The sequence below is a fragment of the Lepisma saccharinum genome, chromosome 24 (assembly GCF_977018435.1).
Source record: "Lepisma saccharinum chromosome 24, izLepSacc3.1, whole genome shotgun sequence".
NCBI classification, from domain to species: Eukaryota; Metazoa; Arthropoda; class Insecta; order Zygentoma; family Lepismatidae; genus Lepisma; species Lepisma saccharinum.
This window is the reverse complement of record NC_139252.1, coordinates 296,670-440,848: the sequence shown is the minus strand read 5'-3', so window position 1 is coordinate 440,848 and position 144,179 is coordinate 296,670.

Below are 144,179 nucleotides of genomic sequence, written 5' to 3'. Positions count from 1 at the left end.
GTCTTGACATCCAATGTATCCCTGCAAAGTTTGGTGAAGATCTGAGTATGTAGTTTTTGACCTTATCTGGAACCTCCCATCTGAAAATTTGAAAATTCTTAAAAAATTCGACCAAAATCTTGATGTCTCCAATCTTTTGTTTTGTACGTTTTTTCCACGTGTCTTGACACATAATGTATCCATGCAAAGTTTGGTGAAGATCTGAGTATGTAGTTTTTGACCTTATATGGAACCTCCTATCTGAAAATTTGAAAATTCTTAAAAAAATCGTCCAAAATCTTGATGTCTCCAATCTCTTGTTTTGTACGTTTTTTCCACGTGTCTTGACATCCAATGTATCCCTGCAAAGTTTGGTGAAGATCTGAGTATGTAGTTTTTGATCTTATCTGGAACCTCCCATCTGAAAATTTGAAAATTCCTAAAAAATCCGTGCAAAATCTTGATGACCCCAATCTCTTGTTTTGTACGTTTTTTCCACGTGTCTTGACATCCAATGTATTCCTGCAATGTTTGGTGAAGATCTGAGTATGTAGTTTTTGACCTTATATGGAACCTCCTATCTGAAAATTTGAAAATTCTTAAAAAATTCGACCAAAATCTTGATGTTCCGAATCCTATGTTTTGTATGTTTTTTCCACGTGTCTTGACATCCAATGTATCCATGCAAAGTTTGGTGAAGATCTGAGTATGTAGTTTTTGACCTTATATTGAACCTCCCATCTGAAAATTTGAAAATTCTTAAAAAATTCGTCCAAAATCTTGATGTCTCCAATCTCTTGTTTTGTACGTTTTTTCCACGTGTCTCGACCTCCAATGGATCCCTGCAAAGTTTGGTGAAGATCTGAGTATGTCGTTTTTGACCTTATCTGGAACCTCCCATCTGAAAATTTGAAAATTCTTAAAAAATTCGTCCAAAATCTTGATGTTCCGAATCCTATGTTTTGTATGTTTTTTCCACGTGTCTTGACATCCAATGTATCCATGCAAAGTTTGGTGAAGATCTGAGTATGTAGTTTTTGACCTTATATTGAACCTCCCATCTGAAAATTTGAAAATTCTTAAAAAATTCGTCGAAAATCTTGATGTCTCCGATCTCTTGTTTTGTACGTTTTTTCCACGTGTCTTGACATGCAAAGTATTCCTGCAAAGTTTGGTGAAGATCTGAGTATGTAGTTTTTGACCTCATCTGGAACCTCCTATCTGAAAATTTGAAAATTCTTAAAAAATTCGTCCAAAATCTTGATGTCTCCAATCTCTTGTTTTGTACGTTTTTTCCACGTGTCTTGACATCCAATGTATCCCTGCAATGTTTGGTGAAGATCTGAGTATGTAGTTTTTGACCTTATCTGGAACCTCCCATCTGAAAATTTGAAAATTCCTAAAAAATCCGTCCAAAATCTTGATGACCCCAATCTCTTGTTTTTGTACTTTTTTTCCACGTGTCTCGACCTCCAATGTATCCCTGCAAAGTTTGGTGAAGATCTGAGTATGTAGTTTTTGACCTTATCTGGAACCTCCTATCTGAAAATTTGAAAATTCTTAAAAAATTCGTCCAAAATCTTGATGTCTCCAATCTCTTGTTTTGTACGTTTTTTCCACGTGTCTTGATATCCAATGTATCCCTGCAAAGTTTGGTGAAGATCTGAGTATGTCGTTTTTGACCTTATCTGGAACATCCTTTCTGAAAATTTGAAAATTGTTAAAAAATTCGTCCAAAATCTTGATGTCTCCAATCTCTTTTTTGTACGTTTTTTCCACGTGTCTTGACATTCAATGTATCCCTGCAAAGTTTGGTGAAGATCTGAGTATGTAGTTTTTGACCTTATCTGGAACCTCCCATCTGAAAATTTGAAAATTCTTAAAAAATTCGACCAAAATCTTGATGTCTCCAATCTTTTGTTTTGTACGTTTTTTCCACGTGTCTTGACACATAATGTATCCATGCAAAGTTTGGTGAAGATCTGAGTATGTAGTTTTTGACCTTATATGGAACCTAATATCTGAAAATTTGAAAATTCTTAAAAAATTCGTCCAAAATCTTGATGTCTCCAATCTCTTGTTTTGTACGTTTTTTCCACGTGTCTTGACATCCAATGTATCCCTGCAAAGTTTGGTGAAGATCTGAGTATGTAGTTTTTGACCTTATCTGGAACCTCCCATCTGAAAATTTGAAAATTCCTAAAAAATCCGTGCAAAATCTTGATGACCCCAATCTCTTGTTTTGTACGTTTTTTCCACGAGTCTTGACATCCAATGTATTCCAGCAATGTTTGGTGAAGATCTGAGTATGTAGTTTTTGACCTTATATGGAACCTCCTATCTGAAAATTTGAAAATTCTTAAAAAATTCGACCAAAATCTTGATGTTCCGAATCCTATGTTTTGTATGTTTTTTCCACGTGTCTTGACATCCAATGTATCCATGCAAAGTTTGGTGAAGATCTGAGTATGTAGTTTTTGACCTTATATTGAACCTCCCATCTGAAAATTTGAAAATTCTTAAAAAATTCGTCCAAAATCTTGATGACCCCAATCTCTTGTTTTGTACGTTTTTTCCACGTGTCTTGACATCCAAAGTATCCCTGCAAAGTTTGGTGAAGATCTGAGTATGTAGTTTTTGACCTTATATGGAACCTCCTTTCTGAAAATTTGAGAATTCTTAAAAAATTCGTCCAAAATCTTGATGTCTCCAATCTCTTGTTTTGTACGTTTTTTCCACGTGTCTTGACATCCAATGTATCCATGCAAAGTTTGGTGAAGATCTGAGTATGTCGTTTTTGACCTTATCTGGAACCTCCCATCTGAAAATTTGAAAATTCTTAAAAAATTCGTCGAAAATCTTGATGTCTCCAATCTTTTGTTTTGTACGTTTTTTCCACGTGTCTTGACATGCAAAGTATCCCTGCAACGTTTGGTGAAGATCTGAGTATGTAGTTTTTGACCTTATCTGGAACCTCCTATCTGAAAATTTGAAAATTCTTCAAAAATTCTTCGAAAATCTTGATGTCTCCAATCTCTTGTTTTGTACGTTTTTTCCACGTGTCTTGACATCCAATGTATTCCTGCAATATTTGGTGGAGATCTGAGTATGTAGTTTTAGACCTTATCTGGAACCTCCTATCTGAAAATTTGAAAATTCTTCAAAAATTCGTCCAAAATCTTGATGTCTCCAATCTCTTGTTTTGTACGTTTTTTCCACGTGTCTCGACCTCCAATGGATCCCTGCAAAGTTTGGTGAAGATCTGAGTATGTCGTTTTTGACCTTATCTGGAACATCCTTTCTGAAAATTTGAAAATTCTTAAAAAATTCGTCGAAAATCTTGATGTCTCCAATCTCTTGTTTTGTACGTTTTTTCCACGTGTCTTGACATCCAATGTATCCCTGCAAAGTTTGGTGAAGATCTGAGTATGTAGTTTTTGACCTTATCTGGAACCTCCCATCTGAAAATTTGAAAATTCTTAAAAAATTCGACCAAAATTTTGATGTCTCCAATCTTTTGTTTTGTACGTTTTTTCCACGTGTCTTGACACATAATGTATCCATGCAAAGTTTGGTGAAGATCTGAGTATGTAGTTTTTGACCTTATATGGAACCTCCTATCTGAAAATTTGAAAATTCTTAAAAAATTCATCCAAAATCTTGATGTCTCCAATCTCTTGTTTTGTACGTTTTTTCCACGTGTCTTGACATCCAATGTATCCCTGCAAAGTTTGGTGAAGATCTGAGTATGTAGTTTTTGACCTTATCTGGAACCTCCCATCTGAAAATTTGAAAATTCCTAAAAAATCCGTGCAAAATCTTGATGACCCCAATCTCTTGTTTTGTACGTTTTTTCCACGTGTCTTGACATCCAATGTATTCCTACAATGTTTGGTGAAGATCTGAGTATGTAGTTTTTGACCTTATATGGAACCTCCTATCTGAAAATTTGAAAATTCTTAAAAAATTCGACCAAAATCTTGATGTTCCGAATCCTATGTTTTGTATGTTTTTTCCACGTGTCTTGACATCCAATGTATCCATGCAAAGTTTGGTGAAGATCTGAGTATGTAGTTTTTGACCTTATATTGAACCTCCCATCTGAAAATTTGAAAATTCTTAAAAAATTCGTCCAAAATCTTGATGTCTCCAATCTCTTGTTTTGTACGTTTTTTCCACGTGTCTCGACCTCCAATGGATCCCTGCAAAGTTTGGTGAAGATCTGAGTATGTCGTTTTTGACCTTATCTGGAACCTCCCATCTGAAAATTTGAAAATTCTTAAAAAATTCGTCCAAAATCTTGATGTTCCGAATCCTATGTTTTGTATGTTTTTTCCACGTGTCTTGACATCCAATGTATCCATGCAAAGTTTGGTGAAGATCTGAGTATGTAGTTTTTGACCTTATATTGAACCTCCCATCTGAAAATTTGAAAATTCTTAAAAAATTCGTCGAAAATCTTGATGTCTCCGATCTCTTGTTTTGTACGTTTTTTCCACGTGTCTTGACATGCAAAGTATTCCTGCAAAGTTTGGTGAAGATCTGAGTATGTAGTTTTTGACCTCATCTGGAACCTCCTATCTGAAAATTTGAAAATTCTTAAAAAATTCGTCCAAAATCTTGATGTCTCCAATCTCTTGTTTTGTACGTTTTTTCCACGTGTCTTGACATCCAATGTATCCCTGCAATGTTTGGTGAAGATCTGAGTATGTAGTTTTTGACCTTATCTGGAACCTCCCATCTGAAAATTTGAAAATTCCTAAAAAATCCGTCCAAAATCTTGATGACCCCAATCTCTTGTTTTTGTACTTTTTTTCCACGTGTCTTGACATCCAATGTATCCCTGCAAAGTTTGGTGAAGATCTGAGTATGTAGTTTTTGACCTTATCTGGAACCTCCTATCTGAAAATTTGAAAATTCTTAAAAAATTCGTCCAAAATCTTGATGTCTCCAATCTCTTGTTTTGTACGTTTTTTCCACGTGTCTTGATATCCAATGTATCCCTGCAAAGTTTGGTGAAGATCTGAGTATGTCGTTTTTGACCTTATCTGGAACATCCTTTCTGAAAATTTGAAAATTGTTAAAAAATTCGTCCAAAATCTTGATGTCTCCAATCTCTTTTTTGTACGTTTTTTCCACGTGTCTTGACATCCAATGTATCCCTGCAAAGTTTGGTGAAGATCTGAGTATGTAGTTTTTGACCTTATCTGGAACCTCCCATCTGAAAATTTGAAAATTCTTAAAAAATTCGACCAAAATCTTGATGTCTCCAATCTTTTGTTTTGTACGTTTTTTCCACGTGTCTTGACACATAATGTATCCATGCAAAGTTTGGTGAAGATCTGAGTATGTAGTTTTTGACCTTATATGGAACCTCCTATCTGAAAATTTAAAAATTCTTAAAAAATTCGACCAATATCTTGATGTCTCCAATCTCTTGTTTTGTACGTTTTTTCCACGTGTCTTGACACATAATGTATCCATGCAAAGTTTGGTGAAGATCTGAGTATGTAGTTTTTGACCTTATATGGAACCTCCTATCTGAAAATTTAAAAATTCTTAAAAAATTCGTCCAAAATCTTGATGTCTCCAATCTCTTGTTTTGTACGTTTTTTCCACGTGTCTTGACATCCAATGTATCCCTGCAAAGTTTGGTGAAGATTTGAGTATGTAGTTTTTGACCTTATCTGGAACCTCCCATCTGAAAATTTGAAAATTCTTAAAAAATTCGACCAAAATCTTGATGTCTCCAATCTTTTGTTTTGTACGTTTTTTCCACGTGTCTTGACACATAATGTATCCATGCCAAGTTTGGTGAAGATCTGAGTATGTAGTTTTTGACCTTATATGGAACCTCCTATCTGAAAATTTGAAAATTCTTAAAAAATTCGTCCAAAATCTTGATGTCTCCAATCTCTTGTTTTGTACGTTTTTTCCACGTGTCTTGACATCCAATGTATCCCTGCAAAGTTTGGTGAAGATCTGAGTATGTAGTTTTTGACCTTATCTGGAACCTCCCATCTGAAAATTTGAAAATTCCTAAAAAATCCGTGCAAAATCTTGATGACCCCAATCTCTTGTTTTGTACGTTTTTTCCACGTGTCTTGACATCCAATTTATTCCTGCAATGTTTGGTGAAGATCTGAGTATGTAGTTTTTGACCTTATATGGAACCTCCTATCTGAAAATTTGAAAATTCTTAAAAAATTCGACCAAAATCTTGATGTTCCGAATCCTATGTTTTGTATGTTTTTTCCACGTGTCTTGACATCCAATGTATCCATGCAAAGTTTGGTGAAGATCTGAGTATGTAGTTTTTGACCTTATATTGAACCTCCCATCTGAAAATTTGAAAATTCTTAAAAAATTCGTCCAAAATCTTGATGACCCCAATCTCTTGTTTTGTACGTTTTTTCCACGTGTCTTGACATCCAAAGTATCCCTGCAAAGTTTGGTGAAGATCTGAGTATGTAGTTTTTGACCTTATATGGAACCTCCTTTCTGAAAATTTGAGAATTCTTAAAAAATTCGTCCAAAATCTTGATGTCTCCAATCTCTTGTTTTGTACGTTTTTTCCACGTGTCTTGACATCCAATGTATCCATGCAAAGTTTGGTGAAGATCTGAGTATGTCGTTTTTGACCTTATCTGGAACCTCCCATCTGAAAATTTGAAAATTCTTAAAAAATTCGTCGAAAATCTTGATGTCTCCAATCTTTTGTTTTGTACGTTTTTTCCACGTGTCTTGACATGCAAAGTATCCCTGCAACGTTTGGTGAAGATCTGAGTATGTAGTTTTTGACCTTATCTGGAACCTCCTATCTGAAAATTTGAAAATTCTTCAAAAATTCGTCCAAAATATTGATGTCTCCAATCTCTTGTTTTGTACGTTTTTTCCACGTGTCTTGACATCCAATGTATTCCTGCAATGTTTGGTGGAGATCTGAGTATGTAGTTTTAGACCTTATCTGGAACCTCCTACCTGAAAATTTGAAAATTCTTCAAAAATTCGTCCAAAATCTTGATGTCTCCAATCTCTTGTTTTGTACGTTTTTTCCACGTGTCTCGACCTCCAATGGATCCCTGCAAAGTTTGGTGAAGATCTGAGTATGTCGTTTTTGACCTTATCTGGAACATCCTTTCTGAAAATTTGAAAATTCTTAAAAAATTCGTCGAAAATCTTGATGTCTCCAATCTCTTGTTTTGTACGTTTTTTCCACGTGTCTTGACATCCAATGTATCCCTGCAAAGTTTGGTGAAGATCTGAGTATGTAGTTTTTGACCTTATATGGAACCTCCTATCTGAAAATTTGAAAATTCTTAAAAAATTCGTCCAAAATCTTGATGTCTCCAATCTCTTGTTTTGTACGTTTTTTCCACGTGTCTCGACCTCCAATGGATCCCTGCAAAGTTTGGTGAAGATCTGAGTATGTCGTTTTTGACCTTATCTGGAACCTCCCATCTGAAAATTTGAAAATTCTTAAAAAATTCGTCGAAAATCTTGATGTCTCCGATCTCTTGTTTTGTACGTTTTTTCCACGTGTCTTGACATGCAAAGTATTCCTGCAAAGTTTGGTGAAGATCTGAGTATGTAGTTTTTGACCTCATCTGGAACCTCCTATCTGAAAATTTGAAAATTCTTAAAAAATTCGTCCAAAATCTTGATGTCTCCAATCTCTTGTTTTGTACGTTTTTTCCACGTGTCTTGACATCCAATGTATCCCTGCAATGTTTGGTGAAGATCTGAGTATGTAGTTTTTGACCTTATCTGGAACCTCCCATCTGAAAATTTGAAAATTCCTAAAAAATCCGTCCAAAATCTTGATGACCCCAATCTCTTGTTTTGTACTTTTTTTCCACGTGTCTTGACATCCAATGTATCCCTGCAAAGTTTGGTGAAGATCTGAGTATGTAGTTTTTGATCTTATCTGGAACCTCCTATCTGAAAATTTGAAAATTCTTAAAAAATTCGTCCAAAATCTTGATGTCTCCAATCTCTTGTTTTGTACGTTTTTTCCACGTGTCTTGATATCCAATGTATCCCTGCAAAGTTTGGTGAAGATCTGAGTATGTAGTTTTTGATCTTATCTGGAACCTCCTATCTGAAAATTTGAAAATTCTTAAAAAATTCGTCCAAAATCTTGATGTCTCCAATCTCTTGTTTTGTACGTTTTTTCCACGTGTCTTGACATCCAATGTATTCCTGCAATGTTTGGTGGAGATCTGAGTATGTAGTTTTAGACCTTATCTGGAACCTCCTATCTGAAAATTTGAAAATTCTTCAAAAATTCGTCCAAAATCTTGATGTCTCCAATCTCTTGTTTTGTACGTTTTTTCCACGTGTCTCGACCTCCAATGGATCCCTGCAAAGTTTGGTGAAGATCTGAGTATGTCGTTTTTGACCTTATCTGGAACATCCTTTCTGAAAATTTGAAAATTCTTAAAAAATTCGTCGAAAATCTTGATGTCTCCAATCTCTTGTTTTGTACGTTTTTTCCACGTGTCTTGACATCCAATGTATCCCTGCAAAGTTTGGTGAAGATCTGAGTATGTAGTTTTTGACCTTATATGGAACCTCCTATCTGAAAATTTGAAAATTCTTAAAAAATTCGTCCAAAATCTTGATGTCTCCAATCTCTTGTTTTGTACGTTTTTTCCACGTGTCTCGACCTCCAATGGATCCCTGCAAAGTTTGGTGAAGATCTGAGTATGTCGTTTTTGACCTTATCTGGAACCTCCCATCTGAAAATTTGAAAATTCTTAAAAAATTCGTCGAAAATCTTGATGTCTCCGATCTCTTGTTTTGTACGTTTTTTCCACGTGTCTTGACATGCAAAGTATTCCTGCAAAGTTTGGTGAAGATCTGAGTATGTAGTTTTTGACCTTATATGGAACCTCCTATCTGAAAATTTGAAAATTCTTAAAAAATTCGTCCAAAATCTTGATGTCTCCAATCTCTTGTTTTGTACGTTTTTTTCACGTGTCTCGACCTCCAATGGATCCCTGCAAAGTTTGGTGAAGATCTGAGTATGTCGTTTTTGACCTTATCTGGAACCTCCCACCTGAAAATTTGAAAATTCTTAAAAAATTCGTCGAAAATCTTGATGTCTCCGATCTCTTGTTTTGTACGTTTTTTCCACGTGTCTTGACATGCAAAGTATTCCTGCAAAGTTTGGTGAAGATCTGAGTATGTAGTTTTTGACCTCATCTGGAACCTCCTATCTGAAAATTTGAAAATTCTTAAAAAATTCGTCCAAAATCTTGATGTCTCCAATCTCTTGTTTTGTACGTTTTTTCCACGTGTCTTGACATCCAATGTATCCCTGCAATGTTTGGTGAAGATCTGAGTATGTAGTTTTTGACCTTATCTGGAACCTCCCATCTGAAAATTTGAAAATTCCTAAAAAATCCGTCCAAAATCTTGATGACCCCAATCTCTTGTTTTGTACGTTTTTTCCACGTGTCTTGACATCCAATGTATCCCTGCAAAGTTTGGTGAAGATCTGAGTATGTAGTTTTTGATCTTATCTGGAACCTCCTATCTGAAAATTTGAAAATTCTTAAAAAATTCGTCCAAAATCTTGATGTCTCCAATCTCTTGTTTTGTACGTTTTTTCCACGTGTCTTGATATCCAATGTATCCCTGCAAAGTTTGGTGAAGATCTGAGTATGTCGTTTTTGACCTTATCTGGAACATCCTTTCTGAAAATTTGAAAATTGTTAAAAAATTCGTCCAAAATCTTGATGTCTCCTATCTCTTGTTTTGTACGTTTTTTCCACGTGTCTTGACATCCAATGTATCCCTGCAAAGTTTGGTGAAGATCTGAGTATGTAGTTTTTGATCTTATCTGGAACCTCCCATCTGAAAATTTGAAAATTCTTAAAAAATTCGACCAATATCTTGATGTCTCCAATCTCTTGTTTTGTACGTTTTTTCCACGTGTCTTGACACATAATGTATCCATGCAAAGTTTGGTGAAGATCTGAGTATGTAGTTTTTGACCTTATATGGAACCTCCTATCTGAAAATTTAAAAATTCTTAAAAAATTCGTCCAAAATCTTGATGTCTCCAATCTCTTGTTTTGTACGTTTTTTCCACGTGTCTTGACATCCAATGTATCCCTGCAAAGTTTGGTGAAGATCTGAGTATGTAGTTTTTGACCTTATCTGGAACCTCCCATCTGAAAATTTGAAAATTCCTAAAAAATCCGTCCAAAATCTTGATGACCCCAATCTCTTGTTTTGTACGTTTTTTCCACGTGTCTTGACATTCAATGTATCCCTGCAAAGTTTGGTGAAGATCTGAGTATGTAGTTTTTGACCTTATATGGAACCTCCTTTCTGAAAATTTGAAAATTCTTAAAAAATTCGTCCAAAATCTTGATGACCCCAATCTCTTGTTTTGTACGTTTTTTCCACGTGTCTTGACATCCAATGTATCCCTGCAAAGTTTGGTGAAGATCTGAGTTTGTAGTTTTTGACCTTATATGGAACCTCCTTTCTGAAAATTTGAGAATTCTTAAAAAATTCGTCCAAAATCTTGATGTCTCCAATCTCTTGTTTTGTACGTTTTTTCCACGTGTCTTGACATCCAATGTATCCATGCAAAGTTTGGTGAAGATCTGAGTATGTCGTTTTTGACCTTATCTGGAACCTCCCATCTGAAAATTTGAAAATTCTTAAAAAATTCGTCGAAAATCTTGATGTCTCCAATCTCTTGTTTTGTACGTTTTTTCCACGTGTCTTGACATGCAAAGTATCCCTGCAACGTTTGGTGAAGATCTGAGTATGTAGTTTTTGACCTTATCTGGAACCTCCTATCTGAAAATTTGAAAATTCTTCAAAAATTCGTCGAAAATCTTGATGTCTCCAATCTCTTGTTTTGTACGTTTTTTCCACGTGTCTAGACATCCAATGTATCCCTGCAATGTTTGGTTGAGATCTGAGTATGTAGTTTTTGACCTTATCTGGAACCTCCTATCTGAAAATTTGAAAATTCTTCAAAAATTCGTCCAAAATCTTGATGTCTCCAATCTCTTGTTTTGTACGTTTTTTCCACGTGTCTCGACCTCCAATGTATCCCTGCAAAGTTTGGTGAAGATCTGAGTATGTCGTTTTTGACCTTATCTGGAACATCCTTTCTGAAAATTTGAAAATTCTTAAAAAATTCGTCGAAAATCTTGATGTCTCCAATCTCTTGTTTTGTACGTTTTTTCCACGTGTCTTGACATCCAATGTATCCCTGCAAAGTTTGGTGAAGATCTGAGTATGTAGTTTTTGACCTTATATGGAACCTCCTATCTGAAAATTTGAAAATTCTTAAAAAATTCGTCCAAAATCTTGATGTCACCAATCCTATGTTTTGTATGTTTTTTCCACGTGTCTTGACATCCAATGTATCCATGCAAAGTTTGGTGAAGATCTGAGTATGTCGTTTTTGACCTTATCTGGAACCTCCCATCTGAAAATTTGAAAATTCTTAAAAAATTCGTCGAAAATCTTGATGTCTCCGATCTCTTGTTTTGTACGTTTTTTCCACGTGTCTTGACATGCAAAGTATTCCTGCAAAGTTTGGTGAAGATCTGACTATGTAGTTTTTGACCTCATCTGGAACCTCCTATCTGAAAATTTGAAAATTCTTTAAAAATTCGTCCAAAATATTGATGTCTCCAATCTCTTGTTTTGTACGTTCTTTCCACGTGTCTTGACATCCAATGTATCCCTGCAATGTTTGGTGAAGATCTGAGTATGTAGTTTTTGACCTTATCTGGAACCTCCCATCTGAAAATTTGAAAATTCCTAAAAAATCCGTCCAAAATCTTGATGACCCCAATCTCTTGTTTTGTACGTTTTTTCCACGTGTCTTGACATCCAATGTATCCCTGCAAAGTTTGGTGAAGATCTGAGTATGTAGTTTTTGACCTTATCTGGAACCTCCTATCTGAAAATTTGAAAATTCTTAAAAAATTCGTCCAAAATCTTGATGTCTCCAATCTCTTGTTTTGTACGTTTTTTCCACGTGTCTTGATATCCAATGTATCCCTGCAAAGTTTGGTGAAGATCTGAGTATGTCGTTTTTGACCTTATCTGGAACATCCTTTCTGAAAATTTGAAAATTGTTAAAAAATTCGTCCAAAATCTTGATGTCTCCAATCTCTTTTTTGTACGTTTTTTCCACGTGTCTTGACATCCAATGTATCCCTGCAAAGTTTGGTGAAGATCTGAGTATGTAGTTTTTGACCTTATCTGGAACCTCCCATCTGAAAATTTGAAAATTCTTAAAAAATTCGACCAAAATCTTGATGTCTCCAATCTTTTGTTTTGTACGTTTTTTCCACGTGTCTTGACACATAATGTATCCATGCAAAGTTTGGTGAAGATCTGAGTATGTCGTTTTTGACCTTATCTGGAACCTCCTATCTGAAAATTTGAAAATTCTTAAAAAATTCGTCCAAAATCTTGATGTCTCCAATCTCTTGTTTTGTACGTTTTTTCCACGTGTCTTGATATCCAATGTATCCCTGCAAAGTTTGGTGAAGATCTGAGTATGTTGTTTTTGACCTTATCTGGAACATCCTTTCTGAAAATTTGAAAATTGTTAAAAAATTCGTCCAAAATCTTGATGTCTCCTATCTCTTGTTTTGTACGTTTTTTCCACGTGTCTTGACATCCAATGTATCCCTGCAAAGTTTGGTGAAGATCTGAGTATGTAGTTTTTGACCTTATATGGAACCTCCCATCTGAAAATTTGAAAATTCTTAAAAAATTCGACCAATATCTTGATGTCTCCAATCTCTTGTTTTGTACGTTTTTTCCACGTGTCTTGACACATAATGTATCCATGCAAAGTTTGGTGAAGATCTGAGTATGTAGTTTTTGACCTTATATGGAACCTCCTATCTGAAAATTTAAAAATTCTTAAAAAATTCGTCCAAAATCTTGATGTCTCCAATCTCTTGTTTTGTACGTTTTTTCCACGTGTCTTGACATCCAATGTATCCCTGCAAAGTTTGGTGAAGATCTGAGTATGTAGTTTTTGACCTTATCTGGAACCTCCCATCTGAAAATTTGAAAATTCTTAAAAAATTCGACCAAAATCTTGATGTCTCCAATCTTTTGTTTTGTACGTTTTTTCCACGTGTCTTGACACATAATGTATCCATGCAAAGTTTGGTGAAGATCTGAGTATGTAGTTTTTGACCTTATATGGAACCTCCTATCTGAAAATTTGAAAATTCTTAAAAAATTCGTCCAAAATCTTGATGTCTCCAATCTCTTGTTTTGTACGTTTTTTCCACGTGTCTTGACATCCAATGTATCCCTGCAAAGTTTGGTGAAGATCTGAGTATGTAGTTTTTGACCTTATCTGGAACCTCCCATCTGAAAATTTGAAAATTCCAAAAAAATCCGTGCAAAATCTTGATGACCCCAATCTCTTGTTTTGTACGTTTTTTCCACGTGTCTTGACATCCAATGTATTCCTGCAATGTTTGGTGAAGATCTGAGTATGTAGTTTTTGAACTTATATGGAACCTCCTATCTGAAAATTTGAAAATTCTTAAAAAATTCGACCAAAATCTTGATGTTCCGAATCCTATGTTTTGTATGTTTTTTCCACGTGTCTTGACATCCAATGTATCCATGCAAAGTTTGGTGAAGATCTGAGTATGTAGTTTTTGACCTTATATTGAACCTCCCATCTGAAAATTTGAAAATTCTTAAAAAATTCGTCCAAAATCTTGATGACCCCAATCTCTTGTTTTGTACGTTTTTTCCACGTGTCTTGACATCCAAAGTATCCCTGCAAAGTTTGGTGAAGATCTGAGTATGTAGTTTTTGACCTTATATGGAACCTCCTTTCTGAAAATTTGAGAATTCTTAAAAAATTCGTCCAAAATCTTGATGTCTCCAATCTCTTGTTTTGTACGTTTTTTCCACGTGTCTTGACATCCAATGTATCCATGCAAAGTTTGGTGAAGATCTGAGTATGTCGTTTTTGACCTTATCTGGAACCTCCCATCTGAAAATTTGAAAATTCTTAAAAAATTCGTCGAAAATCTTGATGTCTCCAATCTTTTGTTTTGTACGTTTTTTCCACGTGTCTTGACATGCAAAGTATCCCTGCAACGTTTGGTGAAGATCTGAGTATGTAGTTTTTGACCTTATCTGGAACCTCCTATCTGAAAATTTGAAAATTCTTCAAAAATTCGTCGAAAATCTTGATGTCTCCAATCTCTTGTTTTGTACGTTTTTTCCACGTGTCTTGACATCCAATGTATTCCTGCAATGTTTGGTGGAGATCTGAGTATGTAGTTTTAGACCTTATCTGGAACCTCCTATCTGAAAATTTGAAAATTCTTAAAAAATTCGTCCAAAATCTTGATGTCTCCAATCTCTTGTTTTGTACGTTTTTTCCACGTGTCTCGACCTCCAATGGATCCCTGCAAAGTTTGGTGAAGATCTGAGTATGTCGTTTTTGACCTTATCTGGAACATCCTTTCTGAAAATTTGAAAATTCTTAAAAAATTCGTCGAAAATCTTGATGTCTCCAATCTCTTGTTTTGTACGTTTTTTCCACGTGTCTTGACATCCAATGTATCCCTGCAAAGTTTGGTGAAGATCTGAGTATGTAGTTTTTGACCTTATATGGAACCTCCTATCTGAAAATTTGAAAATTCTTAAAAAATTCGTCCAAAATCTTGATGTCTCCAATCTCTTGTTTTGTACGTTTTTTCCACGTGTCTCGACCTCCAATGGATCCCTGCAAAGTTTGGTGAAGATCTGAGTATGTCGTTTTTGACCTTATCTGGAACCTCCCATCTGAAAATTTGAAAATTCTTAAAAAATTCGTCGAAAATCTTGATGTCTCCGATCTCTTGTTTTGTACGTTTTTTCCACGTGTCTTGACATGCAAAGTATTCCTGCAAAGTTTGGTGAAGATCTGAGTATGTAGTTTTTGACCTCATCTGGAACCTCCTATCTGAAAATTTGAAAATTCTTAAAAAATTCGTCCAAAATCTTGATGTCTCCAATCTCTTGTTTTGTACGTTTTTTCCACGTGTCTTGACATCCAATGTATCCCTGCAATGTTTGGTGAAGATCTGAGTATGTAGTTTTTGACCTTATCTGGAACCTCCCATCTGAAAATTTGAAAATTCCTAAAAAATCCGTCCAAAATCTTGATGACCCCAATCTCTTGTTTTGTACTTTTTTTCCACGTGTCTCGACCTCCAATGTATCCCTGCAAAGTTTGGTGAAGATCTGAGTATGTAGTTTTTGACCTTATATGGAACCTCCTATCTGAAAATTTGAAAATTCTTAAAAAATTCGTCCAAAATCTTGATGTCACCAATCCTATGTTTTGTATGTTTTTTCCACGTGTCTTGACATCCAATGTATCCATGCAAAGTTTGGTGAAGATCTGAGTATGTAGTTTTTGACCTTATATGGAACCTCCTATCTGAAAATTTGAAAATTCTTAAAAAATTCGTCGAAAATCTTGATGTCTCCGATCTCTTGTTTTGTACGTTTTTTCCACGTGTCTTGACATGCAAAGTATTCCTGCAAAGTTTGGTGAAGATCTGAGTATGTAGTTTTTGACCTCATCTGGAACCTCCTATCTGAAAATTTGAAAATTCTTAAAAAATTTGTCCAAAATTTTGATGTCTCCAATCTCTTGTTTTGTACGTTTTTTCCACGTGTCTTGACATCCAATGTATCCCTGCAATGTTTGGTGAAGATCTGAGTATGTAGTTTTTGACCTTATCTGGAACCTCCCATCTGAAAATTTGAAAATTCCTAAAAAATCCGTCCAAAATCTTGATGACCCCAATCTCTTGTTTTGTACGTTTTTTCCACGTGTCTTGACATCCAATGTATCCCTGCAAAGTTTGGTGAAGATCTGAGTATGTAGTTTTTGACCTTATCTGGAACCTCCTATCTGAAAATTTGAAAATTCTTAAAAAATTCGTCCAAAATCTTGATGTCTCCAATCTCTTGTTTTGTACGTTTTTTCCACGTGTCTTGATATCCAATGTATCCCTGCAAAGTTTGGTGAAGATCTGAGTATGTCGTTTTTGACCTTATCTGGAACATCCTTTCTGAAAATTTGAAAATTGTTAAAAAATTCGTCCAAAATCTTGATGTCTCCAATCTCTTTTTTGTACGTTTTTTCCACGTGTCTTGACATCCAATGTATCCCTGCAAAGTTTGGTGAAGATCTGAGTATGTAGTTTTTGACCTTATCTGGAACCTCCCATCTGAAAATTTGAAAATTCTTAAAAAATTCGACCAAAATCTTGATGTCTCCAATCTTTTGTTTTGTACGTTTTTTCCACGTGTCTTGACACATAATGTATCCATGCAAAGTTTGGTGAAGATCTGAGTATGTAGTTTTTGACCTTATATGGAACCTCCTATCTGAAAATTTGAAAATTCTTAAAAAATTCGTCCAAAATCTTGATGTCTCCAATCTCTTGTTTTGTACGTTTTTTCCACGTGTCTTGACATCCAATGTATCCATGCAAAGTTTGGTGAAGATCTGAGTATGTAGTTTGTGACCTTATCTGGAACCTCCCATCTGAAAATTTGAAAATTCCTAAAAAATCCGTGCAAAATCTTGATGACCCCAATCTCTTGTTTTGTACGTTTTTTCCACGTGTCTTGACATCCAATGTATCCATGCAAAGTTTGGTGAAGATCTGAGTATGTCGTTTTTGACCTTATCTGGAACCTCCCTTCTGAAAATTTGAAAATTCTTAAAAAATTCGTCGAAAATCTTGATGTCTCCAATCTCTTGTTTTGTACGTTTTTTCCACGTGTCTTGACATGCAAAGTATCCCTGCAACGTTTGGTGAAGATCTGAGTATGTAGTTTTTGACCTTATCTGGAACCTCCTATCTGAAAATTTGAAAATTCTTCAAAAATTCGTCGAAAATCTTGATGTCTCCAATCTCTTGTTTTGTACGTTTTTTCCACGTGTCTTGACATCCAATGTATCCCTGCAATGTTTGGTGGAGATCTGAGTATGTAGTTTTTGACCTTATCTGGTACCTCCTATCAGAAAATTTGATAATTCTTCAAAAATTCGTCCAAAATCTTGATGTCTCCAATCTCTTGTTTTGTACGTTTTTTCCACGTGTCTCGACCTCCAATGTATCCCTGCAAAGTTTGGTGAAGATCTGAGTATGTCGTTTTTGACCTTATCTGGAACATCCTTTCTGAAAATTTGAAAATTCTTAAAAAATTCGTCGAAAATCTTGATGTCTCCAATCTCTTGTTTTGTACGTTTTTTCCACGTGTCTTGACATCCAATGTATCCCTGCAAAGTTTGGTGAAGATCTGAGTATGTAGTTTTTGACCTTATATGGAACCTCCTTTCTGAAAATTTGAAAATTCTCAAAAAATTCGTCCATAATCTTGATGTCACCAATCCTATGTTTTGTATGTTTTTTCCACGTGTCTTGACATCCAATGTATCCATCCAAAGTTTGGTGAAGATCTGAGTATGTCGTTTTTGACCTTATCTGGAACCTCCCATCTGAAAATTTGAAAATTCTTAAAAAATTCGTCGAAAATCTTGATGTCTCCGATCTCTTGTTTTGTACGTTTTTTCCACGTGTCTTGACATGCAAAGTATTCCTGCAAAGTTTGGTGAAGATCTGAGTATGTAGTTTTTGACCTCATCTGGAACCTCCTATCTGAAAATTTGAAAATTCTTAAAAAATTCGTCCAAAATTTTGATGTCTCCAATCTCTTGTTTTGTACGTTTTTTCCACGTGTCTTGACATCCAATGTATCCCTGCAATGTTTGGTGAAGATCTGAGTATGTAGTTTTTGACCTTATCTGGAACCTCCCATCTGAAAATTTGAAAATTCCTAAAAAATCCGTCCAAAATCTTGATGACCCCAATCTCTTGTTTTGTACGTTTTTTCCACGTGTCTTGACATCCAATGTATCCCAGCAAAGTTTGGTGAAGATCTGAGTATGTCGTTTTTGACCTTATCTGGAACCTCCTATCTGAAAATTTGAAAATTCTTAAAAAATTCGTCCAAAATCTTGATGTCTCCAATCTCTTGTTTTGTACGTTTTTTCCACGTGTCTTGATATCCAATGTATCCCTGCAAAGTTTGGTGAAGATCTGAGTATGTCGTTTTTGACCTTATCTGGAACATCCTTTCTGAAAATTTGAAAATTGTTAAAAAATTCGTCCAAAATCTTGATGTCTCCAATCTCTTTTTTGTACGTTTTTTCCACGAGTCTTGACATCCAATGTATCCCTGCAAAGTTTGGTGAAGATCTGAGTATGTAGTTTTTGACCTTATCTGGAACCTCCCATCTGAAAATTTGAAAATTCTTAAAAAATTCGACCAAAATCTTGATGTCTCCAATCTTTTGTTTTGTACGTTTTTTCCACGTGTCTTGACACATAATGTATCCATGCAAAGTTTGGTGAAGATCTGAGTATGTAGTTTTTGACCTTATATGGAACCTCCTATCTGAAAATTTGAAAATTCTTAAAAAATTCGTCCAAAATCTTGATGTCTCCAATCTCTTGTTTTGTACGTTTTTTCCACGTGTCTTGACATCCAATGTATCCCTGCAAAGTTTGGTGAAGATCTGAGTATGTAGTTTTTGACCTTATCTGGAACCTCCCATCTGAAAATTTGAAAATTCCTAAAAAATCCGTGCAAAATCTTGATGACCCCAATCTCTTGTTTTGTACGTTTTTTCCACGTGTCTTGACATCCAATGTATCCATGCAAAGTTTGGTGAAGATCTGAGTATGTCGTTTTTGACCTTATCTGGAACCTCCCATCTGAAAATTTGAAAATTCTTAAAAAATTCGTCGAAAATCTTGATGTCTCCAATCTCTTGTTTTGTACGTTTTTTCCACGTGTCTTGACATGCAAAGTATCCCTGCAACGTTTGGTGAAGATCTGAGTATGTAGTTTTTGACCTTATCTGGAACCTCCTATCTGAAAATTTGAAAATTCTTCAAAAATTCGTCGAAAATCTTGATGTCTCCAATCTCTTGTTTTGTACGTTTTTTCCACGTGTCTTGACATCCAATGTATCCCTGCAATGTTTGGTGGAGATCTGAGTATGTAGTTTTTGACCTTATCTGGGACCTCCTATCAGAAAATTTGAAAATTCTTAAAAAATTCGTCCAAAATCTTGATGTCTCCAATCTCTTGTTTTGTACGTTTTTTCCACGTGTCTCGACCTCCAATGTATCCCTGCAAAGTTTGGTGAAGATCTGAGTATGTCGTTTTTGACCTTATCTGGAACATCCTTTCTGAAAATTTGAAAATTCTTAAAAAATTCGTCGAAAATCTTGATGTCTCCAATCTCTTGTTTTGTACGTTTTTTCCACGTGTCTTGACATCCAATGTATCCCTGCAAAGTTTGGTGAAGATCTGAGTATGTAGTTTTTGACTTTATATGGAACCTCCTTTCTGAAAATTTGAAAATTCTCAAAAAATTCGTCCATAATCTTGATGTCTCCAATCTCTTGTTTTGTACGTTTTTTCCACGTGTCTTGACATCCAATGTATCCCTGCAAAGTTTGGTGAAGATCTGAGTATGTAGTTTTTGACCTTATATGGAACCTCCTATCTGAAAATTTGAAAATTCTTAAAAAATTCGTCCAAAATCTTGATGTCACCAATCCTATGTTTTGTATGTTTTTTCCACGTGTCTTGACATCCAATGTATCCATGCAAAGTTTGGTGAAGATCTGAGTATGTCGTTTTTGACCTTATCTGGAACCTCCCATCTGAAAATTTGAAAATTCTTAAAAAATTCGTCGAAAATCTTGATGTCTCCGATCTCTTGTTTTGTACGTTTTTTCCACGTGTCTTGACATGCAAAGTATTCCTGCAAAGTTTGGTGAAGATCTGAGTATGTAGTTTTTGACCTCATCTGGAACCTCCTATCTGAAAATTTGAAAATTCTTAAAAAATTCGTCCAAAATTTTGATGTCTCCAATCTCTTGTTTTGTACGTTTTTTCCACGTGTCTTGACATCCAATGTATCCCTGCAATGTTTGGTGAAGATCTGAGTATGTAGTTTTTGACCTTATCTGGAACCTCCCATCTGAAAATTTGAAAATTCCTAAAAAATCCGTCCAAAATCTTGATGACCCCAATCTCTTGTTTTGTACGTTTTTTCCACGTGTCTTGACATCCAATGTATCCCTGCAAAGTTTGGTGAAGATCTGAGTATGTAGTTTTTGACCTTATCTGGAACCTCCTATCTGAAAATTTGAAAATTCTTAAAAAATTCGTCCAAAATCTTGATGTCTCCAATCTCTTGTTTTGTACGTTTTTTCCACGTGTCTTGATATCCAATGTATCCCTGCAAAGTTTGGTGAAGATCTGAGTATGTCGTTTTTGACCTTATCTGGAACATCCTTTCTGAAAATTTGAAAATTGTTAAAAAATTCGTCCAAAATCTTGATGTCTCCAATCTCTTTTTTGTACGTTTTTTCCACGTGTCTTGACATCCAATGTATCCCTGCAAAGTTTGGTGAAGATCTGAGTATGTAGTTTTTGACCTTATCTGGAACCTCCCATCTGAAAATTTGAAAATTCTTAAAAAATTCGACCAAAATCTTGATGTCTCCAATCTTTTGTTTTGTACGTTTTTTCCACGTGTCTTGACACATAATGTATCCATGCAAAGTTTGGTGAAGATCTGAGTATGTAGTTTTTGACCTTATATGGAACCTCCTATCTGAAAATTTGAAAATTCTTAAAAAATTCGTCCAAAATCTTGATGTCTCCAATCTCTTGTTTTGTACGTTTTTTCCACGTGTCTTGACATCCAATGTATCCCTGCGAAGTTTGGTGAAGATCTGAGTATGTAGTTTTTGACCTTATCTGGAACCTCCCATCTGAAAATTTGAAAATTCCTAAAAAATCCGTGCAAAATCTTGATGACCCCAATCTCTTGTTTTGTACGTTTTTTCCACGTGTCTTGACATCCAATGTATTCCTGCAATGTTTGGTGAAGATCTGAGTATGTAGTTTTTGACCTTATATGGAACCTTCTATCTGAAAATTTGAAAATTCTTAAAAAATTCGACCAAAATCTTGATGTTCCGAATCCTATGTTTTGTATGTTTTTTCCACGTGTCTTGACATCCAATGTATCCATGCAAAGTTTGGTGAAGATCTGAGTATGTAGTTTTTGACCTTATATTGAACCTCCCATCTGAAAATTTGAAAATTCTTAAAAAATTCGTCCAAAATCTTGATGACCCCAATCTCTTGTTTTGTACGTTTTTTCCACGTGTCTTGACATCCAAAGTATCCCTGCAAAGTTTGGTGAAGATCTGAGTATGTAGTTTTTGACCTTATATGGAACCTCCTTTCTGAAAATTTGAGAATTCTTAAAAAATTCGTCCAAAATCTTGATGTCTCCAATCTCTTGTTTTGTACGTTTTTTCCACGTGTCTTGACATCCAATGTATCCATGCAAAGTTTGGTGAAGATCTGAGTATGTCGTTTTTGACCTTATCTGGAACCTCCCATCTGAAAATTTGAAAATTCTTAAAAAATTCGTCGAAAATCTTGATGTCTCCAATCTCTTGTTTTGTACGTTTTTTCCACGTGTCTTGACATGCAAAGTATCCCTGCAACGTTTGGTGAAGATCTGAGTATGTAGTTTTTGACCTTATCTGGAACCTCCTATCTGAAAATTTGAAAATTCTTCAAAAATTCGTCGAAAATCTTGATGTCTCCAATCTCTTGTTTTGTACGTTTTTTCCACGTGTCTTGACATCCAATGTATTCCTGCAATGTTTGGTGGAGATCTGAGTATGTAGTTTTAGACCTTATCTGGAACCTCCTATCTGAAAATTTGAAAATTCTTCAAAAATTCGTCCAAAATCTTGATGTCTCCAATCTCTTGTTTTGTACGTTTTTTCCACGTGTCTCGACCTCCAATGGATCCCTGCAAAGTTTGGTGAAGATCTGAGTATGTCGTTTTTGACCTTATCTGGAACATCCTTTCTGAAAATTTGAAAATTCTTAAAAAATTCGTCGAAAATCTTGATGTCTCCAATCTCTTGTTTTGTACGTTTTTTCCACGTGTCTTGACATCCAATGTATCCCTGCAAAGTTTGGTGAAGATCTGAGTATGTAGTTTTTGACCTTATCTGGAAACTCCCATCTGAAAATTTGAAAATTCTTAAAATATTCGACCAATATCTTGATGTCTCCAATCTCTTGTTTTGTACGTTTTTTCCACGTGTCTTGACACATAATGTATCCATGCAAAGTTTGGTGAAGATCTGAGTATGTAGTTTTTGACCTTATATGGAACCTCCTATCTGAAAATTTAAAAATTCTTAAAAAATTCGTCCAAAATCTTGATGTCTCCAATCTCTTGTTTTGTACGTTTTTTCCACGTGTCTTGACATCCAATGTATCCCTGCAAAGTTTGGTGAAGATCTGAGTATGTAGTTTTTGACCTTATCTGGAACCTCCCATCTGAAAATTTGAAAATTCTTAAAAAATTCGACCAAAATCTTGATGTCTCCAATCTTTTGTTTTGTACGTTTTTTCCACGTGTCTTGACACATAATGTATCCATGCAAAGTTTGGTGAAGATCTGAGTATGTAGTTTTTGACCTTATATGGAACCTCCTATCTGAAAATTTGAAAATTCTTAAAAAATTCGTCCAAAATCTTGATGTCTCCAATCTCTTGTTTTGTACGTTTTTTCCACGTGTCTTGACATCCAATGTATCCCTGCAAAGTTTGGTGAAGATCTGAGTATGTAGTTTTTGACCTTATCTGGAACCTCCCATCTGAAAATTTGAAAATTCCTAAAAAATCCGTGCAAAATCTTGATGACCCCAATCTCTTGTTTTGTACGTTTTTTCCACGTGTCTTGACATCCAATGTATTCCTGCAATGTTTGGTGAAGATCTGAGTATGTAGTTTTTGACCTTATATGGAACCTCCTATCTGAAAATTTGAAAATTCTTAAAAAATTCGACCAAAATCTTGATGTTCCGAATCCTATGTTTTGTATGTTTTTTCCACGTGTCTTGACATCCAATGTATCCATGCAAAGTTTGGTGAAGATCTGAGTATGTAGTTTTTGACCTTATATTGAACCTCCCATCTGAAAATTGAAAAATTCTTAAAAAATTCGTCCAAAATCTTGATGACCCCAATCTCTTGTTTTGTACGTTTTTTCCACGTGTCTTGACATCCAAAGTATCCCTGCAAAGTTTGGTGAAGATCTGAGTATGTAGTTTTTGACCTTATATGGAACCTCCTTTCTGAAAATTTGAGAATTCTTAAAAAATTCGTCCAAAATCTTGATGTCTCCAATCTCTTGTTTTGTACGTTTTTTCCACGTGTCTTGACATCCAATGTATCCATGCAAAGTTTGGTGAAGATCTGAGTATGTCGTTTTTGACCTTATCTGGAACCTCCCATCTGAAAATTTGAAAATTCTTAAAAAATTCGTCGAAAATCTTGATGTCTCCAATCTTTTGTTTTGTACGTTTTTTCCACGTGTCTTGACATGCAAAGTATCCCTGCAACGTTTGGTGAAGATCTGAGTATGTAGTTTTTGACCTTATCTGGAACCTCCTATCTGAAAATTTGAAAATTCTTCAAAAATTCGTCGAAAATCTTGATGTCTCCAATCTCTTGTTTTGTACGTTTTTTCCACGTGTCTTGACATCCAATGTATTCCTGCAATGTTTGGTGGAGATCTGAGTATGTAGTTTTAGACCTTATCTGGAACCTCCTATCTGAAAATTTGAAAATTCTTCAAAAATTCGTCCAAAATCTTGATGTCTACAATCTCTTGTTTTGTACGTTTTTTCCACGTGTCTCGACCTCCAATGGATCCCTGCAAAGTTTGGTGAAGATCTGAGTATGTCGTTTTTGACCTTATCTGGAACATCCTTTCTGAAAATTTGAAAATTCTTAAAAAATTCGTCGAAAATCTTGATGTCTCCAATCTCTTGTTTTGTACGTTTTTTCCACGTGTCTTGACATCCAATGTATCCCTGCAAAGTTTGGTGAAGATCTGAGTATGTAGTTTTTGACCTTATCTGGAACCTCCCATCTGAAAATTTGAAAATTCTTAAAATATTCGACCAATATCTTGATGTCTCCAATCTCTTGTTTTGTACGTTTTTTCCACGTGTCTTGACACATAATGTATCCATGCAAAGTTTGGTGAAGATCTGAGTATGTAGTTTTTGACCTTATATGGAACCTCCTATCTGAAAATTTAAAAATTCTTAAAAAATTCGTCCAAAATCTTGATGTCTCCAATCTCTTGTTTTGTACGTTTTTTCCACGTGTCTTGACATCCAATGTATCCCTGCAAAGTTTGGTGAAGATCTGAGTATGTAGTTTTTGACCTTATCTGGAACCTCCCATCTGAAAATTTGAAAATTCTTAAAAAATTCGACCAAAATCTTGATGTCTCCAATCTTTTGTTTTGTACGTTTTTTCCACGTGTCTTGACACATAATGTATCCATGCAAAGTTTGGTGAAGATCTGAGTATGTAGTTTTTGACCTTATATGGAACCTCCTATCTGAAAATTTGAAAATTCTTAAAAAAATCGTCCAAAATCTTGATGTCTCCAATCTCTTGTTTTGTACGTTTTTTCCACGTGTCTTGACATCCAATGTATCCCTGCAAAGTTTGGTGAAGATCTGAGTATGTAGTTTTTGACCTTATCTGGAACCTCCCATCTGAAAATTTGAAAATTCCTAAAAAATCCGTGCAAAATCTTGATGACCCCAATCTCTTGTTTTGTACGTTTTTTCCACGTGTCTTGACATCCAATGTATTCCTGCAATGTTTGGTGAAGATCTGAGTATGTAGTTTTTGACCTTATATGGAACCTCCTATCTGAAAATTTGAAAATTCTTAAAAAATTCGACCAAAATCTTGATGTTCCGAATCCTATGTTTTGTATGTTTTTTCCACGTGTCTTGACATCCAATGTATCCATGCAAAGTTTGGTGAAGATCTGAGTATGTAGTTTTTGACCTTATATTGAACCTCCCATCTGAAAATTCTTAAAAAATTCGTCCAAAATCTTGATGTCTCCAATCTCTTGTTTTGTACGTTTTTTCCACGTGTCTCGACCTCCAATGGATCCCTGCAAAGTTTGGTGAAGATCTGAGTATGTCGTTTTTGACCTTATCTGGAACCTCCCATCTGAAAATTTGAAAATTCTTAAAAAATTCGTCCAAAATCTTGATGTTCCGAATCCTATGTTTTGTATGTTTTTTCCACGTGTCTTGACATCCAATGTATCCATGCAAAGTTTGGTGAAGATCTGAGTATGTAGTTTTTGACCTTATATTGAACCTCCCATCTGAAAATTTGAAAATTCTTAAAAAATTCGTCGAAAATCTTGATGTCTCCGATCTCTTGTTTTGTACGTTTTTTCCACGTGTCTTGACATGCAAAGTATTCCTGCAAAGTTTGGTGAAGATCTGAGTATGTAGTTTTTGACCTCATCTGGAACCTCCTATCTGAAAATTTGAAAATTCTTAAAAAATTCGTCCAAAATCTTGATGTCTCCAATCTCTTGTTTTGTACGTTTTTTCCACGTGTCTTGATATCCAATGTATCCCTGCAAAGTTTGGTGAAGATCTGAGTATGTCGTTTTTGACCTTATCTGGAACATCCTTTCTGAAAATTTGAAAATTGTTAAAAAATTCGTCCAAAATCTTGATGTCTCCAATCTCTTTTTTGTACGTTTTTTCCACGTGTCTTGACATTCAATGTATCCCTGCAAAGTTTGGTGAAGATCTGAGTATGTAGTTTTTGACCTTATCTGGAACCTCCCATCTGAAAATTTGAAAATTCTTAAAAAATTCGACCAAAATCTTGATGTCTCCAATCTTTTGTTTTGTACGTTTTTTCCACGTGTCTTGACACATAATGTATCCATGCAAAGTTTGGTGAAGATCTGAGTATGTAGTTTTTGACCTTATATGGAACCTAATATCTGAAAATTTGAAAATTCTTAAAAAATTCGTCCAAAATCTTGATGTCTCCAATCTCTTGTTTTGTACGTTTTTTCCACGTGTCTTGACATCCAATGTATCCCTGCAAAGTTTGGTGAAGATCTGAGTATGTAGTTTTTGACCTTATCTGGAACCTCCCATCTGAAAATTTGAAAATTCCTAAAAAATCCGTGCAAAATCTTGATGACCCCAATCTCTTGTTTTGTACGTTTTTTCCACGTGTCTTGACATCCAATGTATTCCTGCAATGTTTGGTGAAGATCTGAGTATGTAGTTTTTGACCTTATATGGAACCTCCTATCTGAAAATTTGAAAATTCTTAAAAAATTCGACCAAAATCTTGATGTTCCGAATCCTATGTTTTGTATGTTTTTTCCACGTGTCTTGACATCCAATGTATCCATGCAAAGTTTGGTGAAGATCTGAGTATGTAGTTTTTGACCTTATATTGAACCTCCCATCTGAAAATTTGAAAATTCTTAAAAAATTCGTCCAAAATCTTGATGACCCCAATCTCTTGTTTTGTACGTTTTTTCCACGTGTCTTGACATCCAAAGTATCCCTGCAAAGTTTGGTGAAGATCTGAGTATGTAGTTTTTGACCTTATATGGAACCTCCTTTCTGAAAATTTGAGAATTCTTAAAAAATTCGTCCAAAATCTTGATGTCTCCAATCTCTTGTTTTGTACGTTTTTTCCACGTGTCTTGACATCCAATGTATCCATGCAAAGTTTGGTGAAGATCTGAGTATGTCGTTTTTGACCTTATCTGGAACCTCCCATCTGAAAATTTGAAAATTCTTAAAAAATTCGTCGAAAATCTTGATGTCTCCAATCTTTTGTTTTGTACGTTTTTTCCACGTGTCTTGACATGCAAAGTATCCCTGCAACGTTTGGTGAAGATCTGAGTATGTAGTTTTTGACCTTATCTGGAACCTCCTATCTGAAAATTTGAAAATTCTTCAAAAATTCTTCGAAAATCTTGATGTCTCCAATCTCTTGTTTTGTACGTTTTTTCCACGTGTCTTGACATCCAATGTATTCCTGCAATATTTGGTGGAGATCTGAGTATGTAGTTTTAGACCTTATCTGGAACCTCCTATCTGAAAATTTGAAAATTCTTCAAAAATTCGTCCAAAATCTTGATGTCTCCAATCTCTTGTTTTGTACGTTTTTTCCACGTGTCTCGACCTCCAATGGATCCCTGCAAAGTTTGGTGAAGATCTGAGTATGTCGTTTTTGACCTTATCTGGAACATCCTTTCTGAAAATTTGAAAATTCTTAAAAAATTCGTCGAAAATCTTGATGTCTCCAATCTCTTGTTTTGTACGTTTTTTCCACGTGTCTTGACATCCAATGTATCCCTGCAAAGTTTGGTGAAGATCTGAGTATGTAGTTTTTGACCTTATCTGGAACCTCCCATCTGAAAATTTGAAAATTCTTAAAAAATTCGACCAAAATTTTGATGTCTCCAATCTTTTGTTTTGTACGTTTTTTCCACGTGTCTTGACACATAATGTATCCATGCAAAGTTTGGTGAAGATCTGAGTATGTAGTTTTTGACCTTATATGGAACCTCCTATCTGAAAATTTGAAAATTCTTAAAAAATTCGTCCAAAATCTTGATGTCTCCAATCTCTTGTTTTGTACGTTTTTTCCACGTGTCTTGACATCCAATGTATCCCTGCAAAGTTTGGTGAAGATCTGAGTATGTAGTTTTTGACCTTATCTGGAACCTCCCATCTGAAAATTTGAAAATTCCTAAAAAATCCGTGCAAAATCTTGATGACCCCAATCTCTTGTTTTGTACGTTTTTTCCACGTGTCTTGACATCCAATGTATTCCTGCAATGTTTGGTGAAGATCTGAGTATGTAGTTTTTGACCTTATATGGAACCTCCTATCTGAAAATTTGAAAATTCTTAAAAAATTCGACCAAAATCTTGATGTTCCGAATCCTATGTTTTGTATGTTTTTTCCACGTGTCTTGACATCCAATGTATCCATGCAAAGTTTGGTGAAGATCTGAGTATGTAGTTTTTGACCTTATATTGAACCTCCCATCTGAAAATTTGAAAATTCTTAAAAAATTCGTCCAAAATCTTGATGTCTCCAATCTCTTGTTTTGTACGTTTTTTCCACGTGTCTCGACCTCCAATGGATCCCTGCAAAGTTTGGTGAAGATCTGAGTATGTCGTTTTTGACCTTATCTGGAACCTCCCATCTGAAAATTTGAAAATTCTTAAAAAATTCGTCCAAAATCTTGATGTTCCGAATCCTATGTTTTGTATGTTTTTTCCACGTGTCTTGACATCCAATGTATCCATGCAAAGTTTGGTGAAGATCTGAGTATGTAGTTTTTGACCTTATATTGAACCTCCCATCTGAAAATTTGAAAATTCTTAAAAAATTCGTCGAAAATCTTGATGTCTCCGATCTCTTGTTTTGTACGTTTTTTCCACGTGTCTTGACATGCAAAGTATTCCTGCAAAGTTTGGTGAAGATCTGAGTATGTAGTTTTTGACCTCATCTGGAACCTCCTATCTGAAAATTTGAAAATTCTTAAAAAATTCGTCCAAAATCTTGATGTCTCCAATCTCTTGTTTTGTACGTTTTTTCCACGTGTCTTGACATCCAATGTATCCCTGCAATGTTTGGTGAAGATCTGAGTATGTAGTTTTTGACCTTATCTGGAACCTCCCATCTGAAAATTTGAAAATTCCTAAAAAATCCGTCCAAAATCTTGATGACCCCAATCTCTTGTTTTTGTACTTTTTTTCCACGTGTCTCGACCTCCAATGTATCCCTGCAAAGTTTGGTGAAGATCTGAGTATGTAGTTTTTGACCTTATCTGGAACCTCCTATCTGAAAATTTGAAAATTCTTAAAAAATTCGTCCAAAATCTTGATGTCTCCAATCTCTTGTTTTGTACGTTTTTTCCACGTGTCTTGATATCCAATGTATCCCTGCAAAGTTTGGTGAAGATCTGAGTATGTCGTTTTTGACCTTATCTGGAACATCCTTTCTGAAAATTTGAAAATTGTTAAAAAATTCGTCCAAAATCTTGATGTCTCCAATCTCTTTTTTGTACGTTTTTTCCACGTGTCTTGACATCCAATGTATCCCTGCAAAGTTTGGTGAAGATCTGAGTATGTAGTTTTTGACCTTATCTGGAACCTCCCATCTGAAAATTTGAAAATTCTTAAAAAATTCGACCAAAATCTTGATGTCTCCAATCTTTTGTTTTGTACGTTTTTTCCACGTGTCTTGACACATAATGTATCCATGCAAAGTTTGGTGAAGATCTGAGTATGTAGTTTTTGACCTTATATGGAACCTAATATCTGAAAATTTGAAAATTCTTAAAAAATTCGTCCAAAATCTTGATGTCTCCAATCTTTGTTTTGTACGTTTTTTCCACGTGTCTTGACATCCAATGTATCCCTGCAAAGTTTGGTGAAGATCTGAGTATGTAGTTTTTGACCTTATCTGGAACCTCCCATCTGAAAATTTGAAAATTCCTAAAAAATCCGTGCAAAATCTTGATGACCCCAATCTCTTGTTTTGTACGTTTTTTCCACGTGTCTTGACATCCAATGTATTCCTGCAATGTTTGGTGAAGATCTGAGTATGTAGTTTTTGACCTTATATGGAACCTCCTATCTGAAAATTTGAAAATTCTTAAAAAATTCGACCAAAATCTTGATGTTCCGAATCCTATGTTTTGTATGTTTTTTCCACGTGTCTTGACATCCAATGTATCCATGCAAAGTTTGGTGAAGATCTGAGTATGTAGTTTTTGACCTTATATTGAACCTCCCATCTGAAAATTTGAAAATTCTTAAAAAATTCGTCCAAAATCTTGATGACCCCAATCTCTTGTTTTGTACGTTTTTTCCACGTGTCTTGACATCCAAAGTATCCCTGCAAAGTTTGGTGAAGATCTGAGTATGTAGTTTTTGACCTTATATGGAACCTCCTTTCTGAAAATTTGAGAATTCTTAAAAAATTCGTCCAAAATCTTGATGTCTCCAATCTCTTGTTTTGTACGTTTTTTCCACGTGTCTTGACATCCAATGTATCCATGCAAAGTTTGGTGAAGATCTGAGTATGTCGTTTTTGACCTTATCTGGAACCTCCCATCTGAAAATTTGAAAATTCTTAAAAAATTCGTCGAAAATCTTGATGTCTCCAATCTTTTGTTTTGTACGTTTTTTCCACGTGTCTTGACATGCAAAGTATCCCTGCAACGTTTGGTGAAGATCTGAGTATGTAGTTTTTGACCTTATCTGGAACCTCCTATCTGAAAATTTGAAAATTCTTCAAAAATTCTTCGAAAATCTTGATGTCTCCAATCTCTTGTTTTGTACGTTTTTTCCACGTGTCTTGACATCCAATGTATTCCTGCAATATTTGGTGGAGATCTGAGTATGTAGTTTTAGACCTTATCTGGAACCTCCTATCTGAAAATTTGAAAATTCTTCAAAAATTCGTCCAAAATCTTGATGTCTCCAATCTCTTGTTTTGTACGTTTTTTCCACGTGTCTCGACCTCCAATGGATCCCTGCAAAGTTTGGTGAAGATCTGAGTATGTCGTTTTTGACCTTATCTGGAACATCCTTTCTGAAAATTTGAAAATTCTTAAAAAATTTGTCGAAAATCTTGATGTCTCCAATCTCTTGTTTTGTACGTTTTTTCCACGTGTCTTAACATCCAATGTATCCCTGCAAAGTTTGGTGAAGATCTGAGTATGTAGTTTTTGACCTTATCTGGAACCTCCCATCTGAAAATTTGAAAATTCTTAAAAAATTCGACCAAAATCTTGATGTCTCCAATCTTTTGTTTTGTACGTTTTTTCCACGTGTCTTGACACATAATGTATCCATGCAAAGTTTGGTGAAGATCTGAGTATGTAGTTTTTGACCTTATATGGAACCTCCTATCTGAAAATTTGAAAATTCTTAAAAAATTCGTCCAAAATCTTGATGTCTCCAATCTCTTGTTTTGTACGTTTTTTCCACGTGTCTTGACATCCAATATATCCCTGCAAAGTTTGGTGAAGATCTGAGTATGTAGTTTTTGACCTTATCTGGAACCTCCCATCTGAAAATTTGAAAATTCCTAAAAAATCCGTGCAAAATCTTGATGACCCCAATCTCTTGTTTTGTACGTTTTTTCCACGTGTCTTGACATCCAATGTATTCCTGCAATGTTTGGTGAAGATCTGAGTATGTAGTTTTTGACCTTATATGGAACCTCCTATCTGAAAATTTGAAAATTCTTAAAAAATTCGACCAAAATCTTGATGTTCCGAATCCTATGTTTTGTATGTTTTTTCCACGTGTCTTGACATCCAATGTATCCATGCAAAGTTTGGTGAAGATCTGAGTATGTAGTTTTTGACCTTATATTGAACCTCCCATCTGAAAATTTGAAAATTCTTAAAAAATTCGTCCAAAATCTTGATGTCTCCAATCTCTTGTTTTGTACGTTTTTTCCACGTGTCTCGACCTCCAATGGATCCCTGCAAAGTTTGGTGAAGATCTGAGTATGTCGTTTTTGACCTTATCTGGAACCTCCCATCTGAAAATTTGAAAATTCTTAAAAAATTCGTCCAAAATCTTGATGTTCCGAATCCTATGTTTTGTATGTTTTTTCCACGTGTCTTGACATCCAATGTATCCATGCAAAGTTTGGTGAAGATCTGAGTATGTAGTTTTTGACCTTATATTGAACCTCCCATCTGAAAATTTGAAAATTCTTAAAAAATTCGTCGAAAATCTTGATGTCTCCGATCTCTTGTTTTGTACGTTTTTTCCACGTGTCTTGACATGCAAAGTATTCCTGCAAAGTTTGGTGAAGATCTGAGTATGTAGTTTTTGACCTCATCTGGAACCTCCTATCTGAAAATTTGAAAATTCTTAAAAAATTCGTCCAAAATCTTGATGTCTCCAATCTCTTGTTTTGTACGTTTTTTCCACGTGTCTTGACATCCAATGTATCCCTGCAATGTTTGGTGAAGATCTGAGTATGTAGTTTTTGACCTTATCTGGAACCTCCCATCTGAAAATTTGAAAATTCCTAAAAAATCCGTCCAAAATCTTGATGACCCCAATCTCTTGTTTTTGTACTTTTTTTCCACGTGTCTCGACCTCCAATGTATCCCTGCAAAGTTTGGTGAAGATCTGAGTATGTAGTTTTTGACCTTATCTGGAACCTCCTATCTGAAAATTTGAAAATTCTTAAAAAATTCGTCCAAAATCTTGATGTCTCCAATCTCTTGTTTTGTACGTTTTTTCCACGTGTCTTGATATCCAATGTATCCCTGCAAAGTTTGGTGAAGATCTGAGTATGTCGTTTTTGACCTTATCTGGAACATCCTTTCTGAAAATTTGAAAATTGTTAAAAAATTCGTCCAAAATCTTGATGTCTCCAATCTCTTTTTTGTACGTTTTTTCCACGTGTCTTGACATCCAATGTATCCCTGCAAAGTTTGGTGAAGATCTGAGTATGTAGTTTTTGACCTTATCTGGAACCTCCCATCTGAAAATTTGAAAATTCTTAAAAAATTCGACCAAAATCTTGATGTCTCCAATCTTTTGTTTTGTACGTTTTTTCCACGTGTCTTGACACATAATGTATCCATGCAAAGTTTGGTGAAGATCTGAGTATGTAGTTTTTGACCTTATATGGAACCTAATATCTGAAAATTTGAAAATTCTTAAAAAATTCGTCCAAAATCTTGATGTCTCCAATCTCTTGTTTTGTACGTTTTTTCCACGTGTCTTGACATCCAATGTATCCCTGCAAAGTTTGGTGAAGATCTGAGTATGTAGTTTTTGACCTTATCTGGAACCTCCCATCTGAAAATTTGAAAATTCCTAAAAAATCCGTGCAAAATCTTGATGACCCCAATCTCTTGTTTTGTACGTTTTTTCCACGTGTCTTGACATCCAATGTATTCCTGCAATGTTTGGTGAAGATCTGAGTATGTAGTTTTTGACCTTATATGGAACCTCCTATCTGAAAATTTGAAAATTCTTAAAAAATTCGACCAAAATCTTGATGTTCCGAATCCTATGTTTTGTATGTTTTTTCCACGTGTCTTGACATCCAATGTATCCATGCAAAGTTTGGTGAAGATCTGAGTATGTAGTTTTTGACCTTATATTGAACCTCCCATCTGAAAATTTGAAAATTCTTAAAAAATTCGTCCAAAATCTTGATGACCCCAATCTCTTGTTTTGTACGTTTTTTCCACGTGTCTTGACATCCAAAGTATCCCTGCAAAGTTTGGTGAAGATCTGAGTATGTAGTTTTTGACCTTATATGGAACCTCCTTTCTGAAAATTTGAGAATTCTTAAAAAATTCGTCCAAAATCTTGATGTCTCCAATCTCTTGTTTTGTACGTTTTTTCCACGTGTCTTGACATCCAATGTATCCATGCAAAGTTTGGTGAAGATCTGAGTATGTCGTTTTTGACCTTATCTGGAACCTCCCATCTGAAAATTTGAAAATTCTTAAAAAATTCGTCGAAAATCTTGATGTCTCCAATCTTTTGTTCTGTACGTTTTTTCCACGTGTCTTGACATGCAAAGTATCCCTGCAACGTTTGGTGAAGATCTGAGTATGTAGTTTTTGACCTTATCTGGAACCTCCTATCTGAAAATTTGAAAATTCTTCAAAAATTCGTCGAAAATCTTGATGTCTCCAATCTCTTGTTTTGTACGTTTTTTCCACGTGTCTTGACATCCAATGTATTCCTGCAATGTTTGGTGGAGATCTGAGTATGTAGTTTTAGACCTTATCTGGAACCTCCTATCTGAAAATTTGAAAATTCTTCAAAAATTCGTCCAAAATCTTGATGTCTCCAATCTCTTGTTTTGTACGTTTTTTCCACGTGTCTCGACCTCCAATGGATCCCTGCAAAGTTTGGTGAAGATCTGAGTATGTCGTTTTTGACCTTATCTGGAACATCCTTTCTGAAAATTTGAAAATTCTTAAAAAATTCGTCGAAAATCTTGATGTCTCCAATCTCTTGTTTTGTACGTTTTTTCCACGTGTCTTGACATCCAATGTATCCCTGCAAAGTTTGGTGAAGATCTGAGTATGTAGTTTTTGACCTTATCTGGAACCTCCCATCTGAAAATTTGAAAATTCTTAAAAAATTCGACCAATATCTTGATGTCTCCAATCTCTTGTTTTGTACGTTTTTTCCACGTGTCTTGACACATAATGTATCCATGCAAAGTTTGGTGAAGATCTGAGTATGTAGTTTTTGACCTTATATGGAACCTCCTATCTGAAAATTTAAAAATTCTTAAAAAATTCGTCGAAAATCTTGATGTCTCCAATCTCTTGTTTTGTACGTTTTTTCCACGTGTCTTGACATCCAATGTATTCCTGCAATGTTTGGTGGAGATCTGAGTATGTAGTTTTAGACCTTATCTGGAACCTCCTATCTGAAAATTTGAAAATTCTTCAAAAATTCGTCCAAAATCTTGATGTCTCCAATCTCTTGTTTTGTACGTTTTTTCCACGTGTCTCGACCTCCAATGGATCCCTGCAAAGTTTGGTGAAGATCTGAGTATGTCGTTTTTGACCTTAACTGGAACATCCTTTCTGAAAATTTGAAAATTCTTAAAAAATTCGTCGAAAATCTTGATGTCTCCAATCTCTTGTTTTGTACGTTTTTTCCACGTGTCTTGACATCCAATGTATCCCTGCAAAGTTTGGTGAAGATCTGAGTATGTAGTTTTTGACCTTATATGGAACCTCCTATCTGAAAATTTGAAAATTCTTAAAAAATTCGTCCAAAATCTTGATGTCTCCAATCTCTTGTTTTGTACGTTTTTTCCACGTGTCTCGACCTCCAATGGATCCCTGCAAAGTTTGGTGAAGATCTGAGTATGTCGTTTTTGACCTTATCTGGAACCTCCCATCTGAAAATTTGAAAATTCTTAAAAAATTCGTCGAAAATCTTGATGTCTCCGATCTCTTGTTTTGTACGTTTTTTCCACGTGTCTTGACATGCAAAGTATTCCTGCAAAGTTTGGTGAAGATCTGAGTATGTAGTTTTTGACCTCATCTGGAACCTCCTATCTGAAAATTTGAAAATTCTTAAAAAATTCGTCCAAAATCTTGATGTCTCCAATCTCTTGTTTTGTACGTTTTTTCCACGTGTCTTGACATCCAATGTATCCCTGCAATGTTTGGTGAAGATCTGAGTATGTAGTTTTTGACCTTATCTGGAACCTCCCATCTGAAAATTTGAAAATTCCTAAAAAATCCGTCCAAAATCTTGATGACCCCAATCTCTTGTTTTGTACGTTTTTTCCACGTGTCTTGACATCCAATGTATCCCTGCAAAGTTTGGTGAAGATCTGAGTATGTAGTTTTTGATCTTATCTGGAACCTCCTATCTGAAAATTTGAAAATTCTTAAAAAATTCGTCCAAAATATTGATGTCTCCAATCTCTTGTTTTGTACGTTTTTTCCACGTGTCTTGATATCCAATGTATCCCTGCAAAGTTTGGTGAAGATCTGAGTATGTCGTTTTTGACCTTATCTGGAACATCCTTTCTGAAAATTTGAAAATTGTTAAAAAATTCGTCCAAAATCTTGATGTCTCCTATCTCTTGTTTTGTACGTTTTTTCCACGTGTCTTGACATCCAATGTATCCCTGCAAAGTTTGGTGAAGATCTGAGTATGTAGTTTTTGACCTTATCTGGAACCTCCCATCTGAAAATTTGAAAATTCTTAAAAAATTCGACCAATATCTTGATGTCTCCAATCTCTTGTTTTGTACGTTTTTTCCACGTGTCTTGACACATAATGTATCCATGCAAAGTTTGGTGAAGATCTGAGTATGTAGTTTTTGACCTTATATGGAACCTCCTATCTGAAAATTTAAAAATTCTTAAAAAATTCGTCCAAAATCTTGATGTCTCCAATCTCTTGTTTTGTACGTTTTTTCCACGTGTCTTGACATCCAATGTATCCCTGCAAAGTTTGGTGAAGATCTGAGTATGTAGTTTTTGACCTTATCTGGAACCTCCCATCTGAAAATTTGAAAATTCTTAAAAAATTCGTCGAAAATCTTGATGTCTCCGATTTCTTGTTTTGTACGTTTTTTCCACGTGTCTTGACATGCAAAGTATTCCTGCAAAGTTTGGTGAAGATCTGAGTATGTAGTTTTTGACCTCATCTGGAACCTCCTATCTGAAAATTTGAAAATTCTTAAAAAATTCGTCCAAAATCTTGATGTCTCCAATCTCTTGTTTTGTACGTTTTTTCCACGTGTCTTGACATCCAATGTATCCCTGCAAAGTTTGGTGAAGATCTGAGTATTTAGTTTTTGACCTTATCTGGAACCTCCCATCTGAAAATTTGAAAATTCCTAAAAAATCCGTGCAAAATCTTGATGACCCCAATCTCTTGTTTTGTACGTTTTTTCCACGTGTCTTGACATCCAATGTATTCCTGCAATGTTTGGTGAAGATCTGAGTATGTAGTTTTTGACCTTATATGGAACCTCCTATCTGAAAATTTAAAAATTCTTAAAAAATTCGACCAAAATCTTGATGTTCCGAATCCTATGTTTTGTATGTTTTTTCCACGTGTCTTGACATCCAATGTATCCATGCAAAGTTTGGTGAAGATCTGAGTATGTAGTTTTTGACCTTATATTGAACCTCCCATCTGAAAATTTGAAAATTCTTAAAAAATTCGTCCAAAATCTTGATGACCCCAATCTCTTGTTTTGTACGTTTTTTCCACGTGTCTTTACATCCAATGTATCCATGCAAAGTTTGGTGAAGATCTGAGTATGTCGTTTTTGACCTTATCTGGAACCTCCCATCTGAAAATTTGAAAATTCTTAAAAAATTCGTCGAAAATCTTGATGTCTCCAATCTTTTGTTTTGTACGTTTTTTCCACGTGTCTTGACATGCAAAGTATCCCTGCAACGTTTGGTGAAGATCTGAGTATGTAGTTTTTGACCTTATCTGGAACCTCCTATCTGAAAATTTGAAAATTCTTCAAAAATTCGTCGAAAATCTTGATGTCTCCAATCTCTTGTTTTGTACGTTTTTTCCACGTGTCTTGACATCCAATGTATTCCTGCAATGTTTGGTGGAGATCTGAGTATGTAGTTTTAGACCTTATCTGGAACCTCCTATCTGAAAATTTGAAAATTCTTCAAAAATTCGTCCAAAATCTTGATGTCTCCAATCTCTTGTTTTGTACGTTTTTTCCACGTGTCTCGACCTCCAATGGATCCCTGCAAAGTTTGGTGAAGATCTGAGTATGTCGTTTTTGACCTTATCTGGAACATCCTTTCTGAAAATTTGAAAATTCTTAAAAAATTCGTCGAAAATCTTGATGTCTCCAATCTCTTGTTTTGTACGTTTTTTCCACGTGTCTTGACATCCAATGTATCCCTGCAAAGTTTTGTGAAGATCTGAGTATGTAGTTTTTGACCTTATCAGGAACCTCCCATCTGAAAATTTGAAAATTCTTAAAAAATTCGACCAATATCTTGATGTCCCCAATCTCTTGTTTTGTACGTTTTTTCCACGTGTCTTGACACATAATGTATCCATGCAAAGTTTGGTGAAGATCTGAGTATGTAGTTTTTGACCTTATATGGAACCTCCTATCTGAAAATTTAAAAATTCTTAAAAAATTCGTCGAAAATCTTGATGTCTCCAATCTCTTGTTTTGTACGTTTTTTCCACGTGTCTTGACATCCAATGTATTCCTGCAATGTTTGGTGGAGATCTGAGTATGTAGTTTTAGACCTTATCTGGAACCTCCTATCTGAAAATTTGAAAATTCTTCAAAAATTCGTCCAAAATCTTGATGTCTCCAATCTCTTGTTTTGTACGTTTTTTCCACGTGTCTCGACCTCCAATGGATCCCTGCAAAGTTTGGTGAAGATCTGAGTATGTCGTTTTTGACCTTAACTGGAACATCCTTTCTGAAAATTTGAAAATTCTTAAAAAATTCGTCGAAAATCTTGATGTCTCCAATCTCTTGTTTTGTACGTTTTTTCCACGTGTCTTGACATCCAATGTATCCCTGCAAAGTTTGGTGAAGATCTGAGTATGTAGTTTTTGACCTTATATGGAACCTCCTATCTGAAAATTTGAAAATTCTTAAAAAATTCGTCCAAAATCTTGATGTCTCCAATCTCTTGTTTTGTACGTTTTTTCCACGTGTCTCGACCTCCAATGGATCCCTGCAAAGTTTGGTGAAGATCTGAGTATGTCGTTTTTGACCTTATCTGGAACCTCCCATCTGAAAATTTGAAAATTCTTAAAAAATTCGTCGAAAATCTTGATGTCTCCGATCTCTTGTTTTGTACGTTTTTTCCACGTGTCTTGACATGCAAAGTATTCCTGCAAAGTTTGGTGAAGATCTGAGTATGTAGTTTTTGACCTCATCTGGAACCTCCTATCTGAAAATTTGAAAATTCTTAAAAAATTCGTCCAAAATCTTGATGTCTCCAATCTCTTGTTTTGTACGTTTTTTCCACGTGTCTTGACATCCAATGTATCCCTGCAATGTTTGGTGAAGATCTGAGTATGTAGTTTTTGACCTTATTTGGAACCTCCCATCTGAAAATTTGAAAATTCCTAAAAAATCCGTCCAAAATCTTGATGACCCCAATCTCTTGTTTTGTACGTTTTTTCCACGTGTCTTGACATCCAATGTATCCCTGCAAAGTTTGGTGAAAATCTGAGTATGTAGTTTTTGATCTTATCTGGAACCTCCTATCTGAAAATTTGAAAATTCTTAAAAAATTCGTCCAAAATATTGATGTCTCCAATCTCTTGTTTTGTACGTTTTTTCCACGTGTCTTGATATCCAATGTATCCCTGCAAAGTTTGGTGAAGATCTGAGTATGTCGTTTTTGACCTTATCTGGAACATCCTTTCTGAAAATTTGAAAATTGTTAAAAAATTCGTCCAAAATCTTGATGTCTCCTATCTCTTGTTTTGTACGTTTTTTCCACGTGTCTTGACATCCAATGTATCCCTGCAAAGTTTGGTGAAGATCTGAGTATGTAGTTTTTGACCTTATCTGGAACCTCCCATCTGAAAATTTGAAAATTCTTAAAAAATTCGACCAATATCTTGATGTCTCCAATCTCTTGTTTTGTACGTTTTTTCCACGTGTCTTGACACATAATGTATCCATGCAAAGTTTGGTGAAGATCTGAGTATGTAGTTTTTGACCTTATATGGAACCTCCTATCTGAAAATTTAAAAATTCTTAAAAAATTCGTCCAAAATCTTGATGTCTCCAATCTCTTGTTTTGTACGTTTTTTCCACGTGTCTTGACATCCAATGTATCCCTGCAAAGTTTGGTGAAGATCTGAGTATGTAGTTTTTGACCTTATCTGGAACCTCCCATCTGAAAATTTGAAAATTCCTGAAAAATCCGTCCAAAATCTTGATGACCCCAATCTCTTGTTTTGTACGTTTTTTCCACGTGTCTTGACATTCAATGTATCCCTGCAAAGTTTGGTGAAGATCTGAGTATGTAGTTTTTGACCTTATACGGAACCTCCTTTCTGAAAATTTGAAAATTCTTAAAAAATTCGTCCAAAATCTTGATGACCCCAATCTCTTGTTTTGTACGTTTTTTCCACGTGTCTTGACATCCAATGTATCCCTGCAAAGTTTGGTGAAGATCTGAGTTTGTAGTTTTTGACCTTATATGGAATCTCCTTTCTGAAAATTTGAGAATTCTTAAAAAATTCGTCCAAAATCTTGATGTCTCCAATCTCTTGTTTTGTACGTTTTTCCACGTGTCTTGACATCCAATGTATCCATGCAAAGTTTGGTGAAGATCTGAGTATGTCGTTTTTGACCTTATCTGGAACCTCCCATCTGAAAATTTGAAAATTCTTAAAAAATTCGTCGAAAATCTTGATGTCTCCAATCTCTTGTTTTGTACGTTTTTTCCACGTGTCTTGACATGCAAAGTATCCCTGCAACGTTTGGTGAAGATCTGAGTATGTAGTTTTTGACCTTATCTGGAACCTCCTATCTGAAAATTTGAAAATTCTTCAAAAATTCGTCGAAAATCTTGATGTCTCCAATCTCTTGTTTTGTACGTTTTTTCCACGTGTCTTGACATCCAATGTATCCCTGCAATGTTTGGTTGAGATCTGAGTATGTAGTTTTTGACCTTATCTGGAACCTCCTATCTGAAAATTTGAAAATTCTTCAAAAATTCGTCCAAAATCTTGATGTCTCCAATCTCTTGTTTTGTACGTTTTTTCCACGTGTCTCGACCTCCAATGGATCCCTGCAAAGTTTGGTGAAGATCTGAGTATGTCGTTTTTGACCTTATCTGGAACATCCTTTCTGAAAATTTGAAAATTCTTAAAAAATTCGTCGAAAATCTTGATGTCTCCAATCTCTTGTTTTGTACGTTTTTTCCACGTGTCTTGACATCCAATGTATCCCTGCAAAGTTTTGTGAAGATCTGAGTATGTAGTTTTTGACCTTATCAGGAACCTCCCATCTGAAAATTTGAAAATTCTTAAAAAATTCGACCAATATCTTGATGTCCCCAATCTCTTGTTTTGTACGTTTTTTCCACGTGTCTTGACACATAATGTATCCATGCAAAGTTTGGTGAAGATCTGAGTATGTAGTTTTTGACCTTATATGGAACCTCCTATCTGAAAATTTAAAAATTCTTAAAAAATTCGTCGAAAATCTTGATGTCTCCAATCTCTTGTTTTGTACGTTTTTTCCACGTGTCTTGACATCCAATGTATTCCTGCAATGTTTGGTGGAGATCTGAGTATGTAGTTTTAGACCTTATCTGGAACCTCCTATCTGAAAATTTGAAAATTCTTCAAAAATTCGTCCAAAATCTTGATGTCTCCAATCTCTTGTTTTGTACGTTTTTTCCACGTGTCTCGACCTCCAATGGATCCCTGCAAAGTTTGGTGAAGATCTGAGTATGTCGTTTTTGACCTTAACTGGAACATCCTTTCTGAAAATTTGAAAATTCTTAAAAAATTCGTCGAAAATCTTGATGTCTCCAATCTCTTGTTTTGTACGTTTTTTCCACGTGTCTTGACATCCAATGTATCCCTGCAAAGTTTGGTGAAGATCTGAGTATGTAGTTTTTGACCTTATATGGAACCTCCTATCTGAAAATTTGAAAATTCTTAAAAAATTCGTCCAAAATCTTGATGTCTCCAATCTCTTGTTTTGTACGTTTTTTCCACGTGTCTCGACCTCCAATGGATCCCTGCAAAGTTTGGTGAAGATCTGAGTATGTCGTTTTTGACCTTATCTGGAACCTCCCATCTGAAAATTTGAAAATTCTTAAAAAATTCGTCGAAAATCTTGATGTCTCCGATCTCTTGTTTTGTACGTTTTTTCCACGTGTCTTGACATGCAAAGTATTCCTGCAAAGTTTGGTGAAGATCTGAGTATGTAGTTTTTGACCTCATCTGGAACCTCCTATCTGAAAATTTGAAAATTCTTAAAAAATTCGTCCAAAATCTTGATGTCTCCAATCTCTTGTTTTGTACGTTTTTTCCACGTGTCTTGACATCCAATGTATCCCTGCAATGTTTGGTGAAGATCTGAGTATGTAGTTTTTGACCTTATTTGGAACCTCCCATCTGAAAATTTGAAAATTCCTAAAAAATCCGTCCAAAATCTTGATGACCCCAATCTCTTGTTTTGTACGTTTTTTCCACGTGTCTTGACATCCAATGTATCCCTGCAAAGTTTGGTGAAAATCTGAGTATGTAGTTTTTGATCTTATCTGGAACCTCCTATCTGAAAATTTGAAAATTCTTAAAAAATTCGTCCAAAATATTGATGTCTCCAATCTCTTGTTTTGTACGTTTTTTCCACGTGTCTTGATATCCAATGTATCCCTGCAAAGTTTGGTGAAGATCTGAGTATGTCGTTTTTGACCTTATCTGGAACATCCTTTCTGAAAATTTGAAAATTGTTAAAAAATTCGTCCAAAATCTTGATGTCTCCTATCTCTTGTTTTGTACGTTTTTTCCACGTGTCTTGACATCCAATGTATCCCTGCAAAGTTTGGTGAAGATCTGAGTATGTAGTTTTTGACCTTATCTGGAACCTCCCATCTGAAAATTTGAAAATTCTTAAAAAATTCGACCAATATCTTGATGTCTCCAATCTCTTGTTTTGTACGTTTTTTCCACGTGTCTTGACACATAATGTATCCATGCAAAGTTTGGTGAAGATCTGAGTATGTAGTTTTTGACCTTATATGGAACCTCCTATCTGAAAATTTAAAAATTCTTAAAAAATTCGTCCAAAATCTTGATGTCTCCAATCTCTTGTTTTGTACGTTTTTTCCACGTGTCTTGACATCCAATGTATCCCTGCAAAGTTTGGTGAAGATCTGAGTATGTAGTTTTTGACCTTATCTGGAACCTCCCATCTGAAAATTTGAAAATTCCTGAAAAATCCGTCCAAAATCTTGATGACCCCAATCTCTTGTTTTGTACGTTTTTTCCACGTGTCTTGACATTCAATGTATCCCTGCAAAGTTTGGTGAAGATCTGAGTATGTAGTTTTTGACCTTATACGGAACCTCCTTTCTGAAAATTTGAAAATTCTTAAAAAATTCGTCCAAAATCTTGATGACCCCAATCTCTTGTTTTGTACGTTTTTTCCACGTGTCTTGACATCCAATGTATCCCTGCAAAGTTTGGTGAAGATCTGAGTTTGTAGTTTTTGACCTTATATGGAATCTCCTTTCTGAAAATTTGAGAATTCTTAAAAAATTCGTCCAAAATCTTGATGTCTCCAATCTCTTGTTTTGTACGTTTTTCCACGTGTCTTGACATCCAATGTATCCATGCAAAGTTTGGTGAAGATCTGAGTATGTCGTTTTTGACCTTATCTGGAACCTCCCATCTGAAAATTTGAAAATTCTTAAAAAATTCGTCGAAAATCTTGATGTCTCCAATCTCTTGTTTTGTACGTTTTTTCCACGTGTCTTGACATGCAAAGTATCCCTGCAACGTTTGGTGAAGATCTGAGTATGTAGTTTTTGACCTTATCTGGAACCTCCTATCTGAAAATTTGAAAATTCTTCAAAAATTCGTCGAAAATCTTGATGTCTCCAATCTCTTGTTTTGTACGTTTTTTCCACGTGTCTTGACATCCAATGTATCCCTGCAATGTTTGGTTGAGATCTGAGTATGTAGTTTTTGACCTTATCTGGAACCTCCTATCTGAAAATTTGAAAATTCTTCAAAAATTCGTCCAAAATCTTGATGTCTCCAATCTCTTGTTTTGTACGTTTTTTCCACGTGTCTCGACCTCCAATGTATCCCTGCAAAGTTTGGTGAAGATCTGAGTATGTCGTTTTTGACCTTATCTGTAACATCCTTTCTGAAAATTTGAAAATTCTTAAAAAATTCGTCGAAAATCTTGATGTCTCCAATCTCTTGTTTTGTACGTTTTATCCACGTGTCTTGACATCCAATGTATCCCTGCAAAGTTTGGTGAAGATCTGAGTATGTAGTTTTTGACCTTATATGGAACCTCCTATCTGAAAATTTGAAAATTCTTAAAAAATTCGTCCAAAATCTTGATGTCACCAATCCTATGTTTTGTATGTTTTTTCCACGTGTCTTGACATCCAATGTATCCATGCAAAGTTTGGTGAAGATCTGGGTATGTCGTTTTTGACCTTATCTGGAACCTCCTTTCTGAAAATTTGAAAATTGTTAAAAAATTCGTCCAAAATCTTGATGTCTCCTATCTCTTGTTTTGTTCGTTTTTTCCACGTGTCTTGACATCCAATGTATCCCTGCAAAGTTTGGTGAAGATCTGAGTATGTAGTTTTTGACCTTATCTGGAACCTCCCATCTGAAAATTTGAAAATTCTTAAAAAATTCGACCAAAATCTTGATGTCTCCAATCTCTTCTTTTGTACGTTTTTTCCACGTGTCTTGACACATAATGTATCCCTGCAGAGTTTGGTGAAGATCTGAGTATGTCGTTTTTGACCTTATCTGGAACATCCTTTCTGAAAATTTGAAAATTGTTAAAAAATTCGTCCAAAATCTTGATGTCTCCAATCTCTTGTTTTGTACGTTCTTTCCACGTGTCTTGACATCCAATGTATCCCTGCAATGTTTGGTGAAGATCTGAGTATGTAGTTTTTGACCTTATATGGAACCTCCTATCTGAAAATTTGAAAATTCTTAAAAAAATTTAACAAAATCTTGATGTCCCCAATCCTATGTTTTGTATGTTTTTTCCACGTGTCTTGACATACAATGTATCCCTGCAGAGTTTGGTGAAGATCTGAGTATGTAGTTTTTGACCTTATCTGGAACCTCCCATCTGAAAATTTGAAAATTCCTAAAAAATCCGTCCAAAATTTTGTTGACCCCAATCTCTTGTTTTGTACGTTTTTTCCACGTGTCTTGACATCCAATGTATCCCTGCAAAGTTTGGTGAAGATCTGAGTATGTAGTTTTTGACCTTATCTGGAACCGCATTTCTGAAAATTTGAAAATTCTTAAAAAAATCGTCCAAAATCTTGATGTCTCCAATCTCTTGTTTTGTACGTTTTTTCCACGTGTCTTGACATCCAATGTATCCCTGCAAAGTTTGGTGAAGATCTGAGTATGTAGTTTTTGACCTTATCTGGAACCTCCTATCTGAAAATTTGAAAATTCTTAAAAAATTCGTCCAAAATCTTGATGTCTCCAATCTCTTGTTTTGTACGTTTTTTCCACGTGTCTTGATATCCAATGTATCCCTGCAAAGTTTGGTGAAGATCTGAGTACGTCGTTTTTGACCTTATCTGGAACATCCTTTCTGAAAATTTGAAAATTGTTAAAAAATTCGTCCAAAATCTTGATGTCTCCTATCTCTTGTTTTGTACGTTTTTTCCACGTGTCTTGACATCCAATGTATCCCTGCAAAGTTTGGTGAAGATCTGAGTATGTAGTTTTTGACCTTATCTGGAACCTCCCATCTGAAAATTTGAAAATTCTTAAAAAATTCGACCAAAATCTTGATGTCTCCAATCTCTTGTTTTGTACGTTTTTTCCACGTGTCTTGACACATAATGTATCCATGCAAAGTTTGGTGAAGATCTGAGTATGTAGTTTTTTACCTTATATGGAACCTCCTATCTGAAAATTTGAAAATTCTTAAAAAATTTGACCAAAATCTTGATGTCCCCAATCCTATGTTTTGTATGTTTTTTCCACGTGTCTTGACATCCAATGTATCCATGCAAAGTTTGGTGAAGATCTGAGTATGTAGTTTTTGACCTTATCTGGAACCTCCCATCTGAAAATTTGAAAATTCTTAAAAAATTCGTCGAAAATCTTGATGTCTCCAATCTCTTGTTTTGTACGTTTTTTCCACGTGTCTTGACATGCAAAGTATCCCTGCAACGTTTGGTGAAGATCTGAGTATGTAGTTTTTGACCTTATCTGGAACCTCCTATCTGAAAATTTGAAAATTCTTAAAAAATTCGTCCAAAATCTTGATGTCTCCAATCTCTTGTTTTGTACGTTTTTTCCACGTGTCTTGACATCCAATGTATCCCTGCAATGTTTGGTGAAGATCTGAGTATGTAGTTTTTGACCTTATATGGAGCCTCCTATCTGAAAATTTGAAAATTCTTAAAAAATTCGTCCAAAATCTTGATGTCTCCAATCTCTTGTTTTGTACGTTCTTTCCACGTGTCTTGACATCCAATGTATCCCTGCAAAGTTTGGTGAAGATCTGAGTATGTAGTTTTTGACCTTATCTGAAACCGCATTTCTGAAAATTTGAAAATTTTTAAAAAAATCGTCCAAAATCTTGATGTCTCCAATCTCTTGTTTTGTACGTTTTTTCCACGTGTCTTGACATCCAATGTATCCCTGCAAAGTTTGGTGAAGATCTGAGTATGTAGTTTTTGACCTTATATGGAACCTCCTATCTGAAAATTTGAAAATTCTTAAAAAATTCGTCCAAAATCTTGATGTCTCCAATCTCTTGTTTTGTACGTTTTTTCCACGTGTCTCGACCTCCAATGGATCCCTGCAAAGTTTGGTGAAGATCTGAGTATGTCGTTTTTGACCTTATCTGGAACCTCCCATCTGAAAATTTGAAAATTCTTAAAAAATTCGTCGAAAATCTTGATGTCTCCGATCTCTTGTTTTGTACGTTTTTTCCACGTGTCTTGACATGCAAAGTATTCCTGCAAAGTTTGGTGAAGATCTGAGTATGTAGTTTTTGACCTCATCTGGAACCTCCTATCTGAAAATTTGAAAATTCTTAAAAAATTCGTCCAAAATCTTGATGTCTCCAATCTCTTGTTTTGTACGTTTTTTCCACGTGTCTTGACATCCAATGTATCCCTGCAATGTTTGGTGAAGATCTGAGTATGTAGTTTTTGACCTTATCTGGAACCTCCCATCTGAAAATTTGAAAATTCCTAAAAAATTCGTCCAAAATCTTGATGACCCCAATCTCTTGTTTTGTACGTTTTTTCCACGTGTCTTGACATCCAATGTATCCCTGCAAAGTTTGGTGAAGATCTGAGTTTGTAGTTTTTGACCTTATATGGAATCTCCTTTCTGAAAATTTGAGAATTCTTAAAAAATTCGTCCAAAATCTTGATGTCTCCAATCTCTTGTTTTGTACGTTTTTTCCACGTGTCTTGACATCCAATGTATCCATGCAAAGTTTGGTGAAGATCTGAGTATGTCGTTTTTGACCTTATCTGGAACCTCCCATCTGAAAATTTGAAAATTCTTAAAAAATTCGTCGAAAATCTTGATGTCTCCAATCTCTTGTTTTGTACGTTTTTTCCACGTGTCTTGACATGCAAAGTATCCCTGCAACGTTTGGTGAAGATCTGAGTATGTAGTTTTTGACCTTATCTGGAACCTCCTATCTGAAAATTTGAAAATTCTTCAAAAATTCGTCGAAAATCTTGATGTCTCCAATCTCTTGTTTTGTACGTTTTTTCCACGTGTCTTGACATCCAATGTATCCCTGCAATGTTTGGTTGAGATCTGAGTATGTAGTTTTTGACCTTATCTGGAACCTCCTATCTGAAAATTTGAAAATTCTTCAAAAATTCGTCCAAAATCTTGATGTCTCCAATCTCTTGTTTTGTACGTTTTTTCCACGTGTCTCGACCTCCAATGTATCCCTGCAAAGTTTGGTGAAGATCTGAGTATGTCGTTTTTGACCTTATCTGGAACATCCTTTCTGAAAATTTGAAAATTCTTAAAAAATTCGTCCAAAATCTTGATGTCTCCAATCTCTTGTTTTGTACGTTTTATCCACGTGTCTTGACATCCAATGTATCCCTGCAAAGTTTGGTGAAGATCTGAGTATGTAGTTTTTGACCTTATATGGAACCTCCTATCTGAAAATTTGAAAATTCTTAAAAAATTCGTCCAAAATCTTGATGTCACCAATCCTATGTTTTGTATGTTTTTTCCACGTGTCTTGACATCCAATGTGTCCATGCAAAGTTTGGTGAAGATCTGGGTATGTCGTTTTTGACCTTATCTGGAACCTCCCATCTGAAAATTTGAAAATTCTTAAAAAATTCGTCGAAAATCTTGATGTCTCCGATCTCTTGTTTTGTACGTTTTTTCCACGTGTCTTGACATGCAAAGTATTCCTGCAAAGTTTGGTGAAGATCTGACTATGTAGTTTTTGACCTCATCTGGAACCTCCTGTCTGAAAATTTGAAAATTCTTTAAAAATTCGTCCAAAATATTGATGTCTCCAATCTCTTGTTTTGTACGTTTTTTCCACGTGTCTTGACATCCAATGTATCCCTGCAATGTTTGGTGAAGATCTGAGTATGTAGTTTTTGACCTTATCTGGAACCTCCTATCTGAAAATTTGAAAATTCTTAAAAAATTCGTCCAAAATCTTGATGTCTCCAATCTCTTGTTTTGTACGTTTTTTCCACGTGTCTTGATATCCAATGTATCCCTGCAAAGTTTGGTGAAGATCTGAGTATGTCGTTTTTGACCTTATCTGGAACATCCTTTCTGAAAATTTGAAAATTGTTAAAAAATTCGTCCAAAATCTTGATGTCTCCTATCTCTTGTTTTGTACGTTTTTTCCACGTGTCTTGACATCCAATGTATCCCTGCAAAGTTTGGTGAAGATCTGAGTATGTAGTTTTTGACCTTATCTGGAACCTCCCATCTGAAAATTTGAAAATTCTTAAAAAATTCGACCAAAATCTTGATGTCTCCAATCTCTTCTTTTGTACGTTTTTTCCACGTGTCTTGACACATAATGTATCCATGCAAAGTTTGGTGAAGATCTGAGTATGTAGTTTTTGACCTTATATGGAACCTCCTATCTGAAAATTTGAAAATTCTTAAAAAATTTGACCAAAATCTTGATGTCCCCAATCCTATGTTTTGTATGTTTTTTCCACGTGTCTTGACATCCAATGTATCCCTGCAGAGTTTGGTGAAGATCTGAGTATGTAGTTTTTGACCTTATCTGGAACCTCCCATCTGAAAATTTGAAAATTCTTAAAAAATTCGTCGAAAATCTTGATGTCTCCAATCTCTTGTTTTGTACGTTTTTTCCACGTGTCTTGAAATGCAAAGTATCCCTGCAACGTTTGGTGAAGATCTGAGTATGTAGTTTTTGACCTTATCTGGAACCTCCTATCTGAAAATTTGAAAATTCTTAAAAAATTCGTCCAAAATCTTGATGTCTCCAATCTCTTGTTTTGTACGTTTTTTCCACGTGTCTTGACATCCAATGTATCCCTGCAATGTTTGGTGAAGATCTGAGTATGTAGTTTTTGACCTTATATGGAACCTCCTATCTGAAAATTTGAAAATTCTTAAAAAATTCGTCCAAAATCTTGATGTCTCCAATCTCTTGTTTTGTACGTTCTTTCCACGTGTCTTGACATCCAATGTATCCCTGCAATGTTTGGTGAAGATCTGAGTATGTAGTTTTTGACCTTATATGGAACCTCCTATCTGAAAATTTGAAAATTCTTAAAAAAATTTAACAAAATCTTGATGTCCCCAATCCTATGTTTTGTATGTTTTTTCCACGTGTCTTGACATACAATGTATCCCTGCAGAGTTTGGTGAAGATCTGAGTATGTAGTTTTTGACCTTATCTGGAACCTCCCATCTGAAAATTTGAAAATTCCTAAAAAATCCGTCCAAAATTTTGTTGACCCCAATCTCTTGTTTTGTACGTTTTTTCCACGTGTCTTGACATCCAATGTATCCCTGCAAAGTTTGGTGAAGATCTGAGTATGTAGTTTTTGAGCTTATCTGGAACCGCATTTCTGAAAATTTGAAAATTCTTAAAAAAATCGTCCAAAATCTTGATGTCTCCAATCTCTTGTTTTGTACGTTTTTTCCACGTGTCTTGACATCCAATGTATCCCTGCAAAGTTTGGTGAAGATCTGAGTATGTAGTTTTTGACCATATCTGGAACCTCCTATCTGAAAATTTGAAAATTCTTAAAAAATTCGTCCAAAATCTTGATGTCTCCAATCTCTTGTTTTGTACGTTTTTTCCACGTGTCTTGATATCCAATGTATCCCTGCAAAGTTTGGTGAAGATCTGAGTACGTCGTTTTTGACCTTATCTGGAACATCCTTTCTGAAAATTTGAAAATTGTTAAAAAATTCGTCCAAAATCTTGATGTCTCCTATCTCTTGTTTTGTACGTTTTTTCCACGTGTCTTGACATCCAATGTATCCCTGCAAAGTTTGGTGAAGATCTGAGTATGTAGTTTTTGACCTTATCTGGAACCTCCCATCTGAAAATTTGAAAATTCTTAAAAAATTCGACCAAAATCTTGATGTCTCCAATCTCTTGTTTTGTACGTTTTTTCCACGTGTCTTGACACATAATGTATCCATGCAAAGTTTGGTGAAGATCTGATTATGTAGTTTTTGACCTTATATGGAACCTCCTATCTGAAAATTTGAAAATTCTTAAAAAATTTGACCAAAATCTTGATGTCCCCAATCCTATGTTTTGTATGTTTTTTCCACGTGTCTTGACATCCAATGTATCCATGCAAAGTTTGGTGAAGATCTGAGTATGTAGTTTTTGACCTTATCTGGAACCTCCCATCTGAAAATTTGAAAATTCTTAAAAAATTCGTCGAAAATCTTGATGTCTCCAATCTCTTGTTTTGTACGTTTTTTCCACGTGTCTTGACATGCAAAGTATCCCTGCAACGTTTGGTGAAGATCTGAGTATGTAGTTTTTGACATTATCTGGAACCTCCTATCTGAAAATTTGAAAATTCTTAAAAAATTCGTCCAAAATCTTGATGTCTCCAATCTCTTGTTTTGTACGTTTTTTCCACGTGTCTTGACATCCAATGTATCCCTGCAATGTTTGGTGAAGATCTGAGTATGTAGTTTTTGACCTTATATGGAGCCTCCTATCTCAAAATTTGAAAATTCTTAAAAAATTCGTCCAAAATCTTGATGTCTCCAATCTCTTGTTTTGTACGTTCTTTCCACGTGTCTTGACATCCAATGTATCCCTGCAATGTTTGGTGAAGATCTGAGTATGTAGTTTTTGACCTTATATGGAACCTCCTATCTGAAAATTTGAAAATTCTTAAAAGAATTTAACAAAATCTTGATGTCCCCAATCCTATGTTTTGTATGTTTTTTCCACGTGTCTTGACATACAATGTATCCCTGCAGAGTTTGGTGAAGATCTGAGTATGTAGTTTTTGACCTTATCTGGAACCTCCCATCTGAAAATTTGAAAATTCCTAAAAAATCCGTCCAAAATCTTGTTGACCCGAATCTCTTGTTTTGTACGTTTTTTCCACGTGTCTTGACATCCAATGTATCCCTGCAAAGTTTGGTGAAGATCTGAGTATGTAGTTTTTGACCTTATCTGGAACCGCATTTCTGAAAATTTGAAAATTTTTAAAAAATTCGTCCAAAATCTTGATGTCTCCAATCTCTTGTTTTGTACGTTTTTTCCACGTGTCTTGACATCCAATGTATCCCTGCAAAGTTTGGTGAAGATCTGAGTATGTAGTTTTTGACCTTATATGGAACCTCCTATCTGAAAATTTGAAAATTCTTAAAAAATTCGTCCAAAATCTTGATGTCTCCAATCTCTTGTTTTGTACGTTTTTTCCACGTGTCTCGACCTCCAATGGATCCCTGCAAAGTTTGGTGAAGATCTGAGTATGTCGTTTTTGACCTTATCTGGAACCTCCCATCTGAAAATTTGAAAATTCTTAAAAAATTCGTCGAAAATCTTGATGTCTCCGATCTCTTGTTTTGTACGTTTTTTCCACGTGTCTTGACATGCAAAGTATTCCTGCAAAGTTTGGTGAAGATCTGAGTATGTAGTTTTTGACCTCATCTGGAACCTCCTATCTGAAAATTTGAAAATTCTTAAAAAATTCGTCCAAAATCTTGATGTCTCCAATCTCTTGTTTTGTACGTTTTTTCCACGTGTCTTGACATCCAATGTATCCCTGCAATGTTTGGTGAAGATCTGAGTATGTAGTTTTTGACCTTATCTGGAACCTCCCATCTGAAAATTTGAAAATTCCTAAAAAATCCGTCCAAAATCTTGATGACCCCAATCTCTTGTTTTGTACGTTTTTTCCACGTGTCTTGACATCCAATGTATCCCTGCAAAGTTTGGTGAAGATCTGAGTATGTAGTTTTTGATCTTATCTGGAACCTCCTATCTGAAAATTTGAAAATTCTTAAAAAATTCGTCCAAAATCTTGATGTCTCCAATCTCTTGTTTTGTACGTTTTTTCCACGTGTCTTGATATCCAATGTATCCCTGCAAAGTTTGGTGAAGATCTGAGTATGTCGTTTTTGACCTTATCTGGAACATCCTTTCTGAAAATTTGAAAATTGTTAAAAAATTCGTCCAAAATCTTGATGTCTCCTATCTCTTGTTTTGTACGTTTTTTCCACGTGTCTTGACATCCAATGTATCCCTGCAAAGTTTGGTGAAGATCTGAGTATGTAGTTTTTGACCTTATCTGGAACCTCCCATCTGAAAATTTGAAAATTCTTAAAAAATTCGACCAATATCTTGATGTCTCCAATCTCTTGTTTTGTACGTTTTTTCCACGTGTCTTGACACATAATGTATCCATGCAAAGTTTGGTGAAGATCTGAGTATGTAGTTTTTGACCTTATATGGAACCTCCTATCTGAAAATTTAAAAATTCTTAAAAAATTCGTCCAAAATCTTGATGTCTCCAATCTCTTGTTTTGTACGTTTTTTCCACGTGTCTTGACATCCAATGTATCCCTGCAAAGTTTGGTGAAGATCTGAGTATGTAGTTTTTGACCTTATCTGGAACCTCCCATCTGAAAATTTGAAAATTCCTAAAAAATCCGTCCAAAATCTTGATGACTCCAATCTCTTGTTTTGTACGTTTTTTCCACGTGTCTTGACATTCAATGTATCCCTGCAAAGTTTGGTGAAGATCTGAGTATGTAGTTTTTGACCTTATATGGAACCTCCTTTCTGAAAATTTGAAAATTCTTAAAAAATTCGTCCAAAATCTTGATGACCCCAATCTCTTGTTCTGTACGTTTTTTCCACGTGTCTTGACATCCAATGTATCCCTGCAAAGTTTGGTGAAGATCTGAGTTTGTAGTTTTTGACCTTATATGGAACCTCCTTTCTGAAAATTTGAGAATTCTTAAAAAATTCGTCCAAAATCTTGATGTCTCCAATCTCTTGTTTTGTACGTTTTTTCCACGTGTCTTGACATCCAATGTATCCATGCAAAGTTTGGTGAAGATCTGAGTATGTCGTTTTTGACCTTATCTGGAACCTCCCATCTGAAAATTTGAAAATTCTTAAAAAATTCGTCGAAAATCTTGATGTCTCCAATCTCTTGTTTTGTACGTTTTTTCCACGTGTCTTGACATGCAAAGTATCCCTGCAACGTTTGGTGAAGATCTGAGTATGTAGTTTTTGACCTTATCTGGAACCTCCTATCTGAAAATTTGAAAATTCTTCAAAAATTCGTCGAAAATCTTGATGTCTCCAATCTCTTGTTTTGTACGTTTTTTCCACGTGTCTTGACATCCAATGTATCCCTGCAATGTTTGGTTGAGATCTGAGTATGTAGTTTTTGACCTTATCTGGAACCTCCTATCTGAAAATTTGAAAATTTTTCAAAAATTCGTCCAAAATCTTGATGTCTCCAATCTCTTGTTTTGTACGTTTTTTCCACGTGTCTCGACCTCCAATGTATCCCTGCAAAGTTTGGTGAAGATCTGAGTATGTCGTTTTTGACCTTATCTGGAACATTTTTTCTGAAAATTTGAAAATTCTTAAAAAATTCGTCGAAAATCTTGATGTCTCCAATCTCTTGTTTTGTACGTTTTTTCCACGTGTCTTGACATCCAATGTATCCCTGCAAAGTTTGGTGAAGATCTGAGTATGTAGTTTTTGACCTTATATGGAACCTCCTATCTGAAAATTTGAAAATTCTTAAAAAATTCGTCCAAAATCTTGATGTCACCAATCCTATGTTTTGTATGTTTTTTCCACGTGTCTTGACATCCAATGTATCCATGCAAAGTTTGGTGAAGATCTGAGTATGTCGTTTTTGACCTTATCTGGAACCTCCCATCTGAAAATTTGAAAATTCTTAAAAAATTCGTCGAAAATCTTGATGTCTCCGATCTCTTGTTTTGTACGTTTTTTCCACGTGTCTTGACATGCAAAGTATTCCTGCAAAGTTTGGTGAAGATCTGACTATGTAGTTTTTGACCTCATCTGGAACCTCCTATCTGAAAATTTGAAAATTCTTTAAAAATTCGTCCAAAATATTGATGTCTCCAATCTCTTGTTTTGTACGTTTTTTCCACGTGTCTTGACATCCAATGTATCCCTGCAATGTTTGGTGAAGATCTGAGTATGTAGTTTTTGACCTTATCTGGAACCTCCTATCTGAAAATTTGAAAATTCTTAAAAAATTCGTCCAAAATCTTGATGTCTCCAATCTCTTGTTTTGTACGTTTTTTCCACGTGTCTTGATATCCAATGTATCCCTGCAAAGTTTGGTGAAGATCTGAGTATGTCGTTTTTGACCTTATCTGGAACATCCTTTCTGAAAATTTGAAAATTGTTAAAAAATTCGTCCAAAATCTTGATGTCTCCTATCTCTTGTTTTGTACGTTTTTTCCACGTGTCTTGACATCCAATGTATCCCTGCAAAGTTTGGTGAAGATCTGAGTATGTAGTTTTTGACCTTATCTGGAACCTCCCATCTGAAAATTTGAAAATTCTTAAAAAATTCGACCAAAATCTTGATGTCTCCAATCTCTTCTTTTGTACGTTTTTTCCACGTGTCTTGACACATAATGTATCCATGCAAAGTTTGGTGAAGATCTGAGTATGTAGTTTTTGACCTTATATGGAACCTCCTATCTGAAAATTTGAAAATTCTTAAAAAATTTGACCAAAATCTTGATGTCCCCAATCCTATGTTTTGTATGTTTTTTCCACGTGTCTTGACATCCAATGTATCCCTGCAGAGTTTGGTGAAGATCTGAGTATGTAGTTTTTGACCTTATCTGGAAACTCCCATCTGAAAATTTGAAAATTCTTAAAAAATTCGTCGAAAATCTTGATGTCTCCAATCTCTTGTTTTGTACGTTTTTTCCACGTGTCTTGACATGCAAAGTATCCCTGCAACGTTTGGTGAAGATCTGAGTATGTAGTTTTTGACCTTATCTGGAACCTCCTATCTGAAAATTTGAAAATTCTTAAAAAATTCGTCCAAAATCTTGATGTCTCCAATCTCTTGTTTTGTACGTTTTTTCCACGTGTCTTGACATCCAATGTATCCCTGCAATGTTTGGTGAAGATCTGAGTATGTAGTTTTTGACCTTATATGGAACCTCCTATCTGAAAATTTGAAAATTCTTAAAAAATTCGTCCAAAATCTTGATGTCTCCAATCTCTTGTTTTGTACGTTCTTTCCACGTGTCTTGACATCCAATGTATCCCTGCAATGTTTGGTGAAGATCTGAGTATGTAGTTTTTGACCTTATATGGAACCTCCTATCTGAAAATTTGAAAATTCTTAAAAAAATTTAACAAAATCTTGATGTCCCCAATCCTATGTTTTGTATGATTTTTCCACGTGTCTTGACATACAATGTATCCCTGCAGAGTTTGGTGAAGATCTGAGTATGTAGTTTTTGACCTTATCTGGAACCTCCCATCTGAAAATTTGAAAATTCCTAAAAAATCCGTCCAAAATTTTGTTGACCCCAATCTCTTGTTTTGTACGTTTTTTCCACGTGTCTTGACATCCAATGTATCCCTGCAAAGTTTGGTGAAGATCTGAGTATGTAGTTTTTGACCTTATCTGGAACCGCATTTCTGAAAATTTGAAAATTCTTAAAAAAATCGTCCAAAATCTTGATGTCTCCAATCTCTTGTTTTGTACGTTTTTTCCACGTGTCTTGACATCCAATGTATCCCTGCAAAGTTTGGTGAAGATCTGAGTATGTAGTTTTTGACCTTATCTGGAACCTCCTATCTGAAAATTTGAAAATTCTTAAAAAATTCGTCCAAAATCTTGATGTCTCCAATCTCTTGTTTTGTACGTTTTTTCCACGTGTCTTGATATCCAATGTATCCCTGCAAAGTTTGGTGAAGATCTGAGTACGTCGTTTTTGACCTTATCTGGAACATCCTTTCTGAAAATTTGAAAATTGTTAAAAAATTCGTCCAAAATCTTGATGTCTCCTATCTCTTGTTTTGTACGTTTTTTCCACGTGTCTTGACATCCAATGTATCCCTGCAAAGTTTGGTGAATATCTGAGTATGTAGTTTTTGATCTTATCTGGAACCTCCCATCTGAAAATTTGAAAATTCTTAAAAAATTCGACCAAAATCTTGATGTCTCCAATCTCTTGTTTTGTACGTTTTTTCCACGTGTCTTGACACATAATGTATCCATGCAAAGTTTGGTGAAGATCTGAGTATGTAGTTTTTGACCTTATATGGAACCTCCTATCTGAAAATTTGAAAATTCTTAAAAAATTTGACCAAAATCTTGATGTCCCCAATCCTATGTTTTGTATGTTTTTTCCACGTGTCTTGACATCCAATGTATCCATGCAAAGTTTGGTGAAGATCTGAGTATGTAGTTTTTGACCTTATCTGGAACCTCCCATCTGAAAATTTGAAAATTCTTAAAAAATTCGTCGAAAATCTTGATGTCTCCAATCTCTTGTTTTGTACGTTTTTTCCACGTGTCTTGACATGCAAAGTATCCCTGCAACGTTTGGTGAAGATCTGAGTATGTAGTTTTTGACCTTATCTGGAACCTCCTATCTGAAAATTTGAAAATTCTTAAAAAATTCGTCCAAAATCTTGATGTCTCCAATCTCTTGTTTTGTACGTTTTTTCCACGTGTCTTGACATCCAATGTATCCCTGCAATGTTTGGTGAAGATCTGAGTATGTAGTTTTTGACCTTATATGGAGCCTCCTATCTGAAAATTTGAAAATTCTTAAAAAATTCGTCCAAAATCTTGATGTCTCCAATCTCTTGTTTTGTACGTTCTTTCCACGTGTCTTGACATCCAATGTATCCCTGCAATGTTTGGTGAAGATCTGAGTATGTAGTTTTTGACCTTATATGGAACCTCCTATCTGAAAATTTGAAAATTCTTAAAAGAATTTAACAAAATCTTGATGTCCCCAATCCTATGTTTTGTATGTTTTTTCCACGTGTCTTGACATACAATGTATCCCTGCAGAGTTTGGTGAAGATCTGAGTATGTAGTTTTTGACCTTATCTGGAACCTCCCATCTGAAAATTTGAAAATTCCTAAAAAATCCGTCCAAAATCTTGTTGACCCGAGTCTCTTGTTTTGTACGTTTTTTCCACGTGTCTTGACATCCAATGTATCCCTGCAAAGTTTGGTGAAGATCTGAGTATGTAGTTTTTGACCTTATCTGGAACCGCATTTCTGAAAATTTGAAAATTTTTAAAAAAATCGTCCAAAATCTTGATGTCTCCAATCTCTTGTTTTGTACGTTTTTTCCACGTGTCTTGACATCCAATGTATCCCTGCAAAGTTTGGTGAAGATCTGAGTATGTAGTTTTTGACCTTATATGGAACCTCCTATCTGAAAATTTGAAAATTCTTAAAAAATTCGTCCAAAATCTAGATGTCTCCAATCTCTTGTTTTGTACGTTTTTTCCACGTGTCTCGACCTCCAATGGATCCCTGCAAAGTTTGGTGAAGATCTGAGTATGTAGTTTTTGACCTTATCTGGAACCTCCCATCTGAAAATTTGAAAATTCTTAAAAAATTCGTCGAAAATCTTGATGTCTCCGATCTCTTGTTTTGTACGTTTTTTCCACGTGCCTTGACATGCAAAGTATTCCTGCAAAGTTTGGTGAAGATCTGAGTATGTAGTTTTTGACCTCATCTGGAACCTCCTATCTGAAAATTTGAAAATTCTTAAAAAATTCGTCCAAAATCTTGATGTCTCCAATCTCTTGTTTTGTACGTTTTTTCCACGTGTCTTGACATCCAATGTATCCCTGCAAAGTTTGGTGAAGATCTGAGTATGTAGTTTTTGACCTTATATGGAACCTCCTATCTGAAAATTTGAAAATTCTTAAAAAATTCGTCCAAAATCTTGATGTCTCCAATCTCTTGTTTTGTACGTTTTTTCCACGTGTCTTGATATCCAATGTATCCCTGCAAAGTTTGGTGAAGATCTGAGTATGTCGTTTTTGACCTTATCTGGAACATCCTTTCTGAAAATTTGAAAATTGTTAAAAAATTCGTCCAAAATCTTGATGTCTCCTATCTCTTGTTTTGTACGTTTTTTCCACGTGTCTTGACATCCAATGTATCCCTGCAAAGTTTGGTGAAGATCTGAGTATGTAGTTTTTGACCTTATCTGGAACCTCCCATCTGAAAATTTGAAAATTCTTAAAAAATTCGACCAAAATCTTGATGTCTCCAATCTCTTGTTTTGTACGTTTTTTCCACGTGTCTTGACACATAATGTATCCATGCAAAGTTTGGTGAAGATCTGAGTATGTAGTTTTTGACCTTATATGGAACCTCCTATCTGAAAATTTGAAAATTCTTAAAAAATTCGTCCAAAATCTTGATGTCTCCAATCTCTTGTTTTGTACGTTTTTTCCACGTGTCTTGACATCCAATGTATCCCTGCAAAGTTTGGTGAAGATCTGAGTATGTAGTTTTTGACCTTATCTGGAACCTCCCATCTGAAAATTTGAAAATTCCTAAAAAATCCGTCCAAAATCTTGATGACCACAATCTCTTGTTTTGTACGTTTTTTCCACGTGTCTTGACATTCAATGTATCCCTGCAAAGTTTGGTGAAGATCTGAGTATGTAGTTTTTGACCTTATATGGAACCTCCTTTCTGAAAATTTGAAAATTCTTAAAAAATTCGTCCAAAATCTTGAAGACCCCAATCTCTTGTTTTGTACGTTTTTTCCACGTGTCTTGACATCCAATGTATCCCTGCAAAGTTTGGTGAAGATCTGAGGATGTAGTTTTTGACCTTATATGGAACCTCCTTTCTGAAAATTTGAGAATTCTTAAAAAATTCGTCCAAAATCTTGATGTCTCCAATCTCTTGTTTTGTACGTTTTTTCCACGTGTCTTGACATCCAATGTATCCATGCAAAGTTTGGTGAAGATCTGAGTATGTCGTTTTTGACCTTATCTGGAACCTCCCATCCGAAAATTTGAAAATTCTTAAAAAATTCGTCGAAAATCTTGATGTCTCCAATCTCTTGTTTTGTACGTTTTTTCCACGTGTCTTGACATGCAAAGTATCCCTGCAACGTTTGGTGAAGATCTGAGTATGTAGTTTTTGACCTTATCTGGAACCTCCTATCTGAAAATTTGAAAATTCTTCAAAAATTCGTCGAAAATCTTGATGTCTCCAATCTCTTGCTTTGTACGTTTTTTCCACGTGTCTTGACATCCAATGTATCCCTGCAATGTTTGGTGGAGATCTGAGTATGTAGTTTTTGACCTTATCTGGAACCTTTTATCTGAAAATTTGAAAATTCTTCAAAAATTCGTCCAAAATCTTGATGTCTCCAATCTCTTGTTTTGTACGTTTTTTCCACGTGTCTCGACCTCCAATGTATCCCTGCAGAGTTTGGTGAAGATCTGAGTATGTAGTTTTTGACCTTATCTGGAACCTCCCATCTGAAAATTTGAAAATTCCTAAAAAATCCGTCCAAAATTTTGTTGACCCCAATCTCTTGTTTTGTACGTTTTTTCCACGTGTCTTGACATCCAATGTATCCCTGCAAAGTTTGGTGAAGATCTGAGTATGTAGTTTTTGACCTTATCTGGAACCGCATTTCTGAAAATTTGAAAATTCTTAAAAAAATCGTCCAAAATCTTGATGTCTCCAATCTCTTGTTTTGTACGTTTTTTCCACGTGTCTTGACATCCAATGTATCCCTGCAAAGTTTGGTGAAGATCTGAGTATGTAGTTTTTGACCTTATCTGGAACCTCCTATCTGAAAATTTGAAAATTCTTAAAAAATTCGTCCAAAATCTTGATGTCTCCAATCTCTTGTTTTGTACGTTTTTTCCACGTGTCTTGATATCCAATGTATCCCTGCAAAGTTTGGTGAAGATCTGAGTACGTCGTTTTTGACCTTATCTGGAACATCCTTTCTGAAAATTTGAAAATTGTTAAAAAATTCGTCCAAAATCTTGATGTCTCCTATCTCTTGTTTTGTACGTTTTTTCCACGTGTCTTGACATCCAATGTATCCCTGCAAAGTTTGGTGAAGATCTGAGTATGTAGTTTTTGACCTTATCTGGATCCTCCCATCTGAAAATTTGAAAATTCTTAAAAAATTCGACCAAAATCTTGATGTCTCCAATCTCTTGTTTTGTACGTTTTTTCCACGTGTCTTGACACATAATGTATCCATGCAAAGTTTGGTGAAGATCTGAGTATGTAGTTTTTGACCTTATATGGAACCTCCTATCTGAAAATTTGAAAATTCTTAAAAAATTTGACCAAAATCTTGATGTCCCCAATCCTATGTTTTGTATGTTTTTTCCACGTGTCTTGACATCCAATGTATCCATGCAAAGTTTGGTGAAGATCTGAGTATGTAGTTTTTGACCTTATCTGGAACCTCCCATCTGAAAATTTGAAAATTCTTAAAAAATTCGTCGAAAATCTTGATGTCTCCAATCTCTTGTTTTGTACGTTTTTTCCACGTGTCTTGACATGCAAAGTATCCCTGCAACGTTTGGTGAAGATCTGAGTATGTAGTTTTTGACCTTATCTGGAACCTCCTATCTGAAAATTTGAAAATTCTTCAAAAATTCGTCCAAAATCTTGATGTCTCCAATCTCTTGTTTTGTACGTTTTTTCCACGTGTCTTGACATCCAATGTATCCCTGCAATGTTTGGTGAAGATCTGAGTATGTAGTTTTTGACCTTATATGGAGCCTCCTATCTGAAAACTTGAAAATTCTTAAAAAATTCGTCCAAAATCTTGATGTCTCCAATCTCTTGTTTTGTACGTTCTTTCCACGTGTCTTGACATCCAATGTATCCCTGCAATGTTTGGTGAAGATCTGAGTATGTAGTTTTTGACCTTATATGGAACCTCCTATCTGAAAATTTGAAAATTCTTAAAAGAATTTAACAAAATCTTGATGTCCCCAATCCTATGTTTTGTATGTTTTTTCCACGTGTCTTGACATACAATGTATCCCTGCAGAGTTTGGTGAAGATCTGAGTATGTAGTTTTTGACCTTATCTGGAACCTCCCATCTGAAAATTTGAAAATTCCTAAAAAATCCGTCCAAAATCTTGTTGACCCGAATCTCTTGTTTTGTACGTTTTTTCCACGTGTCTTGACATCCAATGTATCCCTGCAAAGTTTGGTGAAGATCTGAGTATGTAGTTTTTGACCTTATCTGGAACCGCATTTCTGAAAATTTGAAAATTTTTAAAAAAATCGTCCAAAATCTTGATGTCTCCAATCTCTTGTTTTGTACGTTTTTTCCACGTGTCTTGACATCCAATGTATCCCTGCAAAGTTTGGTGAAGATCTGAGTATGTAGTTTTTGACCTTATATGGAACCTCCTATCTGAAAATTTGAAAATTCTTAAAAAATTCGTCCAAAATCTTGATGTCTCCAATCTCTTGTTTTGTACGTTTTTTCCACGTGTCTCGACCTCCAATGGATCCCTGCAAAGTTTGGTGAAGATCTGAGTATGTCGTTTTTGACCTTATCTGGAACCTCCCATCTGAAAATTTGAAAATTCTTAAAAAATTCGTCGAAAATCTTGATGTCTCCGATCTCTTGTTTTGTACGTTTTTTCCACGTGTCTTGACATGCAAAGTATTCCTGCAAAGTTTGGTGAAGATCTGAGTATGTAGTTTTTGACCTCATCTGGAACCTCCTATCTGAAAATTTGAAAATTCTTAAAAAATTCGTCCAAAATCTTGATGTCTCCAATCTCTTGTTTTGTACGTTTTTTCCACGTGTCTTGACATCCAATGTATCCCTGCAAAGTTTGGTGAAGATCTGAGTATGTAGTTTTTGACCTTATATGGAACCTCCTATCTGAAAATTTGAAAATTCTTAAAAAATTCGTCCAAAATCTTGATGTCTCCAATCTCTTGTTTTGTACGTTTTTTCCACGTGTCTTGATATCCAATGTATCCCTGCAAAGTTTGGTGAAGATCTGAGTATGTCGTTTTTGACCTTATCTGGAACATCCTTTCTGAAAATTTGAAAATTGTTAAAAAATTCGTCCAAAATCTTGATGTCTCCTATCTCTTGTTTTGTACGTTTTTTCCACGTGTCTTGACATCCAATGTATCCCTGCAAAGTTTGGTGAAGATCTAAGTATGTCGTTTTTGACCTTATCTGGAACCTCCCATCTGAAAATTTGAAAATTCTTAAAAAATTCGACCAAAATCTTGATGTCTCCAATCTCTTGTTTTGTACGTTTTTTCCACGTGTCTTGACACATAATGTATCCATGCAAAGTTTGGTGAAGATCTGAGTATGTAGTTTTTGACCTTATATGGAACCTCCTATCTGAAAATTTGAAAATTCTTAAAAAATTCGTCCAAAATCTTGATGTCTCCAATCTCTTGTTTTGTACGTTTTTTCCACGTGTCTTGACATCCAATGTATCCCTGCAAAGTTTGGTGAAGATCTGAGTATGTAGTTTTTGACCTTATCTGGAACCTCCCATCTGAAAATTTGAAAATTCCTAAAAAATCCGTCCAAAATCTTGATGACCACAATCTCTTGTTTTGTACGTTTTCTCCACGTGTCTTGACATTCAATGTATCCCTGCAAAGTTTGGTGAAGATCTGAGTATGTAGTTTTTGACCTTATATGGAACCTCCTTTCTGAAAATTTGAAAATTCTTAAAAAATTCGTCCAAAATCTTGAAGACCCCAATCTCTTGTTTTGTACGTTTTTTCCACGTGTCTTGACATCCAATGTATCCCTGCAAAGTTTGGTGAAGATCTGAGTATGTAGTTTTTGACCTTATATGGAACCTCCTTTCTGAAAATTTGAGAATTCTTAAAAAATTCGTCCAAAATCTTGATGTCTCCAATCTCTTGTTTTGTACGTTTTTTCCACGTGTCTTGACATCCAATGTATCCATGCAAAGTTTGGTGAAGATCTGAGTATGTCGTTTTTGACCTTATCTGGAACCTCCCATCCGAAAATTTGAAAATTCTTAAAAAATTCGTCGAAAATCTTGATGTCTCCAATCTCTTGTTTTGTACGTTTTTTCCACGTGTCTTGACATGCAAAGTATCCCTGCAACGTTTGGTGAAGATCTGAGTATGTAGTTTTTGACCTTATCTGGAACCTCCTATCTGAAAATTTGAAAATTCTTCAAAAATTCGTCGAAAATCTTGATGTCTCCAATCTCTTGCTTTGTACGTTTTTTCCACGTGTCTTGACATCCAATGTATCCCTGCAATGTTTGGTGGAGATCTGAGTATGTAGTTTTTGACCTTATCTGGAACCTCCTATCTGAAAATTTGAAAATTCTTCAAAAATTCGTCCAAAATCTTGATGTCTCCAATCTCTTGTTTTGTACGTTTTTTCCACGTGTCTCGACCTCCAATGTATCCCTGCAAAGTTAGTGAAGATCTGAGTATGTCGTTTTTGACCTTATCTGGAACATCCTTTCTGAAAATTTGAAAATTCTTAAAAAATTCGTCGAAAATCTTGATGTCTCCAATCTCTAGTTTTGTACGTTTTTTCCACGTTTCTTGACATCCAATGTATCCCTGCAAAGTTTGGTGAAGATCTGAGTATGTAGTTTTTGACCTTATATGGAACCTCCTTTCTGAAAATTTGAAAATTCTCAAAAAATTCGTCCATAATCTTGATGTCTCCAATCTCTTGTTTTGTACGTTTTTTCCACGTGTCTTGACATCCAATGTATCCCTGCAAAGTTTGGTGAAGATCTGAGCATGTAGTTTTTGACCTTATATGGAACCTCCTATCTGAAAATTTGAAAATTCTTAAAAAATTCGTCGAAAATCTTGATGTCACCAATCCTATGTTTTGTATGTTTTTTCCACGTGTCTTGACATCCAATGTATCCATGCAAAGTTTGGTGAAGATCTGAGTATGTCGTTTTTGACCTTATCTGGAACCTCCCATCTGAAAATTTGAAAATTCTTAAAAAATTCGTCGAAAATCTTGGTCTCCGATCTCTTGTTTTGTACGTTTTTTCCACGTGTCTTGACATGCAAAGTATTCCTGCAAAGTTTGGTGAAGATCTGAGTATGTAGTTTTTGACCTTATCTGGAACCTCCTATCTGAAAATTTGAAAATTCTTAAAAAAATCCTCCAAAATCTTGATGTCTCCAATCTCTTGTTTTGTACGTTTTTTCCACGTGTCTTGATATCCAATGTATCCCTGCAAAGTTTGGTGAAGATCTGAGTATGTCGTTTTTGACCTTATCTGGAACATCCTTTCTGAAAATTTGAAAATTGTTAAAAAATTCGTCCAAAATCTTGATGTTTCCTATCTCTTGTTTTGTACGTTTTTTCCACGTGTCTTGACATCCAATGTATCCCTGCAAAGTTTGGTGAAGATCTGAGTATGTAGTTTTTGACCTTATCTGGAACCTCCCATCTGAAAATTTGAAAATTCTTAAAAAATTCGACCAAAATCTTGATGTCTTCAATCTCTTGTTTTGTACGTTTTTTCCACGTGTCTTGACACATAATGTATCCCTGCAAAGTTTGGTGAAGATCTGAGTATGTAGTTTTTGACCTTATATGGAACCTCCTATCTGAAAATTTGAAAATTCTTAAAAAATTTGACCAAAATCTTGATGTCCCCAATCCTATGTTTTGTATGTTTTTTCCACGTGTCTTGACATCCAATGTATCCCTGCAGAGTTTGGTGAAGATCTGAGTATGTAGTTTTTGACCTTATCTGGAACCTCCCATCTGAAAATTTGAAAATTCTTAAAAAAATCGTCGAAAATCTTGATGTCTCCAATCTCTTGTTTTGTACGTTTTTTCCACGTGTCTTGACATGCAAAGTATCCCTGAAACGTTTGGTGAAGATCTGAGTATGTAGTTTTTGACCTTATCTGGAACCTCCTATCTGAAAATTTGAAAATTCTTAAAAAAATCCTCCAAAATCTTGATGTCTCCAATCTCTTGTTTTGTACGTTTTTTCCACGTGTCTTGACATCCAATGTATCCCTGCAATGTTTGGTGAAGATCTGAGTATGTAGTTTTTGACCTTATATGGAACCTCCTATCTGAAAATTTGAAAATTCTTAAAAAATTCGTCCAAAATCTTGATGTCTCCAATCTCTTGTTTTGTACGTTCTTTCCACGTGTCTTGACATCCAATGTAACCCTGCAATGTTTGGTGAAGATCTGAGTATGTAGTTTTTGACCTTATATGGAACCTCCCATCTGAAAATTTGAAAATTCTTAAAAAAATTTAACAAAATCTTGATGTCCCAAATCCTATGTTTTGTATGTTTTTTCCACGTGTCTTGACATACAATGTATCCCTGCAGAGTTTGGTGAAGATCTGAGTATGTAGTTTTTGACCTTATCTGGAACCTCCCATCTGAAAATTTGAAAATTCCTAAAAAATCCGTCCAAAATCTTGTTGACCCCAATCTCTTGTTTTGTACGTTTTTTCCACGTGTCTTGACATCCAATGTATCCCTGCAAAGTTTGGTGAAGATCTGAGTATGTAGTTTTTGACCTTATCTGGAACCACATTTCTGAAAATTTGAAAATTCTTTAAAAAATCGTCCAAAATCTTGATGTCTCCAATCTCTTGTTTTGTACGGTTTTTCCACGTGTCTTGACATCCAATGTATCCCTGCAAAGTTTGGTGAAGATCTGAGTATGTAGTTTTTGACCTTATCTGGAACCTCCTATCTGAAAATTTGAAAATTCTTAAAAAATTCGTCCAAAATCTTGATGTCTCCAATCTCTTGTTTTGTACGTTTTTTCCACGTGTCTTGACATCCAATGTATCCCTGCAAAGTTTGGTGAAGATCTGAGTTTGTCGTTTTTGACCTTATCTGGAACATCCTTTCTGAAAATTTGAAAATTGTTAAAAAATTCGTCCAAAATCTTGATGTCTCCTATCTCTTGTTTTGTACGTTTTTTCCACGTGTCTTGACATCCAATGTATCCCTGCAAAGTTTGGTGAAGATCTGAGTATGTAGTTTTTGACCTTATCTGGAACCTCCCATCTGAAAATTTGAAAAATCTTAAAAAATTCGACCAAAATCTTGATGTCTCCAATCTCTTGTTTTGTACGTTTTTTCCACGTGTCTTGACACATAATGTATCCATGCAAAGTTTGGTGAAGATCTGAGTATGTAGTTTTTGACCTTATCTGGAACCTCCCATCTGAAAATTTGAAAATTCCTAAAAAATCCGTCCAAAATCTTGATGACCACAATCTCTTGTTTTGTACGTTTTTTCCACGTGTCTTGACATTCAATGTATCCCTGCAAAGTTTGGTGAAGATCTGAGTATGTAGTTTTTGACCTTATATGGAACCTCCTTTCTGAAAATTTGAAAATTCTTAAAAAATTCGTCCAAAATCTTGAAGACCCCAATCTCTTGTTTTGTACGTTTTTTCCACGTGTCTTGACATCCAATGTATCCCTGCAAAGTTTGGTGAAGATCTGAGTATGTAGTTTTTGACCTTATATGGAACCTCCTTTCTGAAAATTTGAGAATTCTTAAAAAATTCGTCCAAAATCTTGATGTCTCCAATCTCTTGTTTTGTACGTTTTTTCCACGTGTCTTGACATCCAATGTATCCATGCAAAGTTTGGTGAAGATCTGAGTATGTCGTTTTTGACCTTATCTGGAACCTCCCATCCGAAAATTTGAAAATTCTTAAAAAATTCGTCGAAAATCTTGATGTCTCCAATCTCTTGTTTTGTACGTTTTTTCCACGTGTCTTGACATGCAAAGTATCCCTGCAACGTTTGGTGAAGATCTGAGTATGTAGTTTTTGACCTTATCTGGAACCTCCTATCTGAAAATTTGAAAATTCTTCAAAAATTCGTCGAAAATCTTGATGTCTCCAATCTCTTGCTTTGTACGTTTTTTCCACGTGTCTTGACATCCAATGTATCCCTGCAATGTTTGGTGGAGATCTGAGTATGTAGTTTTTGACCTTATCTGGAACCTCCTATCTGAAAATTTGAAAATTCTTCAAAAATTCGTCCAAAATCTTGATGTCTCCAATCTCTTGTTTTGTACGTTTTTTCCACGTGTCTCGACCTCCAATGTATCCCTGCAAAGTTAGTGAAGATCTGAGTATGTCGTTTTTGACCTTATCTGGAACATCCTTTCTGAAAATTTGAAAATTCTTAAAAAATTCGTCGAAAATCTTGATGTCTCCAATCTCTAGTTTTGTACGTTTTTTCCACGTTTCTTGACATCCAATGTATCCCTGCAAAGTTTGGTGAAGATCTGAGTATGTAGTTTTTGACCTTATATGGAACCTCCTTTCTGAAAATTTGAAAATTCTCAAAAAATTCGTCCATAATCTTGATGTCTCCAATCTCTTGTTTTGTACGTTTTTTCCACGTGTCTTGACATCCAATGTATCCCTGCAAAGTTTGGTGAAGATCTGAGCATGTAGTTTTTGACCTTATATGGAACCTCCTATCTGAAAATTTGAAAATTCTTAAAAAATTCGTCGAAAATCTTGATGTCACCAATCCTATGTTTTGTATGTTTTTTCCACGTGTCTTGACATCCAATGTATCCATGCAAAGTTTGGTGAAGATCTGAGTATGTCGTTTTTGACCTTATCTGGAACCTCCCATCTGAAAATTTGAAAATTCTTAAAAAATTCGTCGAAAATCTTGGTCTCCGATCTCTTGTTTTGTACGTTTTTTCCACGTGTCTTGACATGCAAAGTATTCCTGCAAAGTTTGGTGAAGATCTGAGTATGTAGTTTTTGACCTTATCTGGAACCTCCTATCTGAAAATTTGAAAATTCTTAAAAAAATCCTCCAAAATCTTGATGTCTCCAATCTCTTGTTTTGTACGTTTTTTCCACGTGTCTTGATATCCAATGTATCCCTGCAAAGTTTGGTGAAGATCTGAGTATGTCGTTTTTGACCTTATCTGGAACATCCTTTCTGAAAATTTGAAAATTGTTAAAAAATTCGTCCAAAATCTTGATGTTTCCTATCTCTTGTTTTGTACGTTTTTTCCACGTGTCTTGACATCCAATGTATCCCTGCAAAGTTTGGTGAAGATCTGAGTATGTAGTTTTTGACCTTATCTGGAACCTCCCATCTGAAAATTTGAAAATTCTTAAAAAATTCGACCAAAATCTTGATGTCTTCAATCTCTTGTTTTGTACGTTTTTTCCACGTGTCTTGACACATAATGTATCCCTGCAAAGTTTGGTGAAGATCTGAGTATGTAGTTTTTGACCTTATATGGAACCTCCTATCTGAAAATTTGAAAATTCTTAAAAAATTTGACCAAAATCTTGATGTCCCCAATCCTATGTTTTGTATGTTTTTTCCACGTGTCTTGACATCCAATGTATCCCTGCAGAGTTTGGTGAAGATCTGAGTATGTAGTTTTTGACCTTATCTGGAACCTCCCATCTGAAAATTTGAAAATTCTTAAAAAAATCGTCGAAAATCTTGATGTCTCCAATCTCTTGTTTTGTACGTTTTTTCCACGTGTCTTGACATGCAAAGTATCCCTGAAACGTTTGGTGAAGATCTGAGTATGTAGTTTTTGACCTTATCTGGAACCTCCTATCTGAAAATTTGAAAATTCTTAAAAAAATCCTCCAAAATCTTGATGTCTCCAATCTCTTGTTTTGTACGTTTTTTCCACGTGTCTTGACATCCAATGTATCCCTGCAATGTTTGGTGAAGATCTGAGTATGTAGTTTTTGACCTTATATGGAACCTCCTATCTGAAAATTTGAAAATTCTTAAAAAATTCGTCCAAAATCTTGATGTCTCCAATCTCTTGTTTTGTACGTTCTTTCCACGTGTCTTGACATCCAATGTAACCCTGCAATGTTTGGTGAAGATCTGAGTATGTAGTTTTTGACCTTATATGGAACCTCCCATCTGAAAATTTGAAAATTCTTAAAAAAATTTAACAAAATCTTGATGTCCCAAATCCTATGTTTTGTATGTTTTTTCCACGTGTCTTGACATACAATGTATCCCTGCAGAGTTTGGTGAAGATCTGAGTATGTAGTTTTTGACCTTATCTGGAACCTCCCATCTGAAAATTTGAAAATTCCTAAAAAATCCGTCCAAAATCTTGTTGACCCCAATCTCTTGTTTTGTACGTTTTTTCCACGTGTCTTGACATCCAATGTATCCCTGCAAAGTTTGGTGAAGATCTGAGTATGTAGTTTTTGACCTTATCTGGAACCACATTTCTGAAAATTTGAAAATTCTTTAAAAAATCGTCCAAAATCTTGATGTCTCCAATCTCTTGTTTTGTACGGTTTTTCCACGTGTCTTGACATCCAATGTATCCCTGCAAAGTTTGGTGAAGATCTGAGTATGTAGTTTTTGACCTTATCTGGAACCTCCTATCTGAAAATTTGAAAATTCTTAAAAAATTCGTCCAAAATCTTGATGTCTCCAATCTCTTGTTTTGTACGTTTTTTCCACGTGTCTTGACATCCAATGTATCCCTGCAAAGTTTGGTGAAGATCTGAGTTTGTCGTTTTTGACCTTATCTGGAACATCCTTTCTGAAAATTTGAAAATTGTTAAAAAATTCGTCCAAAATCTTGATGTCTCCTATCTCTTGTTTTGTACGTTTTTTCCACGTGTCTTGACATCCAATGTATCCCTGCAAAGTTTGGTGAAGATCTGAGTATGTAGTTTTTGACCTTATCTGGAACCTCCCATCTGAAAATTTGAAAAATCTTAAAAAATTCGACCAAAATCTTGATGTCTCCAATCTCTTGTTTTGTACGTTTTTTCCACGTGTCTTGACACATAATGTATCCATGCAAAGTTTGGTGAAGATCTGAGTATGTAGTTTTTGACCTTATCTGGAACCTCCCATCTGAAAATTCGAAAATTCCTAAAAAATCCGTGCAAAATCTTGATGACCCCAATCTCTTGTTTTGTACGTTTTTTCCACGTGTCTTGACATTCAATGTATCCCTGCAAAGTTTGGTGAAGATCTGAGTATGTCGTTTTTGACCTTATCTGGAACCTCCCATCTGAAAATTTGAAAATTCTTAAAAAATTCGTCCAAAATCTTGATGTCTCCAATCTCTTGTTTTGTACGTTTTTTCCACGTGTCTTGACATCCAATGTATCCCTGCAAAGTTTGGTGAAGATCTGAGTATGTAGTTTTTGACCTTATATGGAACCTCCTTTCTGAAAATTTGAAAATTCTTATAAAATTCGTCCAAAATCTTGATGACCCCAATCTCTTGTTTTGTACGTTTTTTCCACGTGTCTTGACATCCAATGTATCCCTGCAAAGTTTGGTGAAGATCTGAGTATGTAGTTTTTGACCTTATACGGAACCTCCTTTCTGAAAATTTGAAAATTCTTAAAAAATTCGTCCAAAATCTTGATGTCTCCAATTTCTTGTTTTGTACGTTTTTTCCACGTGTCTTGACATCCAATGTATCCATGCAAAGTTTGGTGAAGATCTGAGTATGTAGTTTTTGACCTTATATGGAACCTCCCATCTGAAAATTTGAAAATTCTTAAAAAATTCGTCGAAAATCTTGATGTCTCCGATCTCTTGTTTTGTACGTTTTTTCCACGTGTCTTGACATGCAAAGTATTCCTGCAAAGTTTGGTGAAGATCTGAGTATGTAGTTTTTGACCTCATCTGGAACCTCCTATCTGAAAATTTGAAAATTCTTAAAAAATTCGTCCAAAATCTTGATGTCTCCAATCTCTTGTTTTGTACGTTTTTTCCACGTGTCTTGACATCCAATGTATCCCTGCAATGTTTGGTGAAGATCTGAGTATGTAGTTTTTTACCTTATCTGGAACCTCCCATCTGAAAATTTGAAAATTCCTAAAAAATCCGTCCAAAATCTTGATGACCCCAATCTCTTGTTTTGTACGTTTTTTCCACGTGTCTTGACATCCAATGTATCCCTGCAAAGTTTGGTGAAGATCTGAGTATGTAGTTTTTGACCTTATCTGGAACCTCCTATCTGAAAATTTGAAATTTCTTAAAAAATTCGTCCAAAATCTTGATGTCTCCAATCTCTTGTTTTGTACGTTTTTTCCACGTGTCTTGATATCCAATGTATCCCTGCAAAGTTTGGTGAAGAACTAAGTATGTCGTTTTTGACCTTATCTGGAACATCCTTTCTGAAAATTTGAAAATTGTTAAAAAATTCGTCCAAAATCTTGATGTCTCCTATCTCTTGTTTTGTACGTTTTTTCCACGTGTCTTGACATCCAATGTATCCCTGCAAAGTTTGGTGAAGATCTGAGTATGTAGTTTTTGACCTTATCTGGAACCTCCCATCTGAAAATTTGAAAATTCTTAAAAAATTCGACCAAAATCTTGATGTCTCCAATCTCTTGTTTTGTACGTTTTTTCCACGTGTCTTGACACATAATGTATCCATTCAAAGTTTGGTGAAGATCTGAGTATGTAGTTATTGACCTTATCTGGAACCTCCTATCTGAAAATTTGAAAATTCTTAAAAAATTCGTCCAAAATCTTGATGTCTCCAATCTCTTGTTTTGTACGATTTTTCCACGTGTGTTGACATCCAATGTATCCCTGCAATGTTTGGTGAAGATCTGAGTATGTAGTTTTTGACCTTATATGGAACCTCCTATCTGAAAATTTGAAAATTCTTAAAAAATAATCTTGATGTCTCCAATCTCTTGTTTTGTACGTTCTTTCCACGTGTCTTGACATCCAATGTATCCCTGCAATGTTTGGTGAAGATCTGAGTATGTAGTTTTTGACCTTATATGGAACCTCCTATCTGAAAATTTGAAAATTCTTAAAAAAATTTAACAAAATCTTGATGTCCCCAATCCTATGTTTTGTATGTTTTTTCCACGTGTCTTGACATACAATGTATCCCTGCAGAGTTTGGTGAAGATCTGAGTATGTAGTTTTTGACCTTATCTGGAACCTCCCATCTGAAAATTTGAAAATTCCTAAAAAATCCGTCCAAAATCTTGTTGACCCCAATCTCTTGTTTTGTACGTTTTTTCCACGTGTCTTGACATCCAATGTATCCCTGCAAAGTTTGGTGAAGATCTGAGTATGTAGTTTTTGACCTTATCTGGAACCGCATTTCTGAAAATTTGAAAATTCTTTAAAAAATCGTCCAAAATCTTGATGTCTCCAATCTCTTGTTTTGTACGTTTTTTTAACGTGTCTTGACATCCAATGTATCCCTGCAAAGTTTGGTGAAGATCTGAGTATGTAGTTTTTGACCTTATCTGGAACCTCCTATCTGAAAATTTGAAAATTCTTAAAAAATTCGTCCAAAATCTTGATGTCTCCAATCTCTTGTTTTGTACGTTTTTTCCCACGTGTCTTGATATCCAATGTATCCCTGCAAAGTTTGGTGAAGATCTGAGTATGTCGTTTTTGACCTTATCTGGAACCTCCGATCTGAAAATTTGAAAATTCTTAAAAAATTCGTCAAAAATCTTGATGTCTCCGATCTCTTGTTTTGTACGTTTTTTCCACGTGTCTTGACATGCAAAGTATTCCTGCAAAGTTTGGTGAAGATCTGAGTATGTAGTTTTTGACCTCATCTGGAACCTCCTATCTGAAAATTTGAAAATTCTTAAAAAATTCGTCCAAAATCTTGATGTCTCCAATCTCTTGTTTTGTACGTTTTTTCCACGTGTCTTGACATCCAATGTATCCCTGCAATGTTTGGTGAAGATCTGAGTATGTAGTTTTTGACCTTATCTGGAACCTCCCATCTGAAAATTTGAAAATTCCTAAAAAATCCGTCCAAAATCTTGATGACCCCAATCTCTTGTTTTGTACGTTTTTTCCACGTGTCTTGACATCCAATGTATCCCTGCAAAGTTTGGTGAAGATCTGAGTATGTAGTTTTTGACCTTATCTGGAACCTCCTATCTGAAAATTTGAAAATTCTTAAAAAAATTCGTCCAAAATCTTGATGTCTCCAATCTCTTGTTTTGTACGTTTTTTCCACGTGTCTTGATATCCAGTGTATCCCTGCAAAGTTTGGTGAAGATCTGAGTATGTCGTTTTTGACCTTATCTGGAACATCCTTTCTGAAAATTTGAAAATTGTTAAAAAATTCGTCCAAAATCTTGATGTCTCCTATCTCTTGTTTTGTACGTTTTTTCCACGTGTCTTGACATCCAATGTATACCTGCAAAGTTTGGTGAAGATCTGAGTATGTAGTTTTTGACCTTATCTGGAACCTCCCATCTGAAATTTTAAAATTCTTAAAAAATTCGACCAAAATCTTGATGTCTCCAATCTCTTGTTTTGTACGTTTTTTCCACGTGTCTTGACACATAATGTATCCATGCAAAGTTTGGTGAAGATCTGAGTATGTAGTTTTTGACCTTATATGGAACCTCCTATCTGAAAATTTGAAAATTCTTAAAAAATTTGACCAAAATCTTGATGTCCCCAATCCTATGTTTTGTATGTTTTTTCCACGTGTCTTGACATCCAATGTATCCCTGCAGAGTTTGGTGAAGATCTGAGTATGTAGTTTTTGACCTTATCTGGAACCTCCCATCTGAAAATTTGAAAATTCTTAAAAAAATCGTCGAAAATCTTGATGTCTCCAATCTCTTGTTTTGTACGTTTTTTCCACGTGTCTTGACATGCAAAGTATCCCTGAAACGTTTGGTGAAGATCTGAGTATGTAGTTTTTGACCTTATCTGGAACCTCCTATCTGAAAATTTGAAAATTCTTAAAAAAATCCTCCAAAATCTTGATGTCTCCAATCTCTTGTTTTGTACGTTTTTTCCACGTGTCTTCACATCCAATGTATCCCTGCAATGTTTGGTGAAGATCTGAGTATGTAGTTTTTGACCTTATATGGAACCTCCTATCTGAAAATTTGAAAATTCTTAAAAAATTCGTCCAAAATCTTGATGTCTCCAATCTCTTGTTTTGTACGTTCTTTCCACGTGTCTTGACATCCAATGTAACCCTGCAATGTTTGGTGAAGATCTGAGTATGTAGTTTTTGACCTTATATGGAACCTCCCATCTGAAAATTTGAAAATTCTTAAAAAAATTTAACAAAATCTTGATGTCCCAAATCCTATGTTTTGTATGTTTTTTCCACGTGTCTTGACATACAATGTATCCCTGCAGATTTTGGTGAAGATCTGAGTATGTAGTTTTTGACCTTATCTGGAACCTCCCATCTGAAAATTTGAAAATTCCTAAAAAATCCGTCCAAAATCTTGTTGACCCCAATCTCTTGTTTTGTACGTTTTTTCCACGTGTCTTGACATCCAATGTATCCCTGCAAAGTTTGGTGAAGATCTGAGTATGTAGTTTTTGACCTTATCTGGAACCGCATTTCTGAAAATTTGAAAATTCTTTAAAAAATCGTCCAAAATCTTGATGTCTCCAATCTCTTGTTTTGTACGGTTTTTCCACGTGTCTTGACATCCAATGTATCCCTGCAAAGTTTGGTGAAGATCTGAGTATGTAGTTTTTGACCTTATCTGGAACCTCCTATCTGAAAATTTGAAAATTCTTAAAAAATTCGTCCAAAATCTTGATGTCTCCAATCTCTTGTTTTGTACGTTTTTTCCACGTGTCTTGACATCCAATGTATCCCTGCAAAGTTTGGTGAAGATCTGAGTTTGTCGTTTTTGACCTTATCTGGAACATCCTTTCTGAAAATTTGAAAATTGTTAAAAAATTCGTCCAAAATCTTGATGTCTCCTATCTCTTGTTTTGTACGTTTTTTCCACGTGTCTTGACATCCAATGTATCCCTGCAAAGTTTGGTGAAGATCTGAGTATGTAGTTTTTGACCTTATCTGGAACCTCCCATCTGAAAATTTGAAAAATCTTAAAAAATTCGACCAAAATCTTGATGTCTCCAATCTCTTGTTTTGTACGTTTTTTCCACGTGTCTTGACACATAATGTATCCATGCAAAGTTTGGTGAAGATCTGAGTATGTAGTTTTTGACCTTATCTGGAACCTCCCATCTGAAAATTCGAAAATTCCTAAAAAATCCGTGCAAAATCTTGATGACCCCAATCTCTTGTTTTGTACGTTTTTTCCACGTGTCTTGACATTCAATGTATCCCTGCAAAGTTTGGTGAAGATCTGAGTATGTCGTTTTTGACCTTATCTGGAACCTCCCATCTGAAAATTTGAAAATTCTTAAAAAATTTGTCGAAAATCTTGATGTCTCCAATCTCTTGTTTTGTACGTTTTTTCCACGTGTCTTGACATCCAATGTATCCCTGCAAAGTTTGGTGAAGATCTGAGTATGTAGTTTTTGACCTTATATGGAACCTCCTTTCTGAAAATTTGAAAATTCTTATAAAATTCGTCCAAAATCTGGATGACCCCAATCTCTTGTTTTGTACGTTTTTTCCACGTGTCTTGACATCCAATGTATCCCTGCAAAGTTTGGTGAAGATCTGAGTATGTAGTTTTTGACCTTATACGGAACCTCCTTTCTGAAAATTTGAAAATTCTTAAAAAATTCGTCCAAAATCTTGATGTCTCCAATTTCTTGTTTTGTACGTTTTTTCCACGTGTCTTGACATCCAATGTATCCATGCAAAGTTTGGTGAAGATCTGAGTATGTAGTTTTTGACCTTATATGGAACCTCCCATCTGAAAATTTGAAAATTCTTAAAAAATTCGTCGAAAATCTTGATGTCTCCGATCTCTTGTTTTGTACGTTTTTTCCACGTGTCTTGACATGCAAAGTATTCCTGCAAAGTTTGGTGAAGATCTGAGTATGTAGTTTTTGACCTCATCTGGAACCTCCTATCTGAAAATTTGAAAATTCTTAAAAAATTCGTCCAAAATCTTGATGTCTCCAATCTCTTGTTTTGTACGTTTTTTCCACGTGTCTTGACATCCAATGTATCCCTGCAATGTTTGGTGAAGATCTGAGTATGTAGTTTTTGACCTTATCTGGAACCTCCCATCTGAAAATTTGAAAATTCCTAAAAAATCCGTCCAAAATCTTGATGACCCCAATCTCTTGTTTTGTACGTTTTTTCCACGTGTCTTGACATCCAATGTATCCCTGCAAAGTTTGGTGAAGATCTGAGTATGTAGTTTTTGACCTTATCTGGAACCTCCTATCTGAAAATTTGAAATTTCTTAAAAAATTCGTCCAAAATCTTGATGTCTCCAATCTCTTGTTTTGTACGTTTTTTCCACGTGTCTTGATATCCAATGTATCCCTGCAAAGTTTGGTGAAGAACTGAGTATGTCGTTTTTGACCTTATCTGGAACATCCTTTCTGAAAATTTGAAAATTGTTAAAAAATTCGTCCAAAATCTTGATGTCTCCTATCTCTTGTTTTGTAGGTTTTTTCCACGTGTCTTGACATCCAATGTATCCCTGCAAAGTTTGGTGAAGATCTGAGTATGTAGTTTTTGACCTTATCTGGAACCTCCCATCTGAAAATTTGAAAATTCTTAAAAAATTCGACCAAAATCTTGATGTCTCCAATCTCTTGTTTTGTACGTTTTTTCCACGTGTCTTGACACATAATGTATCCATTCAAAGTTTGGTGAAGATCTGAGTATGTAGTTATTGACCTTATCTGGAACCTCCTATCTGAAAATTTGAAAATTCTTAAAAAATTCGTCCAAAATCTTGATGTCTCCAATCTCTTGTTTTGTACGTTTTTTCCACGTGTGTTGACATCCAATGTATCCCTGCAATGTTTGGTGAAGATCTGAGTATGTAGTTTTTGACCTTATATGGAACCTCCTATCTGAAAATTTGAAAATTCTTAAAAAATTCGTCCAAAATCTTGATGTCTCCAATCTCTTGTTTTGTACGTTCTTTCCACGTGTCTTGACATCCAATGTATCCCTGCAATGTTTGGTGAAGATCTGAGTATGTAGTTTTTGACCTTATATGGAACCTCCTATCTGAAAATTTGAAAATTCTTAAAAAAATTTAACAAAATCTTGATGTCCCCAATCCTATGTTTTGTATGTTTTTTCCACGTGTCTTGACATACAATGTATCCCTGCAGAGTTTGGTGAAGATCTGAGCATGTAGTTTTTGACCTTATCTGGAACCTCCCATCTGAAAATTTGAAAATTCCTAAAAAATCCGTCCAAAATCTTGTTGACCCCAATCTCTTGTTTTGTACGTTTTTTCCACGTGTCTTGACATCCAATGTATCCCTGCAAAGTTTGGTGAAGATCTGAGTATGTAGTTTTTGACCTTATCTGGAACCGCATTTCTGAAAATTTGAAAATTCTTTAAAAAATCGTCCAAAATCTTGATGTCTCCAATCTCTTGTTTTGTACGTTTTTTTAACGTGTCTTGACATCCAATGTATCCCTGCAAAGTTTGGTGAAGATCTGAGTATGTAGTTTTTGACCTTATCTGGAACCTCCTATCTGAAAATTTGAAAATTCTTAAAAAATTCGTCCAAAATCTTGATGTCTCCAATCTCTTGTTTTGTACGTTTTTTCCACGTGTCTTGATATCCAATGTATCCCTGCAAAGTTTGGTGAAGATCTGAGTATGTCGTTTTTGACCTTATCTGGAACCTCCGATCTGAAAATTTGAAAATTCTTAAAAAATTCGTCAAAAATCTTGATGTCTCCGATCTCTTGTTTTGTACGTTTTTTCCACGTGTCTTGACATGCAAAGTATTCCTGCAAAGTTTGGTGAAGATCTGAGTATGTAGTTTTTGACCTCATCTGGAACCGCCTATCTGAAAATTTGAAAATTCTTAAAAAATTCGTCCAAAATCTAGATGTCTCCAATCTCTTGTTTTGTACGTTTTTTCCACGTGTCTTGACATCCAATGTATCCCTGCAATGTTTGGTGAAGATCTGAGTATGTAGTTTTTGACCTTATCTGGAACCTCCCATCTGAAAATTTGAAAATTCCTAAAAAATCCGTCCAAAATCTTGATGACCCCAATCTCTTGTTTTGTACGTTTTTTCCACGTGTCTTGACATCCAATGTATCCCTGCAAAGTTTGGTGAAGATCTGAGTATGTAGTTTTTGACCTTATCTGGAACCTCCTATCTGAAAATTTGAAAATTCTTAAAAAAATTCGTCCAAAATCTTGATGTCTCCAATCTCTTGTTTTGTACGTTTTTTCCACGTGTCTTGATATCCAATGTATCCCTGCAAAGTTTGGTGAAGATCTGAGTATGTCGTTTTTGACCTTATCTGGAACATCCTTTCTGAAAATTTGAAAATTGTTAAAAAATTCGTCCAAAATCTTGATGTCTCCTATCTCTTGTTTTGTACGTTTTTTCCACGTGTCTTGACATCCAATGTATACCTGCAAAGTTTGGTGAAGATCTGAGTATGTAGTTTTTGACCTTATCTGGAAACTCCCATTTGAAATTTTAAAATTCTTAAAAAATTCGACCAAAATCTTGATGCCTCCAATCTCTTGTTTTGTACGTTTTTTCCACGTGTCTTGACATGCAAAGTATCCATGCAACGTTTGGTGAAGATCTGAGTATGTAGTTTTTGACCTTATCTGGAACCTCCTATCTGAAAATTTGAAAATTCTTAAAAAATTCGTCCAAAATCTTGATGTCTCCAATCTCTTGTTTTGTACGTTCTTTCCACGTGTCTTGACATCCAATGTATCCCTGCAATGTTTGGTGAAGATCTGAGTATGTAGTTTTTGACCTTATATGGAACCTCCTATCTGAAAATTTGAAAATTCTTAAAAAAATTTAACAAAATCTTGATGTCCCCAATCCTATGTTTTGTATGTTTTTTCCACGTGTCTTGACATACAATGTATCCCTGCAGAGTTTGGTGAAGATCTGAGTATGTAGTTTTTGACCTTATCTGGAACCTCCCATCTGAAAATTTGAAAATTCCTAAAAAATCCGTCCAAAATCTTGTTGACCCCAATCTCTTGTTTTGTACGTTTTTTCCACGTGTCTTGACATCCAATGTATCCCTGCAAAGTTTGGTGAAGATCTGAGTATGTAGTTTTTGACCTCATCTGGAACCTCCTATCTGAAAATTTGAAAATTCTTAAAAAATTCGACCAAAATCTTGATGTCTCCAATCTCTTGTTTTGTACGTTTTTTCCACGTGTCTTGACACATAATGTATCCATGCAAAGTTTGGTGAAGATCTGAGTATGTAGTTTTTGACCTTATATGGAACCTCCTATCTGAAAATTTGAGAATTCTTAAAAAATTCGTCCAAAATCTTGGTCTCCAATCTCTTGTTTTGTACGTTTTTTCCGCGTGTCTTGACATCCAATGTATCCCTGCAAAGTTTGGTGAAGATCTGAGTATGTAGTTTTTGACCTTATCTGGAACCTCCCATCTGAAAATTCGAAAATTCCTAAAAAATCCGTGCAAAATCTTGATGACCCCAATCTCTTGTTTTGTACGTTTTTTCCACGTGTCTTGACATTCAATGTATCCCTGCAAAGTTTGGTGAAGATCTGAGTATGTAGTTTTTTACCTTATACGGAACCTCCTTTCTGAAAATTTGAAAATTCTTAAAAAATTCGTCCAAAATCTTGATGTCTCCAATTTCTTGTTTTGTACGTTTTTTCCACGTGTCTTGACATCCAATGTATCCATGCAAAGTTTGGTGAAGATCTGAGTATGTCGTTTTTGACCTTATCTGGAACCTCCCATCTGAAAATTTGAAAATTCTTAAAAAATTTGTCGAAAATCTTGATGTCTCCAATCTCTTGTTTTGTACGTTTTTTCCACGTGTCTTGACATCCAATGTATCCCTGCAAAGTTTGGTGAAGATCTGAGTATGTAGTTTTTGACCTTATATGGAACCTCCTTTCTGAAAATTTGAAAATTCTTAAAAAATTCGTCCAAAATCTTGATGACCCCAATCTCTTGTTTTGTACGTTTTTTTCACGTGCCTTGACATCCAATGTATCCCTGCAAAGTTTGGTGAAGATCTGAGTATGTAGTTTTTGACCTTATACGGAACCTCCTTTCTGAAAATTTGAAAATTCTTAAAAAATTCGTCCAAAATCTTGATGTCTCCAATTTCTTGTTTTGTACGTTTTTTCCACGTGTCTTGACATCCAATGTATCCATGCAAAGTTTGGTGAAGATCTGAGTATGTAGTTTTTGACCTTGTCTGGAACCTCCCATCTGAAAATTTGAAAATTCTTAAAAAATTCGTCGAAAATCTTGATGTCTCCGATCTCTTGTTTTGTACGTTTTTTCCACGTGTCTTGACATGCAAAGTATCCTGCAAAGTTTGGTGAAGATCTGAGTATGTAGTTTTTGACCTCATCTGGAACCTCCTATCTGAAAATTTGAAAATTCTTAAAAAATTCGTCCAAAATCTTGATGTCTCCAATCTCTTGTTTTGTACGTTTTTTCCACGTGTCTTGACATCCAATGTATCCCTGCAATGTTTGGTGAAGATCTGAGTATGTAGTTTTTGACCTTATCTGGAACCTCCCATCTGAAAATTTGAAAATTCCTAAAAAATCCGTCCAAAAACCTTGATGACCCCAATCTCTTGTTTTGTACGTTTTTTCCACGTGTCTTGACATCCAATGTATCCCTGCAAAGTTTGGTGAAGATCTGAGTATGTAGTTTTTGACCTTATCTGGAACCTCCTATCTGAAAATTTGAAAATTCTTAAAAAATTCGTCCAAAATCTTGATGTCTCCAATCTCTTGTTTTGTACGTTTTTTCCACGTGTCTTGATATCCAATGTATCCCTGCAAAGTTTGGTGAAGATCTGAGTATGTCGTTTTTGACCTTATCTGGAACATCCTTTCTGAAAATTTGAAAATTGTTAAAAAATTCGTCCAAAATCTTGATGTCTCCTATCTCTTGTTTTGTACGTTTTTTCCACGTGTCTTGACATCCAATGTATCCCTGCAAAGTTTGGTGAAGATCTGAGTATGTAGTTTTTGACCTTATCTGGAACCTCCCATCTGAAAATTTGAAAATTCTTAAAAAATTCGACCAAAATCTTGATGTCTCCAATCTCTTGTTTTGTACGTTTTTTCCACGTGTCTTGACACATAATGTATCCATGCAAAGTTTGGTGAAGATCTGAGTATGTAGTTTTTGACCTTATATGGAACCTCCTATCTGAAAATTTGAAAATTCTTAAAAAATTTGACCAAAATCTTGATGTCCCCAATCCTATGTTTTGTATGTTTTTTCCACGTGTCTTGACATCCAATGTATTCCTGCAGAGTTTGGTGAAGATCTGAGTATGTAGTTTTTGACCTTATCTGGAACCTCCCATCTGAAAATTTGAAAATTCTTAAAAAATTCGTCGAAAATCTTGATGTCTCCAATCTCTTGTTTTGTACGTTTTTTCCACGTGTCTTGACATGCAAAGTATCCCTGCAACGTTTGGTGAAGATCTGAGTATGTAGTTTTTGACCTTATCTGGAACCTCCTATCTGAAAATTTGAAAATTCTTAAAAAATTCGTCCAAAATCTTGATGTCTCCAATCTCTTGTTTTGTACGTTTTTTCCACGTGTCTTGACATCCAATGTATCCCTGCAATGTTTGGTGAAGATCTGAGTATGTAGTTTTTGACCTTATATGGAACCTCCTATCTGAAAATTTGAAAATTCTTAAAAAAATCGTCCAAAATCTTGATGTCTCCAATCTCTTGTTTTGTACGTTCTTTCCACGTGTCTTGACATCCAATGTATCCCTGCATAGTTTAGTGAAGATCTGAGTATGTAGTTTTTGACCTTATATGGAACCTCCTATCTGAAAATTTGAAAATACTTAAAAAAATTTAACAAAATCTTGATGTCCCCAATCCTATGTTTTGTATGTTTTTTCCACGTGTCTTGACATACAATGTATCCCTGCAGAGTTTGGTGAAGATCTGAGTATGTAGTTTTTGACCTTATCTGGAACCTCCCATCTGAAAATTTGAAAATTCCTAAAAAATCCGTCCAAAATCTTGTTGACCCCAATCTATTGTTTTGTACGTTTTTTCCACGTGTCTTGACATCCAATGTATCCCTGCAAAGTTTGGTGAAGATCTGAGTATGTAGTTTTTGACCTTATCTGGAACCGCATTTCTGAAAATTTGAAAATTCTTTAAAAAATCGTCCAAAATCTTGATGTCTCCAATCTCTTGTTTTGTACGGTTTTTCCACGTGTCTTGACATCCAATGTATCCCTGCAAAGTTTGGTGAAGATCTGAGTATGTAGTTTTTGACCTTATCTGGAACCTCCTATCTGAAAATTTGAAAATTCTTAAAAAATTCGTCCAAAATCTTGATGTCTCCAATCTCTTGTTTTGTACGTTTTTTCCACGTGTCTTGATATCCAATGTATCCATGCAAAGTTTGGTGAAGATCTGAGTATGTCGTTTTTGACCTTGTCTGGAACCTCCCATCTGAAAATTTGAAAATTCTTAAAAAATTCGTCCAAAATCTTGATGACCCCAATCTCTTGTTTTGTACGTTTTTTCCACGTGCCTTGACATCCAATGTATCCCTGCAAAGTTTGGTGAAGATCTGAGTACGTAGTTTTTGACCTTATACGGAACCTCCTTTCTGAAAATTTGAAAATTCTTAAGAAATTCGTCCAAAATCTTGATGTCTCCAATTTCTTGTTTTGTACGTTTTTTCCACGTGTCTTGACATCCAATGTATCCATGCAAAGTTTGGTGAAGATCTGAGTATGTCGTTTTTGACCTTGTCTGGAACCTCCCATCTGAAAATTTGAAAATTCTTAAAAAATTCGTCGAAAATCTTGATGTCTCCGATCTCTTGTTTTGTACGTTTTTTCCACGTGTCTTGACATGCAAAGTATCCTGCAAAGTTTGGTGAAGATCTGAGTATGTAGTTTTTGACCTCATCTGGAACCTCCTATCTGAAAATTTGAAAATTCTTAAAAAATTCGTCCAAAATCTTGATGTCTCCAATCTCTTGTTTTGTACGTTTTTTCCACGTGTCTTGACATCCAATGTATCCCTGCAATGTTTGGTGAAGATCTGAGTATGTAGTTTTTGACCTTATCTGGAACCTCCCATCTGAAAATTTGAAAATTCCTAAAAAATCCGTCCAAAAACCTTGATGACCCCAATCTCTTGTTTTGTACGTTTTTTCCACGTGTCTTGACATCCAATGTATCCCTGCAAAGTTTGGTGAAGATCTGAGTATGTAGTTTTTGACCTTATCTGGTACCTCCTATCTGAAAATTTGAAAATTCTTAAAAAATTCGTCAAAAATCTTGATGTCTCCAATCTCTTGTTTTGTACGTTTTTTCCACGTGTCTTGATATCCAATGTATCCCTGCAAAGTTTGGTGAAGATCTGAGTATGTCGTTTTTGACCTTATCTGGAACATCCTTTCTGAAAATTTGAAAATTGTTAAAAAATTCGTCCAAAATCTTGATGTCTCCTATCTCTTGTTTTGTACGTTTTTTTCCACGTGTCTTGACATCCAATGTATCCCTGCAAAGTTTGGTGAAGATCTGAGTATGTAGTTTTTGACCTTATCTGGAACCTCCCATCTGAAAATTTGAAAATTCTTAAAAAATTCGACCAAAATCTTGATGTCTCCAATCTCTTGTTTTGTACGTTTTTTCCACGTGTCTTGACACATAATGTATCCATGCAAAGTTTGGTGAAGATCTGAGTATGTAGTTTTTGACCTTATATGGAACCTCCTATCTGAAAATTTGAAAATTCTTAAAAAATTTGACCAAAATCTTGATGTCCCCAATCCTATGTTTTGTATGTTTTTTCCACGTGTCTTGACATCCAATGTATCCCTGCAGAGTTTGGTGAAGATCTGAGTATGTAGTTTTTGACCTTATCTGGAACCTCCCATCTGAAAATTTGAAAATTCTTAAAAAATTCGTCGAAAATCTTGATGTCTCCAATCTCTTGTTTTGTACGTTTTTTCCACGTGTCTTGACATGCAAAGTATCCCTGCAACGTTTGGTGAAGATCTGAGTATGTAGTTTTTGACCTTATCTGGAACCTCCTATCTGAAAATTTGAAAATTCTTAAAAAATTCGTCCAAAATCTTGATGTCTCCAATCTCTTGTTTTGTACGTTTTTTCCACGTGTCTTGACATCCAATGTATCCCTGCAATGTTTGGTGAAGATCTGAGTATGTAATTTTTGACCTTATATGGAACCTCCTATCTGAAAATTTGAAAATTCTTAAAAAAATCGTCCAAAATCTTGATGTCTCCAATCTCTTGTTTTGTACGTTCTTTCCACGTGTCTTGACATCCAATGTATCCCTGCATAGTTTAGTGAAGATCTGAGTATGTAGTTTTTGACCTTATATGGAACCTCCTATCTGAAAATTTGAAAATTCTTAAAAAAATTTAACAAAATCTTGATGTCCCCAATCCTATGTTTTGTATGTTTTTTCCACGTGTCTTGACATACAATGTATCCCTGCAGAGTTTGGTGAAGATCTGAGTATGTAGTTTTTGACCTTATCTGGAACCTCCCATCTGAAAATTTGAAAATTCCTAAAAAATCCGTCCAAAATCTTGTTGACCCTAATCTATTGTTTTGTACGTTTTTTCCACGTGTCTTGACATCCAATGTATCCCTGCAAAGTTTGGTGAAGATCTGAGTATGTAGTTTTTGACCTTATCTGGAACCGCATTTCTGAAAATTTGAAAATTCTTTAAAAAATCGTCCAAAATCTTGATGTCTCCAATCTCTTGTTTTGTACGGTTTTTCCACGTGTCTTGACATACAATGTATCCCTGCAAAGTTTGGTGAAGATCTGAGTATGTAGTTTTTGACCTTATCTGGAACCTCCTATCTGAAAATTTGAAAATTCTTAAAAAATTCGTCCAAAATCTTGATGTCTCCAATCTCTTGTTTTGTACGTTTTTTCCACGTGTCTTGATATCCAATGTATCCCTGCAAAGTTTGGTGAAGATCTGAGTATGTCGTTTTTGACCTTATCTGGAACATCCTTTCTGAAAATTTGAAAATTGTTAAAAAATTCGTCCAAAATCTTGATGTCTCCTATCTCTTGTTTTGTACGTTTTTTCCACGTGTCTTGACATCCAATGTATCCCTGCAAAGTTTGGTGAAGATCTGAGTATGTAGTTTTTGACCTTATCTGGAACCTCCCATCTGAAAATTTGAAAATTCTTAAAAAATTCGACCAAAATCTTGATGTCTCCAATCTCTTGTTTTGTACGTTTTTTCCAAGTGTCTTGACACATAATGTATCCATGCAAAGTTTGGTGAAGATCTGAGTATGTAGTTTTTGACCTTATATGGAACCTCCTATCTGAAAATTTGAGAATTCTTAAAAAATTCGTCCAAAATCTTGGTCTCCAATCTCTTGTTTTGTACGTTTTTTCCGCGTGTCTTGACATCCAATGTATCCCTGCAAAGTTTGGTGAAGATCTGAGTATGTAGTTTTTGACCTTATCTGGAACCTCCCATCTGAAAATTCGAAAATTCCTAAAAAATCCGTGCAAAATCTTGATGACCCCAATCTCTTGTTTTGTACGTTTTTTCCACGTGTCTTGACATTCAATGTATCCCTGCAAAGTTTGGTGAAGATCTGAGTATGTAGTTTTTGACCCTATATGGAACCTCCCATCTGAAAATTTGAAAATTCTTAAAAAATTCGTCCAAAATCTTGATGTCCCCAATCTCTTGTTTTGTACGTTTTTTCCACGTGTCTTGACATCCAATGTATCCCTGCAAAGTTTGGTGAAGATCTGAGTATGTAGTTTTTGACCTTATACGGAACCTCCTTTCTGAAAATTTGAAAATTCTTAAAAAATTCGTCCAAAATCTTGATGTCTCCAATTTCTTGTTTTGTACGTTTTTTCCACGTGTCTTGACATCCAATGTATCCATGCAAAGTTTGGTGAAGATCTGAGTATGTCGTTTTCGACCTTATCTGGAACCTCCCATCTGAAAATTTGAAAATTCTTAAAAAAATTGTCGAAAATCTTGATGTCTCCAATCTCTTGTTTTGTACGTTCTTTCCACGTGTCTTGACATCCAATGTATCCCTGCAAAGTTTGGTGAAGATCTGAGTATGTCGTTTTTGACCTTATCTGGAGCATCCTTTCTGAAAATTTGAAAATTGTTAAAAAATTCGTCCAAAATCTTGATGTCTCCTATCTCTTGTTTTGTACGTTTTTTCCACGTGTCTTGACATCCAATGTATCCCTGCAAAGTTTGGTGAAGATCTGAGTATGTAGTTTTTGACCTTATCTGGAACCTCCCATCTGAAAATTTGAAAATTCTTAAAAAATTCGACCAAAATCTTGATGTCTCCAATCTCTTGTTTTGTACGTTTTTTCCACGTGTCTTGACACATAATGTATCCATGCAAAGTTTGGTGAAGATCTGAGTATGTAGTTTTTGACCTTTTATGGAACCTCCTATCTGAAAATTTGAAAATTCTTAAAAAATTCGTCCAAAACCTTGATGTCTCCAATCTCTTGTTTTGTACCTTTTTTCCACGTGTCTTGACATTCAATGTATCCCTGCAAAGTTTGGTGAAGATCTGAGTATGTAGTTTTTGACCTTATATGGAACCTCCTTTCTGAAAATTTGAAAATTCTTAAAAAATTCGTCCAAAATCTTGATGTCTCCAATCTCTTGTTTTGTACGTTTTTTCCACGTGTCTTGACATCCAATGTATCCCTGCAAAGTTTGGTGAAGATCTGAGTATGTAGTTTTTGACCTTATATGGAACCTGAAAATTTGAAAATTCTTAAAAAATTTGACCAAAATCTTGATGTCCCCAATGCTAGGTCTTGTATGTTTTTTCCACGTGTCTTGACATCCAATGTATCCCTGCAAAGTTTGGTGAAGATCTGAGTATGTAGTTTTTGACCTTATCTCGAACCTCCTTTATGAAAATTTGAAAATTCTTAAAAAATTCGTCCAAAATCTTGATGTCTCCAATTTCTTGTTTTGTACGTTTTTTCCACGTGTCTTGACATCCAATGTATCCATGCAAAGTTTGGTGAAGATCTGAGTATGTCGTTTTCGACCTTATCTGGAACCTCCCATCTGAAAATTTGAAAATTCTTAAAAAAATTGTCGAAAATCTTGATGTCTCCAATCTCTTGTTTTGTACGTTCTTTCCACGTGTCTTGACATCCAATGTATCCCTGCAAAGTTTGGTGAAGATCTGAGTATGTCGTTTTTGACCTTATCTGGAGCATCCTTTCTGAAAATTTGAAAATTGTTAAAAAATTCGTCCAAAATCTTGATGTCTCCTATCTCTTGTTTTGTACGTTTTTTCCACGTGTCTTGACATCCAATGTATCCCTGCAAAGTTTGGTGAAGATCTGAGTATGTAGTTTTTGACCTTATCTGGAACCTCCCATCTGAAAATTTGAAAATTCTTAAAAAATTCGACCAAAATCTTGATGTCTCCAATCTCTTGTTTTGTACGTTTTTTCCACGTGTCTTGACACATAATGTATCCATGCAAAGTTTGGTGAAGATCTGAGTATGTAGTTTTTGACCTTTTATGGAACCTCCTATCTGAAAATTTGAAAATTCTTAAAAAATTCGTCCAAAACCTTGATGTCTCCAATCTCTTGTTTTGTACCTTTTTTCCACGTGTCTTGACATTCAATGTATCCCTGCAAAGTTTGGTGAAGATCTGAGTATGTAGTTTTTGACCTTATATGGAACCTCCTTTCTGAAAATTTGAAAATTCTTAAAAAATTCGTCCAAAATCTTGATGTCTCCAATCTCTTGTTTTGTACGTTTTTTCCACGTGTCTTGACATCCAATGTATCCCTGCAAAGTTTGGTGAAGATCTGAGTATGTAGTTTTTGACCTTATATGGAACCTGAAAATTTGAAAATTCTTAAAAAATTTGACCAAAATCTTGATGTCCCCAATGCTAGGTCTTGTATGTTTTTTCCACGTGTCTTGACATCCAATGTATCCCTGCAAAGTTTGGTGAAGATCTGAGTATGTAGTTTTTGACCTTATCTCGAACCTCCTTTATGAAAATTTGAAAATTCTTAAAAATATCGTCCAAAATCTTGATGTCTCCTATCTCTTGTTTTGTACGTTTTTTCCACGTGTCTTGACATCCAATGTATCCCTGCAAAGTTTGGTGAAGATCTGAGTATGTAGTTTTTGACCTTATCTGGAACCTCCTATCTGAAAATTTGAAAATTCTTAAAAAATTCGACCAAAATCTTGATGTCTCCAATCTCTTGTTTTGTACGTTTTTTCCACGTGTCTTGACACATAATGTATCCATGCAAAGTTTGGTGAAGATCTGAGTATGTAGTTTTTGACCTTATATGGAACCTCCTATCTGAAAATTTGAAAATTCTTAAAAAATTCGACCAAAATCTTGATGTCCCCAATCCTATGTTTTGTATGTTTTTCCACGTGTCTTGACATCCAATGTATCCATGCAAAGTTTGGTGAAGATCTGAGTATGTAGTTTTTGACCTTATATGGAACCTCCCATCTGAAAATTTGAAAATTCTTAAAAAATTCGTCCAAAATCTTGATGACCCCAATCTCTTTTTTTTGTACGTTTTTTCCACGTGTCTTGACATCCAATGTATCCCTGCAAAGTTGGTGAAGATCTGAGTATGTAGTTTTTGACCTTATCTGGAACCTCCCATCTGAAAATTTGAAAATTCTTAAAAAATTCGTCGAAAATCTTGATGTCTCCAATCTCTTGTTTTGTACGTTTTTTCCACGTGTCTTGACATGCAAAGTATCCCTGCAACGTTTGGTGAAGATCTGAGTATGTCGTTTTTGACCTTATCTGGAACTTCCTTTATGAAAATTTGAAAATTCTTAAAAATATCGTCCAAAATCTTGATGTCGCCAATCTCTTGTTTTTACGTTTTTTCCACGTGTCTTGACATCCAATGTATCCCTGTTAAGTTTGGTAAAGATCTGAGTATGTAGTTTTTGACCTTATATGGAACCTCTTATCTGGAAGTTTGAAAATTCTTAAAAAATTCGACCAAAATCTTGATGTCCCCAATCCTATGTTTTGTATGTTTTTTCCACGTGTCTTGACATCCAATGTATCCCTGCAAAGTTTGGTGAAGATCTGAGTATGTCGTTTTTGACCTTATCTGGAACATCCTTTCTGAAAATTTGAAAATTCTTAAAAAATTCGTCCAAAATCTTGATGTCTCCAATCTCTTGTTTTGTACGATTTTTCCACGTGTCTTGACATGCAACGTATCCCTGCAACGTTTGGTGAAGATCTGAGTATGTAGTTTTTGACCTTATCTGACACCTCCTATCTGAAAATTTGAAAATTCTTAAAAAATTCGTCCAAAATCTTGATGTCTCCAATCTCTTGTTTTGTACGTTCTTTCCACGTGTCTTGACATCCAATGTATCCCTGCAATGTTTGGTGAAGATCTGAGTATGTAGTTTTTGACCTTATATGGAACCTCCTATCTGAAAATTTGAAAATTCTTAAAAAAATTTAACAAAATCTTGATGTCCCCAATCCTATGTTTTGTATGTTTTTTCCACGTGTCTTGACATACAATGTATCCCTGCAGAGTTTGGTGAAGATCTGAGTATGTAGTTTTTGACCTTATCTGGAACCTCCCATCTGAAAATTTGAAAATTCCTAAAAAATCCGTCCAAAATCTTGTTGACCCCAATCTCTTGTTTTGTACGTTTTTTCCACGTGTCTTGACATCCAATGTATCCCTGCAAAGTTTGGTGAAGATCTGAGTATGTAGTTTTTGACCTTATCTGGAACCGCATTTCTGAAAATTTGAAAATTCTTTAAAAAATCGTCCAAAATCTTGATGTCTCCAATCTCTTGTTTTGTACGGTTTTTCCACGTGTCTTGACATCCAATGTATCCCTGCAAAGTTTGGTGAAGATCTGAGTATGTAGTTTTCGACCTTATCTGGAACCTCCTATCTGAAAATTTGAAAATTCTTAAAAAATTCTTCCAAAATCTTGATGTCTCCAATCTCTTGTTTTGTACGTTTTTTCCACGTGTCTTGATATCCAATGTATCCCTGCAAAGTTTGGTGAAGATCTGAGTATGTCGTTTTTGACCTTATCTGGAACATCCTTTCTGAAAATTTGAAAATTCTTAAAAAATTCGTCCAAAATCTTGATGTCTCCTATCTCTTGTTTTGTACGTTTTTTCCACGTGTCTTGACATCCAATGTATCCCTGCAAAGTTTGGTGAAGATCTGAGTATGTAGTTCTTGACCTTATCTGGAACCTCCCATCTGAAAATTTGAAAATTCTTAAAAAATTCGACCAAAATCTTGATGTCTCCAATCTCTTGTTTTGTACGTTTTTTCCACGTGTCTTGACACATAATGTATCCATGCAAAGTTTGGTGAAGATCTGAGTATGTCGTTTTTGACCTTATCTGGAACCTCCCATCTGAAAATTTGAAAATTCTTAAAAAATTTGTCGAAAATCTTGATGTCTCCAATCTCTTGTTTTGTACGTTTTTTCCACGTGTCTTGACATCCAATGTATCCCTGCAAAGTTTGGTGAAGATCTGAGTATGTAGTTTTTGACCTTATATGGAACCTCCTTTCTGAAAATTTGAAAATTCTTAAAAAATTCGTCCAAAATCTTGATGACCCCAATCTCTTGTTTTGTACGTTTTTTCCACGTGTCTTGACATCCAATGTATCCCTGCAAAGTTTGGTGAAGATCTGAGTATGTAGTTTTTGACCTTATACGGAACCTCCTTTCTGAAAATTTGAAAATTCTTAAAAAATTCGTCCAAAATCTTGATGTCTCCAATTTCTTGTTTTGTACGTTTTTTCCACGTGTCTTGACATCCAATGTATCCATGCAAAGTTTGGTGAAGATCTGAGTATGTCGTTTTTGACCTTGTCTGGAACCTCCCATCTGAAAATTTGAAAATTCTTAAAAAAATCGTCGAAAATCTTGATGTCTCCGATCTCTTGTTTTGTACGTTTTTTCCACGTGTCTTGACATGCAAAGTATTCCTGCAAAGTTTGGTGAAGATCTGAGTATGTAGTTTTTGACCTCATCTGGAACCTCCTATCTGAAAATTTGAAAATTCTAAAAAATTCGTCCAAAATCTTGATGTCTCCAATCTCTTGTTTTGTACGTTTTTTCCACGTGTCTTGACATCCAATGTATCCCTGCAATGTTTGGTGAAGATCTGAGTATGTAGTTTTTGACCTTATCTGGAACCTCCCATCTGAAAATTTGAAAATTCCTAAAAAATCCGTCCAAAATCTTGATGACCCCAATCTCTTGTTTTGTACGTTTTTTCCACGTGTCTTGACATCCAATGTATCCCTGCAAAGTTTGGTGAAGATCTGAGTATGTAGTTTTTGACCTTATCTGGAACCTCCTATCTGAAAATTTGAAAATTCTTAAAAAATTCGTCCAAAATCTTGATGTCTCCAATCTCTTGTTTTGTACGTTTTTTCCACGTGTCTTGATATCCAATGTATCCCTGCAAAGTTTGGTGAAGATCTGAGTATGTCGTTTTTGACCTTATCTGGAACATCCTTTCTGAAAATTTGAAAATTGTTAAAAAATTCGTCCAAAATCTTGATGTCTCCTATCTCTTGTTTTGTACGTTTTTTCCACGTGTCTTGACATCCAATGTATCCCTGCAAAGTTTGGTGAAGATCTGAGTATGTAGTTTTTGACCTTATCTGGAACCTCCCATCTGAAAATTTGAAAATTCTTAAAAAATTCGACCAAAATCTTGATGTCTCCAATCTCTTGTTTTGTACGTTTTTTCCACGTGTCTTGACACATAATGTATCCATGCAAAGTTTGGTGAAGATCTGAGTATGTAGTTTTTGACCTTATATGGAACCTCCTATCTGAAAATTTGAAAATTCTTAAAAAATTTGACCAAAATCTTGATGTCCCCAATCCTATGTTTTGTATGTTTTTTCCACGTGTCTTGACATCCAATGTATCCCTGCAGAGTTTGGTGAAGATCTGAGTATGTAGTTTTTGACCTTATTTGGAACCTCCCATCTGAAAATTTGAAAATTCTTAAAAAATTCGTCGAAAATCTTGATGTCTCCAATCTCTTGTTTTGTACGTTTTTTCCACGTGTCTTGACATGCAAAGTATCCCTGCAACGTTTGGTGAAGATCTGAGTATGTAGTTTTTGACCTTATCTGGAACCTCCTATCTGAAAATTTGAAAATTCTTAAAAAATTCGTCTAAAATCTTGATGTCTCCAATCTCTTGTTTTGTACGTTTTTTCCACGTGTCTTGACATCCAATGTATCCCTGCAATGTTTGGTGAAGATCTGAGTATGTAGTTTTTGACCTTATATGGAACCTCCTATCTGAAAATTTGAAAATTCTTAAAAAAATCGTCCAAAATCTTGATGTCTCCAATCTCTTGTTTTGTACGTTCTTTCCACGTGTCTTGATATCCAATGTATCCCTGCAAAGTTTGGTGAAGATCTGAGTATGTAGTTTTTGACCTTATCTGGAACCTCCCATCTGAAAATTTGAAAATTCCTAAAAAATCCGTCCAAAATCTTGTTGACCCCAATCTATTGTTTTGTACGTTTTTTCCACGTGTCTTGACATCCAATGTATCCCTGCAAAGTTTGGTGAAGATCTGAGTATGTAGTTTTTGACCTTATCTGGAACCTCCTATCTGAAAATTTGAAAATTCTTAAAAAATTCGTCCAAAATCTTGATGTCTCCAATCTCTTGTTTTGTACGTTCTTTCCACGTGTCTTGACATCCAATGTATCCCTGCAAAGTTTGGTGAAGATCTGAGTATGTAGTTTTTGAACTTATCTGGAACCTCCCATCTGAAAATTTGAAAATTCTTAAAAAATTCGACCAAAATCTTGATGTCTCCAATCTCTTGTTTTGTACGTTTTTTCCACGTGTCTTGACACATAATGTATCCATGCAAAGTTTGGTGAAGATCTGAGTATGTCGTTTTTGACCTTATCTGGAACCTCCCATCTGAAAATTTGAAAATTCTTAAAAAATTTGTCGAAAATCTTGATGTCTCCAATCTCTTGTTTTGTACGTTTTTTCCACGTGTCTTGACATCCAATGTATCCCTGCAAAGTTTGGTGAAGATCTGAGTATGTAGTTTTTGACCTTATATGGAACCTCCTTTCTGAAAATTTGAAAATTCTTAAAAAATTCGTCCAAAATCTTGATGACCCCAATCTCTTGTTTTGTACGTTTTTTCCACGTGTCTTGACATCCAATGTATCCCTGCAAAGTTTGGTGAAGATCTGAGTATGTAGTTTTTGACCTTATACGGAACCTCCTTTCTGAAAATTTGAAAATTCTTAAAAAATTCGTCCAAAATCTTGATGTCTCCAATTTCTTGTTTTGTACGTTTTTTCCACGTGTCTTGACATCCAATGTATCCATGCAAAGTTTGGTGAAGATCTGAGTATGTCGTTTTTGACCTTGTCTGGAACCTCCCATCTGAAAATTTGAAAATTCTTAAAAAATTCCTCGAAAATCTTGATGTCTCCGATCTCTTGTTTTGTACGTTTTTTCCACGTGTCTTGACATGCAAAGTATTCCTGCAAAGTTTGGTGAAGATCTGAGTATGTCGTTTTTGACCTCATCTGGAACCTCCTATCTGAAAATTTGAAAATTCTTAAAAAATTCGTCCAAAATCTTGATGTCTCCAATCTCTTGTTTTGTACGTTTTTTCCACGTGTCTTGACATCCAATGTATCCCTGCAATGTTTGGTGAAGATCTGAGTATGTAGTTTTTGACCTTATCTGGAACCTCCCATCTGAAAATTTGAAAATTCATAAAAAATCCGTCCAAAATCTTGATGACCCCAATCTCTTGTTTTGTACGTTTTTTCCACGTGTCTTGACATCCAATGTATCCCTGCAAAGTTTGGTGAAGATCTGAGTATGTAGTTTTTGACTTTATCTGGAACCTCCTATCTGAAAATTTGAAAATTCTTAAAAAATTCGTCCAAAATCTTGATGTCTCCAATCTCTTGTTTTGTACGTTTTTTCCACGTGTCTTGATATCCAATGTATCCCTGCAAAGTTTGGTGAAGATCTGAGTATGTCGTTTTTGACCTTATCTGGAACATCCTTTCTGAAAATTTGAAAATTGTTAAAAAATTCGTCCAAAATCTTGATGTCTCCTATCTCTTGTTTTGTACGTTTTTTCCACGTGTCTTGACATCCAATGTATCCCTGCAAAGTTTGGTGAAGATCTGAGTATGTAGTTTTTGACCTTATCTGGAACCTCCCATCTGAAAATTTGAAAATTCTTAAAAAATTCGACCAAAATCTTGATGTCTCCAATCTCTTGTTTTGTACGTTTTTTCCACGTGTCTTGACACATAATGTATCCATGCAAAGTTTGGTGAAGATCTGAGTATGTAGTTTTTGACCTTATATGGAACCTCCTATCTGAAAATTTGAAAATTCTTAAAAAATTTGACCAAAATCTTGATGTCCCCAATCCTATGTTTTGTATGTTTTTTCCACGTGTCTTGACATCCAATGTATCCCTGCAGAGTTTGGTGAAGATCTGAGTATGTAGTTTTTGACCTTATCTGGAACCTCCCATCTGAAAATTTGAAAATTCTTAAAAAATTCGTCGAAAATCTTGATGTCTCCAATCTCTTGTTTTGTACGTTTTTTCCACGTGTCTTGACATGCAAAGTATCCCTGCAACGTTTGGTGAAGATCTGAGTATGTAGTTTTTGACCTTATCTGGAACCTCCTATCTGAAAATTTGAAAATTCTTAAAAAATTCGTCCAAAATCTTGATGTCTCCAATCTCTTGTTTTGTACGTTTTTTCCACGTGTCTTGACATCCAATGTATCCCTGCAATGTTTGGTGAAGATCTGAGTATGTAGTTTTTGACCTTATATGGAACCTCCTATCTGAAAATTTGAAAATTCTTAAAAAAATCGTCCAAAATCTTGATGTCTCCAATCTCTTGTTTTGTACGTTCTTTCCACGTGTCTTGATATCCAATGTATCCCTGCAAAGTTTGGTGAAGATCTGAGTATGTAGTTTTTGACCTTATCTGGAACCTCCCATCTGAAAATTTGAAAATTCCTAAAAAATCCGTCCAAAATCTTGTTGACCCCAATCTATTGTTTTGTACGTTTTTTCCACGTGTCTTGACATCCAATGTATCCCTGCAAAGTTTGGTGAAGATCTGAGTATGTAGTTTTTGACCTTATCTGGAACCGCATTTCTGAAAATTTGAAAATTCTTTAAAAAATCGTCCAAAATCTTGATGTCTCCAATCTCTTGTTTTGTACGGTTTTTCCACGTGTCTTGACATCCAATGTATCCCTGCAAAGTTTGGTGAAGATCTGAGTATGTAGTTTTTGACCTTATCTGGAACCTCCTATCTGAAAATTTGAAAATTCTTAAAAAATTCGTCCAAAATCTTGATGTCTCCAATCTCTTGTTTTGTACGTTTTTTCCACGTGTCTTGATATCCAATGTATCCCTGCAAAGTTTGGTGAAGATCTGAGTATGTCGTTTTTGACTTTTTCTGGAACATCCTTTCTGAAAATTTGAAAATTGTTAAAAAATTCGTCCAAAATCTTGATGTCTCCTATCTCTTGTTTTGTACGTTTTTTCCACGTGTCTTGACATCCAATGTATCCCTGCAAAGTTTGGTGAAGATCTGAGTATGTAGTTTTTGACCTTATCTGGAACCTCCCATCTGAAAATTTGAAAATTCTTAAAAAATTCGACCAAAATCTTGATGTCTCCAATCTCTTGTTTTGTACGTTTTTTCCACGTGTCTTGACACATAATGTATCCATGCTTAGTTTGGTGAAGATCTGAGTATGTAGTTTTTGACCTTATATGGAACCTCCTATCTGAAAATTTGAGAATTCTTAAAAAATTCGTCCAAAATCTTGGTCTCCAATCTCTTGTTTTGTACGTTTTTTTCCGCGTGTCTTGACATCCAATGTATCCCTGCAAAGTTTGGTGAAGATCTGAGTATGTAGTTTTTGACCCTATATGGAACCTCCCAACTGAAAATTTGAAAATTCTTAAAAAATTCGTCCAAAATCTTGATGTCCCCAATCTCTTGTTTTGTACGTTTTTTCCACGTGTCTTGACATCCAATGTATCCCTGCAAAGTTTGGTGAAGATCTGAGTATGTAGTTTTTGACCTTATACGGAACCTCCTTTCTGAAAATTTGAAAATTCTTAAAAAATTCGTCGAAAATCTTGATGTCTCCAATTTCTTGTTTTGTACGTTTTTTCCACGTGTCTTGACATCCAATGTATCCATGCAAAGTTTGGTGAAGATCTGAGTATGTCGTTTTTGACCTTGTCTGGAACCTCCCATCTGAACATTTGAAAATTCTTAAAAAATCCGTCCAAAATCTTGATGACCCCAATCTCTTGTTTTGTACGTTTTTTCCACGTGTCTTGACATCCAATGTATCCCTGCAAAGTTTGGTGAAGATCTGAGTATGTAGTTTTTGACCTTATATGGAACCTCCTATCTGAAAATTTGAAAATTCTTAAAAAATTCGTCCAAAATCTTGATGTCTCCAATCTCTTGTTTTGTACGTTTTTTCCACGTGTCTTGATATCCAATGTATCCCTGCAAAGTTTGGTGAAGATCTGAGTATGTCGTTTTTGACCTTATCTGGAGCATCCTTTCTGAAAATTTGAAAATTGTTAAAAAATTCGTCCAAAATCTTGATGTCTCCTATCTCTTGTTTTGTACGTTTTTTCCACGTGTCTTGACATCCAATGTATCCCTGCAAAGTTTGGTGAAGATCTGAGAGTAGTGTAAAATACCCTATTATAAACCCGAGAAAGTATGAACCCCCCTCTGGCAGATTTGCCTATACTTAAAACTAGCTCAACATGCCCATATGAGCTTTTTGCTCAAGTGTGGAACTCTTGCCTAATCCAAGATTTTTGTAAAAATGCCCTCATGGATTCCATGAGAAAGTATGACCCCCTCTTAGAAAGTATGAACCCCCTCAGATACCCATACCCATACACACACACCTACACCCACCCACACCCACCCACGCATATTCACTTCCGGTCCACTTCCGGTTTACTTCCGGTCCACTTCCGGTCCACTTCCGGTCCACTTCCGGTTTACTTCCGGTCCACTTCCGGTCTACTTCCGGTCCACTTCCGGTCCACTTCCGGTCCACTTCCGGTCCACTTCCGGTTTGCCTACTTCCGGTCCACTTCCGGTCCACTTGTGGCCTATTTCTCAATTTTATCACCAAGTTTGAAAGGCTTGTATACAACAAGTACAAGATAATTGTTGGATTGTTTGTTAATTTTTATACAGACAGGTGCTATTATAATTTAAGGTTGAAATTGTTTGACAATTATTGGTTCAACAATTGCTATGAGTATTGTTTTGAGTATAGGATGCCCATGATTGCATCTCAGAGTTTAAATTGGAGATATTATAAATATTCAAATAAAATTATTAACAGGATATCTAAAGATAAGAAGATTGAATTTGTTACAACTGATAATGGGAATTTGTACAGTGGTGAAGATTTCAATCCAGAGTTTGTATTATATTCCAACTATATATATATATTTGAATGAGCTTGTCATGTATTTTATAAGGCAAAAATTTAGAGATTGCACTTATGATTGTATTGTTGAGGCACTGGGGCAGAATAATTTGCATGATATATGCAATTGTGGGAGAGTTTTGTCCAGCCTCTCAGTGTGATTTCAGGCACAGGAATCTGGCAGTTGGGAATCAACCCGCAGCAGGCAGCCCTGATTATTTCAGCAGAGACAGCAATCAAGGTAAATAAATATTTGCTGCAAGTGTAAATTGCATGTTTTTTCCGACAAGAGAGCCTGAAAAATACAGAAACATAAAATCAATAAAACATCTCATACACCCAGATTATTGCAGCTTGTTATATATTATAGAGGTAAGTTTTGAGTATAATTATATTCTGTCAATAATGTCTGAGTTGATTACAACAACAAAATTCAATTACCCAAAAATATTAAACCGTGAAAAATATGTCTATCCTGTAAATCCCACAGATGAATGGGTCATGACTGACAGCCTGGATGGGTCCCACATAGGCCTTGTGTATCAGGAAGGATCACCCACTGTGATTTGTAGCAGGAAAAAATACAATGTTGCAACCAACCTGGATAATTATGCAGAAACAATTCACCCTGCAATGTGGAAACTGTTCAAACTTATCAATGCCGGTCTGGGAGATACAATTGTTGTGCATGGTGAGGTGATAGGACCCAACATCAAAGGCAACATATCTTACATTTCATAACGTTCACAGGTTTATGTCTATGATATTTGCAATGCAACAACAGGGCTGTTCCTGAGACCCTACACCAGGACCCTTGACATGTTGAGAGAGGCAGGGTTTCATCACATTGTTAGAGGAAAAATTGTGCACTCTGATAATAAATTCTGGGAGAGCATAGAATCTGAAAAATTAATCCTGTTCCCACACCTGAATCAGATAAAAGGATTTGTGTTCTGTCACAATACTGCCCAGCCTGATGTATTGGATTCAAAATTTCATGAAAACATGTTCAATTACAAATCACAGTGATACACAAATTATGTGAGTCCCGGGGCAATAGAAACAGAAATCATAGATTATTGCTTCAAATTTTTTTCCAAACATGGCATGATCAAGTTGAAAAAATCAGATCCTCATGTAAGAGAACAATTTGTTGAAAAGTATCTGTTGCAAAGCACTATATCCTATATGCATGATTACAACATAGGTGCTTGCCAGGTCACAGCTCTGAGGAATTACATGAACATGTTTTTTCAAATTTATAGAATGGCCCATTAAGAAACAAGAAGAAAAGGTTCTTAAATTATGGGTTATAATTAAGATACAAGATGATCTGTAAGTAATAATACATACATATATGCATATATAATGTTGTGTATGCACAATGATGGATGAATTCAATTATCCTAAAATATTGACCTGAGATGAGTATGAACACCCTGTAAATGTTCAGGATGAATGGGTCATGACTGACAGCCTGGATGGGGACCATATACATTTTGTATACAATAAGGGGTCCGACACTGTGCTGTGCCACAGGGATTGCCCATGCATGGGTTCTGAAATGCCCAACCTGTTCAAAATTGTCAATGCCCATGATGGCGACACAATTGTTGTGTATGGTGTGGAGACAGGGCCACAAATCAAATCAGAACAGCATGTATTGCATGTTTGAAGAATCAAAAATATATGTTTATGATATCTTCAATGCAACAACAGGCATGTTCCTGAGACCCTATACCAAGACTCTTGACATGTTGAGAGAGGCAGGTTTTGAGAATGTGATCAGAGGAAGAACAGTGCATGTAACTTCTCATTTCTGGATAGGAATAGAATCTGAAAAATCAATCATGTTCCCTCACCTAGATCATATAAAGGGATTTGTGTTCTATCACAACAATTTCCAGCCTGTTGTTTCTGATCACAAAGTTCAGAAGAACATGTTTCAGTACAAAACACAAGGGTATAAGGCCTATACAATGCCAGGTGCTCCAAAATCAGAAATCAAAAAAACATTGTAGTGATTTTTTCAAAAATAAGAAATGGATAACATAAAGCAATCAAGCCTAAATGTAATAGATCAATTTGTAAAAAATTTGTTGCTGGAATCCACAATATCTTACATGGATAAATTTCTGATAGAAAAAAAAAACAATGTCACAGCTTTAAATAATTATATGAAAATATTCTTCAAGTTCCCAATTGAAACATGTCTATTACCCACATATGTTGAATTATGAGAGGTATTCATACCCTATAGATCCTAAACATGAGTGGGTAATAACAGATAAAATTGATGGTGCATGCATAGCTCTTCTATATCGGGAAGGCATACACACTGTGCTCTGCAGTAGAAATGTATACAATATTCAAGGCAATTTCTATGGCCTAGAAAAATATTCAAGAGTTATGCATCCCATAATGAAAAATCTCTTCAAAATTCTCAATGTCAAATCAACCGATACAATTGTTGTGTATGGAGTGGCTGTAGGTCCAAAAATCCAGAACAACATTTCTTACATACCCAAAGGCCGGCAGGTCTATGTGCATGACATCTACAATGCAACAACAGGCATGTTCTTGAACCCTGCATGAAGACACTTGACATGTTGAAAGAAGCAGGGTTCAAGAACATAATCAAAGGAAAAACTGTGCACCTGAATCCTGAATTCTGGGAAAAAATAGAATCTGAGAAATCAATTCTGTTCCCTCACCTGGAACAAATTGAGGGATTTGTGTTCTGTCACAACACTGCCCAGCCTGTTGTTTGTAATGACCAGTTCCGGGAGAACATGTACAAGTACAAAACACAATATTACAGGGACCTCACAATGTATGGAGAGGACAAATCTGATATTGCTCAGCTCTGTGTCTGTGCGGGGATTTGTACCTAATAACATCAGTACAGCACAGCTCTGTTAGAGATAGGGATATTGAGTATTGAAAATCTAGAAATTATTCTTCAAACAAATATCATCTAACAATTCCATGCTCAGCTCTGTGTCTGTGCGGGGATTTGTACCTAATAACATCAGTACAGCACAGCTCTGTTAGAGACATTTCATTCTTCACATTTATATCCATAACATCTCTGTGTGTGTGTGTCAGTACAGCACAGCTCTGTTAGAGATAGGGATATTGAGTATTGAAAATCTAGAAATTATTTCATTCTTCACAAACAAATCTCATCTAACAATTCCATGCTCAGCTCTGTGTCTGTGTGGGGATTTGTACCTAATAACATCAAAACAACACAGCTCTGTTAGAGACAGAATATTCAATTCTTTACAATTCCATAACAGTTCCATGCTCAGCTCTGTGTTTATGTAGAGCAAAACTGTTAGAGATAGAGATATTAAGTATAAATTTAAAAATTATTTCATTCTTCACAAACAAATCTCATCTAACAATTCCATAACAGTTCCATGTTCAGCTCTGTGTCTGTGTGAGGCAAGCACAGCTTTCATTCTTCACAAACATATCTCATCTAACAATTCCATAATAGTTTCATGCTCAGCTCTGTGTCTGTGTGGGATTTGTACAGCAACATAGCTTTGTTAGAGACAGAGTAGATGGGTATAAATATTATCTCATTCAATTCTTCACCTCCATATCCATAACAGCTCTGTGAAATTTATTCTTCACATCTAACAATTCCCATAACAGTTTCATGCTCAGCAAGGCTCTGTGTCTGTGTAGATAGGGATATTAACATATGTTGAAACGTTTATATAGAAACAATGGGCATTGATTGGCACTTTTCAGACAAGTTTTAAATTAGAGACACAGTTTCTACATATGTTGAAACGTTTATATAGAAACAATGGGCATTGATTGGCAGTTTTCAGACAAGTTTTAAATTCCATACAAATACAGAGTTGAAACTGTAATGGCATAGGGATGAAATAACATCTAGACACTCAATAGATGTTAAAAATTAATTATACTCTAACTATTAATCACTATCTCAGAGCTGTGCTCTGTACAAATCCCACACAGACACAGGAACTGTTATGAAGGAATGAAATATTAATATCCCTATCTACACAGACACAGAGCCTTGCTGAGCATGAAACTGTTATGGGAATTGTTAGATGTGAAGAATAAATTTCACAGAGCTGTTATGGATATGGAGGTGAAGAATTGAATGAGATAATATTTATACCCATCTACTCTGTCTCTAACAAAGCTATGTTGCTGTACAAATCCCACACAGACACAGAGCTGAGCATGAAACTATTATGGAATTGTTAGATGAGATATGTTTGTGAAGAATGAAAGCTGTGCTTGCCTCACACAGACACAGAGCTGAACATGGAACTGTTATGGAATTGTTAGATGAGATTTGTTTGTGAAGAATGAAATAATTTTTAAATTTATACTTAATATCTCTATCTCTAACAGTTTTGCTCTACATAAACACAGAGCTGAGCATGGAACTGTTATGGAATTGTAAAGAATTGAATATTCTGTCTCTAACAGAGCTGTGTTGTTTTGATGTTATTAGGTACAAATCCCCACACAGACACAGAGCTGAGCATGGAATTGTTAGATGAGATTTGTTTGTGAAGAATGAAATAATTTCTAGATTTTCAATACTCAATATCCCTATCTCTAACAGAGCTGTGCTGTACTGACACACACACACAGAGATGTTATGGATATAAATGTGAAGAATGAAATGTCTCTAACAGAGCTGTGCTGTACTGATGTTATTAGGTACAAATCCCCGCACAGACACAGAGCTGAGCATGGAATTGTTAGATGATATTTGTTTGAAGAATAATTTCTAGATTTTCAATACTCAATATCCCTATCTCTAACAGAGCTGTGCTGTACTGATGTTATTAGGTACAAATCCCCGCACAGACACAGAGCTGAGCAATATCAGATTTGTCCTCTCCATACATTGTGAGGTCCCTGTAATATTGTGTTTTGTACTTGTACATGTTCTCCCGGAACTGGTCATTACAAACAACAGGCTGGGCAGTGTTGTGACAGAACACAAATCCCTCAATTTGTTCCAGGTGAGGGAACAGAATTGATTTCTCAGATTCTATTTTTTCCCAGAATTCAGGATTCAGGTGCACAGTTTTTCCTTTGATTATGTTCTTGAACCCTGCTTCTTTCAACATGTCAAGTGTCTTCATGCAGGGTTCAAGAACATGCCTGTTGTTGCATTGTAGATGTCATGCACATAGACCTGCCGGCCTTTGGGTATGTAAGAAATGTTGTTCTGGATTTTTGGACCTACAGCCACTCCATACACAACAATTGTATCGGTTGATTTGACATTGAGAATTTTGAAGAGATTTTTCATTATGGGATGCATAACTCTTGAATATTTTTCTAGGCCATAGAAATTGCCTTGAATATTGTATACATTTCTACTGCAGAGCACAGTGTGTATGCCTTCCCGATATAGAAGAGCTATGCATGCACCATCAATTTTATCTGTTATTACCCACTCATGTTTAGGATCTATAGGGTATGAATACCTCTCATAATTCAACATATGTGGGTAATAGACATGTTTCAATTGGGAACTTGAAGAATATTTTCATATAATTATTTAAAGCTGTGACATTGTTTTTTTTTTCTATCAGAAATTTATCCATGTAAGATATTGTGGATTCCAGCAACAAATTTTTTACAAATTGATCTCTTACATTTAGGCTTGATTGCTTTATGTTATCCATTTCTTATTTTTGAAAAAATCACTACAATGTTTTTTTGATTTCTGATTTTGGAGCACCTGGCATTGTATAGGCCTTATACCCTTGTGTTTTGTACTGAAACATGTTCTTCTGAACTTTGTGATCAGAAACAACAGGCTGGAAATTGTTGTGATAGAACACAAATCCCTTTATATGATCTAGGTGAGGGAACATGATTGATTTTTCAGATTCTATTCCTATCCAGAAATGAGAAGTTACATGCACTGTTCTTCCTCTGATCACATTCTCAAAACCTGCCTCTCTCAACATGTCAAGAGTCTTGGTATAGGGTCTCAGGAACATGCCTGTTGTTGCATTGAAGATATCATAAACATATATTTTTGATTCTTCAAACATGCAATACATGCTGTTCTGATTTGATTTGTGGCCCTGTCTCCACACCATACACAACAATTGTGTCGCCATCATGGGCATTGACAATTTTGAACAGGTTGGGCATTTCAGAACCCATGCATGGGCAATCCCTGTGGCACAGCACAGTGTCGGACCCCTTATTGTATACAAAATGTATATGGTCCCCATCCAGGCTGTCAGTCATGACCCATTCATCCTGAACATTTACAGGGTGTTCATACTCATCTCAGGTCAATATTTTAGGATAATTGAATTCATCCATCATTGTGCATACACAACATTATATATGCATATATGTATGTATTATTACTTACAGATCATCTTGTATCTTAATTATAACCCATAATTTAAGAACCTTTTCTTCTTGTTTCTTAATGGGCCATTCTATAAATTTGAAAAAACATGTTCATGTAATTCCTCAGAGCTGTGACCTGGCAAGCACCTATGTTGTAATCATGCATATAGGATATAGTGCTTTGCAACAGATACTTTTCAACAAATTGTTCTCTTACATGAGGATCTGATTTTTTCAACTTGATCATGCCATGTTTGGAAAAAAATTTGAAGCAATAATCTATGATTTCTGTTTCTATTGCCCCGGGACTCACATAATTTGTGTATCACTGTGATTTGTAATTGAACATGTTTTCATGAAATTTTGAATCCAATACATCAGGCTGGGCAGTATTGTGACAGAACACAAATCCTTTTATCTGATTCAGGTGTGGGAACAGGATTAATTTTTCAGATTCTATGCTCTCCCAGAATTTATTATCAGAGTGCACAATTTTTCCTCTAACAATGTGATGAAACCCTGCCTCTCTCAACATGTCAAGGGTCCTGGTGTAGGGTCTCAGGAACAGCCCTGTTGTTGCATTGCAAATATCATAGACATAAACCTGTGAACGTTATGAAATGTAAGATATGTTGCCTTTGATGTTGGGTCCTATCACCTCACCATGCACAACAATTGTATCTCCCAGACCGGCATTGATAAGTTTGAACAGTTTCCACATTGCAGGGTGAATTGTTTCTGCATAATTATCCAGGTTGGTTGCAACATTGTATTTTTTCCTGCTACAAATCACAGTGGGTGATCCTTCCTGATACACAAGGCCTATGTGGGACCCATCCAGGCTGTCAGTCATGACCCATTCATCTGTGGGATTTACAGGATAGACATATTTTTCACGGTTTAATATTTTTGGGTAATTGAATTTTGTTGTTGTAATCAACTCAGACATTATTGACAGAATATAATTATACTCAAAACTTACCTCTATAATATATAACAAGCTGCAATAATCTGGGTGTATGAGATGTTTTATTGATTTTATGTTTCTGTATTTTTCAGGCTCTCTTGTCGGAAAAAACATGCAATTTACACTTGCAGCAAATATTTATTTACCTTGATTGCTGTCTCTGCTGAAATAATCAGGGCTGCCTGCTGCGGGTTGATTCCCAACTGCCAGATTCCTGTGCCTGAAATCACACTGAGAGGCTGGACAAAACTCTCCCACAATTGCATATATCATGCAAATTATTCTGCCCCAGTGCCTCAAAGTAGTAGTAAATACAATACGGACAGGACGAGAAAGGAAGAGCATCCCCTCAAGCAGCTTTGCTACACTTAAAACTTGCTTAACATGAGCATATGAGTTTTTGGGCAAGTGTGGAATCTTGTCTAATCCAAGATTTTTGTAAAAATGCCCTCGGGAATTTTTCAGAAACGAAGAGCTTTCTCAGATTGATTTGTTTATACTTAAAAAACTTGCATCATCCAGATTTTTGTACATAAGCTTGTCAATTTTTGGCTATACCAGAAATTAAGCTTGTAGTATGTTTTTCTGTCAAAATCCCAGGAATCTTGAAGATATCTATTGGGTTCTGAGACCGAGTGGAGTATGGTGCATTGCCTTGTAATCAAAAGGCTCGGGTTTGAGTCCTCATAAAATCTGATGGCAAAATGTTAATGTAAACAAAGGGGCTTTTGGGTTCGAGTCCTGATAGATGTGGCATTCCATATGTGAGATTTTGCTCTGTTGATAGCTCCCAGATCTTAAATTTGGTAAAAAATGTTATACAATAGAGCAAAATTATTCTCTATTAAGAATTGCCAGAGTTTTGTTATCTGGGAGCTCAACAATACGGGGGCAAAACTGCATAATCAATACAATTGAATGGAGGTCGAGTAAACATTGCATGTTCTTTCCAACAGTCCCATGTTTCGGCCAACAATTAATTATGCATGGCCGGGGGTTGTATGCCAACAGATATAAATCTATACTGCGTCTTTTCAGAGCGTTATTTATTATTAAAGAGTAATTGCCTTCATTCTGTTTGCCTGAGTGATTATATCTATTGATATTGCCTCTATTGTGTCTTTTCCGAGGGGAAATTACATGTTATTTGTCATGGGACTCAAAGAGAAATTATTATCTATACTATATACTCTTTCAGGGAACTATCTATCATATTGAGGAATTGCCTTCTCGGATATTATCATGCAAAGGTTTGGTATTGTCGCAACAAAATAATTGCAAGGGCAGATGTGCTGGGCAGGTAAAAGCTTTTCTGCTCGTAAGCATAGGTAATATAAAATGGGTAGGTAATATATTTTCTGACGGTAAAGTATTGTTTTATATCCAAAGGGTTTCTGTGTTTAAATCGTGTTTCTAGTTCGAGTTGCTGTTTTAAGTCTATTTTATGCACAGTAAGGCTAATCGGGACTGGCCCTACAGTTTTAAAGTGGGATCCAAACTACTTGTGCCTCCACCGGGTATCGAACCCGGGACCTCTTGATTACAAAGCAATGATGCTACCACTGTGCCATGGGGGGGGGGAAGCCCTGAATCGTGCTTCTAGAACTGCTCTGTGACTCTCTCATTTCTCACATCATAAATATATGATTTTTCACCTATGAGAATAACGCTACATATGGTGTCATCTGGTAAAGCCTCGTGAAATTCACAGATAATTTTAATGTTTGTTCTATCATTCACTACAACCTGTTTTCTTTTCGAAGTGTTAATTACAAACATGGGTCTCCGTGTCTTGAATTCATCTGGTGTGTAGTACAGGTCTGTATTCCCGGTAGTGACCCTTTTGAAAGCCGAAAAAGCCTCATATAATTTAAGAAAATCACCCTTGGACATGTCTAAATTATAATTTTCTCTAGGAAAGACCTCATTTCTGCCATTTTTAAGATATATGTTTTTGATGTTGCAGTTATCAAATCTACTTGAATTTTTTTCCTGATTGTTGTGTCTTCCAGTCTGAAACAGTACCACCACAAAATCGGGCATGTCAAATTGAATACTGGAGAATGAACTTGTGGCATCAAATTCATAATAAGTACCAGAGGCAGGCTTCTGTACGCATTGATATGTGTAAAATTGAAGAGGAACCTGTGGATTTTTTAGGATATCTGCTTTGTATTTAAGAGCGTAACTGGCCTCATATTCAACAACAGGGATTCTTAGCTCCATAGTCTGAATAATGCATTTGCCCTCATCAGGTAAGGTATTGGGCAGAGCTTCTCCTGTAGGGTTTAATGTGCTGTACCTCATCAAAGCATTGTTATCATTGGCAGCTCTTCTAAATGTGATTCTTAACCCACCCTTCCACATGATATCTTTGTAATCCGAGAAGAATCCCGGCAACAGGCGCATCGGGAACAAAACAGTATGATTTTTAGATAATATCTTATCACCAGCTTCAAATCCACCGATTCTGTAGTATGAAGCCTCGGTTTTGGATAATTTTAGAGTGGCCAAAGCCGTAGAGGTAATGCCGGGATAATCTATTCTGTTTATAACAACACCATGCTTTCTGATCTCAATTTCAGAGAAGAGATGCGGCACAAAATTGTCCACCAATCTTATGTTCGAATTTGCAGGATAATCTGTTCCATCGAGCTTTACAACATCAAATTTGATGTATAGATCTGCTCTGTGGGGGTGTATAAAGCCATCCCCAACATCAAGATCAACCTCGATCTCTGTGTTGGGTTGATTTAAATTTGCAAATGTCCTCCTGTTTGGAGGGAATGATTGTAGCTCATAACTCTCAATATTTTCCATTGTATGTATTTTTATTTAAATGTTAATCTCTACGATTGCAGTTGTTGTGGCTCCAGCAAAATCAACTAATTCTTCTTTTTCATTAGTGACCATCAACTCAATGTAATCTATTCTATTATGACACACAGGAAAATATAATGTTGGGGATGGATTGTAGATGATGGGCTCCATGAATTCGGAATTAGGTTTGAATGTTGCAATGATGCCTGTTTGTTTGTGAGTGCCTATGCCATTTGATTTGGTGATCATACCCTCGGCCACATTACAGTGAATATTTAGAGTCTCTATGGCTAAGAATTTAGGTATATTCATAGCAGTGTGTTTGACGCCTGCTTCAAGTTTTGTGTTGTTCTCAAAGCCTAACAGTTCTCCTATAGTACCCAGATGTACTGTTTCTGTAGCAGATACAATCTCTACTCTGTGAGTGACAGAATTTTGACTTAACACTATACCTCTGGGTAATTGAGCATTTAGAGTGGATAGATTATATTGCCCTGGAGTGATGACAATTTTTTGATCCCCTACTGCAATTGTATTGTTGTGGTGTGTAATATTTGGGATCAGGTACATGCCGTAAAATGCTCTGAGAGCTATTGTTTTGGGATATACTATGTCATCATGCAATTTGAGTTTCAATATTGAATTTTGGCTGGTGAGATGGAATACCCCCATGATGTTTCAGATACCACAAGGCTTTTTGAAAATTTTCAATTGATGGTTTATTTATTTGAGACATGTATCTGAGAACAGATAAACACAGATGTCCACAATTAACATCTTTGAAGTTTTGAATACGGGCATTATTGTAATAAAGATTAGGTGATTTTAAATATTTTACTAAATTTTCAGGTGGAACACCTCCAAATGAATCAAACACAAATGCCTTATTGTTTAAATATTTAAGATAACAGATCCAGTGAGTGCCCTGATTTTTGTACTCATCCAAATTAACAATGCCACACTCTTTGTTGAGTGGTTGCTCCGGTAAAGAATCAGACATGTACACACCTCTAAAATGTTTGATGCCCAATGGCTTGATTAAAGCTTCAATATCTTGGTTTGTAAGCGGTTCTTGTTTTTTTTAAACTTATTCATGGCTCTCTTAACACCTTTGCCTTTTTTCTCCATGGCCAGGTTATGGCGCCTCTGCTCATCTAATTCTGCCTTATTTTTCTTGGCATCTATTACTGTTTTTGCTATGGCAGCTGATCCCCCGGCCAAGCTCCCAACTGCCCCGAGAGCAGCTAAGATGGCAGGGATGGTAAATATGAAACCCCCCACATGTGATTTTTTTCTTGATTGCTGTAATTTTTTTAATTGGGGGGTACTAAGCAACAATTTCATACCATGGCCCTTTGCAAGACAAGAGCTTTTTTTCTTGCGCTGCTTTTTGGTCAAAAGATTGTCAATAGTTTTAAGAGATTTGAGACCTGCATAAGGTACTTGATACATAACACCCTTGGCCTTCATTGTAGGTTTATTATATACATGTTCACAGCCCCCACCCCAGTTTTTGTTTGGTGCTCATAGCTATGGTGGTCCCCAATGCTGCTATTTTTTCACTCAAAGAAGCGTCTTTGCTTACAAATCTGCCAAATGCAGCCTCTTCTAATTTCTTGTCTGCAACATGTCTCTTGTCAAGATCAGAATGTGTGTTGTACGCTATGTCATGGTCTCTACAAGCAGCATCTAGGGGATTAACACCAGGGTCCCCTCTGTTTAATCTATGGTCCAATTTTGTGCCTGGACCACAATACTGATAGCCTGGAATGTGTAGTTCAAATGGCAGCTTGTTTATGATGTCATTAACCAACCCCCGGCCCTCAGAAACATTCCAAAATTTAGGTGGTAGAGTATTAATAATTTTTATAAGATATCCAATCCCTTTAGGGTCATTCACTATAAAATTAGACAATTTGGTGCTTATCATGTCCATAATTCCAACCTTTTCATTGTAAAAATTGTGGTTCCCAGCATTTTCCTCCCCGGCTATCACCAATAACCTATCTACAAGTTTCCTGACATCATCAACCCACACAAATTCTTTAGGCAGAGTATTGTATTGCTTGATCCCACTGCCAGTCTTAATCTGTGACCATATGGGCTTGATTAAATTATTGTATTTTGCCCCACTGCTAGACTTGACTCTTTTTTGTGTGGGATCATTGTTCTGGTATAGAGCATCTGATTTTATTAATATTTCTTTGTAATGCTCATAATCTTGATCTGTATAGCTGCCAGGCCTTTTCCGAGTCATCAGTTCCCACAACCCAGGTGTGCCGGGGTACTTAACAAAAGCACCTTTTTCTCCGAGACGAGATTCTGAATAAACAATGATATCATCCCCCATAAATGTTACTCTGAAATTGCCAATTCTATGAATAATGCTACCATCAAGCTCTGTGTCGGCATATAAGCCAAAAACCTCATCTTTGTTGTCTTTAGGTGTGGTTAAATATTTTTGAGCAAGAAGACCCAATTCAATAGGATCCTGACTAGCCTCAATTCTTCTAGGAGCAACAGGACTAGGTGTATGAATACTGGAAAGTGGGGTGAATGGATAATCTAATATGTTCCTTGCAGCTACAGGTACGAGCTCTGTGATCAAATCTTGATTCTGCTCTGTAACAGTTTTGATATTCTTACCTAAATTATTAATAGCATCAATGACAGGCTGTTCTGTTTGCTTGTGTTTTTCATAAATTCCCCGGTTCTCTGATTTCCATCCCTTAAATCTTTTTACAAGATAATCTCTTAACTTAAGATCATCAATGACTGGTCGTTTCATGGTTGTTTATTTATGTCTCAACGTCTAGAAAATCGTTGATTTTATTTCTGTATTTGCCAGTATTAGATGTTCTTGTCATATCAATTGTGACAAACCCATAACTGTCCTGGCTCCAGCACTTGCTGCAAAACTTGGAAAAATCATTGTAGCTCAAGTCCCCACCTACATATTCATCGTGTATGTGTTTGAGGTTGGTATGATCTTGATGAAACACACATATAAAATTGCTGTTGTCTCGGATCAGTTGCTTCGGAATTTTAGAAAAAGTCTGTGCCAGGTAGAAGCAGTCAATGTTTTTGTGCCGGCCCTGTGTAAAGAAATTTCTAACCTTGTTTTGATTATCCAGTATAATGTCATCAAACACAACAACAGAATTATCGAGACATTCATGAAGTGGCTTAACATCTGGTTCAAAAGTGGCAATATCCAATCCATCATATAGCTTCATCAGCTGCTGATATTTTAATTGTTCCAAGCTCTTAGAGAAGACATACAAGTGCCTGTTTTTCCAGTCTAACCAGTTGGGTGCCAATAAAAAATTATCAACCATTAGAGTAGTTTTACCACAAGCAGATGGCCCAACAATAAGACATCTAATATTATCAGGCAGCAGCACTCCATTTATCTTATTCTGTTGTTCAGGTTCTGGCAGCCTCTTTATAACATCCCAAGTGCTCATATTATCACTTTGTCTGCATCGATCCAGCTGTTTTCCGGATGACCCAGCCATTTGACAAATAACTTGTTGCCTTTTCTGCGGATGATTTTTTCTATGAGATATGTGTCGGGCTGTTTAGTTTTGCTGAGCTCTTGTTCATAGAACCTGCCTTTGAGAATTTCTCCTCGGTGATCTTTTATTATATATGTGTTAAGGGTCCCGGGTTTAACTTGAACCACTGTAAATAATTCAGTGCTCCAGTTTCTTGTAAAGCCTCTTTTGAATAAGTGCTTATATTTGCTGATTCTTACTTGATCACCCATCTTGTATTTGGCTTTTCTTGTTGTTGGCTGGTATCTAGGATAATAAACAGTCCTGATCAATTTTTGCTCATCAGATGAAGTTACTTCAGAGGGTTTCATGTTGATTGTGGAATGGACCGAGTTGTTATATTTATGTAGAAGTTCTGGAAGAATATTAAGCCATTTATAATTACCTTGAAGTGTGAATTGTTTATACATAAGATTTTTTAAGGTTCTGTTGAATCTCTCCACAATTGAGGCTTTGAGGTCACTGTAACTCGAGTAATGTTTTATTGACTGGCTTTTAATAAATTGTTGAAACACTGAGTTATAAAATTCTTTACCATTATCTGTTTGCAAATAGCGGGGTGATCTTCCTGAATGATTGATGATTGTCCTGAAGGCTTCTGTAACACATTTTCCAGTCTTGGATTTGAGTGGCACAGCCCAGGCAAATTTTGAAAATGTGTCTATGACAGTGAGTAGATACTTGTAGCCCTTGTTGATTTTGTCTAAGTTTTTCAACTGCCCACTTGCCATTTCAATCAAGTCGCTCTGCCATAAATCATCTATGCCCTTTGTGACTACTGGAAGTCTCTTATAATTATGTCGGGCTTGTCTGTGTAATTCATCAACAATAATTTGTCTAGACATAATATGAAAACAGGAATATTGCAACTATGGGGTGTTCAGCAGCTGATACTACAGGATTTTCTAAATATAATTTGTCCCCTATTTGTATTTTAAATTCCAGAGAGCCATCATCTTCAGTATAGGCTGTTTCTAATGTATTGGGGTCTGTAAAATCCTCTAACTCTACACTGGTGAATTTCGGTTTGTTGTCAGCATTTGTTATTGATAAGGTGGGGTAGTGGTGTGCCTGTGGCTGATGCCAATATTTGATCTTGATTGGTCTCAGTGTGCCTCCAACAAAAAACTGGTAATAAAATTGTGCAGGGGACAGCATATATATTTTGCCACCTGGTGTAAATGGTGAATCATATTCTTTGTTGGGGATGCTGTACAATTCAAGAATTACTGTATGTTTTGGATTCTCGATTATGCCTGTTATTTCTTTTTCTGCTGTAAGCAATCTGCTTGTTACAGATTCAAGGTGCTCATTGATGGTTCTAACAACATCATCATGGCCTGGCTTGATTTTTATGTCCACAGCAAGTCTCTTGTATTGTTGCACAATCTCTTGAAGCTGGGTGGCAAAAACAGACAGAGCATTTGCTTGATTGGATTCCATGGTCCCTAGCTGTTGCTTGATATTGGCTACAATTTGTTGCAAATTTTCAACAACTGCCAATTTTGAATTTTGAGCAGTAAGATCATGGACCTGTCTTCTGATATCCTCAAACAGGGCATGCAGTTCATTAATATGTTGATTGGTTGGAAGAGTGGCCACTGTCTGAGTGAGTTGTTTGATCTCTGTCTGGATATTCTTGATATCTTCTGATTTCAATATGCGATTCACTGCCCTCTTAATATTTTTAAGTTCCTGTGATGTGGGAAGATTTGAAACAGTATTCTGCAAAAATTCAAGTGCCGATTTTACATTGTTTAATTCAGAAGCATCAGCCACATTTTGCATAGCATTTTGGAGCAGGGCTATATCTGCCTGAGAGGGTGTTGATTGTTGTAAAATTTCAAGCTTTGTTTGGATATCATCGATCAAGTGATGAAAATGAGACAGTTCAGATTCAGTGTTGAGGTTTTCAAGCTTTGTGATTTGTTGCTGGACACTGACAAGGGTATCTACAATTCCAGGCAATCGGGATTCTAGTACATTTGCCAAATCACTTTGCACTGCTGCTATTGTACCTTCAAGATGGGTTATGGAACTTTGAATTTTTCCAAAATCTTCGTATGTTTCAAGTTGCAGCTTAATGTTGGCAACACTCCGAGTTATTGCATTCAAAGCATCAGAAGATGGCAAATTGTTCATAAAATTTTCAAGTGTCTCAATTTTTTCTTTAACCTCGGCTATGGCATTGTTCAGAGGGTCCAGATTAGGTATCTGGAGTGACTGAATCTGTTCTTTTAGAGTGGAAATCACTAGATCAAAATCTTCTTGTGATTTTATGCTTTTCACAATTGTTTGGAGCTGTGTCTGGACATTATTTATTTGCTCTTCCAATTGCTGTTTCAATTGCTCGGAGTTGGTAGCCTGGGTCTTAAATTTGGCTTGAAGAGCTGCTACAGCTTCTTCTAAACTTTGAAAATTATCTAATGTTGCCAGATCAGTATATTTCTGAAGCAACAATTTGAGTTCGGAATCAATTTTAAGAAGAGGGTCCATGCATTGTGATTGTAAATTTGTAATCTCTAATTGAAGACTGGCATTGAGTGTGGTCTGTAAAGCTTGTAAATCACTTCTTAATTTCTTGACTCTGACATCAAGCATCAGAATCTCATCACTGTGATCTTCATGTCTTGTGTGGCCAAATATATCATTAGGCATTTTTGTTTTACTGGTTATTTATTATAGAGTATCTGATTCTTAATTCTATAAAAAAGGGTATAAGCTTGTCATATGATCCCGGGACCTCAATATATAAGCAGTCACCAGCAGAAACAGTATATACAGTTCCAGAAATCATGTTTGAGTGCTTGATTCTATAAATATTTCTCCCTACTGAAATCTTGACATCACCCTCAGGGGTTGTAATAAATTGCAATTGCCCACCTACAGGTAATTGGTAATAATTTAAATTATTGTTAAATATGTACAATGTTTTGCCTGTTTCTTCATTATTATCTGTAAATATGCTGTTCAGATGAATAATTAACAAGCCACTCAGTTTAGACATTACAGATTGTAAATCAGGAGAGGGTTGTGGTGTTGGCAGGTCCATAATAGCCTGTTTTTTGAACCCAAATAAGTTCATAGGCATGTTTATTTATTTCAAATCATGCTCTGTAATTGGGCATTGTTTCCCATTTTTCAAATCGCAATGCCCCCAAGGTAAAGTATGTGTGCCACATGACAAAATGCATCTCTTATCATCATGTGGGTCCAGGGCCACTTTTGTTACAATATTTGAAGTCAATAAGTGATTCTCACTCTGAATTCTATTTTCTGATGTTCTAATTGAATTCTGTGATTTGATGCAATTTTTATAATCTTCAAATACAAGCTCTTTTTCCACAGTAACTCTGCCAATGCCCTTGGCTTTTTTGACAACAGCACTACATGTTTCAAAACTGTACATCTTGGCTCTTAACCCAGCAAATTCCACAATAACATCACCAAGTGTCTCATCTTTTAACTTGCCAGGTACTTTTTTGTTGTGGGGTTGAATTCTTGTATGTTCACTGGTATCAAAGTATTGAAGCAATTCAGGCTGTGACATATCTTGATAAACATCTTCTGTTTGAATTTCAAGAATAAAACTATCCGTGTCCATGTACAATAATTTTACGCGATCACCATAAAAAGGTTTCAGCACATCATAATACAATATTAACATATGTAATTTGGACAATTCCAATATCACAGCCCCTACATAAATAGGTTTATCAAATTTGATCTTTGTTTTCATCATGTTGAAAAGTGCCATGTGCTCATCATAAATTCTTCTATAATTGAAGTTGGGCTTTGCAGCCAATTTTTTGCTCCGGCTGGGGTCAGTAATTATTTTAACATCGGTATGTTTTCTGACATTTTCAATTGTTTTGCCATATACTGAATTCACCATCAATTTAAACAAGCCCTTATCAAATTGGCTCTTTGCAGATGTTCGAAGCTCCGTGTTTGTATCAATGTATGGTTTCAACCATCTTGAGTGCCTGAACCTCAAAACTTTTCCAACTTTGGGCACTTGAACACCATGTTTCATCAGGAACTGGAGGTTTTTGTAATATATGACATATCCCTGTTTCGGCTCCAGGGTCATCATGAGCTTCCTCTGTTTAGAGCCAGGTGGGCACCTAACCTCGGGAATTGGGGGCAGATCAGAAAATTTATTGTGCAAATCTTCAGGAATTGTCAGATCAACCTCTAAGAATAGGCCATGGTTACTGTCATCAAAATCCTGAAGATCTTCAATATTGAAATCTTCAACCCATTCAAGCTCTGCATATGGCAGTTTTTGCATCATGGCGTGACCATAGAGGTTGTTTGCATCCGCATACAGTATATAATTTGATGGCCGTGCTGGATCATAATCAGGCATATACTTGTTATTTGCTCTGGCATATCTCTGGGAACATTGCACCATCCCCCCTCTTATACATTCCTCCATAAACAGATACTTTTCTTGATCTTGGATTAGATCCAATTGCTTTTTGGTATTGAAAAACGTTGCAGCCCATGCTAGACCAGGGGCACTGTAAAAATACACTGGGTCCAGTCCATAATTTTGCATGGAAGATTTTCTGAATGTCTGTATTACATCAGCTGAGATGGTCACATCAAGTTTCAAATAAGCCATGTGATAATCACGAAATGTCTTGCATTTTAAACTCTTCCACATCAACTTGGCATGGTGATAATCTTCATCAGTGATTCCAGATCCTCTGATTTTGCTGTAAAATGCTTCTTGTGGTGGCAGGGAACACTCATCAAATTTAGAAAAATCTGAGACATAGTCGTATGGATATACACCCTTCCGCCTAATTAATTTCAGCTCCTGATCTGGAAACGAGGCACGTGTGATTTTCAAGTCATCATCAGATAATTGAGAGGCCAGTGTAGCCAGGCTAGCAGATAAAAATCTGTAAGAATCAAGAAATCTTATGTGAATAGGAACACCATCAACTTTAATTATCTTGCTAATAGATATATATTTTTCATCATTTTCAGCTAAAATGTTTAAATTCTGCTTCTCAAACCCCTCGTACCTGATCAGATGATGGAAATCATAATTGGATGCTCCATGGCAGAATATGGGGATAAATTTTGGTCTCTTGATCTTAATATTGCAGCTACTACACAGGGCCTGTTTATATCGACCATCTGTATGAGAATGGTGTTTAACCTTGATATTTGTATCTGAAAATTCACAATCACATACCGGGCATTTTTCTGCATTGTTGAAATCTTCAATCTGTTCCTCTGTTAAAGGCAACATAGGCTTTGATATTAATAAGATGTTAGATGCTATGTCACGGCACTCATTTTCTATTCTATGTGCAAATTCTTTGATAGCATTTGGTCCCTTGTATGAATATTCTTTAATAACAACACCATCCCGTATAACCACATAACAAAAGCTGGAAGGTTCATGTTGCTGGTATGGTGTACTTGAAGATTCTTCGGGATCTGGGCTACAGAATGCAAGAGATTTGAGATTTGATTCAGAATCCCAGACAATATATGCTGGGTGTTCCAACAAGGCTTCATACTTTTTGAATTTGCAATTTTCACTTGGATTGGGCATCACCATATGAACAGGTTTATGGTTCCCACAGTATTTCAGATGCTCAATTAGCTTGTTTTTAGCAATTTCTGCATTCACTTCCCGAACCCCCTTCACTATTTTTTGACCATCAAATACAGTTAAACATCTTCTGCACAACTTGAATATTGTATGAGTTTTGTCTAGTTGCGTTCTCACTAAAGCTTCAAGACTGTGTATCAGAGTATAATGGTATGTATCATCCCCTTCAATCAAGAGCAGATCAATCGGAATAGCAGATTCATCATCAAGTGTACTGATTCTGAGAGGTGCTATCGGGCAATTGCCAGTGGAACAAGTAAATACATTAATAGATAATTGTTTGCCATTGATATGCCTGGCCTTTTTTTCAAATTTATCAATATTCTGAACTGACATTGGATATTCCAAACCCTCCATTACATCGTCAAAATCATGTTCATGCTGTTTGTAATAGCTTATTCTCTCAGGATGCCTTGAAACTGGAAACAAAGCAGCTAATATACACCACAAAAAGCATTTCTGGTCGGCATTTTTTATATTGACCACGGCTCTTTTGTTTTTGATATTAGCAGGTAATGGCAGATATGTGGATCCTTGTAATGGAGTAAATTCAGAAATATTAACATATAACTTGTGTGATGAACCGCATAGGCTCCATCCTGATTCTTTTGCCGCAAATTCAGAGTGTTTGATGTTCAGTTGATTTATCAAGCTGCTTATTATTTTGTCTGAATTTGAATTTGAATATACAGGTACAGTTTCTGTTAAGTGGGGCTGTGTAAATTTTGTGCCGTTTGGTTTCTTATATTGTACAAACAATTTGAGGGAGAGCTTATAAGAGCCATTTTGTGCATTAAGAATTGCCTGCAGATCAGAATTTATACTGTTCAAAAAATTCTTAATGTCACATTTTTGCTCTGATACAAACTGGTGATCCCTTAATTGGCCGTTAAAACTGCTACGGTTAGGTTCATGGCGTGGCTGCTTTGCTGCTCTGGCATTAAGAGGTGCTTCGTGCCTTCTTTTCTGAGCAGATGTGGATGGTTGAGAGGGCAATGCAGAGCAAGTATCTTTATGTTTATATGTGAAATATTCCATGTTATATTTTCTATTGCATTTGGGGCAAATTTTTGTGGGAGTTTTGTATTTGTCCGGATTACAAATTTTTTGATGTCTGGCCCAATTAGAGCTAAATATATTTTTATTGCACTGATTACAATATTTTTGATTCGGCATTTTTGTTGTTGTTTATTATATACAATTTCCTGGGTTTCAATTCAAAACTTTATACTGGATAAAAAATATCAGTTGGGTTCAGCACTGTGATTTGTATGTGTATATGTTTATATGTATATATACACTTAATATTTTTGGTTTTGGTATTTATATAAAATTTCCTGGGATTCAAATGTAAAACCAATAGCCCACAAGTGGAAAATCATTCACACTGACCCGGCGCAAATACCTGCACGAACATGCATATCTTGAATAGCAATAACCTTGTTATGTATAACAGGCTGGGACAAATATAAGCTTGACTCTAAATATGAGAGGATTACAACAAATATTGTTCAATATGAATTTAAACCAGTAAGTATGAGAAGCACTGTATCAACACGTCTGTTCCCCTCAGTCACTCTCACATAACTGGCTGATGCAATAATCGGGAATTTCTGTAAATACTGGCGCTGAGGAAAAAATCAATACTACCGTCTCGGGAATTCCACACACTGACGCAGAGGGGGAAGAAACATGCAAAAACGGACCAATTCTAGAGGTAGGCTCTGCATATTGCATTGTTTTAATATTAGATAATCAAATCCAATTAAACTTAAACCTGAAGTAAATATGTATAAGTGGGTATGGATACAAGTTTATAGACAAACTGATGCAATTTTTGTAAATCTGCTTGAGGAGGAGTTTGATATTTTCCAAATTATAAAATTCTTGGCTTAGGCAATGCACCATACTCCACTCGGTCTCAGAACCCAATAGATATCTTCAAGATTCCTGGGATTTTGACAGAAAAACATACTACAAGCTTAATTTCTGGTATAGCCAAAAATTGACAAGCTTATGTACAAAAATCTGGATGATGCAAGTTTTTTAAGTATAAACAAATCAATCTGAGAAAGCTCTTCGTTTCTGAAAAATTCCCGAGGGCATTTTTACAAAAATCTTGGATTAGACAAGATTCCACACTTGCCCAAAAACTCATATGCTCATGTTAAGCAAGTTTTAAGTGTAGCAAAGCTGCTTGAGGGGATGCTCTTCCTTTCTCGTCCTGTCCGTATTGTATTTACTACTACTCCTCAACAATACAATCATAAGTGCAATCTCTAAATTTTTGCCTTATAAAATACATGACAAGCTCATTCAAATATATATATATAGTTGGAATATAATACAAACTCTGGATTGAAATCTTCACCACTGTACAAATTCCCATTATCAGTTGTAACAAATTCAATCTTCTTATCTTTAGATATCCTGTTAATAATTTTATTTGAATATTTATAATATCTCCAATTTAAACTCTGAGATGCAATCATGGGCATCCTATACTCAAAACAATACTCATAGCAATTGTTGAACCAATAATTGTCAAACAATTTCAACCTTAAATTATAATAGCACCTGTCTGTATAAAAATTAACAAACAATCCAACAATTATCTTGTACTTGTTGTATACAAGCCTTTCAAACTTGGTGATAAAATTGAGAAATAGGCCACAAGTGGACCGGAAGTGGACCGGAAGTAGGCAAACCGGAAGTGGACCGGAAGTGGACCGGAAGTGGACCGGAAGTGGACCGGAAGTGGACCGGAAGTAGACCGGAAGTGGACCGGAAGTAAACCGGAAGTGGACCGGAAGTGGACCGGAAGTGGACCGGAAGTAAACCGGAAGTGGACCGGAAGTGAATATGCGTGGGTGGGTGTGGGTGGGTGTAGGTGTGTGTGTATGGGTATGGGTATCTGAGGGGGTTCATACTTTCTAAGAGGGGGTCATACTTTCTCATGGAATCCATGAGGGCATTTTTACAAAAATCTTGGATTAGGCAAGAGTTCCACACTTGAGCAAAAAGCTCATATGGGCATGTTGAGCTAGTTTTAAGTATAGGCAAATCTGCCAGAGGGGGGTTCATACTTTCTCGGGTTTATAATAGGGTATTTTACACTACTCTCAGATCTTCACCAAACTTTGCAGGGATACATTGGATGTCAAGACACGTGGAAAAAACGTACAAAACAAGAGATAGGAGACATCAAGATTTTGGACGAATTTTTTAACAATTTTCAAATTTTCAGAAAGGATGCTCCAGATAAGGTCAAAAACGACATACTCAGATCTTCACCAAACTTTGCAGGGATACATTGGATATCAAGACACGTGGAAAAAACGTACAAAACAAGAGATTGGAGACATCAAGATTTTGGACGAATTTTTTAAGAATTTTCAAATTTTCAGATGGGAGGTTCCAGATAAGGTCAAAAACGACATACTCAGATCTTCACCAAACTTTGCATGGATACATTGGATGTCAAGACACGTGGAAAAAACGTACAAAACAAGAAATTGGAGACATCAAGATTTTGGACGAATTTTTTAAGAATTTTCAAATTTTCAGAAAGGAGGTTCCGTATAAGGTCAAAAACTACATACTCAGATCTTCACCAAACTTTGCAGGGATACATTGGATGTCAAGACACGTGGAAAAAACGTACAAAACAAGAGATTGGGGACATCAAGATTTTGGACGAATTTTTTAAGAATTTTCAAATTTTCAGTTGGGAGGTTCCATATAGGGTCAAAAACTACATACTCAGATCTTCACCAAACTTTGCAGGGATACATTGAATGTCAAGACACGTGGAAAAAACGTACAAAACAAGAGATTGGGGTCATCAAGATTTTGCACGGATTTTTTAGGAATTTTCGAATTTTCAGATGGGAGGTTCCAGATAAGGTCAAAAACTACATACTCAGATCTTCAGCAAACTTTGCAGGGATACATTGGATGTCAAGACACGCGGAAAAAACGTACAAAACAAGAGATTGGAGACCAAGATTTTGGACGAATTTTTTAAGAATTCTCAAATTTTCAGATAGGAGGTTCCATATAAGGTCAAAAACTACATACTCAGATCTTCACTAAACTTTGCATGGATACATTATGTGTCAAGACACGTGGAAAAAACGTACAAAACAAGAGATTGGAGACATCAAGATTTTGGTCGAATTTTTTAAGAATTTTCAAATTTTCAGATGGGAGGTTCCAGATAAGGTCAAAAACGACATACTCAGATCTTCACCAAACTTTGCAGGGATACATTGGATATCAAGACACGTGGAAAAAACGTACAAAACAAGAGATTGGAGACATCAAGATTTTGGACGAATTTTTTAAGAATTTTCAAATTTTCAGATAGGAGGTTCCAGATAAGGTCAAAAACTACATACTCAGATCTTCACCAAACTTTGCAGGGATACATTGGATGTCAAGACACGTGGAAAAACCGTACAAAACAAGAGATTGGAGACATCAAGATTTTGGACGATTTTTTAAAGAATTTTCAAATTTTCAGAAATGCGGTTCCAGATAAGGTCAAAAACTACATACTCAGATCTTCACCAAACTTTGCAGGGATACATTGGATGTCAAGACACGTGGAAAAAACGTACAAAACAATAGATTGGGGTCAACAAGATTTTGGACGGATTTTTTAGGAATTTTCTAATTTTCAGATGGGAGGTTCCAGATAAGGTCAAAAACTACATACTCAGATCTTCACCAAACTCTGCAGGGATACATTGTATGTCAAGACACGTGGAAAAAACATACAAAACATAGGATTGGGGACATCAAGATTTTGTTAAATTTTTTTAAGAATTTTCAAATTTTCAGATAGGAGGTTCCATATAAGGTCAAAAACTACATACTCAGATCTTCACTAAACTATGCAGGGATACATTGGATGTCAAGACACGTGGAAAGAACGTACAAAACAAGAGATTGGAGACATCAAGATTTTGGACGATTTTTTTAAGAATTTTCAAATTTTCAGATAGGAGGTTCCATATAAGGTCAAAAACTACATACTCAGATCTTCACCAAACATTGCAGGGATACATTGGATGTCAAGACACGTGGAAAAAACGTACAAAACAAGAGATTGGAGACATCAAGATTTTGGACGAATTTTTTAAGAATTTTCAAATTTTCAGATAGGAGGTTCCAGATAAGGTCAAAAACTACATACTCAGATCTTCACCAAACGTTGCAGGGATACTTTGCATGTCAAGACACGTGGAAAAAACGTACAAAACAAGAGATTGGAGACATCAAGATTTTCGACGAATTTTTTAAGAATTTTCAAATTTTCAGATGGGAGGTTCCAGATAAGGTCAAAAACTACATACTCAGATCTTCACCAAACTCTGCAGGGATACATTGGATGTCAAGACACGTGGAAAAAACGTACAAAACATAGGATTGGGGACATCAAGATTTTGGTCAAATTTTTTAAGAATTTTCAAATTTTCAGATAGGAGGTTCCATATAAGGTCAAAAACTACATACTCAGATCTTCACCAAACTTTGCATGGATACATTATGTGTCAAGACACGTGGAAAGAACGTACAAAACAAGAGATTGGAGACATCAAGATTTTGGTCGAATTTTTTAAGAATTTTCAAATTTTCAGATGGGAGGTTCCAGATAAGGTCAAAAACTACATACTCAGATCTTCACCAAACTTTGCAGGGATACATTGGATGTCAAGACACGTGGAAAAAACGTACAAAACAAGAGATAGGAGACATCAAGATTTTGGACGAATTTTTTAACAATTTTCAAATTTTCAGAAAGGATGTTCCAGATAAGGTCAAAAACTACATACTCAGATCTTCACCAAACTTTGCAGGGATACATTGGATATCAAGACACGTGGAAAAAACGTACAAAACAAGAGATTGGAGACATCAAGGTTTTGGACGAATTTTTTAAGAATTTTCAAATTTTCAGATAGGAGGTTCCAGATAAGGTCAAAAACTACATACTCAGATCTTCACCAAACTTTGCAGGGATACATTGGATGTCAAGACACGTGGAAAAAACGTACAAAACAAGAGATTGGGGTCATCAAGATTTTGGACGGATTTTTTAGGAATTTTCAAATTTTCAGATGGGAGGTTCCAGATAAGGTCAAAAACTACATACTCAGATCTTCACCAAACATTGCAGGGATACATTGGATGTCAAGACACGTGGAAAAAACGTACAAAACAAGAGATTGGAGACATCAAGATTTTGGACGAATTTTTTAAGAATTTTCAAATTTTCAGATAGGAGGTTCCAGATGAGGTCAAAAACTACATACTCAGATCTTCACCAAACTTTGCAGGAATACTTTGCATGTCAAGACACGTGGAAAAAACGTACAAAACAAGAGATCGGAGACATCAAGATTTTCGACGAATTTTTTAAGAATTTTCAAATTTTCAGATGGGAGGTTCCAGACAAGGTCAAAAACGACATACTCAGATCTTCACCAAACTTTGCATGGATACATTGGATGTCAAGACACGTGGAAAAAACGTACAAAACAAGAAATTGGAGACATCAAGATTTTGGACGAATTTTTTAAGAATTTTCAAATTTTCAGAAAGGAGGTTCCGTATAAGGTCAAAAACTACATACTCAGATCTTCACCAAACTTTGCAGGGATACATTGGATGTCAAGACACGTGGAGAAAACGTACAAAACAAGAGATTGGGGTCATCAAGATTTTGGACGAATTTTTTAAGAATTTTCAAATTTTCAGAAAGGAGGTTCCATATAAGGTCAAAAACTACATACTCAGATCTTCACCAAACTTTGCAGGGATACATTGGATGTCAAGACACGTGGAAAAAACGTACAAAACAAGAGATTGGAGACATCAAGATTTTCGACAAATTTTTTAAGAATTTTCAAATTTTCAGATGGGAGGTTCCAGATAAGGTCAAAAACGACATACTCAGATCTTCACCAAACTTTGCATGGATACGTTATGTGTCAAGACACGTGGAAAAAACGTACAAAACAAGAGATTGGAGACATCAAGATTTTGGTCGAATTTTTTAAGAATTTTCAAATTTTCAGATGGGAGGTTCCAGATAAGGTCAAAAACTACATACTCAGATCTTCACCAAACTTTGCAGGGATACATTGGATGTCAAGACACGTGGAAAAAACGTACAAAACAAGAGATAGGAGACATCAAGATTTTGGACGAATTTTTTAAGAATTTTCAAATTTTCAGAAAGGATGTTCCAGATAAGGTCAAAAACGACATACTCAGATCTTCACCAAACTTTGCAGGGATACATTGGATATCAAGACACGTGGAAAAAACGTACAAAACAAGAGATTGGAGACATCAAGATTTTGGAAGAATTTTTTAAGAATTTTCAAATTTTCAGATAGGAGGTTCCAGATAAGGTCGAAAACTACATACTCAGATCTTCACCAAACTTTGCAGGGATACATTGGATGTCAAGACACGTGGAAAAACCGTACAAAACAAGAGATTGGAGACATCAAGATTTTGGACGATTTTTTAAAGAATTTTCAAATTTTCAGAAATGCGGTTCCAGATAAGGTCAAAAACTACATACTCAGATCTTCACCAAACTTTGCAGGGATACATTGGATGTCAAGACACGTGGAAAAAACGTACAAAACAAGAGATTGGGGTCAACAAGATTTTGGACGGATTTTTTAGGAAATTTCAAATTTTCAGATGGGAGGTTCCAGATAAGGTCAAAAACTACATACTCAGATCTTCACCAAACTCTGCAGGGATACATTGTATGTCAAGACACGTGGAAAAAACATACAAAACATAGGATTGGGGACATCAAGATTTTGTTAAATTTTTTTAAGAATTTTCAAATTTTCAGATAGGAGGTTCCATATAAGGTCAAAAACTACATACTCAGATCTTCACCAAACATTGCAGGGATACATTGGATGTCAAGACACGTGGAAAGAACGTACAAAACAAGAGATTGGAGACATCAAGATTTTGGACGAATTTTTTAAGAATTTTCAAATTTTCAGATAGGAGGTGTCAGATAAGGTCAAAAACTACATACTCAGATCTTCACCAAACGTTGCAGGGATACTTTGCATGTCAAGACACGTGGAAAAAACGTACAAAACAAGAGATTGGAGACATCAAGATTTTGGACGAATTTTTTAAGAATTTTCAAATTTTCAGAAAGGATGTTCCAGATAAGGTCAAAAACGACATACTCAGATCTTCACCAAACTTTGCAGGGATACATTGGATGTCAAGACACGTGGAAAAAACATACAAAACATAGGATTGGGGACATCAAGATTTTGGTCGAATTTTTTAAGAATTTTCAAATTTCCAGATAAGAGGTTCCATATAAGGTCAAAAACTACATACTCAGATCTTTACCAAACTTAACAGGGATACATTGGATGTCAAGACACGTGGAAAAAACGTAAAAACAAGAGATTGGCGACATCAAGATTTTGGACGATATTTTTAAGAATTTTCAAATTTTCATAAAGGAAGTTCCAGATAAGGTCAAAAACGACATACTCAGATCTTCACCAAACGTTGCAGGGATACTTTGCATGTCAAGACACGTGGAAAAAACGTACAAAACAAGAGATTGGAGACATCAAGATTTTCGACGAATTTTTTAAGTATTTTCAAATTTTCAGATGGGAGGTTCCAGATAAGGTCAAAAACTACATACTCAGATCTTCACCAACTTTGCAGGGATACATTGGATGTCAAGACACGTGGAAAAAACGTACAAAAAAAAGAGATTGGGGTCATCAAGATTTTGGACGAATTTTTTAAGAATTTTCAAATTTTCAGATGGGAGGTTCCATATAAGGTCAAAAACTACATACTCAGATCTTCACCAAACTTTGCATGGATACATTGGATGTCAAGACACGTGGAAAAAACATACAAAACATAGGATTGGGGACATCAAGATTTTGGTCGAATTTTTTAAGAATTTTCAAATTTTCAGATAGGAGGTTCCATATAAGGTCAAAAACTACATACTCAGATCTTCACCAAACTTTGCATGGATACATTATGTGTCAAGACACGTGGAAAAAACGTACAAAACAAGAGATTGGAGACATCAAGATTTTGGTCGAATTTTTTAAGAATTTTCAAATTTTCAGATAGGAGGTTCCAGATAAGGTCAAAAACTACATACTCAGATCTTCACCAAACTTTGCAGGGATACATTGGATGTCAAGACACGTGGAAAAAACGTACAAAACAAGAGATAGGAGACATCAAGATTTTGGACGATATTTTTAAGAATTTTCAAATTTTCATAAAGGAGGTTCGAGATAAGGTCAAAAACTACATACTCAGATCTTCACCAAACTTTGCAGGGATACATTGGATGTCAAGACACGTGGAAAAAACATACAAGACCTAGGATTGGGGACATCAAGATTTTGGTCAAATTTTTTAAGAATTTTCAAATTTTCAGGTTCCATATAAGGTCAAAAACTACATACTCAGATCTTCACCAAACTTTGCAGGGATACATTGGATGTCAAGACACGTGGAAAAAACATACAAAACAAGAGATTGGAGACATCAAGATTTTGGACGAATTTTTTAAGAATTTTCAAATTTTCAGAAAGGAGGTTCCATATAAGGTCAAAAACTACATACTCAGATCTTCACCAAACTTTGCAGGGATACATTGAATGTCAAGACACGTGGAAAAAAGGTACAAAACAAGAGATTGGAGACATCAAGGTTTTGGACGAATTTTTTAAGAATTTTCAAATTTTCAGATAGGAGGTTCCATAAAAGGTCAAAAACTACATACTCAGATCTTCACCAAACTTTGCATGGATACATTATGTGTCAAGACACGTGGAAAAAACGTACAAAACAAGAGATTGGAGACATCAAGATTTTGGTCGAATTTTTTAAGAATTTTCAAATTTTCAGATGGGAGGTTCCAGATAAGGTCAAAAACTACATACTCAGATCTTCACCAAACTTTGCAGGGATACATTGGATGTCAAGACACGTGGAAAAAACGTACAAAACAAGAGATAGGAGACATCAAGATTCTGGACGAATTTTTTAACAATTTTCAAATTTTCAGAAAGGATGCTCCAGATAAGGTCAAAAACGACATACTCAGATCTTCACCAAACTTTGCAGGGATACATTGGATGTCAAGACACGTGGAAAAAACGTACAAAACAAGAGATTGGAGACATCAAGATTTTCGACAATTTTTTTAAGAATTTTCAAATTTTCAGATGGGAGGTTCCAGATAAGGTCGAAAACGACATACTCAGATCTTCACCAAACTTTGCATGGATACATTGGATGTCAAGACACGTGGAAAAAACGTACAAAACAAGAAATTGGAGACATCAAGATTTTGGACGAATTTTTTAAGAATTTTCAAATTTTCAGAAAGGAGGTTCCGTATAAGGTCAAAAACTACATACTCAGATCTTCACCAAACTTTGCAGGGATACATTGGATGTCAAGACACGTGGAAAAAACGTACAAAACAAGAGATTGGGGACATCAAGATTTTGGACGAATTTTTTAAGAATTTTCAAATTTTCAGATGGGAGGTTCCATATAGGGTCAAAAACTACATACTCAGATCTTCACCAAACTTTGCAGGGATACATTGAATGTCAAGACACGTGGAAAAAACGTACAAAACAAGAGATTGGGGTCATCAAGATTTTGCACGGATTTTTTAGGAATTTTCGAATTTTCAGATGGGAGGTTCCAGATAAGGTCAAAAACTACATACTCAGATCTTCACCAAACTTTGCAGGGATACATTGGATATCAAGACACGCGAAAAAAACGTACAAAACAAGAGATTGGAGACCAAGATTTTGGACGAATTTTTTAAGAATTCTCAAATTTTCAGATAGGAGGTTCCATATAAGGTCAAAAACTACATACTCAGATCTTCACCAAACTTTGCATGGATACATTATGTGTCAAGACACGTGGAAAAAACGTACAAAACAAGAGATTGGAGACATCAAGATTTTGGTCGAATTTTTTAAGAATTTTCAAATTTTCAGATGGGAGGTTCCAGATAAGGTCAAAAACTACATACTCAGATCTTCACCAAACTTTGCAGGGATACATTGGATGTCAAGACACGTGGAAAAAACGTACAAAACAAGAGATAGGAGACATCAAGATTTTGGACGAATTTTTTAACAATTTTCAAATTTTCAGAAAGGATGTTCCAGATAAGGTCAAAAACGACATACTCAGATCTTCACCAAACTTTGCAGGGATACATTGGATATCAAGACACGTGGAAAAAACGTACAAAACAAGAGATTGGAGACATCAAGATTTTGGACGAATTTTTTAAGAATTTTCAAATTTTCAGATAGGAGGTTCCAGATAAGGTCAAAAACTACATACTCAGATCTTCACCAAACTTTGCAGGGATACATTGGATGTCAAGACACGTGGAAAAACCGTACAAAACAAGAGATTGGAGACATCAAGATTTTGGACGATTTTTTAAAGAATTTTCAAATTTTCAGAAATGCGGTTCCAGATAAGGTCAAAAACGACATACTCAGATCTTCACCAAACTTTGCAGGGATACATTGGATGTCAAGACACGTGGAAAAAACGTACAAAACAATAGATTGGGGTCAACAAGATTTTGGACGGATTTTTTAGGAATTTTCAAATTTTCAGATGGGAGGTTCCAGATAAGGTCAAAAACTACATACTCAGATCTTCACCAAACTCTGCAGGGATACATTGTATGTCAAGACACGTGGAAAAAACATACAAAACATAGGATTGGGGACATCAAGATTTTGTTAAATTTTTTTAAGAATTTTCAAATTTTCAGATAGGAGGTTCCATATAAGGTCAAAAACTACATACTCAGATCTTCACTAAACTATGCAGGGATACATTGGATGTCAAGACACGTGGAAAGAACGTACAAAACAAGAGATTGGAGACATCAAGATTTTGGACGATTTTTTTAAGAATTTTCAAATTTTCAGATAGGAGGTTCCATATAAGGTCAAAAACTACATACTCAGATCTTCACCAAACATTGCAGGGATACATTGGATGTCAAGACACGTGGAAAAAACGTACAAAACAAGAGATTGGAGACATCAAGATTTTGGACGAATTTTTTAAGAATTTTCAAATTTTCAGATAGGAGGTTCCAGATAAGGTCAAAAACTACATACTCAGATCTTCACCAAACGTTGCAGGGATACTTTGCATGACAAGACACGTGGAAAAAACGTACAAAACAAGAGATTGGAGACATCAAGATTTTCGACGAATTTTTTAAGAATTTTCAAATTTTCAGATGGGAGGTTCCAGATAAGGTCAAAAACTACATACTCAGATCTTCACCAAACTCTGCAGGGATACATTGGATGTCAAGACACGTGGAAAAAACATACAAAACATAGGATTGGGGACATCAAGATTTTGGTCAATTTTTTTAAGAATTTTCAAATTTTCAGATGGGAGGTTCCAGATAAGGTCAAAAACTACATACTCAGATCTTCACCAAACTTTGCAGGGATACATTGGATGTCAAGACACGTGGAAAAAACGTACAAAACAAGAGATAGGAGACATCAAGATTTTCGACGAATTTTTTAACAATTTTCAAATTTTCAGAAAGGATGTTCCAGATAAGGTCAAAAACGACATACTCAGATCTTCACCAAACTTTGCAGGGATACATTGGATATCAAGACACGTGGAAAAAACGTACAAAACAAGAGATTGGAGACATCAAGATTTTGGACGAATTTTTTAAGAATTTTCAAATTTTCAGATAGGAGGTTCCAGATAAGGTCAAAAACTACATACTCAGATCTTCACCAAACTTTGCAGGGATACATTGGATGTCAAGACACGTGGAAAAAACGTACAAAACAAGAGATTGGGGTCATCAAGGTTTTTGGACGGATTTTTTAGGAATTTTCAAATTTTCAGATGGGAGGTTCCAGATAAGTTCAAAAACTACATACTCAGATCTTCACCAAACATTGCAGGGATACATTGGATGTCAAGACACGTGGAAAAAACGTACAAAACAAGAGATTGGAGACATCAAGATTTTGGACGAATTTTTTAAGAATTTTCAAATTTTCAGATAGGAGGTTCCAGATGAGGTCAAAAACTACATACTCAGATCTTCACCAAACTTTGCAGGATACTTTGCATGTCAAGACACGTGGAAAAAACGTACAAAACAAGAGATCGGAGACATCAAGATTTTCGACGAATTTTTTAAGAATTTTCAAATTTTCAGATGGGAGGTTCCAGACAAGGTCAAAAACGACATACTCAGATCTTCACCAAACTTTGCATGGATACATTGGATGTCAAGACACGTGGAAAAAACGTACAAAACAAGAAATTGGAGACATCAAGATTTTGGACGAATTTTTTAAGAATTTTCAAATTTTCAGAAAGGAGGTTCCGTATAAGGTCAAAAACTACATACTCAGATCTTCACCAAACTTTGCAGGGATACATTGGATGTCAAGGCACGTGGAAAAAACGTACAAAACAAGAGATTGGGGTCATCAAGATTTTGGACGAATTTTTTAAGAATTTTCAAATTTTCAGATGGGAGGTTCCAGACAAGGTCAAAAACGACATACTCAGATCTTCACCAAACTTTGCATGGATACATTGGATATCAAGACACGTGGAAAAAACGTACAAAACAAGAGATTGGAGACATCAAGATTTTGGACGAATTTTTTAAGAATTTTCAAATTTTCAGATAGGAGGTTCCAGATAAGGTCAAAAACTACATACTCAGATCTTCACCAAACTTTGCAGGGATACATTGGATGTCAAGACACGTGGAAAAACCGTACAAAACAAGAGATTGGAGACATCAAGATTTTGGACGATTTTTTAAAGAATTTTCAAATTTTCAGAAATGCGGTTCCAGATAAGGTCAAAAACTACATACTCAGATCTTCACCAAACTTTGCAGGGATACATTGGATGTCAAGACACGTGGAAAAAACGTACAAAACAATAGATTGGGGTCAACAAGATTTTGGACGGATTTTTTAGGAATTTTCAAATTTTCAGATGGGAGGTTCCAGATAAGGTCAAAAACTACATACTCAGATCTTCACCAAACTCTGCAGGGATACATTGTATGTCAAGACACGTGGAAAAAACATACAAAACATAGGATTGGGGACATCAAGATTTTGTTAAATTTTTTTAAGAATTTTCAAATTTTCAGATAGGAGGTTCCATATAAGGTCAAAAACTACATACTCAGATCTTCACTAAACTATGCAGGGATACATTGGATGTCAAGACACGTGGAAAGAACGTACAAAACAAGAGATTGGAGACATCAAGATTTTGGACGATTTTTTTAAGAATTTTCAAATTTTCAGATAGGAGGTTCCATATAAGGTCAAAAACTACATACTCAGATCTTCACCAAACATTGCAGGGATACATTGGATGTCAAGACACGTGGAAAAAACGTACAAAACAAGAGATTGGAGACATCAAGATTTTGGACGAATTTTTTAAGAATTTTCAAATTTTCAGATAGGAGGTTCCAGATAAGGTCAAAAACTACATACTCAGATCTTCACCAAACGTTGCAGGGATACTTTGCATGTCAAGACACGTGGAAAAAACGTACAAAACAAGAGATTGGAGACATCAAGATTTTCGACGAATTTTTTAAGAATTTTCAAATTTTCAGATGGGAGGTTCCAGATAAGGTCAAAAACTACATACTCAGATCTTCACCAAACTCTGCAGGAATACATTGGATGTCAAGACACGTGGAAAAAACATACAAAACATAGGATTGGGGACATCAAGATTTTGGTCAAATTTTTTAAGAATTTTCAAATTTTCAGATAGGAGGTTCCATATAAGGTCAAAAACTACATACTCAGATCTTCACCAAACTTTGCATGGATACATTATGTGTCAAGACACGTGGAAAAAACGTACAAAACAAGAGATTGGAGACATCAAGATTTTGGTCGAATTTTTTAAGAATTTTCAAATTTTCAGATGGGAGGTTCCAGATAAGGTCAAAAACTACATACTCAGATCTTCACCAAACTTTGCAGGGATACATTGGATGTCAAGACACGTGGAAAAAGCGTACAAAACAAGAGATAGGAGACATCAAGATTTTGGACGAATTTTTTAACAATTTTCAAATTTTCAGAAAGGATGTTCCAGATAAGGTCAAAAACGACATACTCAGATCTTCACCAAACTTTGCAGGGATACATTGGATATCAAGACACGTGGAAAAAACGTACAAAACAAGAGATTGGAGACATCAAGATTTTGGACGAATTTTTTAAGAATTTTCAAATTTTCAGATAGGAGGTTCCAGATAAGGTCAAAAACTACATACTCAGATCTTCACCAAACTTTGCAGGGATACATTGGATGTCAAGACACGTGGAAAAAACGTACAAAACAAGAGATTGGGGTCATCAAGGTTTTTGGACGGATTTTTTAGGAATTTTCAAATTTTCAGATGGGAGGTTCCAGATAAGGTCAAAAACTACATACTCAGATCTTCACCAAACATTGCAGGGATACATTGGATGTCAAGACACGTGGAAAAAACGTACAAAACAAGAGATTGGAGACATCAAGATTTTGGACGAATTTTTTAAGAATTTTCAAATTTTCAGATAGGAGGTTCCAGATGAGGTCAAAAACTACATACTCAGATCTTCACCAAACTTTGCAGGATACTTTGCATGTCAAGACACGTGGAAAAAACGTACAAAACAAGAGATCGGAGACATCAAGATTTTCGACGAATTTTTTAAGAATTTTCAAATTTTCAGATGGGAGGTTCCAGACAAGGTCAAAAACGACATACTCAGATCTTCACCAAACTTTGCATGGATACATTGGATGTCAAGACACGTGGAAAAAACGTACAAAACAAGAAATTGGAGACATCAAGATTTTGGACGAATTTTTTAAGAATTTTCAAATTTTCAGAAAGGAGGTTCCGTATAAGGTCAAAAACTACATACTCAGATCTTCACCAAACTTTGCAGGGATACATTGGATGTCAAGGCACGTGGAAAAAACGTACAAAACAAGAGATTGGGGTCATCAAGATTTTGGACGAATTTTTTAAGAATTTTCAAATTTTCAGAAAGGAGGTTCCATATAAGGTCAAAAACTACATACTCAGATCTTCACCAAACTTTGCAGGGATACATTGGATGTCAAGACACGTGGAAAAAAACGTACAAAACAAGAGATTGGAGACATCAAGATTTTGGACGAATTTTTTAAGAATTTTCAAATTTTCAGAAAGGAGGTTCCGTATAAGGTAAAAAACTACATACTCAGATCTTCACCAAACTTTGCAGGGATACATTGAATGTCAAGACACGTGGAAAAAACGTACAAAACAAGAAATTGGAGACATCAAGATTTTGGACGAATTTTTTAAGAATTTTCAAATTTTCAGAAAGGAGGTTCCGTATAAGGTAAAAAACTACATACTCAGATCTTCACCAAACTTTGCAGGGATACATTGAATGTCAAGACACGTGGAAAAAACGTACAAAACAAGAGATTGGGGTCATCAAGATTTTGCACGGATTTTTTAGGAATTTTCGAATTTTCAGATGGGAGGTTCCAGATAAGGTCAAAAACTACATACTCAGATCTTCACCAAACTTTGCAGGGATACATTGGATGTCAAGACACGCGGAAAAAACGTACAAAACAAGAGATTGGAGACCAAGATTTTGGACGAATTTTTTAAGAATTCTCAAATTTTCAGATAGGAGGTTCCATATAAGGTCAAAAACTACATACTCAGATCTTCACCAAACTTTGCATGGATACATTATGTGTCAAGACACGTGGAAAAAACGTACAAAACAAGAGATTGGAGACATCAAGATTTTGGTCGAATTTTTTAAGAATTTTCAAATTTTCAGATGGGAGGTTCCAGATAAGGTCAAAAACTACATACTCAGATCTTCACCAAACTTTGCAGGGATACATTGGATGTCAAGACACGTGGAAAAAACGTACAAAACAAGAGATAGGAGACATCAAGATTTTGGACGAATTTTTTAAGAATTTTCAAATTTTCAGAAAGGATGTTCCAGATAAGGTCAAAAACGACATACTCAGATCTTCACCAAACTTTGCAGGGATACATTGGATATCAAGACACGTGGAAAAAACGTACAAAACAAGAGATTGGAGACATCAAGATTTTGGACGAATTTTTGAAGAATTTTCAAATTTTCAGATAGGAGGTTCCAGATAAGGTCGAAAACTACATACTCAGATCTTCACCAAACTTTGCAGGGATACATTGGATGTCAAGACACGTGGAAAAACCGTACAAAACAAGAGATTGGAGACATCAAGATTTTGGACGATTTTTTAAAGAATTTTCAAATTTTCAGAAATGCGGTTCCAGATAAGGTCAAAAACTACATACTCAGATCTTCACCAAACTTTGCAGGGATACATTGGATGTCAAGACACGTGGAAAAAACGTACAAAACAAGAGATTGGGGTCAACAAGATTTTGGACGGATTTTTTAGGAATTTTCAAATTTTCAGATGGGAGGTTCCAGATAAGGTCAAAAACTACATACTCAGATCTTCACCAAACTCTGCAGGGATACATTGTATGTCAAGACACGTGGAAAAAACATACAAAACATAGGATTGGGGACATCAAGATTTTGTTAAATTTTTTTAAGAATTTTCAAATTTTCAGATAGGAGGTTCCATATAAGGTCAAAAACTACATACTCAGATCTTCACCAAACATTGCAGGGATACATTGGATGTCAAGACACGTGGAAAGAACGTACAAAACAAGAGATTGGAGACATCAAGATTTTGGACGAATTTTTTAAGAATTTTCAAATTTTCAGATAGGAGGTTCCAGATAAGGTCAAAAACTACATACTCAGATCTTCACCAAACGTTGCAGGGATACTTTGCATGTCAAGACACGTGGAAAAAACGTACAAAACAAGAGATTGGAGACATCAAGATTTTCGACGAATTTTTTAAGAATTTTTAAATTTTCAGATGGGAGGTTCCAGATAAGGTCAAAAACTACATACTCAGATCTTCACCAAACTCTGCAGGGATACATTGGATGTCAAGACACGTGGAAAAAACATACAAAACATAGGATTGGGGACATCAAGATTTTGGTCAAATTTTTTAAGAATTTTCAAATTTTCAGATAGGAGGTTCCATATAAGGTCAAAAACTACATACTCAGATCTTCACCAAACTTTGCATGGATACATTATGTGTCAAGACACGTGGAAAAAACGTACAAAACAAGAGATTGGAGACATCAAGATTTTGGTCGAATTTTTTAAGAATTTTAAAATTTCAGATGGGAGGTTCCAGATAAGGTCAAAAACTACATACTCAGATCTTCACCAAACTTTGCAGGTATACATTGGATGTCAAGACACGTGGAAAAAACGTACAAAACAAGAGATAGGAGACATCAAGATTTTGGACGAATTTTTTAACAATTTTCAAATTTTCAGAAAGGATGTTCCAGATAAGGTCAAAAACGACATACTCAGATCTTCACCAAACTTTGCAGGGATACATTGGATATCAAGACACGTGGAAAAAACGTACAAAACAAGAGATTGGAGACATCAAGATTTTGGACGAATTTTTTTAAGAATTTTCAAATTTTCAGATAGGAGGTTCCAGATAAGGTCAAAAACTACATACTCAGATCTTCACCAAACTTTGCAGGGATACATTGGATGTCAAGACACGTGGAAAAAACGTACAAAACAAGAGATTGGGGTCATCAAGATTTTGGACGGATTTTTTAGGAATTTTCAAATTTTCAGATGGGAGGTTCCAGATAAGGTCAAAAACTACATACTCAGATCTTCACCAAACATTGCAGGGATACATTGGATGTCAAGACACGTGGAAAAAACGTACAAAACAAGAGATTGGAGACATCAAGATTTTGGACGAATTTTTTAAGAATTTTCAAATTTTCAGATAGGAGGTTCCAGATGAGGTCAAAAACTACATACTCAGATCTTCACCAAACTTTGCAGGAATACTTTGCATGTCAAGACACGTGGAAAAAACGTACAAAACAAGAGATCGGAGACATCAAGATTTTTGACGAATTTTTTAAGAATTTTCAAATTTTCAGATCGGAGGTTCCAGATAAGGTCAAAAACGACATACTCAGATCTTCACCAAACTTTGCAGGGATACATTGGATATCAAGACACGTGGAAAAAACGTACAAAACAAGAGATTGGAGACATCAAGATTTTGGACGAATTTTTTAAGAATTTTCAAATTTTCAGATAGGAGGTTCCAGATAAGGTCAAAAACTACATACTCAGATCTTCACCAAACTTTGCAGGGATACATTGGATGTCAAGACACGTTAAAAAAACGTACAAAACAAGAGATTGGAGACATCAAGATTTTGGACGATTTTTTAAAGAATTTTCAAATTTTCAGAAATGCGGTTCCAGATAAGGTCAAAAACTACATACTCAGATCTTCACCAAACTTTGCAGGGATACATTGGATGTCAAGACACGTGGAAAAAACGTACAAAACAAGAGATTGGGGTCAACAAGATTTTGAACGGATTTTTTAGGAATTTTCAAATTTTCAGATGGGAGGTTCCAGATAAGGTCAAAAACTACATACTCAGATCTTCACCAAACTCTGCAGGGATACATTGTATGTCAAGACACGTGGAAAAAACATACAAAACATAGGATTGGGGACATCAAGATTTTGTTAAATTTTTTTAAGAATTTTCAAATTTTCAGATAGGAGGTTCCATATAAGGTCAAAAACTACATACTCAGATCTTCACCAAACATTGCAGGGATACATTGGATGTCAAGACACGTGGAAAGAACGTACAAAACAAGAGATTGGAGACATCAAGATTTTGGACGAATTTTTTAAGAATTTTCAAATTTTCAGATAGGAGGTTCCATATAAGGTCAAAAACTACATACTCAGATCTTCACCAAACATTGCAGGGATACATTGGATGTCAACACACGTGGAAAAAACGTACAAAACAAGAGATTGGAGACATCAAGATTTTGGACGAATTTTTTAAGAATTTTCAAATTTTCAGATAGGAGGTTCCAGATAAGGTCAATAACTACATACTCAGATCTTCACCAAACTTTGAATGGATACATTATGTGTCAAGACACGTGGAAAAAACGTACAAAACAAGAGATTGGAGACATCAAGATTTTGGTCGAATTTTTTAAGAATTTTCAAATTTTCAGATGGGAGGTTCCAGATAAGGTCAAAAACTACATACTCAGATCTTCACCAAACTTTGCAGGGATACATTGGATGTCAAGACACGTGGAAAAAACGTACAAAACAAGAGATAGGAGACATCAAGATTTTGGACGAATTTTTTAACAATTTTCAAATTTTCAGAAAGGATGTTCCAGATAAGGTCAAAAACGACATACTCAGTTCTTCACCAAACTTTGCAGGGATACATTGGATATCAAGACACGTGGAAAAAACGTACAAAACAAGAGATTGGAGACATCAAGATTTTGGACGAATTTTTTAAGAATTTTCAAATTTTCAGATAGGAGGTTCCAGATAAGGTCAAAAACTACATACTCAGATCTTCACCAAACTTTGCAGGGATATATTGGATGTCAAGACACGTGGAAAAAACGTACAAAACAAGAGATTGGGGTCATCAAGATTTTGGACGGATTTTCTAGGAATTTTCAAATTTTCAGATGGGAGGTTCCATATAAGGTCAAAAACTACATACTCAGATCTTCACCAAACATTGCAGGGATACATTGGATGTCAAGACACGTGGAAAAAACGTACAAAACAAGAGATTGGAGACATCAAGATTTTGGACGAATTTTTTAAGAATTTTCAAATTTTCAGATAGGAGGTTCCAGATGAGGTCAAAAACTACATACTCAGATCTTCACCAAACTTTGCAGGAATACTTTGCATGTCAAGACACGTGGAAAAAACGTACAAAACAAGAGATCGGAGACATCAAGATTTTCGACGAGTTTTTTAAGAATTTTCAAATTTTCAGATGGGAGGTTCCATATAAGGTCAAAAACTACATACTCAGATCTTCACCAAACTTTGCATGGATACATTGGATGTCAAGACACGTGGAAAAAACGTACAAAACAAGAAATTGGAGACATCAAGATTTTGGACGAATTTTTTAAGAATTTTCAAATTTTCAGAAAGGAGGTTCCGTATAAGGTCAAAAACTACATACTCAGATCTTCACCAAACTTTGCAGGGATACATTGGATGTCAAGACACGTGGAAAAAACGTACAAAACAAGAGATTGGGGTCATCAAGATTTTGGACGAATTTTTTAAGAATTTTCAAATTTTCAGAAAGGAGGTTCCATATAAGGTCAAAAACTACATACTCAGATCTTCACCAAACTTTGCAGGGATACATTGGATGTCAAGACACGTGGAAAAAACGTACAAAACAAGAGATTGGAGACATCAAGATTTTCGACAAATTTTTTAAGAATTTTCAAATTTTCAGATGGGAGGTTCCAGATAAGGTCAAAAACGACATACTCAGATCTTCACCAAACTTTGCAGGGATACATTGAATGTCAAGACACGTGGAAAAAACGTACAAAACAAGAGATTGGGGTCATCAAGATTTTGCACGGATTTTTTAGGAATTTTCGAATTTTCAGATGGGAGGTTCCAGATAAGGTCAAAAACTACATACTCAGATCTTCACCAAACTTTGCATGGATACATTATGTGTCAAGACACGTGGAAAAAACGTACAAAACAAGAGATTGGAGACATCAAGATTTTGGTCGAATTTTTTAAGATTTTTCAAATTTTCAGATGGGAGGTTCCAGATAAGGTCAAAAACTACATACTCAGATCTTCACCAAACTTTGCAGGGATACATTGGATGTCAAGACACGTGGAAAAAACGTACAAAACAAGAGATAGGAGACATCAAGATTTTGGACGAATTTTTTAACAATTTTCAAATTTTCAGAAAGGATGTTCCAGATAAGGTCAAAAACGACAAACTCAGATCTTCACCAAACTTTGCAGGGATACATTGGATGTCAAGACACGTGGAAAAAACGTACAAAACAAGAGATTGGAGACATCAAGATTTTGGACGAATTTTTTAAGAATTTTCAAATTTTCAGATAGGAGGTTCCAGATAAGGTCAAAAACTACATACTCAGATCTTCACCAAACTTTGCAGGGATACATTGGATGTCAAGACACGTGGAAAAACCGTACAAAACAAGAGATTGGAGACATCAAGATTTTGGACGATTTTTTAAAGAATTTTCAAATTTTCAGAAATGCGGTTCCAGATAAGGTCAAAAACTACATACTCAGATCTTCACCAAACTTTGCAGGGATACATTGGATGTCAAGACACGTGGAAAAAACGTACAAAACAAGAGATTGGGGTCAACAAGATTTTGGACGGATTTTTTAGGAATTTTCAAATTTTCAGATGGGAGGTTCCAGATAAGGTCAAAAACTACATACTCAGATCTTCACCAAACTCTGCAGGGATACATTGTATGTCAAGACACGTGGAAAAAACATACAAAACATAGGATTTGGGACATCAAGATTTTGTTAAATTTTTTTAAGAATTTTCAAATTTTCAGATGGGAGGTTCCATATAAGGTCAAAAACTACATACTCAGATCTTCACCAAACATTGCAGGGTTACATTGGATGTCAAGACACGTGGAAAGAACGTACAAAACAAGAGATTGGAGACATCAAGATTTTGGACGAATTTTTTAAGAATTTTCAAATTTTCAGATAGGAGGTTCCATATAAGGTCTAAAACTACATACTCAGATCTTCACCAAACATTGCAGGGATACATTGGATGTCAAGACACGTGGAAAAAACGTACAAAACAAGAGATTGGAGACATCAATATTTTGGAGGATTTTTTTAAGAATTTTCAAATTTTCAGATAGGAGGTTCCAGATAAGGTCAAAAACTACATACTCAGATCTTCACCAAACGTTTCAGGGATACTTTGCATGTCAAGACACGTGGAAAAAACGTACAAAACAAGAGATTGGAGACATCAAGATTTTCGACGATTTTTTTAAGAATTTTCAAATTTTCAGATGGGAGGTTCCAGATAAGGTCAAAAACTACATACTCAGATCTTCACCAAACTCTGCAGGGATACATTGGATGTCAAGACACGTGGAAAAAACATACAAAACATAGGATTGGGGACATCAAGATTTTGGTCAAATTTTTTAAGAATTTTCAAATTTTCAGATAGGAGGTTCCATATAAGGTCAAAAACTACATACTCAGATCTTCACCAAACTTTGCAGGGATACATTATGTGTCAAGACACGTGGAAAAAACGTACAAAACAAGAGATTGAAGACATCAAGATTTTGGTCGAATTTTTTAAGAATTTTCAAATTTTCAGATGGGAGGTTCCAGATAAGGTAAAAAACTACATACTCAGATCTTCACCAAACTTTGCAGGGATACATTGGATGTCAAGACACGTGGAAAAAACGTACAAAACAAGAGATAGGAGACATCAAGATTTTGGACGAATTTTTTAACAATTTTCAAATTTTCAGAAAGGATGTTCCAGATAAGGTCAAAAACGACATACTCAGATCTTCACCAAACTTTGCAGGGATACATTGGATATCAAGACACGTGGAAAAAACGTACAAAACAAGAGATTGGAGACATCAAGATTTTGGACGAATTTTTTAAGAATTTTCAAATTTTCAGATAGGAGGTTCCAGATAAGGTCAAAAACTACATACTCAGATCTTCACCAAACTTTGCAGGGATACATTGGATGTCAAGACACGTGGAAAAAACGTACAAAACAAGAGATTGGGGTCATCAAGATTTTGGACGGATTTTTTAGGAATTTTCAAATTTTCAGATGGGAGGTTCCAGATAAGGTCAAAAACTACATACTCAGATCTTCACCAAACATTGCAGGGATACATTGGATGTCAAGACACGTGGAAAAAACGTACAAAACAAGAGATTGGAGACATCAAGATTTTGGACGAATTTTTTAAGATTTTTCAAATTTTCAGATAGGAGGTTCCAGATGAGGTCAAAAACTACATACTCAGATCTTCACCAAACTTTGCAGGAATACTTTGCATGTCAAGACACGTGGAAAAAACGTACAAAACAAGAGATCGGAGACATCAAGATTTTCGACGAATTTTTTAAGAATTTTCAAATTTTCAGATGGGAGGTTCCAGATAAGGTCAAAAACGACATACTCAGATCTTCACCAAACTTTGCATGGATACATTGGATGTCAAGACACGTGGAAAAAACATACAAAACATAGGATTGGTGACATCAAGATTTTCGACGAATTTTTTAAGAATTTTCAAATTTTCAGATAGGAGGTTCCATATAAGGTCAAAAACTACATGCTCAGATCTTCACCAAACTTTGCAGGGATACATTGGATGTCAAGACACGTGGAAAAAACGTACAAAACAAGAGATTGGAGACATCAAGATTATGGACGAATTTTTTGAGAATTTTCAAATTTTCAGAAAGGAGGTTCCATATAAGGTCAAAAACTACATACTCAGATCTTCACCAAACTTTGCAGGGATACATTGGATGTCAAGAAACGTGGAAAAAACGTACAAAACAAGAGATTGGAGACATCAAGATTTTCGACGAATTTTTTAAGAATTTTCAAATTTTCAGAAAGGATGTTCCAGATAAGGTCAAAAACGACATACTCAGATCTTCACTAACTTTGCAGGGATACATTGGAGGTCGAGACACGTGGAAAAAACGTACAAAACAAGAGATTGGAGACATCAAGATTTTGGACGAATTTTTGAAGAATTTTCAAATTTTCAGATAGGAGGTTCCAGATAAGGTCAAAAACTACATACTCAGATCTCCACCAAACATTGCAGGGATACATTGGATGTCAAGACACGTGGAAAAAACGTACAAAGCAAGAGATTGGAGACATCAAGATTTTCGACGAATTTTTGAAGAATTTTCAAATTTTCAGATAGGAGGTTCCAGATAAGGTCAAAAACTACATACTCAGATCTTCACCAAACGTTGCAGGGATACTTTGCATGTCAAGACACGTGGAAAAAACGTACAAAACAAGAGATTGGAGACATCAAGATTTTCGACGAATTTTTTAAGAATTTTCAAATTTTCGGATGGGAGGTTCCAGATAAGGTCAAAAACGACATACTCAGATCTTCACCAAACATTGCATGGATACATTGGATGTCAAGACACGTGGAAAAAACGTACAAAACAAGAGATTGGAGACATCAAGATTTTGGACGAATTTTTTAAGAATTCTCAAATTTTCAGAAAGGAGGTTCCATATAAGGTCAAAACCTACATACTCAGATCTTCACCAAACTTTGCAGGGATACATTGGATGTCAAGACACGTGGAAAAAACGTACAAAACAAGAGATTGGGGTCTTCAAGATTTTGGACGAATTTTTTAAGAATTTTCAAATTTTCAGAAAGGAGGTTCCATATAAGGTCAAAAACTACATACTCAGATCTTCACCAAACTTTGCAGGGATACATTGAATGTCAAGACACGTGGAAAAAACGTACAAAACAAGAGATTGTGGTCATCAAGATTTTGGACGGATTTTTTAGGAATTTTCAAATTTTCAGATGGGAGGTTCCAGATAAGGTCAAAAACTACATACTCAGATCTTCACCAAACTTTGCAGGGATACATTGGATGTCAAGACACGTGGAAAAAACGTACAAAACAAGAGATTGGAGACATCAAGATTTTGGACGAATTTTTTAAGAATTTTCAAATTTTCAGATAGGAGGTTCCATATAAGGTCAAAAACTACATACTCAGATCTTCACCAAACTTTGCATGGATACATTATGTGTCAAGACACGTGGAAAAAACGTACAAAACAAGAGATTGGAGACATCAAGATTTTGGTCGAATTTTTTAAGAATTTTCAAATTTTCAGATGGGAGGTTCCAGATAAGGTCAAAAACTACATACTCAGATCTTCACCAAACTTTGCAGGGATACATTGGATGTCAAGACACGTGGAAAAAACGTACAAAACAAGAGATAGGAGACATCAAGATTTTGGACGAATTTTTTAACAATTTTCAAATTTTCAGAAAGGATGTTCCAGATAAGGTCAAAAACGACATACTCAGATCTTCACCAAACTTTGCAGGGATACATTGGATATCAAGACACGTGGAAAAAACGTACAAAACAAGAGATTGGAGACATCAAGATTTTGGACGAATTTTTTAAGAATTTTCAAATTTTCAGATAGGAGGTTCCATATAAGGTCAAAAACTACATACTCAGATCTTCACCAAACTTTGCAGGGATACATTGGATGTCAAGACACGTGGAAAAAACGTACAAAACAAGAGATTGGAGACATCAAGATTTTGGACGAATTTTTTAAGAATTTTCAAATTTTCAGATAGGAGGTTCCAGATGAGGTCAAAAACTACATACTCAGATCTTCACCAAACTTTGCAGGAATACTTTGCATGTCAAGACACGTGGAAAAAACGTACAAAACAAGAGATCGGAGACATCAAGATTTTCGACGAATTTTTTAAGAATTTTCAAATTTTCAGATGGGAGGTTCCAGATAAGGTCAAAAACGACATACTCAGATCTTCACCAAACTTTGCAGGGATCCATTGGAGGTCGAGACACGTGGAAAAAACGTACAAAACAAGAGATTGGAGACATCAAGATTTTGGACGAATTTTTTAAGAATTTTCAAATTTTCAGATAGGAGGTTCCATATAAGGTCAAAAACTACATACTCAGATCTTCACCAAACTTTGCAGGGATACATTGGATGTCAAGACACGTGGAAAAAACGTACAAAACAAGAGATTGGAGACATCAAGATTTTGGACGATTTTTTTAAAAATTTTCAAATTTTCAGAAATGCGGTTCCAGATAAGGTCAAAAACTACATACTCAGATCTTCACCAAACTTTGCAGGGATACATTGGATGTCAAGACACGTGGAAAAAACGTACAAAACAAGAGATTGGGGTCAACAAGATTTTGGACGGATTTTTTAGGAATTTTCAAATTTTCAGATGGGAGGTTCCAGATAAGGTCAAAAACTACATACTCAGATCTTCACCAAACTCTGCAGGGATACATTGTATGTCAAGACACGTGGAAAAAACATACAAAACATAGGATTGGGGACATCAAGATTTTGTTAAATTCTTTTAAGAATTTTCAAATTTTCAGATAGGAGGTTCCATATAAGGTCAAAAACTACATACTCAGATCTTCACCAAACATTGCAGGGATACATTGGATGTCAAGACACGTGGAAAGAACGTACAAAACAAGAGATTGGAGACATCAAGATTTTGGTCGAATTTTTTAAGAATTTTCAAATTTTCAGATGGGAGGTTCCAG